The sequence below is a fragment of the Ambystoma mexicanum genome, chromosome 13, assembly GCF_040938575.1.
Source record: "Ambystoma mexicanum isolate Mex_15411 chromosome 13, UKY_AmexF1_1, whole genome shotgun sequence".
Classification (NCBI taxonomy): Eukaryota; Metazoa; Chordata; class Amphibia; order Caudata; family Ambystomatidae; genus Ambystoma; species Ambystoma mexicanum.
Window position 1 is genome coordinate 24,056,755 of NC_090938.1, and position 144,179 is coordinate 24,200,933.

At 48.9% G+C, this 144,179-nt stretch overlaps 1 protein-coding gene across 2 annotated transcripts; it reads left to right on the forward strand.

Moving 5' to 3' along the window:
• Positions 1-48,990: 48,990 nt before the first annotated feature.
• TAF8 (TATA-box binding protein associated factor 8) lies at positions 48,991-118,101 on the forward strand. 2 transcript variants are annotated; one of them, XM_069633045.1, is made up of 8 exons: positions 48,991-49,041; positions 93,561-93,717; positions 94,397-94,495; positions 95,140-95,202; positions 100,377-100,501; positions 104,327-104,474; positions 111,866-112,008; positions 116,829-118,101. In XM_069633045.1, the coding sequence occupies exons 1-8, from the start codon at positions 49,006-49,008 to the stop codon at positions 116,967-116,969; spliced, it is 912 nt and encodes a 303-aa protein (XP_069489146.1). In that variant the 5' UTR covers positions 48,991-49,005; the 3' UTR covers positions 116,970-118,101. The 2 variants fall into 2 exon arrangements, with proteins under 2 accessions (XP_069489146.1, XP_069489147.1); XM_069633046.1 differs by lacking the exon at positions 48,991-49,041 and adding an exon at positions 87,648-87,723.
• The last annotated feature ends 26,078 nt before the right edge of the window (positions 118,102-144,179 follow it).

Genomic DNA, 144,179 nt, shown 5'->3' on the forward strand with positions numbered 1-144,179 from the left:
CAGTGTAGTGAAGTAACATGTATTTGGGAACGTCCTGCCTTATCGTCCACTACGCTATTGCGCATCCCATACTATTCATATCAATCATTGCATTCTCGCCATGGCCCCTGTCCCAAGGACATTGAACAATAGAACGTTATATTTGCAGTCAGACCTGTGGGCATCTCCTCGCCGCTAGCTGAAAACCGAAAGCGCCGCCCTTCGAATTCCTCATTTGCAACATCACGTCGAAGAGGCATCTGTGGCCGTTTGAAAACACTAATTAATCCATCGAGTGCGGCTGTGTGTGAAAATGGCAACTGCCTTCACCCACGAATGGGACGCCCCGCCCGTCGTTGCAACTCGGTACAGTGATGAATGAGGGCCCACCGTTACTCGAGTACTACGTTCCACTGACCCTTCACAACTCTGTTCGCGACTGCACAGATAGTATGTGAAACAATGGGACCACAGCAGAATGAACATATCAACCAATGTTACACGGCCATCGGGTACAAATACATGATTGCAATAGCAAGATGCCATTCCACGAATTGCAGCGTTGTGCGCGGGACGTGCTCGGCCAAAGGGGAGAGCAGTTTGCACAGGTGGAATGAATCACCACAGGTGGAGGCCATTCAGCCTGAAAACACATAAATTGCACAGCCAGTCTCCTCCCACAACCACACCGAAATGCTACCGGCAGGACTTGCGATGTTGGCCCTGGGGGACCTGATAGCACTGCAAGTACTCCAACTCCAAGAAGAAGACGAACACCAACTACAACCGGCCGCACGGAGGAGACGCAGGAGGAGGAGGAGGCCAAGGCAGGGCCAGCAAAGGCCGCCAGCACAGCCACTACCACCACGCAGGCAGCCCGCAATCCCACGCCTCCGAGCACATCCGTTCAACCTCACTGATGAGCAGATCCACACCCTCTACCGTCTGGACCGGGACACCATAGCCGCCATTGTGGACATGACACAGGCTGACCTTGTCAGCATGATAGATAGCCCAACCGCCATCCCACCCCTACTGAAGGTGGTGTCTGTACTCCACTTCCTGGCCACAGGCACCTACCAGCACACAGTCGGACAGTTGCATGGCATTTCTCAGCCACTGTTCTCACGGACACTATTGCAAGTGCTCGATGCCCTCCTGCAGCACGCATACGACTACATCTCCCTACCACGCTCGGAGCAGGAAATTACCAACACAAAAGTGGGATTCCATGCACTTGCCGGCATACCGGGTTGCATTGGTGCCATCGACTGCACCCATGTGGAATTGGTCGTCCCACATGCCATGGAGGCCCAGTACCGCAACCGAAAACAATTTCATTCTCTGAATGTACAAATGGTGTGTGACTCCAACAGGATCATTACACATTGTTGTGCCTGATTCCCTGGATCAACCCATGATTCTATGGTCTTGAGGAACTCTACAATACCACGCTACATGGAGCGACACGCAGGGAACAGATCCTGGCTACTCGGTGAGTCTCATTACATGCATGATAATGTGGGGTATGTGATTCGGCAATGACCTGGCAGGAAGGGGGGGGGGGGTGTGTGCGTACGTAGCAATGGCATTCCACATCATACGTTTCTCGTCCACATACAGGTGATGCTGGATATCCACTGAAGAGATGGCTCCTCACACCAGTCCGGAACCCACGGGACCAGCATGAGGAGGACTACAACCATGCCCACTCACGTACCCGTGTAGTCATTGAACAGGCATTCGGCCTACTGAAGGGTCGTTTCCGCTGCCTCAGCAGGTCTGGCGGGGCACTCCTGTACCGCCATGAGAAGGTTGCAAAGATGGTGATGGCATGTGTCATGCTCCACAACATGTGCGTACGTAGAAATGTGCCCATGCCCCCTGACGCAGAACTGCAAGCACCTGATGATGGTCATGATGAGGGTGGGGATGTGGCAGCACCTCAAGGAGTCTGCGAGGCACCGGAGGGCCGTGACATTCGTCAGCATCTCATTGATGTATGCTTCTAGCACTCACGCCTGGTGGCTGATACATGGACACGGGACTCGTGGCACTGTGTGTGTCTGGGACATGCACAATATGGACTGTACGCCTATGATGGCCTAGTACACAAAGATCAATGTCCACACATCTCATTGGTTGATCGTGCACTTTTTATGGCATATGTGATATCATGTTGTACACCCTATCGACCCGCCACCCAAGTGAGCCCAACACACCCCCTCCACCCTCCTACCTCCCCCCCGAACACCAGTGTCCAAAGATGCTCATTGTCAGTGGGCAGTCGCTATTGCAAGCCCCCTCTGCGGGTATCAGGGGCACCCCTGCCTGTGGAGCGCAGGTTCCTCCCAGATCTACGTTGGGGGCTGCCCTGGACGGAACTTGCAACGGATGATGTCTCTGCCTGCTCACGTCCATGCATGTCCCTAAGGGTTTGCGAGAGCTCAGTGAGCACACGGCGCACTGCGGCAATTTCGGCACATACGTCCTTGGACGTCGCATGCAGTTCCCCCCTCAGGCTCTCGGTGCTTCTCTCCATTTGTGCCCTTAGTGTCTCTGTACCTCTCTCCATTTCTGCCCTAAGTGTCTCAGTTGATGTTTCTATGTCTGCCTTAGTGCCCCCACATTCATCGGCATGGTCCTTGAGGAGCGTGGCCAGTTGCTGCTGTTGCACGATTAACTGGTCGAGGGACTGTTGCCTCTGCTGGGCCATGGCCATTTGCGGGGGTGTCACAGAGGGGCTGTTGTCCTCATGTTGCCTTGCCACAGGGCTTGTGGGGGATGGCCAGTCGTCGTCTTGTGGGTGCCCCTGCGTGGTATCCTCATGTTGTACGGGATGGGACAGACAGGGGGATTGGGACAGGTCATGGATGGATCTGACTTCGACATCCCCGTCTTCTGTGTCGGAGCATGCTGCCATCAATGGGGTGTCACCTATGGTGCTGCTGCCACCGGAGGCAGTGCCTTCTGTGGCATCCGTTGGGGGGACCTGTGGTGGTGGTGTTGTGGGCATGCTGGCTGCTGGGGTGCCTGTTGATGTTCCCTCCTCTGTGCTGCCACCTGATTTGTGCTGCTGCCTTGTCTTGATGCGTGCAGCTGAGGTGGAGGGTCTTTGGCCGTTGGTCTTGGCCCTCTTTGCAGGTGTGCTGGTAGGGGTGTCCTGAAGCTCGTCGTTTGGATCGGACCCTGTGGTGGAGTAAAGGAGGGCGAGGGTTATTGATGGGTCTGTGGGAATTGGAATGGCATTGTATCACATGCATTGGGGTGGTACCTGAGGGTGATTTGGGTCGGGGCCTTGGAGGTGCTTTCATTTGTGTGTGGAGTGAGGGTGCAGTTGTTTGGCAGCCTGCAGTTAGGGTGTGCCTGCTGCACGTGTAGTGCGTGTTTTAGGGGTTTTTAATTATTTATGTATTTATTGTGGGTTTTAACGTGCGCTATCAGGCCGATGTGTGTGGACGTTCTCCTGGACATGTGTTTCTGTTGCACTATGTGGACGCATGGTACTTCACATGGATGGACTTTGTGGATTTGGCATTGTTTTATTTGGCCCACCTACCTGAATCTTCGGATGTCTGCACTCCTTTCTCCATCCCTCCGACTCCCTCTATGCTCTCCATTCCGATGGTGGAGGCACAGATTTATTCCCAGGGGGTCAACTTGATGGGTGATTCAGGACCTCCCCCGGTGGCTGTGGCAATGTTGCGGTTGGCAGAGAGTATGCTGCGGACGCGTATCCGCAGGTCGTCCCATCGCTTACGGCATTGCTGTGGGGTGCGGGGTGCGGTCCCCACCGCACTTACCCGCTGTGCCACCAGAGCCCATATGGCCTTCTTGTTTGCAAGTGCCGTCCTGGTCATTTGCGTGCAGAAGACGACGGCAGCATTCTCCTGGAGGGTCTCTGTTAGCACGGTGAGTTCCTCACGGGAGAAGTGGACCTGCCGCTTGCGGTCGCACGCTTTCTTCGCTACTTTTCCCATTTTTCTTGGTTTCGCTAGGGTGGATGACGGGTTGGGGTGTGTCTCAGGGTAGTGATTTTAGTGGTTGTGTGGTTTTAGTGGTTTTATAGGTGTACGGCGGGATGTTTCCCGTTCCGGGCCCATGTTTTAACTTCTGTTTCCGTATATTTCCGGTCACCGTACTTTCCGGTAGGCGCACACTGCGGTGTCCGCTGTGATGGGTGGCGGTATTGCACCTAGGGCGCCGTACGGCGGCGGTGTGGGCCGTTTTGGGGTCATTTCCGCCATCGCGGACTTTGCACTTCCGCCATGCCGTGGTGCTCGTGCCCGATGGGTCGGAATGGGCCGCACTTTGCTCCTTCGTGCAATGGCGGAAACGCTATTTACGCTGTGGCGGTCCGGTCAGTCACTTTCCGCCAGGGTCGTAATGAGGGCCAATGCATCTTCACTGAGAAGGGTAGTCTCCCTAGCAACAGTCCCTCCCACCCCGCTCCCTCTGCAGCTAAGACAATGCATCTCTTCACTTAGAAGGGTAGTCTCCCTAGCAACAGTCCCACCCACCCCGCTCCCTCTGCAGCTAAGACAATGCATCTTCACTTAGAAGGGTAGTCTCCCTAGCAACAGTCCCACCCACCCCGCTCCCTCTGCAGCTAAGACAATGCATCTTCACTTAGAAGGGTAGTCTCCCTAGCAACAGTCCCACCCACCCCGCTCCCTCTGCAGCTAAGACAATGCATCTTCACTTAGAAGGGTAGTCTCCCTAGCAACAGTCCCACCCACCCCGCTCCCTCTGCAGCTAAGACAATGCATCTTCACTTAGAAGGGTAGTCTCCCTAGCAACAGTCCCACCCACCCCGCTCCCTCTGCAGCTAAGACAATGCATCTCTTCACTTAGAAGGGTAGTCTCCCTAGCAACAGTCCCACCCACCCCGCTCCCTCTGCAGCTAAGACAATGCATCTTCACTTAGAAGGGTAGTCTCCCTAGCAACAGTCCCACCCACCCCGCTCCCTCTGCAGCTAAGACAATGCATCTTCACTGAGAAGGGTAGTCTCCCTAGCAACAGTCCCACCCGCCCCGCTCCCTCTGCAGCTAAGACAATGCATCTTCACTGAGAAGGGTAGTCTCCCTAGCAACAGTCCCTCCCACCCCGCTCCCTCTGCAGCTAAGACAATGCATCTCTTCACTTAGAAGGGTAGTCTCCCTAGCAACAGTCCCACCCACCCCGCTCCCTCTGCAGCTAAGACAATGCATCTTCACTTAGAAGGGTAGTCTCCCTAGCAACAGTCCCACCCACCCCGCTCCCTCTGCAGCTAAGACAATGCATCTTCACTTAGAAGGGTAGTCTCCCTAGCAACAGTCCCACCCACCCCGCTCCCTCTGCAGCTAAGACAATGCATCTTCACTTAGAAGGGTAGTCTCCCTAGCAACAGTCCCACCCGCCCCGCTCCCTCTGCAGCTAAGGCAATGCATCTCTTCACTTAGAAGGGTAGTCTCCCTAGCAACAGTCCCACCCGCCCCGCTCCCTCTGCAGCTAAGACAATGCATCTTCACTGAGAAGGGTAGTCTCCCTAGCAACAGTCCCACCCACCCCGCTCCCTCTGCAGCTAAGACAATGCATCTTCACTGAGAAGGGTAGTCTCCCTAGCAACAGTCCCACCCACCCCGCTCCCTCTGCAGCTAAGACAATGCATCTTCACTGAGAAGGGTAGTCTCCCTAGCAACAGTCCCACCCGCCCCGCTCCCTCTGCAGCTAAGACAATGCATCTTCACTGAGAAGGGTAGTCTCCCTAGCAACAGTCCCACCCGCCCCGCTCCCTCTGCAGCTAAGACAATGCATCTTCACTTAGAAGGGTAGTCTCCCTAGCAACAGTCCCACCCACCCCGCTCCCTCTGCAGCTAAGGCAATGCATCTCTTCACTTAGAAGGGTAGTCTCCCTAGCAACAGTCCCACCCACCCCGCTCCCTCTGCAGCTAAGACAATGCATCTTCACTTAGAAGGGTAGTCTCCCTAGCAACAGTCCCACCCATCCCGCTCCCTCTGCAGCTAAGGCAATGCATCTCTTCACTTAGAAGGGTAGTCTCCCTAGCAACAGTCCCACCCACCCCGCTCCCTCTGCATCTAAGACAATGCGTCTTCACTTAGAAGGGTAGTCTCCCTAGCAACAGTCCCACCCGCCCCGCTCCCTCTGCAGCTAAGACAATGCATCTTCACTGAGAAGGGTAGTCTCCCTAGCAACAGTCCCACCCGCCCCGCTCCCTCTGCAGCTAAGACAATGCATCTTCACTGAGAAGGGTAGTCTCCCTAGCAACAGTCCCACCCGCCCCGCTCCCTCTGCAGCTAAGACAATGCATCTTCACTTAGAAGGGTAGTCTCCCTAGCAACAGTCCCACCCACCCCGCTCCCTCTGCAGCTAAGGCAATGCATCTCTTCACTTAGAAGGGTAGTCTTCCTAGCAACAGTCCCACCCACCCCGCTCCCTCTGCAGCTAAGGCAATGCATCTTCACTTAGAAGGGTAGTCTCCCTAGCAACAGTCCCACCCACCCCGCTCCCTCTGCAGCTAAGACAATGCATCTTCACTTAGAAGGGTAGTCTCCCTGGCAACAGTCCCACCCACCCCGCTCCCTCTGCAGCTAAGGCAATGCATCTTCACTTAGAAGGGTAGTCTCCCTAGCAACAGTCCCACCCACCCCGCTCCCTCTGCAGCTAAGGCAATGCATCTCTTCACTTAGAAGGGTAGTCTCCCTAGCAACAGTCCCACCCACCCCGCTCCCTCTGCAGCTAAGGCAATGCATCTTCACTTAGAAGGGTAGTCTCCCTAGCAACAGTCCCACCCACCCCGCTCCCTCTGCAGCTAAGACAATGCATCTTCACTTAGAAGGGTAGTCTCCCTAGCAACAGTCCCACCCACCCCGCTCCCTCTGCAGCTAAGACAATGCATCTTCACTTAGAAGGGTAGTCTCCCTGGCAACAGTCCCACCCACCCCGCTCCCTCTGCAGCTAAGACAATGCATATACACTGAGAAGGGTAGTCTCCCTAGCAACAGTCCCACCCACCCCGCTCCCTCTGCAGCTAAGGCAATGCATCTCTTCACTTAGAAGGGTAGTCTCCCTAGCAACAGTCCCACCCACCCCGCTCCCTCTGCAGCTAAGGCAATGCATCTCTTCACTTAGAAGGGTAGTCTCCCTAGCAACAGTCCCACACACCCCGCTCCCTCTGCAGCTAAGGCAATGCATCTCTTCACTTAGAAGGGTAGTCTCCCTAGCAACAGTCCCACCCACCCCGCTCCCTCTGCAGCTAAGGCAGTGCATCTTCACTTAGAAGGGTAGTCTCCCTAGCAACAGTCCCACCCACCCCGCTCCCTCTGCAGCTAAGACAATGCATCTTCACTTAGAAGGGTAGTCTCCCTAGCAACAGTCCCACCCACCCCACTCCCTCTGCAGCTAAGACAATGCATCTTCACTTAGAAGGGTAGTCTCCCTGGCAACAGTACCACCCACCCCGCTCCCTCTGCAGCTAAGACAATGCATATACACTGAGAAGGGTAGTCTCCCTAGCAACAGTCCCACCCACCCCGCTCCCTCTGCAGCTAAGACAATGCATCTCTTCACTTAGAAGGGTAGTCTCCCTAGCAACAGTCCCACCCACCCCGCTCCCTCTGCAGCTAAGACAATGCATCTCTTCACTTAGAAGGGTAGTCTCCCTAGCAACAGTCCCACCCACCCCGCTCCCTCTGCAGCTAAGACTATGCATCTCTTCACTTAGAAGGGTAGTCTCCCTAGCAACAGTCCCTCCCACCCCGCTCCCTCTGCAGCTAAGACAATGCATCTTCACTGAGAAGGGTAGTCTCCCTAGCAACAGTCCCACCCACCCCGCTCCCTCTGCAGCTAAGACAATGCATCTTCACTGAGAAGGGTAGTCTCCCTAGCAACAGTCCCACCCACCCCGCTCCCTCTGCAGCTAAGACAATGCATCTTCACTGAGAAGGGTAGTCTCCCTAGCAACAGTCCCACCCACCCCGCTCCCTCTGCAGCTAAGACAATGCATCTTCACTGAGAAGGGTAGTCTCCCTAGCAACAGTCCCACCCACCCCGCTCCCTCTGCAGCTAAGACAATGCATCTTCACTGAGAAGGGTAGTCTCCCTAGCAACAGTACCACCCACCCCGCTCCCTCTGCAGCTAAGACAATGCATCTTCACTGAGAAGGGTAGTCTCCCTAGCAACAGTCCCACCCACCCCGCTCCCTCTGCAGCTAAGACAATGCATCTTCACTGAAAGGGGTAGTCTCCCTAGCAACAGTCCCACCCACCCCGCTCCCTCTGCAGCTAAGACAATGCATCTTCACTTAGAAGGGTAGTCTCCCTAGCAACAGTCCCTCCCACCCCGCTCCCTCTGCAGCTAAGACAATGCATCTTCACTTAGAAGGGTAGTCTCCCTAGCAACAGTCCCTCCCACCCCGCTCCCTCTGCAGCTAAGACAATGCATCTTCACTTAGAAGGGTAGTCTCCCTAGCAACAGTCCCTCCCACCCCGCTCCCTCTGCAGCTAAGACAATGCATCTTCACTTAGAAGGGTAGTCTCCCTAGCAACAGTCCCTCCCACCCCGCTCCCTCTGCAGCTAAGACAATGCATCTTCACTTAGAAGGGTAGTCTCCCTAGCAACAGTCCCTCCCACCCCGCTCCCTCTGCAGCTAAGACAATGCAGCTTCACTTAGAAGGGTAGTCTCCCTAGCAACAGTCCCTCCCACCCCGCTCCCTCTGCAGCTAAGACAATGCATCTTCACTTAGAAGGGTAGTCTCCCTAGCAACAGTCCCACCCACCCCGCTCCCTCTGCAGCTAAGACAATGCATCTTCACTTAGAAGGGTAGTCTCCCTAGCAACAGTCCCTCCCACCCCCTCTCTCTGCAGCTAAGACAATGCATCTCTTCACTGAGAAGGGTAGTCTCCCTAGCAACAGTCCCACCCACCCCGCTCCCTCTGCAGCTAAGACAATGCATCTCTTCACTTAGAAGGGTAGTCTCCGTAGCAACAGTCCCACCCACCCCGCTCCCTCTGCAGCTAAGACAATGCGTCTTCACTTAGAAGGGTAGTCTCCCTAGCAACAGTCCCACCCACCCCGCTCCCTCTGCAGCTAAGACAATGCATCTTCACTTAGAAGGGTAGTCTCCCTAGCAACAGTCCCACCCACCCCGCTCCCTCTGCAGCTAAGACAATGCATCTCTTCACTTAGAAGGGTAGTCTCCCTAGCAACAGTCCCACCCACCCCGCTCCCTCTGCAGCTAAGACAATGCATCTTCACTTAGAAGGGTAGTCTCCCTAGCAACAGTCCCACCCACCCCGCTCCCTCTGCAGCTAAGACAATGCATCTTCACTTAGAAGGGTAGTCTCCCTAGCAACAGTCCCACCCACCCCGCTCCCTCTGCAGCTAAGACAATGCATCTTCACTTAGAAGGGTAGTCTTCCTAGCAACAGTCCCACCCACCCCGCTCCCTCTGCAGCTAAGACAATGCATCTTCACTTAGAAGGGCAGTCTCCCTAGCAACAGTCCCACCCACCCCGCTCCCTCTGCAGCTAAGACAATGCATCTTCACTTAGAAGGGCAGTCTCCCTAGCAACAGTCCCACCCACCCAGCTCCCTCTGCAGCTAAAACAATGCATCTTCACTTAGAAGGGTAGTCTCCCTAGCAACAGTCCCACCCACCCCGCTCCCTCTGCAGCTAAGACAATGCATCTTCACTTAGAAGGGTAGTCTCCCTAGCAACAGTCCCACCCACCCCGCTCCCTCTGCAGCTAAGACAATGCATCTCTTCACTTAGAAGGGTAGTCTCCCTAGCAACAGTCCCACCCACCCCGCTCCCTCTGCAGCTAAGACAATGCATCTTCACTTAAAAGGGTAGTCTCCCTAGCAACAGTCCCACCCGCCCCGCTCCCTCTGCAGCTAAGACAACCCACCCCGCTCCCTCTGCAGCTAAGACAATGCATCTTCACTTAGAAGGGTAGTCTCCCTAGCAACAGTCCCACCCACCCCGCTCCCTCTGCAGCTAAGACAATGCATCTTCACTGAGAAGGGTAGTCTCCCTAGCAACAGTACCACCCACCCCGCTCCCTCTGCAGCTAAGACAATGCATCTTCACTGAGAAGGGTAGTCTCCCTAGCAACAGTCCCACCCACCCCGCTCCCTCTGCAGCTAAGACAATGCATCTTCACTGAGAAGGGTAGTCTCCCTAGCAACAGTACCACCCACCCCGCTCCCTCTGCAGCTAAGACAATGCATCTTCACTGAGAAGGGTAGTCTCCCTAGCAACAGTCCCACCCACCCCGCTCCCTCTGCAGCTAAGACAATGCATCTTCACTGAGAAGGGTAGTCTCCCTAGCAACAGTCCCACCCACCCCGCTCCCTCTGCAGCTAAGACAATGCATCTTCACTTAGAAGGGTAGTCTCCCTAGCAACAGTCCCTCCCACCCCGCTCCCTCTGCAGCTAAGACAATGCATCTTCACTGAGAAGGGTAGTCTCCCTAGCAACAGTCCCTCCCACCCGCTCCCTCTGCAGCTAAGACAATGCATCTTCACTTAGAAGGGTAGTCTCCCTAGCAACAGTCCCTCCCACCCCGCTCCCTCTGCAGCTAAGACAATGCATCTTCACTTAGAAGGGTAGTCTCCCTAGCAACAGTCCCTCCCACCCCGCTCCCTCTGCAGCTAAGACAATGCATCTTCACTTAGAAGGGTAGTCTCCCTAGCAACAGTCCCTCCCACCCCGCTCCCTCTGCAGCTAAGACAATGCAGCTTCACTTAGAAGGGTAGTCTCCCTAGCAACAGTCCCTCCCACCCCGCTCCCTCTGCAGCTAAGACAATGCATCTTCACTTAGAAGGGTAGTCTCCCTAGCAACAGTCCCTCCCACCCCGCTCCCTCTGCAGCTAAGACAATGCATCTTCACTTAGAAGGGTAGTCTCCCTAGCAACAGTCCCACCCACCCCGCTCCCTCTGCAGCTAAGACAATGCATCTCTTCACTTAGAAGGGTAGTCTCCCTAGCAACAGTCCCACCCACCCCGCTCCCTCTGCAGCTAAGACAATGCGTCTTCACTTAGAAGGGTAGTCTCCCTAGCAACAGTCCCACCCACCCCGCTCCCTCTGCAGCTAAGACAATGCATCTTCACTTAGAAGGGTAGTCTCCCTAGCAACAGTCCCACCCACCCCGCTCCCTCTGCAGCTAAGACAATGCATCTCTTCACTTAGAAGGGTAGTCTCCCTAGAAACAGTCCCACCCACCCCGCTCCCTCTGCAGCTAAGACAATGCATCTTCACTTAGAAGGGTAGTCTCCCTAGCAACAGTCCCACCCACCCCGCTCCCTCTGCAGCTAAGACAATGCATCTTCACTTAGAAGGGTAGTCTTCCTAGCAACAGTCCCACCCACCCCGCTCCCTCTGCAGCTAAGACAATGCATCTTCACTTAGAAGGGTAGTCTCCCTAGCAACAGTCCCACCCACCCCGCTCCCTCTGCAGCTAAGACAATGCATCTTCACTTAGAAGGGTAGTCTCCCTAGCAACAGTCCCACCCACCCCGCTCCCTCTGCAGCTAAGACAATGCATCTTCACTTAGAAGGGTAGTCTCCCTAGCAACAGTCCCACCCACCCCGCTCCCTCTGCAGCTAAGACAATGCATCTTCACTTAGAAGGGCAGTCTCCCTAGCAACAGTCCCACCCACCCCGCTCCCTCTGCAGCTAAGACAATGCATCTTCACTTAGAAGGGTAGTCTCCCTAGCAACAGTCCCACCCACCCCGCTCCCTCTGCAGCTAAGACAATGCATCTTCACTTAGAAGGGTAGTCTCCCTACCAACAGTCCCACCCACCCCGCTCCCTCTGCAGCTAAGACAATGCATCTTCACTTAGAAGGGTAGTCTCCCTAGCAACAGTCCCACCCACCCCGCTCCCTCTGCAGCTAAGACAATGCATCTTCACTTAGAAGGGTAGTCTCCCTAGCAACAGTCCCACCCACCCCGCTCCCTCTGCAGCTAAGACAATGCATCTCTTCACTTAGAAGGGTAGTCTCCCTAGCAACAGTCCCACCCACCCCGCTCCCTCTGCAGCTAAGACAATGCATCTTCACTTAAAAGGGTAGTCTCCCTAGCAACAGTCCCACCCGCCCCGCTCCCTCTGCAGCTAAGACAATGCATCTTCACTTAGAAGGGTAGTCTCCCTAGCAACAGTCCCACCCGCCCCGCTCCCTCTGCAGCTAAGACAACCCACCCCGCTCCCTCTGCAGCTAAGACAATGCATCTTCACTTAGAAGGGTAGTCTCCCTAGCAACAGTCCCACCCACCCCGCTCCCTCTGCAGCTAAGACAATGCATCTTCACTGAGCAGGGTAGTCTCCCTAGCAACAGTCCCTCCCACCCCGCTCCCTCTGCAGCTAAGACAATGCATCTTCACTGAGAAGGGTAGTCTCCCTAGCAACAGTCCCACCCACCCCGCTCCCTCTGCAGCTAAGACAATGCATCTTCACTGAGAAGGGTAGTCTCCCTAGCAACAGTACCACCCACCCCGCTCCCTCTGCAGCTAAGACAATGCATCTTCACTGAGAAGGGTAGTCTCCCTAGCAACAGTCCCACCCACCCCGCTCCCTCTGCAGCTAAGACAATGCATCTTCACTGAGAAGGGTAGTCCCCCTAGCAACAGTCCCACCCACCCCGCTCCCTCTGCAGCTAAGACAATGCATCTTCACTGAGAAGGGTAGTCTCCCTAGCAACAGTACCACCCACCCCGCTCCCTCTGCAGCTAAGACAATGCATCTTCACTGAGAAGGGTAGTCTCCCTAGCAACAGTACCACCCACCCCGCTCCCTCTGCAGCTAAGACAATGCATCTTCACTGAGAAGGGTAGTCTCCCTAGCAACAGTCCCACCCACCCCGCTCCCTCTGCAGCTAAGACAATGCATCTTCACTGAGAAGGGTAGTCTCCCTAGCAACAGTCCCACCCACCCCGCTCCCTCTGCAGCTAAGACAATGCATCGTCACTTAGAAGGGTAGTCTCCCTAGCAACAGTCCCTCCCACCCCGCTCCCTCTGCAGCTAAGACAATGCATCTTCACTTAGAAGGGTAGTCTCCCTAGCAACAGTCCCTCCCACCCCGCTCCCTCTGCAGCTAAGACAATGCATCTTCACTTAGAAGGGTAGTCTCCCTAGCAACAGTCCCTCCCACCCCGCTCCCTCTGCAGCTAAGACAATGCATCTTCACTTAGAAGGGTAGTCTCCCTAGCAACAGTCCCTCCCACCCCGCTCCCTCTGCAGCTAAGACAATGCATCTTCACTTAGAAGGGTAGTCTCCCTAGCAACAGTCCCTCCCACCCCGCTCCCTCTGCAGCTAAGACAATGCAGCTTCACTTAGAAGGGTAGTCTCCCTAGCAACAGTCCCTCCAACCCCGCTCCCTCTGCAGCTAAGACAATGCATCTTCACTTAGAAGGGTAGTCTCCCTAGCAACAGTCCCACCCACCCCGCTCCCTCTGCAGCTAAGACAATGCATCTTCACTTAGAAGGGTAGTCTCCCTAGCAACAGTCCCTCCCACCCCCTCTCTCTGCAGCTAAGACAATGCATCTCTTCACTGAGAAGGGTAGTCTCCCTAGCAACAGTCCCACCCACCCCGCTCCCTCTGCAGCTAAGACAATGCATCTCTTCACTTAGAAGGGTAGTCTCCGTAGCAACAGTCCCACCCACCCCGCTCCCTCTGCAGCTAAGACAATGCGTCTTCACTTAGAAGGGTAGTCTCCCTAGCAACAGTCCCACCCACCCCGCTCCCTCTGCAGCTAAGACAATGCATCTTCACTTAGAAGGGTAGTCTCCCTAGCAGCAGTCCCACCCACCCCGCTCCCTCTGCAGCTAAGACAATGCATCTCTTCACTTAGAAGGGTAGTCTCCCTAGCAACAGTCCCACCCACCCCGCTCCCTCTGCAGCTAAGACAATGCATCTTCACTTAGAAGGGTAGTCTCCCTAGCAACAGTCCCACCCACCCCGCTCCCTCTGCAGCTAAGACAATGCATCTTCACTTAGAAGGGTAGTCTCCCTAGCAACAGTCCCACCCACCCCGCTCCCTCTGCAGCTAAGACAATGCATCTTCACTTAGAAGGGTAGTCTCCCTAGCAACAGTCCCACCCACCCCGCTCCCTCTGCAGCTAAGACAATGCATCTTCACTTAGAAGGGCAGTCTCCCTAGCAACAGTCCCACCCACCCCGCTCCCTCTGCAGCTAAGACAATGCATCTTCACTTAGAAGGGCAGTCTTCCTAGCAACAGTCCCACCCACCCAGCTCCCTCCGCAGCTAAAACAATGCATCTTCACTTAGAAGGGTAGTCTCCCTAGCAACAGTCCCACCCACCCCGCTCCCTCTGCAGCTAAGACAATGCATCTTCACTTAGAAGGGTAGTCTCCCTAGCAACAGTCCCACCCACCCCGCTCCCTCTGCAGCTAAGACAATGCATCTCTTCACTTAGAAGGGTAGTCTCCCTAGCAACAGTCCCACCCACCCCGCTCCCTCTGCAGCTAAGACAATGCATCTTCACTTAAAAGGGTAGTCTCCCTAGCAACAGTCCCACCCGCCCCGCTCCCTCTGCAGCTAAGACAACCCACCCCGCTCCCTCTGCAGCTAAGACAATGCATCTTCACTTAGAAGGGTAGTCTCCCTAGCAACAGTCCCACCCACCCCGCTCCCTCTGCAGCTAAGACAATGCATCTCTTCACTTAGAAGGGTAGTCTCCCTAGCAACAGTCCCACCCACCCCGCTCCCTCTGCAGCTAAGACAATGCGTCTTCACTTAGAAGGGTAGTCTCCCTAGCAACAGTCCCACCCACCCCGCTCCCTCTGCAGCTAAGACAATGCATCTTCACTTAGAAGGGTAGTCTCCCTAGCAACAGTCCCACCCACCCCGCTCCCTCTGCAGCTAAGACAATGCATCTCTTCACTTAGAAGGGTAGTCTCCCTAGAAACAGTCCCACCCACCCCGCTCCCTCTGCAGCTAAGACAATGCATCTTCACTTAGAAGGGTAGTCTCCCTAGCAACAGTCCCACCCACCCCGCTACCTCTGCAGCTAAGACAATGCATCTTCACTTAGAAGGGTAGTCTTCCTAGCAACAGTCCCACCCACCCCGCTCCCTCAGCAGCTAAGACAATGCATCTTCACTTAGAAGGGTAGTCTCCCTAGCAACAGTCCCACCCACCCTGCTCCCTCTGCAGCTAAGACAATGCATCTTCACTTAGAAGGGTAGTCTCCCTAGCAACAGTCCCACCCACCCCGCTCCCTCTGCAGCTAAGACAATGCATCTTCACTTAGAAGGGCAGTCTCCCTAGCAACAGTCCCACCCACCCCGCTCCCTCTGCAGCTAAGACAATGCATCTTCACTTAGAAGGGCAGTCTCCCTAGCAACAGTCCCACCCACCCCGCTCCCTCTGCAGCTAAGACAATGCATCTTCACTTAGAAGGGTAGTCTCCCTAGCAACAGTCCCACCCACCCCGCTCCCTCTGCAGCTAAGACAATGCATCTTCACTTAGAAGGGTAGTCTCCCTAGCAACAGTCCCACCCACCCCGCTCCCTCTGCAGCTAAGACAATGCATCTTCACTTAGAAGGGTAGTCTCCCTAGCAACAGTCCCACCCACCCCGCTCCCTCTGCAGCTAAGACAATGCATCTCTTCACTTAGAAGGGTAGTCTCCCTAGCAACAGTCCCACCCACCCCGCTCCCTCTGCAGCTAAGACAATGCATCTTCACTTAAAAGGGTAGTCTCCCTAGCAACAGTCCCACCCGCCCCGCTCCCTCTGCAGCTAAGACAATGCATCTTCACTTAGAAGGGTAGTCTCCCTAGCAACAGTCCCTCCCACCCCGCTCCCTCTGCAGCTAAGACAATGCATCTTCACTTAGAAGGGTAGTCTCCCTAGCAACAGTCCCTCCCACCCCGCTCCCTCTGCAGCTAAGACAAAGCATCTTCACTTAGAAGGGTAGTCTCCCTAGCAACAGTCCCACCCACCCCGCTCCCTCTGCAGCTAAGACAATGCATCTTCACTTAGAAGGGTAGTCTCCCTAGCAACAGTCCCTCCCACCCCCTCTCTCTGCAGCTAAGACAATGCATCTCTTCACTGAGAAGGGTAGTCTCCCTTGCAACAGTCCCACCCACCCCGCTCCCTCTGCAGCTAAGACAATGCATCTCTTCACTTAGAAGGGTAGTCTCCCTAGCAACAGTCCCACCCACCCCGCTCCCTCTGCAGCTAAGACAATGCGTCTTCACTTAGAAGGGTAGTCTCCCTAGCAACAGTCCCACCCACCCCGCTCCCTCTGCAGCTAAGACAATGCATCTTCACTTAGAAGGGTAGTCTCCCTAGGAACAGTCCCACCCCACCCGCTCGCTCTGCAGCTAAGACAATGCATCTCTTCACTTAGAAGGGCAGTCTCCCTAGCAACAGTCCCACCCACCCCGCTCCCTCTGCAGCTAAGACAATGCATCTTCACTTAGAAGGGCAGTCTCCCTAGCAACAGTCCCACCCACCCCGCTCCCTCTGCAGCTAAGACAATGCATCTTCACTTAGAAGGGCAGTCTCCCTAGCAACAGTCCCACCCACCCCGCTCCCTCTGCAGCTAAGACAATGCATCTTCACTTAGAAGGGCAGTCTCCCTAGCAACAGTCCCACCCACCCCGCTCCCTCTGCAGCTAAGACAATGCATCTTCACTTAGAAGGGCAGTCTCCCTAGCAACAGTCCCACCCACCCCGCTCCCTCTGTAGCTAAGACAATGCATCTTCACTTAGAAGGGCAGTCTCCCTAGCAACAGTCCCACCCACCCCGCTCCCTCTGCAGCTAAGACAATGCATCTTCACTTAGAAGGGTAGTCTCCCTAGCAACAGTCCCACCCACCCCGCTCCCTCTGCAGCTAAGACAATGCATCTTCACTTAGAAGGGCAGTCTCCCTAGCAACAGTCCCACCCACCCCGCTCCTTCTGCAGCTAAGACAATGCATCTTCACTTAGAAGGGCAGTCTCCCTAGCAACAGTCCCACCCACCCCGCTCCCTCTGCAGCTAAGACAATGCATCTTCACTTAGAAGGGCAGTCTCCCTAGCAACAGTCCCACCCACCCCGCTCCCTCTGCAGCTAAGACAATGCATCTTCACTTAGAAGGGTAGTCTCCCTAGCAACAGTCCCACCCACCCCGCTCCCTCTGCAGCTAAGACAATGCATCTTCACTTAGAAGGGTAGTCTCCCTAGCAACAGTCCCACCCACCCCGCTCCCTCTGCAGCTAAGACAATGCATCTCTTCACTTAGAAGGGTAGTCTCCCTAGCAACAGTCCCACCCACCCCGCTCCCTCTGCAGCTAAGACAATGCATCTTCACTTAGAAGGGTAGTCTCCCTAGCAACAGTCCCACCCGCCCCGCTCCCTCTGCAGCTAAGACAATGCATCTTCACTGAGAAGGGTAGTCTCCCTAGCAACAGTCCCACCCGCCCCGCTCCCTCTGCAGCTAAGACAATGCATCTTCACTGAGAAGGGTAGTCTCCCTAGCAACAGTCCCTCCCACCCCGCTCCCTCTGCAGCTAAGACAAAGCATCTCTTCACTTAGAAGGGTAGTCTCCCTAGCAACAGTCCCACCCGCCCCGCTCCCTCTGCAGCTAAGACAATGCATCTTCACTTAGAAGGGTAGTCTCCCTAGCAACAGTCCCACCCGCCCCGCTCCTCTGCAGCTAACACAATGCATCTTCACTTAGAAGGGTAGTCTCCCTAGCAACAGTCCCACCCAACCCCGCTCACTCTGCAGCTAAGACAATGCATCTTCACTTAGAAGGGTAGTCTCCCTAGCAACAGTCCCACCCGCCCCGCTCCCTCTGCAGCTAAGACAATGCATCTCTTCACTTAGAAGGGTAGTCTCCCTAGCAACAGTCTCACCCGCCCCGCTCCCTCTGCAGCTAAGACAATGCATCTTCACTTAGAAGGGTAGTCTCCCTAGCAACAGTCCCACCCGCCCCGCTCCCTCTGCAGCTAAGACAATGCATCTTCACTGAGAAGGGTAGTCTCCCTAGCAACAGTCCCACCCGCCCCGCTCCCTCTGCAGCTAAGACAATGCATCTTCACTGAGAAGGGTAGTCTCCCTAGCAACAGTCCCTCCCACCCCGCTCCCTCTGCAGCTAAGACAATGCATCTCTTCACTTAGAAGGGTAGTCTCCCTAGCAACAGTCCCACCCACCCCGCTCCCTCTGCAGCTAAGACAATGCATCTTCACTTAGAAGGGTAGTCTCCCTAGCAACAGTCCCACCCACCCCGCTCCCTCTGCAGCTAAGACAATGCATCTTCACTTAGAAGGGTAGTCTCCCTAGCAACAGTCCCACCCACCCCGCTCCCTCTGCAGCTAAGACAATGCATCTTCACTTAGAAGGGTAGTCTCCCTAGCAACAGTCCCACCCACCCCGCTCCCTCTGCAGCTAAGACAATGCATCTTCACTTAGAAGGGTAGTCTCCCTAGCAACAGTCCCACCCACCCCGCTCCCTCTGCAGCTAAGACAATGCATCTTCACTTAGAAGGGTAGTCTCCCTAGCAACAGTCCCACCCACCCCGCTCCCTCTGCAGCTAAGACAATGCATCTTCACTTAGAAGGGTAGTCTCCCTAGCAACAGTCCCACCCACCCCGCTCCCTCTGCAGCTAAGACAATGCATCTTCACTTAGAAGGGTAGTCTCCCTAGCAACAGTCCCACCCACCCCGCTCCCTCTGCAGCTAAGACAATGCATCTTCACTTAGAAGGGTAGTCTCCCTAGCAACAGTCCCACCCACCCCGCTCCCTCTGCAGCTAAGACAATGCATCTTCACTGAGAAGGGTAGTCTCCCTAGCAACAGTCCCTCCCACCCCGCTCCCTCTGCAGCTAAGACAATGCATCTTCACTGAGAAGGGTAGTCTCCCTAGCAACAGTCCCACCCACCCCGCTCCCTCTGCAGCTAAGACAATGCATCTTCACTGAGAAGGGTAGTCTCCCTAGCAACAGTCCCTCCCACCCCGCTCCCTCTGCAGCTAAGACAATGCATCTTCACTGAGAAGGGTAGTCTCCCTAGCAACAGTCCCTCCCACCCCGCTACCTCTGCAGCTAAGACAATGCATCTTCACTGAGAAGGGTAGTCTCCCTAGCAACAGTCCCACCCACCCCGCTCCCTCTGCAGCTAAGACAATGCATCTTCACTGAGAAGGGTAGTCTCCCTAGCAACAGTCCCTCCCACCCCGCTCCCTCTGCAGCTAAGACAATGCATCTTCACTGAGAAGGGTAGTCTCCCTAGCAACAGTCCCACCCACCCCGCTCCCTCTGCAGCTAAGACAATGCATCTTCACTGAGAAGGGTAGTCTCCCTAGCAACAGTCCCTCCCACCCCGCTCCCTCTGCAGCTAAGACAATGCATCTTCACTTAGAAGGGTAGTCTCCCTAGCAACAGTCCCACCCACCCCGCTCCCTCTGCAGCTAAGACAATGCATCTTCACTGAGAAGGGTAGTCTCCCTAGCAACAGTCCCTCCCACCCCGCTCCCTCTGCAGCTAAGACAATGCATCTTCACTGAGAAGGGTAGTCTCCCTAGCAACAGTCCCTCCCACCCCGCTCCCTCTGCAGCTAAGACAATGCATCTTCACTTAGAAGGGTAGTCTCCCTAGCGACAGTCCCACCCACCCCCTCTCTCTGCTCTTAAGACAATGCATCTTCACTTAGAAGGGTAGTCTCCCTAGCAACAGTCCCACCCACCCCGCTCCCTCTGCAGCTAAGACAATGCATCTTCACTTAGAAGGGTAGTCTCCCTAGCAACAGTCCCTCCCACCCCTCTCTCTACAGCTTGGAGGACCATTTATCTGCAGATAAAAACAATTGTTTGCCTACAAATATAGGTAAGTCAGTCTCAGCAGCTAAAAATGCAATCCATCTACAGCTGGGAGGTGTCTGCTCTCTTACAGGGTGTGGCAATCACAACTGGGAGATAGGTGCTCTCTTACAGGATGTGGCAATCGCAACTGGGAGATATGTGCTCTCTTACAGGGTGTGGCAATCACAACTGGGAGATAGGTGCTCTCTGTGATGGTGTGGCAGTCAGAGATGGGAGATGGGTGCTCTCTATGAGGATGTGGTAGTCAGAGATGGGAGATAGGTGCTCTCTGTGATGGTGTGGCAGTCAGAGATGGGAGATAGGTGCTCTCTATGAGGATGTGGTAGTCATAGATGGCAGATAGGTGCTCTCTGTGATGGTGTGGCAGTCAGAGACGGGAGATAGGCGCTCTCTATGAGGGTGTGGTAGTCAGAGATGGGAGATAGGTTCTCTCTATGAGGGTCTCAGGTTCAGGCTGTTTAGTGTCTACAAATGTACCCTTATCACTCTCCCACTCCTCACCTGAGGTTTCTGAGTTGGCTTCCGAAGGCTCGTCTGAAGGAGTCTCCACGGGTTTCTCTCTCCAGGCTCTTGGGTTCTTCTTCTTCACCGTCTTGCCCTTTTGTTTGAAGAGGTAGGGCCGAGCTCCTCCGGAGGCCACTTTGCCAGTAAGGCAATATGCCCGGCAGCGGGGACTCCGGGGAGCCCACCCCAAACCAGGGAAAAGCCGCAGCAGAAAAACCCTGGGTAGTTTCAGGTGAGTTGGTCTTTTCAAATAGGTATTCACAACCCTTCTTGGAATACTGTTCAGTGAGTGGGTAATTCGCAATCCTTCTTGGAATCCCACAACTTGGGAGTACTACATATACCAGAATGCACTTGGGTGCAATGTCTATGCTTTGGAAAAGATTCCAAGAACTCCGTGAGCAAGGTTGAGTAAATAAACAGAAGGGGGGTGACTCAGGTCAGAGGAAGCACACAACTCAGGGGACACGAGTTGAAAGTGGCAGCTGCTTGTAAAAGTGTGTGTGTTAGAAAAGAACTGCAGATAGCACGTTCACGCTCGCTGAGTAATGGCCCCAGAGTGAACGCAGGTGTCTGCTGACTCCAGCAAAAATAACAGACACACACAATGGGAAGGTAGCAAGAAAGCGCGAGCAGGGAAAAACAAACAGTGTAAAGGCAAATGGTTGGAATAACAAGGAGTAGCACGAGACAGGAGCACTGTCAACTAGCGTCGGAAAAGAAATCAGTTGCAACGCACCGGTTGCCACACCTGACAGCTAATTATAGCCTCTGTTCCAGCGAGGCTAGAAAGTAACGTCCAGGTAAAGGAGGAGCTCAGTCCTTCTTCCATTGCTTCCATCTCTCCCACAGGCTCCATGGCGTTTCATGACAGAGGGTGTGGCAGTCAGAGATGGGAGATAGGTGCTCTCTGTGATGGTGTGGCAGTCAGAGATGGGAGATAGGTGCTCTCTGTGATGGTGTGGCAGTCAGAGATGGGAGATAGGTGCTCTCTATGAGGATGTGGTAGTCAGAGATGGGAGATAGTTGCTCTCTATGAGGATGTGGTAGTCAGAGATGGGAGATAGGTGCTCTCTATGAGGGTGGGGCAGTCAGAGATGGGCGATAGGTGCTCTCTGTGAGGTTGTGGCAGTCAGAGATGAGAGATGGTGTTCTCTATGAAGATGTGGCATTCACAACTGGGAGATAGGTGCTCTCTATGAGGGGATGGCAGTCACATCTCCATTACATTGTGTTGAGATGGTGGTTAGACAAAGGGCAACTATTCTGGGTTAACTTTATGGGTGCAGGCGACAATCACCGGCTGGGTCCCCAAACCCTCCATGGGATCTCTGGCGACCCCTAGACCACAGTGTGGTAGGAAGCTAAGGTCACAAGGCCCGATAGTATGGGGGGAACTTAAGCTTCCTCGAGCCAGATGCAAATAACCATTGTAAAAAGCTGAAGTCTTCCTCTCTAAGGTAAAGGAGTTGCAGCCTTTTTAACTCCCTGGTTGGTGTGCAAATACAATTGTCTCTCAGGCACCAGATTTGAGGGATGAGGGACTTGTGAAGTTATCCAGATTCCTGCTGATTCCAAGGTGTGCTGCAGAAAGACAGCAAAGGGAAGGGGTCAACTGTAAAGAAAACAATGCTCTCCCACACCTGCTCGAGCTACGAGGATTCAAATGTTTCCAGTTTCCAGAAATAAGAGGTTTTCTTGATAATAAACCATTTTCTTTACTGACCAAAGGTTTTTGCTGACTTCTGTTTGAACGTGGGGAAATTAGAGGAGCACAGCTCAAAGCAGAGCATGCCCACAGAGAGTCAGTGGGGCAAAGAGGAGAACAGCCACATGTGAAAGAAAACGTTAACATTCGAAATAGCAGCAAGCTCTAATATAACCTCAGGCCCGGGCCCTCTCAGCCCACATGATCACAGGCAGATGGCCCAATCACACAACAGTCCAGCCCATACTGTGGTGTAAACCTTGTCCTTAAGCACCACTCAAGGGGAGGGGAGACCAGACTTTGAAAGCCAGGCAACCCAGTCAGCATTACTTCCTGGGAGAGCTGGCAAGAGGAAAGCAGCAAACTCTGGGAGAGAACCCAGCCGTGGAGACCCCGAATAAGGAGAATGACAGTGCAGATCCAGAAGTAGGGGACACTGGTGCAAGTTAAGGAGAGGGAAGCACTGAGTTTAGAGAGAAGATATTTTGGGGAGTGCAGAAAGAGATTCTATTGTGTCAGAGGAGGGAGATTTCCTGGAGTAGTAGCGAGATTGTTTTGTAGAAACAAATGGATATATTGTTGTAAAGGGAGTTTCTCTTCTGGAGAGAAAAGAGATTGGGATAACACATGGAGGAAAGAGATAGTGATATGTAGCAGAAGGAGAAAGACATTGGCCCTCATTGCAAGTCAGGCGTTAAGGGTTTAACGGCGCCGTCAGCGCCGTTAACCCTTAACGCCTGATTCACACTTTAACGCCTGCTTTTTGCAGGATATCGTAGGACTAGTCACTGCAGAGAAGAGCCTGAGACAGAACACCAATAGGAGAAAGAGCAGGGCCATGCTTTCCTGCCAAACCCATTATGGGTGCACCAGGTCTCCCCACAAGTGCCGGCCATGTGCCCACATCTTTGGGAAGCTCCTGCCGCTCTGATACGAGGGAATCCAGAGGAATAGACCTAGGAGGCAGAAGTCAGGAGGACCCTGGAAGCAACGGTCTGCCCAAGCCGTGGCTCTGAGGCTCAGTACAGCACAAGAAGGGGTTTGGTGGATTGCTGCACTCTGGGACCCTGAGCATTCTTTTGACAAGCCCTTTGGGGCAAGAGGGGAAATTCACATTTTCTGCAACCCACTGTTTCGCTTCCCCTCATATTACCCTTATACCTAGCACTACCATCCTGACACTTTACCTCGTGATCACTGCTAGCATCCTGACACATTATCCTTTTGAGTATTTGGTTAATAAACACCCTTGGAATATACTTTGTGTTCTAGTCTCAGTTAGTTATGAAGCCCACTGACAGTTCCCCCAACTGACCCGTCACACTGCCCAGAGCGAGGCAATGGCAAGCGCCGGTCAATATTAAGTGGCCAGAGCCTGGTGTGGGGCAGTTAATAGCAAACAATTGCCCAAAACCGGAATCTTTTCAAATACAGTGAGAGAGAGGACATGTTTAACTACCAAGGAGGACCATAAATGCTGGGGAAACGGCTCCTCCTTAACTCCTAGGTCCTGAGAAGGCATCAGGAAGTAGACACAGACAACTGAGTAAATATGGGGTCACAAATGTTTAGTAAAGTAAAATAAAAAGAAGGATGGAAAAACTTCACCCTATGCTAAGGTGCGATTTCCCTACCTTACTGAAGCTAATGATAGTCTGTGTCAGGAAGTCCAAAGCAAACGTCTGTCTGTGTCCAAAACCTATACTTGCCCTCACATGGAATTGAATATAATGTGTAAGGATGTCAGCATCAAAATGAGAAGTGTTGAAAAGCAAGTTCAGAGCTTCTTCCAGCTCTTGGGTGGAAGAAGGGAGTTTTCCCTTCTCCAAGATTCAGAATTGCTCACTTTATCAAAAAGGAGGGGTTCCCTTCCCCAAGCTTTCAAGTCTTTCAATGTTCCAAATCAACACAATTCCTTGGGACACTTCTCAGCTTTCTGGTGGAGTTGCCTTTCATCAATTTCACCAATATCACAAAGTTTGCTTCTTAAATACAGCTCACCCGCGTTCTCCTTGATAGTCAAACACAGGCTTTCAAGTGGATTCTCCTTTAGAGGGTGTACTCGGTCTAGGCGCCATTGTCGGACCACACGGTTCACCCATTACAGGTCACACAACCATTGCACCTTACTGGCTTCTTCTTCATAGTTACACTGCCACTGTTTCAGCTTCACAGTGGCAATGGATTGAGCCCCTTGGAGCTTTCTTAGCAATTGCTTTGCTGCCATTCACTTGTTATACATTCAGATGTTCTCAAAGCTTCTGCCACTGCTTATTCTTTAGTGCACACAGTTCTTTATGTTTGCTATGGCCCTCACCAATGCTTATTTTCTTCAGTTTCCACAATTCACAGTTCCTTTGTATCAGGGAATATCACCAACTGCCTGCCATCCAATTGGTATTCCATTTTTTTTTCGGTTCGGTATTCAAAATACAAGGTTTCATTTAATTCATTTCAGTCACTTTAAATCCATTGGGCCTCATTACGACCCTGGCGGAAATCGAAAAACGATGGCGGAAATGCAATACCGCCATCGAATAGCGCTCGGTGCGATCATGACCCGTCACCGCAAAGTACGATGCCATTAGCGACACCGTAGTGAACGCCAACGCTAACTGCACCAAGTACGCGCGCGCGCGCCATGCCAAACCGTAATTACCACCATGGCGCAACGGTACGCGAATTCTGACCCTAGCGGACATGCACCTAACGCCATCAAGCACGGCGGAAAGTACCATTCCGCCATGGTGAGAAGTACGGCATCGCGAACCAACCGTAAACGGCCCTACTGAGTGCCTGTACACCGCTCCCTGGCCACATTGTACAACTCCCCGTAGGTGCAATGAAGTCACACAATGCAACCAGTGAAATGTACTAGTCACCCATGCATGCCAACGAACAAATGAATCTCAAGAGGGGCCAATGGGAGCTGCAGGGCACAGATGGCACGAATACAGAAGCTATACAAATGGACATGACCTCAGTCTCCCACCAAGAAACGCACGCAAACACAGGCACCTGTGACCAGCAATATTCCGATAATCACATCATTCCACCAATCCACCTGGCTGACCGGCATCTGTTACACAAAAGCTAATCCCCCGCCCCTGAGCATGACATCATCAAAACAGTCATATTGGCAGCCCTTATCCCTGACCTCACTGGGCTTCGTAGGCAAACGCGCCCAGCACAGTACCACGCAACTATACTCCGAAGCTGGAACCCAATGCAGATCTCCTCACAATACATCGCTCCCCAAATAGGAATATGCCACATCACTTGCAAAGAAGAACGCTACACGGTTCATATCAGAATAGAAATTTAATGCACAACAAATTCACCAAGCCCATACAGCCATTAGGCCATGAACTCCAAAACACATTTCACCATTGTGGGCTGCATCCGCAATAAATGACCAGCTTCTTCTTGTGTGACGCCCTGTTCCTTCATGGTACACAGGGGCTACATTCTCGTACGAAAAGGCAACATGGAAGCGCCTAGAACCGCAGGGCCGTCCCAATAGGGAGGCACTAGTCCAGCTGAAAGGCCGAAATGTTGCTCCTAGCCACTAGTACTGCGTAAGGGCATGTGGCCCATTGGCGATCGTCCCATAAGATCGTAATGCTGCTCCACTGATTAACACGAAGCAGCAGGTGTCGGGAGTAAAATCCATCTGCAGGAGTGGCATACAGATGGCAGTGGCAAAAGGGGAGGAGATACCTGTCAACCAAATGAAATGAAAAAGAATAGTATGGCCATCAGAACTACATTTGAATTACTCACTTCAATGATCACACCAAATCCACAGCCATATGCATGCTAGCCCACTCCAAAGGATCATCACCACCCAAAAACCACTTGCGAATCATAACTATCTATATCGAGGTGAAAACACTATCACAAACGAGTGTACCTGTGCATGCGTCTGTTAAAACAGAATCCATCAGATGGGATTGGTAACGTGCATAGACACAAGTGTCTGAAGGCGCGTCGAGACAGGGAGGGTTCAACAAGGGAAGATAGACGATGGTCCCACTATGGCAGCTCTGCATCACATAGCGCAGGGGAAGTGGACAGATTCCAAGAAGCCCTGTACATGGCAAACTCTGTATCAAATCATCTGTCCATGCATCCATACATCATTCCCTCATCCCGTAATGAAAACGCCTGTTTCCATACTCACATAACATGTGAAATTTCCATTGAGTCTGTGCGTTATGCAGCCTGCAAAATCCACTGTGCCCCAGCCCGTAATTCCAGTGTTGTGAAGTAACATGTATTTGGGAACGTCCGGCCTCATCGCCCACTTCGCTATTGCGCATCCCAAACTATTCATATCAATCATTGCATCCTCGCCATGGCCCCTGTCCCAAGGACATTGAACAATAGAACGTTATATTTGCAGTCAGACCTGAGGGCATCTCCTCGCCGCTAGCTGAACACCGAAAGCGCCGCCCTTCGAATTCCTCATTTGCAACATCACGTCGAAAAGGCATCTGTGGCCGCTTGAAATCACAAATTAATCCATCTAGTGCGGCTGTGTGTGAAAATGGCAACTGCCTTCACTCACAAATGGGACGCCCCGCCCGTCGGTGAACCTCGGTACAGTGTTGCATGAGGGTCCACCGTTACTCGAGTACTACGTTCCACTGACCCTTCACAAGTCTGTTCGCGACTGCAAAGATAGTATGTGAAACAATGGGACCATAGCCGAATGAACATATCAACCAATGTTACACTGCCATCGGGTACAAATACATGATTGTAATAGCAAGATGCCATTCGTCGAATTGCAGCGTTGTGTGCGGGACGTGCTCACCCAAAGGGGAGAGCAGCTTGCACAGGTGGAATGAATCACCACAGGTGGAGGCCATACAGCCTGAAAACACATAAATTGCACACCCAGTCTCCTCCCACAACCACACCCACTCCGAAATGCTACCGGCAGGACTAGCTATGTTGGCCCTGGGGGACCTGATAGCACTGCAAGTACTCCAACTTCAAGAAGAAGACGAACACCAACTACAACCGGCCGCACGGAGGAGACGCAGGAGGAGGAGGAGGGCAAGGCAGGGCCAGCAAGGGCCGCCAGCACAGCCACTACCACCACGCAGGCAGCCCGCAATCCCACGCCTCCGAGCACATCCGTTCAACCTCACTGATGAGCAGATCCACACCCTCTACCGTTTGGACCGGGACAACATAACCGCCATTGTGGACATGACACAGGCTGACCTTGTCAGCATGATAGATAGCCCAACCGCCATCCCACCCCTACTGAAGGTGGTGTCTGTACTCCACTTCCTGGCCACAGGCACCTACCAGCACACAGTCGGACAGTTGCATGGCATATCACAGCCACTGTTCTCACGGACACTATTGCAAGTGCTCGATGCCCTCCTGCAGCACGCAGACGACTACATCTCTCTACCACGCTCGGAGCAGGAAATTACCAACACAAAAGTGGGATTCCATGCACTTGCCGGCATACCGGGTTGCATTGGTGCCATCGACTGCACCCATGTGGAATTGGTCGTCCCACATGCCATGGAGGCCCAGTACCGCAACCGAAAACAATTTCATTCTCTGAATGTACAAATGGTGTGTGACTCCAACAGGATCATTACACATTGTTGTGCCCGATTCCCTGGATCAACCCATGATTCTATGGTCTTGAGGAACTCTACAATACCACGCTACATGGAGCGACACGCAGGGAACAGATCCTGGCTACTCGGTGAGTCTCATTTAATGCATGATGATGTGGGGTATGTGATGCAGCAATGACCTGGAAGGAAGGGGGGGGGTGCGTACGTAGCAATGGCATTCCTCAAAATTCGTTTATTGTCCACATACAGGTGATGCCGGGTATCCACTGAAGAGATGGCTCCTCACACCAGTCCGGAACCCACGGGACCAGCATGAGGAGGACTACAACCATGCCCACTCACGTACCCGTGTAGTCATAGAACAGGCATTCGGCCTACTGAAGACTCGTTTCCGCTGCCTCAGCAGGTCTGGCGGGGCACTCCTGTACCGCCATGTGAAGGTTGCAAAGATGGTGATGGCATGTGTCATGCTACACAACATGTGCGTACGTAGAAATGTGCCCATGCCCCCTGACGCAGAACTGCAAGCACCTGAAGATGGTCATGATGAGGGTGGGGATGTGGCAGCACCTCAAGGAGTCTGCGAGGCCAAGGAGGGCCGTGACATTCGTCAGCATCTCATAGATGCATGCTTCTAGCACTCAAGCCTGGTGGCTGATACATGGACACGGGACTCGTGGCACTGTGTGTGTCTGGAACATGCACAATATGGACTGTACGCCTATAATGGCCTCGTACACAAAGATCAATGTCCACACATCTCATTGGATGATCGTGCATTGTTTATGGCATATGTGATATCATGTTAAACACCCTATCGACCCGCCACCCAAGTGAGCCCAACACACCCCCTCCACCCTCCTACCTCCCCCCCGAACACCAGTGTCCAAAGATGATCATTGTCAGTGGGCAGTCGCTATTGCAAGCCCCCTCTGCGGGTATCAGGGGCACCCCTGCCTGTGGAGCGCAGGTTCCTCCCAGATCTACGTTGGGGGCTGCCCTGGACGGAACTTGCAACGGATGATGTCTCTGCCTGCTCACGTCCATGCATGTCCCTAAGGGTTTGTGAGAGCTCAGTGAGCACACGGCGCACTGCGGCTAGTTCGGCACATACGTCTTTGGACGTCGCATGCAGTTCCCCCCTCAGGCTCTCGGTGCTTCTCTCCATTTGTACTCTCAGGCTCTCGGTGCTACTCTCCATTTGTGCCCTTAGTGTCTCTGTACTTCTCTCCATTTCTGCCCTAAGTGTCTCAGTTGATGTTTCTATGTCTGCCTTGGTGCCCCCACATTCATCGGCATGGTCCTTGAGGAGCGTGGCCAGTTGCTGCTGTTGCACGATTACCTGGTCGAGGGACTGTTGCCTCTGCTGGGCCATGGCCATTTGCGGTGGTGTCACAGAGTGGCTGATCACCTCATGTTGCCTTGCCACAGGGCTTGTGGGGGATGGCCAGTCGTCGTCTTGTGGGTGCCCCTGCGTGGTATCCTCATGGTGTACGGGATGGAACAGACAGGGGGATTGAGACAGGTCATGGATGGATCTAACTTCGACATCCCCGTTTTCTGTGTCGGAGCATGCTGCCATTAATGCAGTGTCACCTATGGTGCTGCTGCCACCAGAAGCAGTGCCTACTGTGGCATCCATTGGGGGGACCTGTGGTGGTGGTGTTGTGGGCATGCTGGCTGCTGGGGTGCCTGTTGGAGTTCCCTCCTCTGTGCTGCCACTTGATTTGTGCTGCTTCCGTGTCTTGATGCGTGCAGCTGAGGTGGAGGGTCTTTGGCCGTTGGTCTTGGCCCTCTTTGCAGGTGTGCTGGTAGGGGTGTCCTGGAGCTCGTCGTTTGGATCGGACCCTGTGGTGGAGTAAAGGAGGGCGAGCGTTATTAATGGGTCTGTGGGAATTGGAATGGCAATGTATCACATGCATTGGGGTGGTACCTGAGGGTGATTTGGGTCAGGGCCTTGGAGGTGGTTTCATTTGTGTGTGGAGTGAGGGTGCAGTTGTTTGGCAGCCTGCAGTTAGGGTGTGCCTGCTGCACGTGTAGAGGGTGTTTTTAGGATTATTAATTATTTATGTATTTGATGTGAGTTTTAAAGTGTGCTATCAGGCCTATGTATGTGGACGTTCTCCTGGACATGTGTTACTGTTGCACTATGTGGGCACGTGGTACTTCACATGATTGGATGTGGTTTTGGCATTGTTTTATTTGGGACACCTACCTGATTCTTCGGATGTCTGCACTCCTTTCTCCATCCCTCCGACTCCCTCTATGCTCTCCATTCCAATGGTGGAGGCACAGATTTCTTCCCAGGGGGTCAACTTGATGGGTGATTCCGATCCTCCCCCGGTAGCTGTGGCAATGTTGCGGTTGGCAGAAAGTATGCTACGGACGCGTATCCGCAGGTCGTCCCATCGCTTTCTGCATTGCTGTGGGTTGCGGGGTGCGGTCCCCACCGCACTTACCCGCTGTGACACCAGGGCCCATATGGCCTTCTTGTTCGCAAGTGCCGTCCTGGTCATTTGCGTGGAGAAGACGGCGGCAGCATTCTCCTGGAGGGTCTCTGTGAGCACGGTGAGTTCCTCACGGGAGAAGTGGACCTGCCGCTTGCGGTCGCACGCTTTCTTCGCTACTTTTCCCATTTTTCTTGGTTTCACTAGGGTGGATGACGGGTTGGGATGTGTCTCAGGGTAGTATTTTTAATGGTTGTGTGGAATTTGTGGTTTTATAGGTGTACGGCGTGATGTTTCCCGTTCCGGGACCATGCTTTTACTTCCGTTTCCGTATATTTACGGTCACCGTACTTTCCGGTTGGCGCTCACTGCGGTGTCCGCTAAGATGGGTGGCGGTATTGCACCTAGGGCGCCGTACGGCGGCGGTGTGGGCCGTTTTGGGGTCATTTCCGCCATCGCGGACTTTGCACTTCCGCCATGGCGTGGTGCTCGTGCCCGATGGGTCGGAATGAGCCGCACTTTGCTCCATCGTGCAATGGCGGAAACGCTATTTACGCTATGGCGGTCCGGTCGGTTGATTTCCGCCAGGGTCGTAATGAGGGCCATTGTCATGAAATTCCCAGTTCACTCTCCTGATGGGAATTTGCACCCTGATCACAGGCATTTTTTACGAGTTCTAAACTTCACTTTCCCTTGGCCATCTCTTGGCATTTTCAATCTCGCCTTTCACAATTCAGTATTCACAACAAAAACCCTTTCATTCAGTGTTCTCAGTCTTTTTCGTATTGTACTGTCCAAAGCCTTTAATTCAAAACTGGACCAGCATTCACACTGCCTCAATGGTCCTTTGCTCACTCACGAGCGGTCCAACTTGCAGGAAACCATTGGTTCACTCCATAGCATCTCAGAATCATTCAGGCTCCTTTGACTCACTGGAAATGCCGTCTTCAGGTGCTACACTCTGCGATGGCAGGGGCTCTTTGGCTGTCGCTGCTCCCGGTTCTGCGCGCCATGGCTCCAGGATCTCCGCCACCTCGGTTGTACAGCAAAGGAGTTCCTCCAACCCCAGGAAGTCTGCGGACCAGTTCTGCTGTTGAAGACCTTCCGACAGCACACGCTACACTCCACTTCCTTTGAACCAGAGTCAGCCATTACTCAGTTCTCTCTGCCGTCTATCTTTGTTACACCGTGTGGCGTTTTTCTGTGTCTTCCCATGTCCACCATCACAGCAGTGGCTTGGTCTTGCTTCAAGGAGTCTCATCCATCCTCTTTTCTCGTACATCTGCGGTCGTGACTTCATGCCATCTTAATCTGCATGCTGCAGCAAATTCTCCACTTCTTTTACAGTTGGCACTTCTTTCCATTCAGCTTAAGGGTCTGCCACGTTTGGATCTCCAAATGTTTTGGACTACAATTCCCATCATCCTTAGCCAACATTATGAATGGTGAGTGATCATGGGATTTGAAGTCCAAAATATCAGGAGAGCCACAGGTTGCAGACTCCGGCTCTAGCTGGACATTGCTTCTCATTGACCCAATGTCTTGTACTAGCACATCTTTAGCATTTCAAAGGTTCTCTCCTTTCTCCACTATCCCTGAAGCCGCTGTCACTCTTGTCCTTTCTCAATTTCTTGGAAACTGGAGTGTATACCATTTCTTTGCAGCTTGATTTTGGTTCTTCCGCTGCTCACGCTATCTGAATTGCTCTGTCTAACTTGAGCTCTTTCTCCAGCATGAATTTATCTTGTAATTTCAGCTGCTCAGGTGTACTGTGAGCATGTCACAAATCAAGTTTTCTGTTTTGCCCCCAAATGTGCACAAAGCCGCCATTTTAGGCTTTCTTGTAATATATGGAGTCCTCTACAGTCTCTGCATTCTCTTGCTTCCTCGTGTAAAATGGCCTTCTATGCAGAACAGTGTTCTCCTTGCTGGAGAATCGTTTTGCTCTTCTTCCAGTCACTTCTCTTTACACATCATCATCTGCACTCCCAGCGCGTTCTGGATTTAGTCCTGCAGACATTATGGGTCCTTCCACGCCCAGTGCATTGAGCAGAATTGCTTTCTTTCTGCCTGTGGAGGATCCGGCTCCGCCCACTGCATCCACACACGTGATGAGTGTGGCATCCATTGGAGCCAAGGAATCACTGTCTACCCAGCGTTGGCAGAAACGCTGGTGGGGGTGTTGCTCCTTGCATTCTCATTTTTAGTTGACGTCCTCTTGGTGCGGGAAGGAGCCACCTCGTCGCCAATTATTTATTGACTTCTGCTACGGAATAAAAGACTAAACTCCTGCAGGTGGTAACTGTGCTTTATCAACGATACGACCCAGTAATGATTATAGTTAAACGTTTCAAAGACACAGGCAGAGCGCCTGCTCTCTCCGTGTCTGTCCTTCCTCACGCGCACCACACTCGTGAGGTCTCATCTCACTGTTGGACTGCTCTGTAGGGAAGTAGGAGCCTCCTTGTCAGGCTGTTGTGGCAGATGAAGAGGGTTGGGGAAGAGTCAGTCACCTATAAGGTGGTGTTTTATATGGAACCCGAGAGGACTACCTTTAACGAGATACGAACTTAAGGGTCAAACAGAAGGAAACCGCACGGGAAAGGGGGCCGGAAGAGGAGTGGCTACTAGAGTCCAGGGCCAGAAACCTGTAGAGGGGAATAAAGAAGGTTCCTATTATACTTGGCTCAGTTTCCTTCCTGGGCCCTCCGCCCTCACGATCCCCAGACCGCAGCTCTGTCTACCCCAGCACTCCGCATCCCAGCTAACAGCGTCACAACAACTGGCGACGAGCCCCAAATGTGACTACACTGCTTCAGGGGCGACCAGACATCTCCAAGAAGGATGAGAGAAAGGGGTATTCCCCCCTCTGTCGATCCTGTCGTCCAGAGAAGAAAAGAAAAGGCATTCCGCCCTCAAGAGATAAAGGGTATTCCACCCTAAAGAAATGAATAAAGGGTATTCTGCCCTACCGCCGATCTCGGGGACCGGAAAAGAAAGAAGAGGGTATTCCGCCCTCAAGAGATAAAGGGTATTCTACCCTACAGAAATTAATAAAGGATATTCCGCCTTACCGCCGATCTCGTGGACCGGAAAAGACAGAAGAGGGTATTCCGCCCTCAAGAGATAAAGGGAATTCCACCCTAAAGAAATGAATAAAGGGTATTCTGCCTTACCGCCGATCTCGTGGATGGAAAAAGAAAGAGGGTATTCCGCCCTCAAGCGATAAAGGGTATTCTACCCTACAGAAATGAATAAAGGATATTCCGCCGTACCGTCGATCTCGTGGACCGGAAAAGACAGAAGAGGGTATTCCGCCCTCAAGAGATAAAGGGTATTCTACCCTACAGAAATGAATAAAGGATATTCCGCCGTACCGTCGATCTCGTGGACCGGAAAAGACAGAAGAGGGTATTCCGCCCTCAAGAGACCCTACAGAAATGAATAAAGGATATTCCGCCGTACCGTCGATCTCGTGGACCGGAAAAGACAGAAGAGGGTATTCCGCCCTCAAGAGATAAAGGGTATTCTACGCTACAGAAATGAATAAAGGATATTCAGCCCTACCGCCGATCTCTTGGACCGGAAAAGACAGAAGAGGGTATTCCGCCCTCAAGAGATAAAGGGTATTCTACCCTACAGAAATGAATAAAGGATATTCCGCCGTACCGTCGATCTCGTGGACCGGAAAAGACAAAAGAGGGTATTCCGCCCTCAAGAGATAAAGGGTATTCTACCCTACAGAAATGAATAAAGGATATTCCGCCGTACCGTCGATCTCGTGGACCGGAAAAGACAGAAGAGGGTATTCCGCCCTCAAGAGATAAAGGGTATTCTACCCTACAGAAATGAATAAAGGATATTCCGCCGTACCGTCGATCTCGTGGACCGGAAAAGACAGAAGAGGGTATTCCGCCCTCAAGAGATAAAGGGTATTCTACCCTACAGAAATGAATAAAGGATATTCAGCCCTACCGCCGATCTCGTGGACCGGAAAAGACAGAAGAGGGTATTCCGCCCTCAAGAGATAAAGGGTATTCTACCCTACAGAATTGAATAAAGGATATTCAGCCCTACCGCCGATCTCGTGGACCGGAAAAGATAGAAGAGGGTATTCCGCCCTCAAGAGATAAAGGGTATTCTACCCTACAGAAATGAATAAAGGATATTCCGCCGTACCGCCGATCTCGGGGACCGGAAAAGACAGAAGAGGGTATTCCGCCCTCAAGAGATAAAGGGTATTCTACCCTACAGAAATGAATAAAGGATATTCAGCCCTGCCGCCGATCTCGTGGACCGGAAAAGACAGAAGAGGGTATTCCGCCCTCAAGAGATAAAGGGTATTCTACCCTACAGAAATGAATAAAGGATATTCCGCCGTACCGCCGATCTCGGGGACCGGAAAAGACAGAAGAGGGTATTCCGCCCTCAAGAGATAAAGGGTATTCTACACTACAGAAATGAATGAAAGGATATTCAGCCCTACCGCCGATCTCGTGGACCGGAAAAGACCGAAGAGGGTATTCCGCCCTCAAGAGATAAAGGGTATTCTACCCTACAGAAATGAATGAAAGGTATTCAGCCAGCTTCAGGCATTGATGGGACAGGCTGCCACTGTGAAGGTATTAGAGCAAATGCAAAGAATCTTCCACGACAATGTCGGGAAAAGAAGAGCCCTGAAGAGAATATACACTAGAAAATGAATGTACTGGTCTCCCAAAGAACATGAAGACTACAAGGGTCACAAAGATATGATGGAACAAATGGAGGCGAGGATACAAGTAGAAGAGAAATTGAAGAGGGTGGGCGAGTGGCATGAAGGTGGACTCGTGCAAGGGGACAGTAAAAAGGATGAGTGGAAACAGAACTCTACTATAAAAGAATAAGTATCCCATGGCAGAGATGGAAGGATTACAGCGACGGAACAACTCCTGCCGGCGGAAATGCGTAAAAGAGCAAAAACACAGGAGCCTTGCAACCAGCATAAACGACATGAAGAGCTACTGAACACCATGGCCAAGAAGGAACAAGAGGGATCCAGTCTACAGAAGGGAGTCGAAGTGTTGAAGAATGTGCTCGAGCAACAGAGTAGGAGAAATAATGACCTACAAATGGAAAACTGGAAAGCCATGGAAGTGTTGGTATCAACTTGAAAAGGGTGGCAGGAGAAAACGACCAACACGGCAAGGGTGAATAAGGAACGTGTGCATGTCAGTGAGAATGAAACAAAAGAAAGGTGGCAGCCACTATCACCGAACGTTAGTCCTCCTTGCAGCGTGAGACATAGTGAGTGTCTACAAGAGTTTGGAAGGCTGGCAGATGTGCGCCTGAATGAATATTCTGTTGCAGAACGTGGTCATGAATTGAGACAGAGGTTTCAGTGTAGAGTGTAAGACGAAGAAGAGCTAACAAGTGACAGAGCAAGACAGATTCCACAAACACCCCCAGAGACTGTTAGAACAAATGTGACCCCCACAAACGATGATCAGCAGGGCAGAGATGTTGTATATGGAACTCGAGTGAACAACCTTCAACGAGGTACGACCTCAAGGGTCAAACAGAAGGATACTGCACGGGGAAGGAGGCCGGAAGAGGAGGGGCTACTAGAGCCCAGGGCCAGAAACCTGTAGAGGGGAAGAAAGAAGGTTCCTAATATACTTGGCTCAGTCTCCTTCCTGGGCCCTCAGCGCTCACGATCCCCAGAGCGCAGCTCTGTTTGTCCCTGCACTCCGCAGCCCAGCCAGCAGGGTCACAACAGGTGGGTATCTATGGAAGGCCAGTAGGGTTGAGGCAGAAACAATATAAGGACTGAACACCTTTGAAAGGCTGGTGCAAAGTCAGTCACATGTTCGGTCACCAGTGTTAGCAGTTGTGCTTGTTACTGACTGTTGTTTGAGGTTATCCATTCATTGCCACTGGTATGTAGGATGATGAAAAGATTCTCCTGGAGAAGTTGGTCATCCCCTAACTGACCCCCCACACCAAATCTGCTGGCTGTCTCCATGACCACCAGTCTGGCTTCAGAGCAGCCAGAAGCACGGAAACGGCTCTCCTGAACCCCTGTGAAGACCTGCTATCCAATCCTGATTCCAACTCTCCCTCTGTTTTGATCCTCCTCGATCTTTCTTCTGCCTTTGACACGGCCAATCATGCCATCCTCATAAATCGTCTCTGTGATACCCTTGGCATCACGGAACGGGAACTGGCCAGGATGAACTCCTTCCTTTCTAACTGGCCTCCCCAAGTGCAACTGTGCCCTTTCCTCCACCTCACTCTCTGAAGCGTTTCTCAAGGATCTATCCTATCGCTGTGGCTTTTCAACATTTGCCTTGCCCCTCCATCCCACTTGATCTCCACGTCCTCTCCTCACTTCCAGTGCTATGCTGATGACACACAACTCTCCTTTACACTTCCCTCCTCTACCTCCTCTCTTATAACTGCCTGCCTGACTGCTATTCAGGCATGGTGTTCTGCAAATGATCTCTGCCTTAATGGCAGTAAGACTGAGAGCCTTCTGATTGGGATGCCTGCTCCCTGTTTCCTTCATACTCTCTGGCCACCCTCCTTGGGCCCCCTTCCCTCACCCACCTGTGAGGCAAAACACCTTGGGGTCATCTTCGACTCCTCTCTCTCCTTCTCCCCTCACATCACGAACCTGGTCAAGGAGCCCATCATTTTGCTCCACCTTCTCAGAGGTATTCTCCCTTTCCTCACCTTTCCCCAGAAGCTCAATGTCTCCAGAGCCCTGGTTCTCTCTAGGCTTGATATTTGCAACAGCCTCTTCTTCCTCAATCTGCCTCTTTCCTCCCTGCACCCTCTTCAACTAATCCAGAATAGGACTGTAAGACTTATCCTTGGGCTCAAGCCCAGGGACTGCATCTCTCCAGCCCTAAAATCTCTCCACTGGCTCCAGTTGGCTACAAGGATCAAATTCAAGACCCTCTGCATCATCCACAAGCTTACTGAGGCCTGGCACCCCGCTACATCCAACCGTCTCTCCCCAAATACCTCCCTGCTAGAGTCCTTCGGTCCTCTTGCTCTAACTCTCTGCAGATCAGACGCTTCTCCAAGCAGAGAGTGGGGGTAGATGTCTTTCTTCGGCAGGATCCTCCCTCTGGAACGGCTTCTCTCAGACTGCAGTCGGATCTCCCTAAGTTCCGGAAACTTCTCAAGACTTTCCTTTTCATCTCCCCTTTCCCCCTCCCTTACTAAACTGTCCCCCTGCCGCTGCGACTGGTGCCTGGACCCTTATGTGCCTCACTCGGGCCAGTCCCTCCTCATCTACCGCAGCACCCCTTACCAGCACTGGCACACGAGCACCCTTCCCCGACTAGCCTGAATCTGGTCAATCTCTTCCCCACATTATCTTACCCTGACCCCTGGCACTTGCCCTCCTGGCCCCCATCAGCACTTGCGCAGCCCCGGGCCCCTGCCTTCCCGTACTTCTACCCCCCATTCCCTCACCCCATCCCTTCTGCCGTGACCTAACACCTCCCAACTGCAGTTTTTGTCACCGCACTTGCACGATCCGAATGTCACAAGGCCTCGTAGGACCTTTCCTTACTGTTATTGTATCTCCTCTGTCAGGAGCGCTGACTTGGGTTTTCCTGGGGGGAGAAGGGGGTGGGTACAGGGGGCCGGCAGCAAAACAAAAAAAGTCCCATTCTAAGAATAGGGACTTTAATGAAAATGGCATTTCCTGAGGGTTGTCTGGTCCCGGAGCACCCGAATACCCGGCACCCCTGTCCCCTCTGCGTGGTCTTGTGGCGCCTGGAAACACGTGTGTATAGGCGCCATACAAATGTCCAATAAAAAAATAAATAAGGCAGGCCGCTGGGCTCAGAGAGCATTCATTTCCTGCTGTTTCTCATGATGTCATCTGGGTCAGAGGCGGCAGTAATTTCCTATGCGCAGACCTCGAACACATATCATGTAAATTACAATGTTTTTGTTGTTGTAAAGGTCATCAGGTCAGAGGTCACTTGATGCCATTTCTTGTGATGGCATCAATATTCTACTTACTATTTTTGGACCTGAAAACCCACACCTCCTTTACGTCGCAGGGGGTTCTAAAATGTAGGGAACGACGGATGAGTTTAGGTGCAGACAATACACCCCGAGGTCGAACAAACAAACAACTTTAAAGATATGAAGACCGAAAGAGAACAAAAAAAGCCCAACACCGAAATTAAGACACAGCAAAGTGGCATCGAGCATCGAGATGATGATCGGTAAAACTTTAGAACTATTTTGTCCAAGTAATGAAACACCTCCCCCTGGTGGCAGTTTATGGTATCACAGAGTTCAAGTCCCAATTGCTTTTTTATTAAATCATATGTTTAGGTTATATTGACTTATACCTCGCACAGTTACCGTTGGCATAGTCTCCAGGTGCTCATGAGGCTCAGTTAGAAAGAAGGCAGGGTGGGTTAGTGAGGGGAGAGGGATATGATAGAAAGGTTGCTCTTCTGTTTTTGCTTGCGGAACCAGGAGGAACGTGCATCAGCGCAAGTCGGTTTTCTAAGTGAGTTTTGATTGTGTGCACTAGCTTGTACCCAGAGGGGTAAGGCCCAGTGTCAGGGATTGCTTGTTTGCGAATGTTTGCTGTGTTGGATGTGTGCTGTGTGTAGTTTGGCTGGGCCATGGGTGTATGTGGTACTTGGGAGTTACACAGAGCAGGGTTGGTTAGTACATTGGTTACTCTTAGTGTTCTTCTAAGTGCAATGCCTAGGTTACCTTCACAATTCTTACATAGGCTAACAATCACAATACTTCTAAGTGTAATACATAGACTAACCTTCATAATTCCTCTAAGTGCAATACATAGGCTAACCTTCACAGTTCTTCTAAGAGCAATACACAGGCTAACCTTCACAATACTGTTAGGTTGCTATACCCATGCTAACATTCACAACTCTTCTAAGTACAGTACATACACTAACCTTCACAGTTCTTCTAAGTACAATACATAGGCTAACCTTCACAATTCTTATAAGTGCAATACATAGGCTAACCTTCACAATTATTCTGAGTGCAATACACAGGCTAACCGTCACAATTCTTCTGAGTGCAATACATAGGCTACGATTCACAATTCTTCTAAGTACAATACATAGGCTAACCTTCGCAGTTATTATAAGTGCAATACATAGGCTAAACACACAATTATAGGCTGACCTTCACAACTCTTCTAAGTGCTATTCATTGGTTATCGCTGAAGGTTCTTCTTAGTGAAACACATAGGGGGATGTTCACAATGCTTCCAGTGTAATACATATCCTAACTTCCTCAATTCTTTTTAGTTCAGCACATTGGCAACTTAAGCCTCTGAGCACAGCAGAATTTAAAGAAGTCACGATGTTTGGTTTCCGAGACCAGCAAAGTTTTAGCGGAGGTAGGGTCAGCACCAGGTCAGACTTTGAGCGTAGCAAGTTCAAACTGCGACAATATTAGAAATTAGTCTTGGTGGGCTACAGTAGAGCGAGTTTAGTGATGGCTAGCTAGACAGCGCAAAACAGTTAATTACTGTCCTTAACTGGAGGTCTCAGTGCAGATTCAATACTGTGGTAAGAGATTGTAGTAGAAATGTAGGAGAGGCAGGGTTTTTCGGAACACAGTAATGGCTGTACGCCCCGCAATACCACCTTATCTGGTTGTGGCAGAACGATGTCCTGTCAGGTGTCCAGAATGTACAGGGAAAACGGGATGGGAGCTGCCCTTTGCCTCTGGCCCTTTGGCTGGCTACCTAGGCAAAGCTGCCCTGGGGAGCCCAGCTATGAGGACTTCCTGGTAGCCCTGCAGCCAATATGGGAGGGTGGGAGGTGGGAAACAGGGCGGGGAGGGGACAAAGGCAAACACAGCAAAGGCTGAGGAGAAGAGGGCAGCGGAAAAGCACATGCAGTGCTGAATTAAATAAATAAAGTTGGGAGGTGGCATACTGGAATAAATGGGCCACACATGCATGGATGGTGGCGTGGTCCATATTGGAGCGGGAAAGGATAGGTACTAAGAGTGAAACGGCAGTTAGTTTACCGCATTTTAGGGGCTAGTTGTGTCCCAAGGATTTGTAAAGCCTTGTCTCACAGCAATAATGCTCTGTGTCTTTTCAGTTCTAGCTCTTCAAGGGGTTTTCTTGCTTCCCATGATATCTCTGCTGGTCTGCAGGGGACTGTTCAGTGCAGTATACTGGAGTAGAGTAAACTGGGAATATCTTGCGTACTTGGAATGCCACACCAAGAGCCTCCTGCAAATGTTGCTTCCCTCTTTCCTTGTCCAGAACGTTGTCTTGGGCCAGCTGGTGCACTCCCCTGGTGTCATGCTTGCTTCTTCTTGATAATGGGGACTTCGGACAGAGGGAGGAGCGTCGGGTAGTGTGGATGCAGTTTCCCCATACAGCTTTATGGGGCACTGTTGTCCTGCTTCTTGGGCATGGGCGTGCAGCCTCGTGTGGTGCAGGACAGGCCCGAGATTGAGCTCTGTGGGACCTTCTTCTGCAGCCTGGATCATGGATTGAGTGAGGTGGGTTTGGGGGCAATGGCCAGTGCTCCACCGTGGGTGGCTTCCATTGGGCCCTGCGAGGGTGGATTTCTGCCTTGGTTTTTTCAGGGTCTGCCTGTAGATGCCCAGAGCTTGGACGGGGGTGTATAGGGCTGGATGAGCTCATCTGGTGGTACACTGTGGGGGTGAGCAGCGTTTTCTTTCTCCTTTTCTTTCCTTCTGTTTCTTGTTGGTTCCTCTTATTGGGTGGGCTCAGTCATGTGGGAGAAGGATGGTATGGGAGTAGGTGGTAGTACATGTGGTGGGGGGCCTTTTCATGGCTGAGCCACTGGTGGGCAGGTTGGAAGTGGAGGGCTGCTTGGTCTCCTGTTGTGGCTCGGCCATGCATGCTGGTCTGGTGATCTGCATTGGAGGGGGACCTGCTGTGAGCTCTTTGAGATGTCTGCTAGGTTTGTTGAGCTGGTCCAGTGAGAGAGACACACTATTAGTCCTTCTGCAGTGTGATGCTGGAAATGCATCGGAGGGACAGGGCCTCTGTATCCTTGTCCTTTACTGCTTTTTATCGTGTGTTCTGTCATGTTTTCCGCGCAGGAGTTCATGTGGGACTCCTGGCAGTGCAGCTCTCTCTCTCTTTTGGTTTGGTGAACAGACCCATGGGATACCCTTATGGCACCCATGGGTGTGACCCACAGAGCAGGGTACGGGCTGGTGGCAGCTCCGTGCTGAAATGCCTGGTGCCCTGAGCGTCCCCCATTTTGGGATGCCCAGGCCCTGACATTTGGAATCAGTAGATTCCAGATGGAGACAAAATGGCCCCCCAAGCTTCTTGCCTTCCATCACATGTTACCTTGATCTTCCCGAAGTCCCGGGAAGCCCTGCCTCTGTCCCTTCCCCCTGACTGGCTGTTGGGTGGAAGTTCCATATATGGTACTGTGGGGAAGTGCCGACCAGACTAGCTGGAGCCTTCTCAACAACCGTATGTTGTGGGTACGCCCGTGGGTAGGACCTGGGTGAATAGAGTGTGTGACGAATATGCATTCTATTTTGTGGCTGTCTAGTATCTGGTAGTTGACACAATGGTTGAGACAGCCCTGCCCGAAACCAGTATGAATGCAGCTTGGAGTGTTGAATGGCTCGGTACTTGTCCCAATACACATAACCTGTTGTGAGTGTCTGGAGAGAAGTGATTGGCCTGAATGCCCTGTGTGCCTGATTGGCTGCCTGCCTGCATGAATGACCGTAGTCGTGATTGGATGCTTGAGTGTGACCCAGCGGAATGAATGGGAGATCAACAGTACATCTGGGGACCTCTCACTGCTAGGAATCCTGTTCAGAAGCTGAAGTCCACTGTGACGAGTAACTGGAGTGACTGGAGCTTGATCTTGAAACCCTGTTGGAAGAGAAGAATTGCTGTTGCTCTCCTTCACAATCTGAAAGCTGCTGTGCTTCAAGAACTGACCCAGAGAGGACCTGGTAAGGCGCCCTCTTCCCGAGCTGCGAGGGACCATCGTGCACAGCAGATCTTTGCCTAAGCTCCCTGGTAGACAGACCTTCGACAGGCTGCCGACCCGATACGGGGAATGCTGCGGAACTCCAAGGAGAAGTGCCCGGACTGTTGTCCACCACTGTCGATGACCGCTGTCGCCGACTGGAGCCGCCGTGCTCCCGTTGCCTAAGAACTTCATTGATCCAAGGACGCTCTCGTCTGCATCGTCGCTGCTGTATCCTGCTGGAGAAGGCCTGACCGTCGACGCGCAGAGGAGTATCCACCGGTGGGTTTCACACCACCCAAGGACCACATAGATGTCGACGACTTGACGCCCTTGCTGGGCCACAGTTTTTCAACTCTTTGCGGTCCAGAACTATCGACACCGAGGTGCCCCACACGCCTCTTCCTGGCAGGACGTTTACGCTTCCCTGTCAATGAACACCGCTAGGAACGACGCGGGCACTTCACTGTCGTAGCTCGACTTGTTCTCCGTCAGACGTTCGACGACCCGTGACTCCTGCCTGAAAGGGAGGTCACTCAAGAAGGGCCGTCAATTCCCCGACGCGGAACGCTACAACACCAAGGTATTTTGGGGTTGCAGAACTATTGGAAAGTCTAGTGTGAACAATATATGGACTGGGCTTGTATCTTTCTTCTACAGGTTGCCCAGGTGGGGGGATCTGCACACAGAACTGTGTCTAGGTAACGGGGCCAGTATTCTGCCAATTGCTCAACCATCTTGCTTTCCTTCCTCTCTCTACTGCTGGTTTCCTCTTTATTTTGATCTGTTTATCATTCTGACTGCATGCACTTTAATGAGATCTGATAACGTTAGTGGTACCACTTTAGAACTGTATATATTTACCATTGTTGATTTCTGAGTACAAAGTGAGTTATTGTGATAGTGTACATGACCTTGAATATTAATTATATAAAGACTGTGTTGTAATCGATACAGTGTGTGGACATTCCTTTGTGGGTGCTTGGGGACTACACTGTACTTAAGAACCAGCCTGCATCACCTCCTGAGAAGCTAGGCCTTGATTGCTCGACCATAGCTACTGAATAGAGAATCTTGGCTGGGGTCCTCTGTGCCTCTCCTCTACCATACAGAGAGCAGAAGTACAGACACCCCCTCAAGTCTTTATATGCATGACCTCCCTTTTATCCTTTTTAAGCTCCTGCTCTAATCTCTTTGGTCACTCCTCCTTGGTGCCCAGCAATGATCATCCCTCTTCACCATCCCTCCTAGCTCCTCTTCTTTCCCTGGGTGATTCTGGCTTTTCATCCTGCTTTGTTATTGCCTCTCTCCCAGTATGTGATTCACTGTTAGACGCCGCACGCTACGCAGCTCTTCCCACCACCCGCCCTGCAGCCCGCCTCGCGGGTCCTTACCTCTTGGGGGCCGCCCTCTGGGCATCCTCCTTCCATGGCCGGGTCCTGGCGCCTCTATCTGCGTTGGCAGTTCCCTCTGCCGTACGGTGCGGGGTCGCCACAGTTCTGGGGTGGTCCTGTTGCAGGCTCACTACGCATGCTCTTCTTTCTGCACATGCAATGTGTTTCAGGCCATGGGCAACTGCGGCTTGCGTTGCAAGCCTCGTTATAGTGCCGTCACCATAAAAGCATCCGGGGAAGCACAGTGCATCGCGTCTTAACATGTGCACTTGGACTCGTGCTTTTCTCCGGACCCTTGTCCTTGCTCTTTATTGCCTTGCCCTGCTCTCTATGCCTGACCTTCCCGCCTTGGTACTTCTTGCCTGCTCCAGTTTCCTTCCCCTGCCTTCCTGTGACCTGCCTTCTGTTTCCTCCTTGTGCTGCCTGCTCCCTTCCTCTTGTTCTGCCTTGTTCCCTTCTCCTTGTGCTACTGGTGTGTATCCCGTGTTGTCTGGCTAGTCATCTTCTACTCCTACCAGGACCTTTGGATCTACCTTCATCCAGTCTGACCAGACCCTTGGACTCATCCTTCGGACCACACTCTTGGACATTGCCATCAGCCTTCCCAGTCAGTGCTTGCACTGTTTCTGTGCCACGTTAATCTGGGAAGTGCTGTCCCATGGCGTGGGGAACTGATCTAGGATCTCCTAGTCACATTCTGGTGGGTCTTGGGTTGGTTTGTTGCGTCACCCTATCTACAGAACCCGAGGCAGTCTGGCGTCAACTCCACTGTCACCACGAACATCAGGTACTAAGCGCCAGCGCGACGCCCTGCTTAATATTCACTGATGGTTTGTTCTCTTTTAAGGTCTCTCTCTGTTCCACCTCCTCTGCTCCCCATAGCTCCAACCCGCATCTGTTCTGCCTTCTTTGGGTACTCCTCACCCCTTAAGATCTATTCAGTATCCTTAACCCACTCGTAACCCTTCAGATCTCTCCTCCTGTCTCACTCTCTTCACTCCCCCATACAGATCTGTTCCTCCTCCTTCACTCACTCCTCTCCCTCCCATGATGATTCCACCTCCTTTGCTCTCTTCTCCCGCCTCCAGATCTACTCCTCCTCCTTCACTCACTCCTCTCCCTCCCTTGATTCCACCTCCTTTGCTCTCTTCTCCGCCTCCAGATCTACTCCTCTTCCTTCATTCACTCCTCTCCCTCCCATGACGATCTCACCTCCTTTGCTCTTTTCTCCCGCCTCCAGATCTACTCCTCCTCCTTCATTCACTCCTCTCCCTCCCATGATGATTCCACCTCCTTTGCTCTCTTCTCCCGCCTCCACATCTACTCCTCCTCCTTCACTCACTCCTCTCCCTCCCTTGATTCCACCTCCTTTGCTCTCTTCTCCCGCCTCCAGATCTACTCCTCCTCCTTCATTCACTCCTCTCCCTCCCATGATGATTCCACCTCCTTTGCTCTCTTCTCCCGCCTCCAGATCTACTCCTCCTCTTTCACTCACTCCTCTCCCTTCATGATGATTACACCTCCTTTGCTCTCCTCTCCCGCCTCCAGATCTACTCCTCCTCCTTCACTCACTCCTCTCCCTCCCATGATGATTCCACCTCCTTTGCTCTCTCCTCCACCTCCAGATCTACTCCTCCTCCTTCACTCACTCCTCTCCCTCCCATGATGATTCCACCTCCTTTGCTCTCTTCTCCCGCCTCCAGATCTACTCCTCTTCCTTCATTCACTCCTCTCCCTCCCATGATGATTCCACCTCCTTTGCTTTCTTTTCCCGCCTCCAGATCTACTCCTCCTCCTTCACTCACTCCTCTCCCTCGCTTGATTCCACCTCCTTTGCTCTCTTCTCCCGCCTCCAGATCTACTCCTCTTCCTTCATTCACTCCTCTCCCTCCCATGATGATTCCACCTCCTTTGCTCTCTTCTCCCGCCTCCAGATCTCCTCCTCCTCCTTCACTCACTCCTCTCCCTCCCATGATGATTCCACCTCCTTTGCTCTCTTCTCCCGCCTCCAGATCTACTCCTCCTCCTTCACTCACTCCTCTCCCTCCCTTGATTCCACCTCCTTTGCTCTCTTCTCCCGCCTCCAGATCTACTATTCCTTTATCTGGTCTGCCTTCTTTGCTCACTCCTCACCCCTCAAGATCTATTTGTTATCCATAACTCACCTGTAACCCCTTCACGTCTCTCTTCCTGTTTCTCTTTCTCCACTCCGGCATATGGATCTATTCCTCCTCCTTCACTCACGCCTCTCCCTTTCATGATGATTCCACCTCCTTTACTCTCTTCTCCCGTCCCCAGATCTACTTGTCCACCTTCATTCACTCCTCTCCCTTCCATGACGATTCCACCTCCTTTGCTCTTTTATCCCGCCTCCATATCTATTCCTCCGCCTTCACTCACTCCTCTCCCTCCTATGATGATTTCACCTATTTGGTTCTCTTCTCCCACCTCCAGATCTACTCGTCCACCTTCACTCACTCCCTTTCCTTCCATGATGATTCCACCTCCTTTGCTCTCTTCTCCCGTCACCAGATCTACTCCTCCTCCTTCACTCACTCCTCTCCCTTCATGATGTTTCCACCTCCTTTGCTCTCTTCTCCCACCTCCAGATCTTCACTCATTCCTCTCCCTTACATGACAATTCCACCACCTTTGCTCCCTTAACCTGCCTCCAAATCTACTCCTTCTCCTTAACTCACTCCTCTACCTTCAAAGATGATTCCACCTTCTTTGCTCTCTTCTCCTGTCACCAGATCTACTCCGCCTCTTTCACTCACTCCTCTCCCTTCATGACAATTCCACCTCCTTTGCTCTCTTCTCCCACCTCCAGATCTACTCCTTCACTCACTCCTCTCCCTTCCATGACAATTCCACCTCCTTTGCTCTCTTCTCCCACCTCCAGATCCACTACTCCTCCTTCACTTACTCCTTTCCCTTCCATGGCGAGTTCTTCTCCTTTGCTCTCTTCTCCCACCTCCAGATCTATTCCTCCTCTTTCACTCACTCCTTTCTCTTCCATGATGCTTCCATCTCCTTCGCCCTCTTCTCCCACCTCCAGATATATTACTCCATCTTCACTCACTCCTCTCCCTTGCTTGAAAATTCCACCTCCTTTGCTTTCTTCTCCCACTTCCAGATCTATTCCTCCTCCTTCACTAACTCCTCTCCCTTCCATGATTCCACCTCCTTTGCTGTCACCTCCCACCTCCAGATGTGCTCCTCCCCCTCCATTCAGTCCTCTACCTTCCATGACGATTCCGCATCCTTTGCTGTCTTTTCCTGGCTCCAGATCTATTCCTCCTCATTCACTAACTCCTCAGCCCCATGATGATTCTGCCTCCTTTGCTCTCCTCTCCCAGCTCCAGATCTCCTCCTCCTCCTCCTTCACTAACTCCTCTCCCTTCCATTTCAATTCCACCTCCTTTGCTCTCCTCTCCCGCCTCCAGATCTACTCCGCCTCCTTCACTCACTCCTCTGCCGCATGATTCCACCTCCTTTGCTCTCTGCTCCCTCCTCCAGATCTATTCTTTCTCCTTCACTAACTCCTCTCCCTTCCATGTCAATTCCACCTCCTATGCTCTCCTCTCCCGCCTCCAGATCTACACCGCCTCCTTCACTCACTCCTCTCCCTCCCATGACGATCTCACCTCCTTTGCTCTCTTCTTGCGCCTCTAGATCTACCCCTCTTCTTCCCACAATCTCCTTCCTTCTGACTCTCCTTATAAATGCCATTGCCTCCAGCTCGCCTGTACCCAAGGCCATTGATCATCATAACCCAGCAAATGCTGTGCAATACAAGTCTGCTGAACCTCAGGCACTCCTTGGGGTCAAGGGCACGGTAACTCTTGCAGACTTTGCAATACAATGGTATTTTGGGCAGCTAGAGAATTTCGCCTGGCTGGTGGGTGATGGGCTTTAAGGAAAATGCCAGGATAATCTGTTGAGCAAACCCTCATTGGTTCTGCAGCTTTCCTAAACAAACAGGAAGACGGTTCCTTATCATGGGGTCCATGAGCTTTATTAAACCACATTCTGGCAATGGGGTGGTGTAGGGGTTGTCCCTATCACCCAATGGCTACTCCCTTGTGCCCTAGCCAATGGATATTTTTTCTTAACTCTGGCTTCGACTCCCTTGTTTTGGACGTGGTACCTCTTCCCGTTATGGTCCCTATCGCTTCTGTCTTGGGGTCCAATTGGCTTTGGTGCAGCAATATTATTCCCTAGCTGCTGATGGGCTGAAGGATCTGCGCTTTCGCTCCTCTGGGCTCTACATCATGCAGTGGGTTGTGTGAGGGGTCAGTAATGCAAGGTGTACAACTGTTTGAAGATTCATCAACATATGCCAATTTATTCAAAAATAAATATGTAAAAGAAATGCCTGACTAACCCTACTCTACTGAGATTAGGATTTCCGTGCCTAACCAAAGCTAAGGGGAAACACTCCAACACATGATAACTGGCCCTCACACTAAGCAGAAAATACACAAAGAAGATATATGGCAATACAAGATAACACGAACAACATTCATAGGCCCTCATTACAACCCTGGCGTTAAGTGGTTAACGGCGCCGTAAAAGGTGGCGGCGCCGTTAACCCCTTAACGCCTGATTACGAGGTCCCTTTGCGGGTTGGCGATTTTAACGTCTGCTTTTTGCAGGCGTTAAAAACCAACCCGCAAAGGGACCTTGGTGCTAAGTACGGTGCCGCAATTCGCGGCACCGTACTTAGCGCCTTCCCCATTCCCATTGAGCCCTATGGGGCAAAAATGGGAATGGGGAAGGGCCATGGTGGCATGGGGAATTACCGCCCCGCCAACCTCGGAATGGGGCGGTTATTCCCCATTCCGCTATGGCGGAGTCGGTAAGTTACCAGCATGGACCATGGTGCTATTAGCACCATGGTCCAACGCCAGGGTTGTAATGAGGGCCATAGACTTTGAATAACCTATTGTCCTAGATGATTTCACTTCCCCAGGATTCAAGGTCAATTCTGCTTTGGTTCAACCAAAGAAATAAAGTCTCAAATCAGTTCTTGATGGTTCAAAGTCAATGTAAAGTTTTGTTAACCAAAGTTCCAATGATGGCAAATCTCTTATCCTTGATGAAATGTCCACTTTCCACTTCCACCAAATAGCACCAATGGTAATCCCAGCCACGATACTTTGCCACTCTGTAAGAAGATATGCCACAATTCAAAAGTAAAGTCAATATCCACAAGTATTAGTGATACACAGTTCTTGCATACCAGTATTCTCTTGGCTACAACTTTAGGTTTTTAATGGTATATTTGTCAGGATGACTTCTCAGTTCTGCTACTTCAACAACTTCAATTCTACTTGATTCACTATGAGAACATTCATCTTTGTCAACTGATATATACTTTAGCCCATCAAACACTTGATGAGTTTCACATTTGTCTTTCTATCACAGTCCACTGCCCTTTGCAGCCCCTCCAGCTAAGGGCCCGAGGCATTGGGCAGCCGCTACAGAGCAGCTCCAGATGGTGTTTGCCAGTGCTTGTTGTGGGAGCATGCATCGCGGCTGTCAACCAGCACCGACTAATAAGGTACGGTAGGTGCGGACAGGGGGAACAGCCATTACTGCTCCCTATTTATTTGCCCCTCCTGTCTTGTTACTCCTATTAGCTAAGTTTGCAGTCTGCTGCACGTTTCAGTTCATGTTTTCTGACACTAGGTGAATTGTGTTAAGTTAGCCATTGGGGGCTTTTCCCCTCTTTCTAGGAAAGTCGAATCTTGCATTTTTACAGTGCTGTTGTGTTTAAAATCAGGCTTCCCCCCTCTTTCTAGGATAGTCGAATCTGCGTGTTCTTACATTTGCTGTTGAGTTAAAAAAACAAAAAAAAGTAGGCTTTTTCCGCTATCCCTCTATCTAGGATGTTCCCTCTATCCTGATAACTCGCTTCTAGGTGTCTTGTCTTTCTGCTGTATAATGTAACCTAGGCCTTTTCCCCCCTCCTGGACACTTTATTCTTGATTGCTGCTTGCTGGGTGGTGTAGTTCGGTTTGTGCACTGCAGATTCTCCCTCTTACCCTCTCTCCCCCTTCTTTCTCTGTGCGCTCTCCCCCGCTTCTTAATCTCCGTGCTTTCCCTCACTGGTGCTCTCTATCTCTCCCATATGCTTTAACAGCTATTCTATCTCCTATCTTATCCCTCTGACAATGTCTGGAAGGAAAAAGCTCAAGAAGGATCTCCTGGTCTCCAATCCAGGCATGCCCATCACTGACACCTATGTCAACGTTTCTTCCAGGCAGACTTTCACCGACATCCTCTTTGTCGTCCCCTCTCCTGCCCTTTGGGTTTCCCATATGGTTGCAGTGTTCTCCACTTTTTCTTCCTCTCCTATTAATGGCGGCACCCGCTGAGAAGTACTCTTGACATCCTTCCTGTCCTCTAGGTCCATCATAAATGTCTTCCTAAATGCACTGTCATGGTCCAGGGCTCTCAGCCCAACCTCTTCCTTCTTGATGGGCGGTTTCCGTCTCTCATCAACTTCCTACCTTCTCCTGCCACTCCTACTTCTGCCACCCCCCCGGGCCCCTCTGCCACCACTGACAGGGCTACCACACTCCTGTACCCCTCCTCCGAATACCTTTAAAAGTGGCAAACTGCTCCACTTAGCTAACCACAACTCTCGCTCTGCCGTCAAACACTCCTCTGACATCTGCCACCTCCTTGAAGACCTCAACAATGACGTTCTTGCTCTCACCAAGACGTGGTTAACTGCCAGCTCTGTAACAAGTTTTGACACTGTCCTAAAGGAGGGCTACAATATCATCTCTAAGCCCAGGCCTAACTGGTCCAGGGCAGAGTGTCCTTGATCTTCCCTAAGTGTGTCCCTATTACTAGCATACCCACTCATGCCTAGTCCTCTTTTGAATGCCTTGTCTGCAGGCTTGGTGTCTCTCCTTTCCCCTCTCTGACTGTGCCACAATCTACAGGCCCTCTGGCCAGGTCTCCCTCTTCCTCTCACAGTGGGCTGACCTCACGTCCTCTCTCCTGGCCTCTGCCCCCAAGCTTCTCCTCCTCCGAGACTTCAATATTCACCTCGACTCCCCTGATGTGGCCTCTGGACTTTTCTGCAACCTCTGTGACTCTCTTTACCTCTCCATTCTTCCCTATGGTCTGACACACTCAGTTGGATGCAACTTGTATGCTCTAATCTCTACAGACATCCCCATCTCCAACCCTCAGATTACTCCTCTCTCTTGTTCGGATCATGCTCTCCTGTCCTCTCACCTGGACCTCCTGGGTTCCCCTGCTAAGCCCCTGCATGCACTGCCAGTTTCCTTCTCTGCCATTCAACCCATGAAGCGAGTGTCAGTTACTGATTTTGCCGCCACCTTCACTCCCCTTCTTACTCCTGCCATTGACTCTCACATTCGGACACAGCCCTTACTAACCTTCAACTCTCCCATCTCCAACACTCAGGACATCCTAGCCCGTGGGCCTCATTACGACCCTTGCGGTCCCGTAATGAAGGGTGCCGGTACGGGACCGGCACCCTTCATTACGGGAGCGCTGATTACGAGGTTCCCTTTGCAGGACTCAGAACAGACGTCTGGGAAAACCAGACGTCCTTTCCGGGTTCCGCAAGTGGAAGAGGTAGGTAATAACGGGCCATTTGTAATATGCCCGTTATTACCTCCCTCCCCATTCCCATTGAGCCCTATGGGGGCTCAAATGGGAATGGGGAATGGTTCCTTCAAGGAGGAATTACTGGATCCTCCAATGTTGGAATGACCCGGTTATTCCTCATTGAAGGAACCCGGTAATGTAGCCCGGTTTGGAGGCAGCCATGGTGCTAATAGCACCATGGCTGCCACCAAACTCGTAATGAGGGCCCCCTGTCATGAATATCTGCATCAAACCTGCCTCCAAGTGAAACTTCTAGTATGACTTTGAACTGTCCACTCTGAAACACAAGCCTGAGCGGTAGTGGTGGGCTTCAAGCACATACTCTGACAAACTGGCCTGCAGCCTGCTCCAAAGGCAATACAGACTTTCCATCTGCTTGAAGAAGAGGGCCTTTATCAAAGCCTGCATCACTGGGGCCACTAACAACACAGCAGCATCCGCAAGGAACTCGCCAGTCCTGCTGCAGCCTCCATTTCTCCTCTGCCTTCCCTAGCCCTCTGCACCTCTATGGCTTCTCACTTCATTAATTAAATCCTGTCCTCTCTGCAAATCTACACCTCTCCCTTTCCTGCTCTCAGGTTTCCGTTGCCCCCTTGCTTCCCCGCTACTCTCCTCTTTCTCTGCCAGATCACCTGATGAGGTTTCTAGACAAGTCAGCTCAGCTCTATGAAAGTCTCCTCCAAACAGGTGTTCCCCTGCTTCTCCAGAACTATCAAGGACAACATTGTCTCCCTTGCTCCAGCCTTGGCTGATTTCTGCAATCACTCCTTTGCCACTGGATCTTTCCGGTCACTCCTCAAGCACTCCCTTGGGCACCCGCTCCTTAAAAAGCCTTACGTCGACCCTTCCTGTCTGGCTTACAACCACCCTATCCCCATTACCCCCTTCCTGGGCAAAAATTGTACAAATACACACAAACAGCTGACAAAATACATACCTCATACGAAACAACAAGTCTCAACAACTCATAAAAATCAAAAGCAAATTCTGACATCACAGAAAAAAAACACATGAGCAGCCAAGTTAATCTAAACAACATACCAAAGAAACCATTTTAATAATCATGAAAACACAAACAATTTTCATCTGTCCAAAAATCCACAATTGAACAGTCTTTCGGTGCCTAATAGTATCCCATAGGTCCAAGGACCCATATCAAGAGTCCACCCTCCCACAGTTTTTAAGCCTGTTGGCTTATGCTAGGCATTCAAACCCAACCAGTTTTGACATATATATGATTTATAACATCTTCATCAGGGGATAAATACCCCTATGGCCTGGAAAAATGTCCACAGATGTTGGATATAATTTGCTGAATAGGGATGAGGCAGCCAAAGCTCATATGTGCAATTAACCTAGTAGACCAACAAATAACGCATCTGGCAAAATTGGTAATATGTGCTGTCAAGATGTCTGTATTCATAACCAACACTGTGCGCATTCATCCTAGGCTGCGGCGGTCTGCTGTGTTTTTCACCCGACCGCCAATGCTGAGCCCAACATCATAAGCTTCAGAGTTGCCAGAGGCACAGAAACTGCACTCCTGAGCAGCTGTGAAGACTTGCTCTCTAATCTCGATTCCAACTCTCCTTCCGTTCCCATCCTTCTTGATCTCTGCTCTGTCTTTGATACGGTCAATCATTCCACCCTTATAATAATATAAATCATCTCCGCGATACCCTTGGCATCACGGACCTGGCTCTGGACTGACTGACCTCCTTCCTCTCTGAACGACCTTCCCAGGTTTAACTGAGCCCTTTTCTCTCCTCCATCTCACTCTCTAACAGTGGTGTCCCTCATGGCTCCATTCTCTCACCTTGGCTTTTCAACATCTACCTTGCCCTCCTAACCCATTTAATCTTTGCCTTCTCTCCTAACTTCCAGTGTTATCCAGACGACACTCAACTCTCCTTGAATTTCCCCTCCTCTGCCTACTCCTCTCTCATACCCGACTGTCTACTATTTAGGCATGGTGCACTGCTAACGATCTCTGCCTTAATGTCAGTAAGACTGAGAGCCTTCTTATTAGGACTTTAGCTCCCTCCTTTCCCCCTGCACTCTGGCTGCCCTCCATGGGCCCACTCCCCCACCCTCCTGTGAAACAAATAGCCTTGGTTTCATCTTCGACTCCTGTCTCTCCTGGGATTACGGACCTTTCCAAGAAGGCTCACTTTCAGCTTCACCTCCTCAGAGGCATTCATCTTTCCCTCACCTTCTCCCAGAAACTCATTGTCTCCAGAGCACTGGTCCTCTCCAGGCTGGACTACTGTAACAGCCTTCCTCAACCTACCCAACTCCTCCCTTTGCTCCCCTTCAACTAACCAGAAATAGGACTACGAGACGTATCCTTGGCCTCAAGCCCAGGGACTGCATCTCTCCAGCCCTAAAATCTCTCCACTGGCTTCCGGTTGCTGGGAGGATCAAGTTCAAAACCCTCTGCATCATTCATAGGCTTTCTGGGGCCTGGGACCCGCTACATCCAAATCTCTCTTCCTAAATGCCTCCCTGCTAGAACCCTTCAGTCTTCTAGCGCAAATTCTATGCAGATCAGGAGATTCTCCAAGCAGAGAGTGAAGGGTAGATCTCGGTCTTCTGCAGGTGCCTCCCTCTGGAATGGCTTCCCTACCCTGCTCAGACCTGAGCTGGATCTCCTTAAATTCCAGAAGCTTCTCAAGATCCTCCTTTTCTCTTCTTCCCACCCTCTCCCCCTCCCCAGCTAATTTCCCCCCCCTCTGCCGCTTGACTGTCTGTCTGGTTCCCTCAGATTCTTATAGGGTACCAGGCTCTCCCCACCAATCTACCCCAGCAGTTGGTCTCCTCCGACCTACCCCCCAACCTGCAGTTGTCCTTCTGGTCTCCCTCCCCCTGCACTAGCCTGGCTGGGCCTACAAGCCCTTAGCCCCTCCAGCACGTTCCTCACGCTTAGCATGTGGACCTTTCTGCCCTTGCACTCTCTCCTCCCTGGGCCCTGTCCACCTGGGCACTCACTTACCCCTCTGGCCCTTTCCTCCTTCCCATCTCCCCTGCACATCTATTACCACACATGCATGAACTGACTGCCTCAAGACCTAGCAGGACCATTTCTATTTTGTTAACCCATCCCCCTTGTTTTGTTTCACCATGAAACACATTGGGCCTCATTACACGGTAGGCGGTAGCCATTAGCGCCATGGCTACCCTCTTACCGCATTCCGGGTCCGTGTTCCCGGAATAGAGATTTACCGGGTCACTCCGACCTCGGAGGACCTGGTAAATCCCCATTCTGGGAACCATTCCCCATTCCCATTTGAGCCCCCATAGGGCTCAATGGGAATGGGGATGGAGCTAATAACGGGCCCGCTATTAGCGGGCCCGTTATTAGTTCTGAAGTCCCTCAACGGGTCCCTTCCCTAACGCCTGGTAAAACCAGGCGTTATGGAAGGGAAAACCAGGCGTTAGGGAAGGGACCCGCTAAGGGACCTCGTAGTAGGGCGGTAAGGGATTACCGGCACGGGTGCCCTTACCGCTGCCGGTAATCCCTCACCGCCTACCGTGTAATGAGGCCCATTGTATATAGAAGCATTATAAAAACACAATAAATAAATAAAAACACTCCACTTGATATGGACTACTACAATTTGCATCTACTGACAACCAGATATACCACCAGAGCTTCAGTATTTGGAACTTGTACCACAGCTTCAGTAATTTGTACACCTAGACAGGCTTCGACATGATACACTTCAAAGTACTTTGACAACTTCAAGTAGGCAGGCACTCTCCCGCTGAATAACTTTCTTCTGAAGGGGCAGCCTCTTCGCCTCTCTTGTCTGTCTGCCACAATAACAACCTGGGTTTGCCTTAATGACTCACTTCTCTCTGTCTTCCGCAGTTTGACACTGCAGGTTGGGCCAACCTCAAAGAGACTTTACAAACAGCCAGTTTCCCTTCCCTAGCTTTACCTGTACCTTTCCGCCACTTATCAGCCCAAGTAATTAGCCAGAAGCTTTGGTGGCACTCTCTTAGCTTCAGGTAATCCGTGCACACTTGTATCTTAGGCCAATGAACAGTTATTAACTTCACAGTATAGTTAGATTGCTTCTTAACTTTGAGAAAGGTTGGTTTCACTGTAAATATGGGGAGACTCTTAGCTTGGGCAACGTGTATTCTCTTCTTCAACAGTTATACACTTTAGATTCTTAAGAATGAAAGATATGCCGTGTTAAGGTGAAGAATAGAATTCAGTCTTTCTTTCGAATTCACAACTGGGCACACACGACCACTCTTTCATGTAGTTTTTTCAAGTCAAAGTTTGTAGCATTTGTATTGCCAAAGTTAGGTATTTGGTAATGGTCTTATTGGTGTTCACTTCCTTAATTAGGAACACGCGACCACTGCTTCAAGTAGTATCAGTCTTAAATGATTGAACAATGGGTTTAGACAGCGTTCGCTTCTCACGAAGAAAATACGTTTCACGTTATAGGCGAGTGGTACCTTTCCATTGTTCAGGTATTTTGGATGCAATGAACAACTTCTATTTGCTTTAAAGTCTTACGCGAGTGAACCGTATTTGGATACTGTTGCCGGTAATGTTTGACAAGATGTTAGAAAGCAGTACTTCACTCACTGGCTTCTTTGACACTTGCTCTGTGGGTCGCACTGCTTCCATGCCTTCTTCAACTTCTACTGCTTCTGGCTCGCTGGGGACCCACGCCCTTCTTCTGTAAAGGTGTCTCTTGTCCGGTCACGAGTTTAGGGAGCCCCTACTGCTCCCAAGACCCACAGAGAGATAACTGCATCTTGTCTTGGTCTTCTGCATGTCGGGTTGTCAAGCAACCACAGCAATCAGGCTCACATAGGGAAAGACAGCTCTCCTGCACGCCTTTGGCTGCACAGCCTCTGAACTTCAGATTTTCAGAGAACAGGACCCTCTCAGAACAAGCAAGTGAAATCTGATGTCTCTTCGTTCCGGCGTGCCTCTTGTTCTCCCACTTCTGCTTGGTTTGCCACCCCTGTGCCTTCTTCCTTCTGCTACTACTGCTACAGCTTGCATTCCAGTCACAGTTCCAGCTGATTCTACTCCTTCCTCTCCTTTCTATTGCGTGCACATGAAGGGGCCTTTTATGCCTCCCAGGTTCCTTCAGGTGTGGGCTGTTAGGCTTCATTGCCTGGCTAGTGCTGCAGCTTGCCTCTTCAGCCCTCTTCCTCATCCTAGTACTTCTGGGATTATAGGACTTTTAGGCCCTCATTAGGACCCCGGCGTTAACCAATGGCGCTATTAGCGCCATGGTTAACGCAGGTAACTTACCGACTCCGCCATGGTTAAATGGGGAATTACCACCCCATTCCAAGGTTGGCGGGGCGGTAATTCCCCATTTACCATTGGTCCTTCCCCATTCCCATTTTTGCCCCATAGGGCTCAATGGGAATGGGGAAGGCGGTAATTATGGTACCGCAAATTGCGGTACCATAATTACCTTCAAAGTCCCTTTGCGGGTCCCTACTTTAACAGCTGGTCCAGACCAGCCGTTAAGGTCGGGAGCCGCAAAGGCACATCGTAGTAAGGCCTTAAGGGGTTAACGGCGCTGCAACCTTTTATGGCGCTGTTAACCCCTTAAGGCCAGGGTCCTAATGAGGGCCTTCGTCCATTTCTTTCAACATTCGAGTTAGGGCAGTACTACTTCCCTTAAACTCATTAAAGAATTGACTGTCAGAATTAGTTTTTACAGAGGAAGACATTTGATTTAAGGAATTCTCTCTAGATCCTTTTACATTACAAGTTAGGGTGTAATGAGCGTGTTTATTCTTAAAAGATCTTCCTATTGACAAGGTTTGCTCAGATTTAATAGAGTTTGTACCTTGGGTCACAGATCTTATATGTGGGATTGGGACATAATTGCAATATACCACCACCTGTTTTGGCAACTCAAAAAGTCACTTCCTTTCGGAGGACAAATACTGACTCTCATCCTACAGGATTGCCTCACCACCCTGGGCGCTGTCCACTCCCAGGTGATCCTCCCAGATTACACCACTCAGAAGGTCAGGATCAGGAAGTGTCTTCCTTTCCGTGGCCACCTGGGAGGAGAGTTTAGTCAGGGTTTCAGTGAGGGATCCATAGGATTCTTCACAGTTGTGGCCCCCAGTGTTCCTCCAGCCCCACCAGTCAGCCCAAAACGCGTGACTTTGTCAAGGAGAATGCAGAAAATGGGAAGTAGTGCTGAGGTAGTTAGAAACATGGCTCAGCGCTGCTTCCATGGAGTGACAGCTATGGAATCCAGGCAGGGGGATGGGGGGGCATGGTTTCCATATGTCACTGGGTAGGAAGCGATGCAGTTGAGCACTACACCCTGTGGGAACTTAGAATAGCAATGGAGAATGAGGACAGGTTGATAGTTAGCAAGGCCATTGGGGTCAGCTATACGTTTTGAACAGGACTACAACGCTGGCTGCCTGGAAGCATTTTGGGAAGATGACAGGACAGGGATAGGCTAAAGAGATGGGAGAGGCAGGTGCAGGTAAGGGGTGTCTGCATTTTAGCGGCCAGGGATGAAAGAACAGCGATTGGAGGTTGGTGAGAGCATTGCAGATTTGAGCAGTAAAGGAGTAGGTAAAACCATTGGGAGAGGGAGATAATGGAAAGAGAAATGCTAAGAGGAGGGCAACCATGGATCAGTGTCTCTTGGATAACTTTGAGGGACGAGATGAGGTTGGCACGGTAGCATGACTTTGCAGAGGCAAGAGCATACTATAGTGAATGGAACGGGGTCTCCTAAGTTGCGAGAAGGCTGGGGAATGGATTTTGCACAGGTGCCGTAGCTGAAGGAGCCTGGCCATTGTCAGTTGTTAGATGGAAACTGGGGGCGATCCAAGGTTGAGGACAGAGGAACGAGTGGAGGAGCAGACAGGATATTGGTGGTTGAAGAGACACTACAGAGTGCCCAGTTAAATTCTTGGAAGAAATCAGTGGAGTGATGACGGGGTGGAGAGAACGCCTGTAGGGAGGACTGGACTTCATCCAGATACGGATTCATGGAATTTGTGCTTGGTGATCACAGAGGTGTGGGGAAACCAAAATGGGATGCACAGGTAAAGTCAAATGCAGAAGGGAGTGAATATGGTGTGAGGAGTGGAGAGAGGGCGAGACACACAATCCAGTGAGATACCGTACATTTGGAAGGGACGGTTGTGCAGGATAAGCAGGGAGTGATCAGAAAGGGAGGAGTCGAGCTGAAGATGCTAGAGTCTTCCATGAGTGTGGCTGGGACTTCAGAGGGCAGAAATTTGCATAGGGGGGATGCTGGTATGGAGGATTATTGTGAGAGAAAATAGGGAAGAAGCTGAACAGCACTATTTTCAAAGTGAAATGTATTGCAATCAGTGTAAAGGGCTGTCAGTGCGTCTCAGTCTTGGAGGGTGGGGTCGTTGATACAGACAGGGTTCAACATTTGTGGGAGCCAGGAGCTATTGACCTCCAGCTTTAAACAGTTCGAATTTCAATGCGCTCTGATGTAACGCCTCATTCTCCATGCGTCACCTGTGCTTAGCTCTGATGTAACTCCTCATTCTCCAGGCGTCACCTGTGCTTAGCTCTGATGTAATGCCTCCTTCTCCAGGAGTCACCTGTGTTTAGCTCTGATGTAACGTTGCCTCCTTATCCAGGCGTCACCTGTGCTTAGCTCTGATGTAACGCCTCATTCTCCAGGTGTCACCTGTGCTTAACTCTGATGTAACGCCTCCTTCTCCAGGCGTCACCTGTGCTTAACTCTGATGTAACGCTGCCTCCTTCTCCAGGCGTCACCTGTGCTTAGTTCTGATGCAACGCCTCCTTCTCCAGGCACCTCCTTCTTCAGGCACCTCCTTCTTCAGGCGCCTCCTTCTCCAGGCGCCACCTGTGCTTAACTCGGATGTAACACCTCCTTCTCCAGGCGTCACCTGTGCTTAGCTCTGATGTAACGCCTCATTCTCCAGGCGTAACCTATGCTTAGCTCTGATGCAACGCCTCCTTCTCCAGACGCCTCCTCCAGGCGTCACCTGTGCTTAGCTCTGATGCAATGCCTCCTTCTCCAGGTGCCTCCTTCTCCACGCATCACCTGTGCTTAGCTCTGATGTAATGCCTCCTTCTCCAGGTTTCACCTGTGCTTAGATCTGATGTAACGCCTCCTTCTCCAGGCGTCACCTGTGCTTAGCTCTGATGTAACTCCTCATTCTCCAGGCGTCACCTGTGCTTAGGTCTGATGTAACGCCTCATTTTCCATGCGTCATCCGTGCTTAGCTCTGATGTAACTCCTCATTCTCCAGGCGTCACCTGTGCTTAGCTCTGATGTAACGCCTCATTCTCCAGGCGTCACCTGTGATTATCTCTGATATAATGCCTCCTTCTCCAGGCGTCACCTGTGCTTAGCTCTGATGTATCGCTGCCTTCTTCTCCAGGCATCACCTGTGCTTAGCTCTGATGTAACTCCTTATTCTCCAGGTGTCACCTGTGCTTAGCTCTGATGTAACGCCTCATTCTCCAGGTGTCACCTGTGCTTAGCTCTGATGTAACGCCTCCTTCTCCAGGCGCCTCCTTCTCCAGGTGTCACCTGTGCTTAGCTCTGATGTAACGCCTTCTTCTCCAGGCGTCACCTGTGCTTAGCTCTGATGTAACTCCTCATTCTCCAGGTGTCACCTGTGCTTAGCTCTGATGCAACGCCTCCTTTTCCAGGCATCACCTGTGCTTAGCTCGGATGCAACTCCTCCTTCTCCAGGCGCACCTGTGCTTAGCTCTGATGTAACGCCTCCTTCTCCAGGCATCATCTGTGCGTAGCTCTGATGCAACGCCTCCTTCTCTAGGCGTCACTTGTGCTTAGCTCTGATGCAACGCCTCATTCTCCAGGCGCCTCCTTCTCCAGGCGTCACCTGTGCTTAGCTCTGATGCAATGCCTCCTTCTCCTGGCATCACCTGTGCTTAGCTCTGATGCAAAGCCTCCTTCTCCAGGCATCACCTGTGCTTGGCTCTGATACAACGCCTCCTCCAGGAGTCACCTGTGCTTAGCTCTGATGCAACTCCTCCTTCTCCAGGCGTCACCTGTGCTTAGCTCTGATATAACGCCTCCTTCTCCAGGTGTCACCTGTGGTTAGCTCTGATGTACCGCCTCCTTCTCCAGGCGTGACCTGTGCTTAGCTCTGAGGTAATGCCTCCTTCTCCAGTTGTCACCTGTGCTTAGCTCTGATGTAACGCCTCATTCTCCATGTGTCACCTGTGCTTAGCTCTGATGTAACGCCTCCTTCTCCAGGCGTCACCTGTGCTTAACTCTGATGTAACTCCTCATTCTCCAGGCGTCACCTGTGCTTAGGTCTGATGTAACGCCTCATTCTCCATGCGTCATCTGTGTTTAGCTCTGATGTAACGCCTCATTCTCCAGGCGCCTCCTTCTCCAGGCGTCACCTGTGCTTAGCTCTGATGCAACGCCTCCTTCTCCAGGCATCACCTGTGCTTAGCTCTGATGTAACGCCTCATTCTCCATGCGTCACCGGTGCTTAGCTCTGAGGTAACGCCTCCTTCTCCAGGCATCACCTGTGCTTAGCTCGGATGGAACGCCTCATTCTCCAGGCGTCACCTGTGCTTAGCTCTGATGTAACGCCTCATTCTCCAGGCGTCACCTGTGCTTAGCTCTGATGTAACGCCTCCTTCTCCAGGCGTCACCTGTGCTTAGCTCTGATGCAACGCCTCCTTCTCCAGGCGCCTCCTTCTCCAGGAGTCACCTGTGCTTAGCTCTGCTTAGAGCGCCTCCTTCTGCTTAGCTCTGATGCAACTCCTCATTCTCCAGGCATCACCTGTGCTTAGCTCTGATGCAACTCCTCCTTCTCCAGGCGTCACCTGTGCTTAGCTTTGATGCAACGCCTCCTTCTCCAGGCGTCACCTGTTCTTAGCTCTGATGTCACGCCTCCTTCTCCAGGCGTCACCTGTGCTTAGCTATGATGTAACGCCTCCTTCTCCAGGCGTCACCTGTGCCTTAGCTCTGATGTAATGCCTCCTTCTCCAGGCGTCACCTGTGCTTAGCTCTGATGCAACTCCTCATTCTCCAGGCGTCACCTGTGCTTAGCTCTGATGTAACACCACCTTCTCCAGGCGTCACCTGTGCTTAGCTCTGCTTAGAGCGCCTCCTTCTGCTTAGCTCTGATGCAACTCCTCATTCTCCAGGCATCACCTGTGCTTAGCTCTGATGCAACTCCTCCTTCTCCAGGCGTCACCTGTGCTTAGCTCTGATGCAACGCCTCCTTCTCAAGGCGTCACATGTTCTTAGCTCTGATGTAAGGCCTCCTTATCCAGGCGTCACCTGTGCTTAACTCTGATGTAACTCCTCATTCTCCAGGCGTCACCTGTGCTTAGGTCTGATGTAACGCCTCATTCTCCATGCGTCATCTGTGTTTAGCTCTGATGTAACGCCTCATTCTCCAGGCGCCTCCTTCTCCAGGCGTCACCTGTGCTTAGCTCTGATGCAACGCCTCCTTCTCCAGGCATCACCTGTGCTTAGCTCTGATGTAACGCCTCATTCTCCATGCGTCACCGGTGCTTAGCTCTGAGGTAACGCCTCCTTCTCCAGGCATCACCTGTGCTTAGCTCGGATGGAACGCCTCATTCTCCAGGCGTCACCTGTGCTTAGCTCTGATGTAACGCCTCATTTTCCAGGTGTCACCTGTGCTTAGCTCTGATGTAACGCCTCCTTCTCCAGGCGTCACCTGTGCTTAGCTCTGATGCAACGCCTCCTTCTCCAGGCGCCTCCTTCTCCAGGAGTCACCTGTGCTTAGCTCTGCTTAGAGCGCCTCCTTCTGCTTAGCTCTGATGCAACTCCTCATTCTCCAGGCATCACCTGTGCTTAGCTCTGATGCAACTCCTCCTTCTCCAGGCGTCACCTGTGCTTAGCTCTGATGCAACTCCTCATTCTCCAGGCGTCACCTGTGCTTAGCTCTGATGTAACACCACCTTCTCCAGGCGTCACCTGTGCTTAGCTCTGCTTAGAGCGCCTCCTTCTGCTTAGCTCTGATGCAACTCCTCATTCTCCAGGCATCACCTGTGCTTAGCTCTGATGCAACTCCTCCTTCTCCAGGTGTCACCTGTGCTTAGCTCTGATGCAACGCCTCCTTCTCAAGGCATCACATGTTCTTAGCTCTGATGTAAGGCCTCCTTATCCAGGCGTCACCTGTGCCTTAGCTCTGATGTAACACCTCCTTCTCCAGGCATCACCTGTGCTTAGCTGTGATGTAACTCCTCCTTCTCCAGGCGCCTCCTTCTCCAGGCGTCACATTCTCCAGGAGTCACCTGTGCTTAGCTCTGCTTAGAGCGCCTCCTTCTGCTTAGCTCTGATGCAACTCCTCATTCTCCAGGCATCACCTGTGCTTAGCTCTGATGCAACTCCTCCTTCTCCAGGCGTCATGTGTGCTTAGCTCTGATGCAACCCCTCATTGTCCAGGCGTCACCTGTGCTTAGCACTGATGCAACGCCTCCTTCTCCAGGCCTCACCTGTGCCTTAGCTCTGATGTAACGCCTCCTTCTCCAGGCATCACCTGTGCTTAGCTCTGATGCAACTCCCCATTCTCCAGGCGTCACCTGTGCTTAGCTCTGATGTAACTTCTCCTTCTCCAGCACCTCCTTCTTCTGGCGTCCCCTGTGCTTAGCTCTGATGTAACGCCTCCTTCTCCAGGCATCACCTGTGCTCAGCTCTGATGCAACTCCTCATTCTCCAGGCGTCACCTGTGCTTAGCTCTGATGCAACACCTCCTTCTCCAGGCGCCTCCTTCTCCAGGCATCACCTGTGCTTAGCTCTGATGTAACGCCTCCTTCTCCAGGTTTCATCTGTGCTTAGCTCTGATGTAACGCCTCCTTCTCCAGGCGTCACCTGTGCTTTGCTCTGATGCAACCCCTCATTGTCCAGGCGTCACCTGTGCTTAGCACTGATGCAACGCCTCCTTCTCCAGGCGTCACCTGTTCTTAGCTCTGATGTCACGCCTCCTTCTCCACGCGTCACCTGTGCTTCGCTCTGATGTAACGCCTCCTTCTCCAGGCATCACCTGTGCTTAGCTGTGATGTAACTCCTCCTTCTCCAGGCGCCTCCTTCTCCAGGCGTCACCTGTGCTTAGCTCTGATGCAACTCCTCATTCTCCAGGCGTCACCTGTGCTTAGCTGTGATGTAACTCCTCCTTCTCCAGGTGCCTCCTTCTCCAGGCGTCACCTGTGCTTAGCTCTGATGCAACTCCTCATTCTCCAGGCATCACCTGTGCTTAGCTCTGATGCAACTCCTCCTTCTCCAGGCGTCACTTGTGCTTAGCTCTGATGCAACGCCTCCTTCTCCAGGCGTCACCTGTTCTTAGCTCTTATGTAACGCCTCCTTCTCCAGGCGTCACCTGTGCCTTAGCTCTGATGTAACTCCTCCTTCTCCAGGCACCTCCTTCTCCAGACGTCACCTGTGCTTAGCTCTGATGTAACTCCTCCTTCTCCAGGCGCCTCCTTCTTCAGGCGTCACCTGTGCTTAGCTCTGATGTAACGCCTCCTTCTCCAGGCGTCACCTGTACTTAGCTCTGCTGCAACTCCTCATTCTCCAGGCGTCACCTGTGCTTAGCTCTAATGCAACGCCTAATTCTCCAGGCGCCACCTTCTCCAGGTGTCACCTGTGCTTAGCTCTGATGTAATGCCTCCTTCTCCAGGTGTCACCTGTGCTTAGCTCTGATGTAACGCCTCCTACTCCAGGCGTCACCTGTGCTTAGCTCTGAGGCAACCCCTCATTGTCCAGGCGTCACCTGTGCTTAGCTCTGATGCAACGCCTCCTTCTCCAGGCGCCTCCTGTGCTTAGCTCTGATGTAATGCCTCCTTCTCCAGGCGTCACCTGTGCTTAGCTATGATGTAATGCCTCATTCTCCATGCATCACCTGTGCTTAGCTCTGAGGTAACGCCTCCTTCTCCAGGCTTCACCTGTGCTTAGCTCTCAGGTAACTACTCATTCTCCAGGCGTCACCTGTGCTTAGCTCTGATGTAACGCTCCTCATTCTCCAGGCTTCACCTGTGCTTAGCTCTGATGTATCTCCTCTTTCTCCAGGCATCACCTGTGCTTAGCTCTGATGCAACGCCTCCTTCTCCAGCCATCACCTGTGCTTAACTCTGATGTAACGCCTGCTTCTCCAGGCTTCACCTGTGCTTAGCTCTGATGTAACGCCTCATTCTCCATGCATCACCTGTGCTTAGCTCTGATGTAACGCCTCATTCTCCATGCGTCACCTGTGCTTAGCTCTGAGGTAACTCCTCATTCTCCAGGTGTCACCTGTCCTCAGCTCTGATGTAACGCCTCCTTCTACAGGCGTCACCTGTGCTTAGCTCTGATGTAACTCCTCATTCTCCAGGCGTCAACTGTGCTTAGGTCTGATGTAACGCCTCATTCTCCATGCGTCATCTGTGCTTAGCTCTGATGTAACTCTTCATTCTCCAAGCGTCACCTGTGCTTAGCTCTGATGTAACGCCTCATTCTCCAGGCGTCACCTGTGCTTGGCTCTGATATAACGCCTCCTTCTCCAGGCATCACCTGTGCTTAGCTCTGATGTAACGCTGCTTTCTTCTCCAGGCATCACCTGAGCTTAGTTCTGATGTAACTCCTCATTCTCCAGGTGTCACCTGTGCTTAGCTCTGATGTAACGCCTCATTCTCCAGGCCTCACCTGTGTTTAGCTCTGATGCAACACCTCCTTCTCCAGGCGCCTCCTTCTCCAGGTGTCACCTGTGCTTAGCTCTGATGTAACGTCTCCTTCTCCAGGCGTCACCTGTGCCTAGCTCTGATGCAACGCCTCATTCTCCAGGCGCCTCCTTCTCCAGGCGTCACCTGTGCTTAGTTCTGATGCAACGCCTCCTTCTCCAGGCAACTCCTGTGCTTAGCTCTGATGCAAAGCCTCCTTCACCAGGCATCACCTGTGCTTGGCTCTGATGCAACGCCTCCTCCAGGCGTCACCTGTGCTTAGCTCTGATGCAACTCCTCATTCTCCAGGTGTCACCTGTGCTTAGCACTGATGCAACTCCTCCTTCTCCAGGCATCACCTGTGCTTAGCTCTGATGTAACGCCTCCTTCTCCAGGTGTCCCCTGTGGTTAGCTCTGATGTACTGCCTCCTCCAGGCGTCACCTGTGCTTAGCTCTGAGGTAACGCCTCCTTCTCCAGGTGTCACCTGTGCTTAGCTCTGATGTAACGCCTCCTTCTCCAGGCATCACCTCTGCTTAGCTCTGATGTAACGCCTCATTCTCCATGTGTCACCTGTGCTTAGCTCTGATGTAACGCGTCATTCTCCATGCGTCACCTGTGTTTAGCTCTGAGGTAACTCCTCATTCTCCAGGCGTCACCTGTGCTTAGCTCTGATGTAACGCCTCCTTCTCCAGGTGTCACCTGTGCTTAGCTCTGATGTAACGCCTCCTTCTCCAGGGGTCACCTGTGTTTAGCTCTGATGCAACTCCTCATTCTAGCTCTGATGTAATTCCTCATTCTCCAGGCGTCACCTGTGCTTAGCTCTGATGTAACTCATTCTCCAGGCGTCACCTGTGCTTAGCTCTGATGCAACTCCTCATTCTCCAGGCGTCACCTGTGCTTAGCTCTGATGTAACGCCTCATTCTGCAGGCGTCACCTGTGCTTAGCTCTGAGGTAACTCCTCCTTCTCCATGCGTCACCTGTGCTTACCAGGTGATGCTCGATACCAGGCTAGATTCAGTGGGGGAGGAGGAAGGAGCAGAGCCTCCAAGAGTGGTCTCCTCACGTGATTTACCTTCATGTCCCAAGGGTAGTGTCCCCACTTCACTCCAAGCCCATTGACATGGGTTCCTAACAGGCCTTCAACCAGGGCCTTTGCAGCAAAGTGGGTGGTGCACTTCTCAGACAGCTATTATTGGAAATGGCTGCTAACAGACACATACCGGACCCACACCTGGTGCCTTTCAGGCATGAACCAAGCCCTGGTCACTCTCAAGTGCCTGCAACACCGCAATTTGCCGCCAGTGCCTAGAGACCGCTCAAGGAGCATTCCTATCCACTTACTTGCACACCCTATTAGGCCGACTGGCTTTGCCCTCTCCCATTGCTTCTAAAACACTGCAGACCATGCGTGGTCTCCAGCTTTCCCACGGGGACCGTGTGAAAATACGTCCTTCATTTTCAGAAACTACAGTGCAGGGGAGCGTTCTGCATGAAAACAGCAGTGATGTGGGTTCCCTAATATTTAAATGTGATATGTTATGGCAGACACCCTGCGGCCCCCAGCCCTCCTTCTGGCTTCACCTGCACGCCTCAAGCGAGCTCTCGAGGTCCCTCCTGTTCTGTTCAGTGCTGGGAGGGCTGTTTGCAGAGAACAGCAATTAGAGAAGTTTTGATAAGCATGAAAAATGCCTTGGACTACATGAGGGTCACCCAGCTCTCATCCACCCATGCTCTGATTGGCCTGGAGCGAGGCTAGCAGCCAGGCCCCCTTGGCACACAAGTAAAGTCACGGTTGGGCTGCAGGGGCCGGGGGAGGGGGGGGGCGGGGAGGGGATTTTAAGCAAGAAAACACCACACGTTCAGGTATCCCTATTTTTAAATCTAGGTGGCCTTCACAGACCTTAATGCCTCGATTGCTGCTTTATTCCTCTGTAGCATTGTGCCAGGCAGTCAGGCAGACACCAGGAGGCAGATCAGAAGCTTGGAGACTTTGTGCCAGGCAGTCAGACAGACACCAGGAGGCAGATCAGAAGCTTGGAGCCTTTGTGCCAGGCAGTCAGGCAGACACCAGCAGGCAGATCAGAAGCTTGGAGACTTTGTGCCAGGCAGTCAGGCAGACACCAGCAGGCAGATCAGAAGCTTGGAGCCTTTGTGCCAGGCAGTCAGGCAGACACCAGCAGGCAGATCAGAAGCTTGGAGACTTTGTGCCAGGCAGTCAGGCAGACACCAGCAGGCAGATCAGAAGCTTGGAGACTTTGTGCCAGGCAGTCAGGCAGACACCGGGAGGCAGATCAGAAGATTGGAGACTTTGTGCCAGGCAGTCAGGCAGACACCAGGAGGCAGATCAGAAGATTGGAGACTTTGTGCCAGGCAGTCAGGCAGACACCAGGAGGCAGATCAGAAGCTTGGAGACTTTGTGCCAGGCAGTCAGACAGACACCAGGAGGCAGATCAGAAGCTTGGAGACGTTGTGCCAGGCAGGCAGGCAGACACCAGCAGGCAGATCAGAAGCTTGGAGACTTTGTGCCAGGCAGGCAGACACCAGCAGGCAGATCAGAAGCTTGGAGACTTTGTGCCAGGCAGTCAGGCAGACACCAGGAGGCAGATCAGAAGCTTGGAGACTGTGTGCCAGGCAGTCAGGCAGACACCAGGAGGCAGATCAGAAGCTTGGAGACTTTGTGCCAGGCAGTCAGGCAGACACCAGGAGGCAGATCAGAAGCTTGGAGACTTTGTGCTAGGCAGTCAGACAGACACCAGGAGGCAGATCAGAAGCTTGGAGCCTTTGTGCCAGGCAGTCAGGCAGACACCAGCAGGCAGATCAGAAGCTTGGAGACTTTGTGCCAGGCAGTCAGGCAGACACCAGCAGGCAGATCAGAAGCTTGGAGACTTTGTGCCAGGCAGGCAGGCAGACACCAGCAGGCAGATCAGAAGCTTGGAGACTTTGTGCCAGGCAGTCAGGCAGACACCAGCAGGCAGATCAGAAGCTTGGAGACTTTGTGCCAGGCAGACAGACACCAGCAGGCAGATCAGAAGCTTGGAGACTTTGTGGCTGGCAGACAGACATCTGCAGGTCACAAGACTAGAAATATGACAGTGTCTACACAACCAACAGCAGACCAAACACCAAGAGATACATTTTATTTATTTCTATTTATTTTATTTTTTGGATTTGAAGAACACACTGCAGCCCACAGGCATCGAGGTGCTATAAAGGATACTTAAGAAGGCTTGCTTGCGGCTTACAATAAGCGGCCCAGGAATAAAGCTTACAGACAGTCTCTTACAGGGTTAAATTACAAAGTACAGTATTCTACACCGCATAGTGTGTCCACTATTTTATGGCACACCCAAAGCACAAACGTGTTGGTTCGACACCACAAGACAGCATTCCCCACCCCTGTCACTTCCTACAGGTACTCCCTACTGATCCTGATCTCAGCTCAACACAACCAATTCCTTCCGCTACACCAATCTGTTTACTTCTCTCCGCTTGCACCCTCGAAAACTAGCCATGACCCTCCAGGCCATGCCCCGCCCCCCTTAGTACTACTCCATTTCCTCCTCTCTCTGCTGATGACTTTGCCTCCTGCTTCCCCAATAAAATCACCAAAATGTGGAACATCTTGTCCATCCTTCTATCTCTTCCAACCCATCCCTCATTATGATGCCTGTCCCTCACCTCCCTCATTGAACTTCTAGCCATCCTTTGCTCTTCCAACTCAAATTGGCTCCAATTGGCTCCTTTGACCCACAAAGTGTTAAAATCTTGCACCCCTTCACCTCGGCTCACCTCCCCACCTTATTCAACCACCCTCCCTCAACTGGTATCTTACCTGCCTGTAACAAAACAGCCACAGACATAGCCCTCCTAAAGAGACCAAGCGCTGATCTCATTCTGCGGACCAGTCACGCCTTCTCTACCATCCTAAAATCTGCAAGAGGGTGGCCTTCAAACACATAATCAACTATATTCAGGTACACTCCTTGCTGACCCCCTTCAATCTGGTCCTATCACTCCACTTAGACACTCCTCATCCACGTTGCTAGTTCTCCAACCACTGCTCACCACTCCCCCCGCCCCCCCTCCGGTTCTCATTCTTGTAGACTTTGTAGCTGCCTTTGACACTGTGGATCCTCCCACACGCCATAAAACTCTTTCCCGCCTAGGCTTCAACGACACTGTACTCCACTGGGTGTCCTCCTATGTCTCTAACAGCTCACTGTGTAAATTATGGGGCTCCAGCATCTCTTCTCCAACAGCTTCAACACCCTTCCCGTGGGTGTCCTCAGGGAGCAGCTCTGGGCCTACTTCTATTCGCCCTATGTATGTCGTCCCTTAAACTCATTGGGCCTCATTATAAGTATTGCGGAATGGGTTACGGGTGCCGCTAATGGTGGCAGACCCATTAAACCCATTCCGCAATATTATAAGGTTCCCTCGCGGGACCCGATGTGGACGTCTGGTTTTACTAGACGTCCTTACCGGGTCCCGCGAGGGGACCAGGGAGCTAACAACGGGCCAGTCGTAATCGGCCCGTTAGCTCCTGCGCCCATTCCCATTGAGCCCTATGGGAGCTCAAATGGGAATGGGGAAGGTCCGGGCCCGGGTTCCCTGAGGGAGGAATTACCGGGCCCTCCAAACTCGGAATGGCCCGGTAATTCCCCATTCAGGGAACCTGGACACGGTTTTGGAGGCAGCCATGCCCTTATCAAGGGCATGGCTACCTCCAAAGTCGTAATGAGGCCCATTGTCTCTTTTGGCTTGAACTTTCACCTCTTCGCTGATGATACTCAGATATTCTCTTCCTTCCCCTCCTGCAGTCTCTGAACGAAAAGCAGTTGTCTAACCAAGAACCACCACTGGGTGGCTCAATGCTGCCTCACGCCAACCTCTTCAAAGACAGAAGTTTGATAGTTTTTATTAGTATACTTACAGCAAAGTAGCTTTGTATACAGATAAACAACACATATTACATACTCCATATTGGACAGCAACTTCATTAAAATAAATAAAATCACAGTTAAAATCATGTCTTATGCCATTACATAACATCTTGCCCTACAAGGCCTGTTAAAATGTCTACAATCGTCAAATAAAATGACACAATAAAATAAATAAGATTAATGTAATCGCCCAACATGAATTTACACCATACATTCTCAATATCATTAAAATCAATCATATTATTATAAGATTTTAAAAATGGGTACCTTATTATTTCTAAACTTTCACAAACAATGATTAAATGTTCGAATGTCTCAATTACGTTATTACCACATGGATGGCAGTAACGTCTTTCTCTGCACACACCAAGCCTAGCACCCATTGTTTCTAATGCCACAGCTACATTGAATTTCATCAATAGGTAGGTTCAAAAGATCTTCACGCTAGGATAAGCTGTAATATACTTACGTAAATTGGTGCGAGTGGCTCGGACCTGACAATAATGACTTTAGCTTTGGATGCAAGTTCGTTCATATTTTGTTCATAGCTAAATCCACGCAATCTCTTTTTTAACCATGTGCCAAGTGTCACACTTACAGATATTAGCGAGTATCCAACAGTTCACTTTGCGCAGAGGTTACCTAATTTACCAATTGTACCAATTGACAGAAAGCCTTCTAGACACATGTATGCCTGCATATTGGAACAATAAATCGGATCATTCTGTAATTATTTTTTTCAACATTGATATTTTATTCTTTTTTAACAAGAAAACAATCGACATCAGCATTAGGAAATCATACTACAGCACAATTCATTCTTTGCATAGCACGGCGCTCAGATTATTCGGGGATAAGGGATGTCCCTTCTGGGGGGCGTGCGATCACTGCGTGGCAACTGTTCTTCAACTCGAAGGTCAGTCCAGCCAAAGGGTGATTGGGGGCCTATGCGTAAGTCCGGGGAAGCGCTCTGCGTAGTCCATGAAGGGGGCCCATATATTCTGGAAAAGGTTTCGGTTACCCATACGGAGTGCTGTGATCTTTTCCGCTGTGACAATGTCCCAACACTTAGCCCACCATAGTGGTATGGATGGTCCCTCAGGATGCTTCCAGAGTCTGGCAAGGGCTATCTTGGCCGCTGTTAGCAGTTGAGTACACAGATGGGCCATGTTGCCCGACAAGGGTACGTCCCCGTCCCCCGTGTCCCCCAGCAGAATCATTCTGGGATCCCATGGGATGGAAAGACCAGTGATTGATTGGATATGGCTCAACATACCTCTCCAGTAGTGTGCTGCTTTCGGACATTCCCAGAGGAGGTGGAACAGCCATCCCTCTTGGGGGCATCCTCTCCAGCAGTTCGGGGAGGGGGTGGAGCCAGATTTATGCAACTGAGCCGGCGTGATATAGTACCTGTAGCACACCTTGTACCCCCCTCCCTGTTGGTGATGCATTGGGTACTTTTGTGAAGACCTGTCCATATTCTATTCCATGCCGCTGGGCCCAGCGGGCGCCCCAGGTCTTTTTCCCAGTTGGCCATGTATCTTTCCTTTAGTTCTGGGTTCGACCTTTCCAGGAGTTTGTAGAGGGCGGAGGTTTTCCCCCCCCCTCGGAGGAGTTGTTAGTGTGAGCTCTAGAGGTATTAGATTTCAGGAGCATCGCTCTTTAATGATTCGCTGGGAGAACCAATGGCAGATCTGTGAGTAGTGAAATCTTTCCTCCTTGGGGATTTTGAGCTTCACTTTGCAGTCCTTGAACGAGAGGGGCCGTCTCTCTCAAGGAAGTCCGAGATCTTCTGGAGGCTGCTAGCCTTCCAGATGGCAAAGCTGCGGTTACAGAGGCCTAGGGAGAATCCTGGGTTGTCCGATTTTGGTGTCAGTGGGCCCAATGAGCTTGTAATTCCCCATTTCCTAGCGGCTGCTTTCCAGATTTCCACCGTATTACATGTTGCTGGTAGTGGGTTTAGGGCAGGTGGGGCTTTCCAGGATTGGATATGCGGTAAATCGGAAAGGGGTGGCTTACACCATGCTTCCTCTAGTTGCAGCCAGCATGAGCGGTCTTCGGTGCGGGACCAGGCAAAGGCGTGTGATAATTGGGCCGCTCGCCTGTATCGGGATATATCCGGGGCTACCAGGCCACCTAGGTGACGGCTGCGGGTCATAATTTTCTTTGCGATGCGGGGTCTTTTCCCTCTCCATATAAACTTCATAATTTCGCACTGTAGGGAGTTGAGGTCCCCCCCTGGGATGTGATCATTCTGTAATTTACAGGTTTTCTCATAAAACATAACACATTGACTATTGAAGACTGACATGATATTTTTTTAATTGAATTCCAAATATAAGTATTCAAGTGATACATTCTGAGGTAATCTCGTAACTTTCCGCAATTGCATTGCTTCTAGAACCACAAGTTGTTTCCTAGATTTGTGGCCCCATATTTCGACTGCATATGAAGCAATCCTTCTCATTTTTGCAGTATATATGGTCAAGATGGCAGAGGTAGAATACCCCACATTTCTACCTATGAAAACACTGAGCACATTGGTTGCTATTTGGCAACTGAATTTGACAGATTTCCAATGGGAATCCCATCTTAATTTATCATCAATCAGTACTCCCAAATACTTATATGTGTGTACTAATTCAAGACTTTGATTATTCACCTTCCACGCATATTTTTAGGGGTTTTGTTTTTAGCTGCAAACAACATCACTTTGCTCTTGTCGATGTTAATGGTTAAACTGTTAAGAGTGGAATAATTTACAAGTGCATCTAACATCTTCTGAAGGCCAGTAGGTGTGTGGTCTAGTAATAACAGATCGTCGGCATAAGCCAACCATCCTATCACAACTAATCCAACCTTCACCGGATTGGCTCCAATATTTACAAATACATCTTGCACGTCAGTCAAGTACAAGTTAAAAAGCGTGGCCGCCACCATACAGCCCTGCTTGACTCCACCACATGTCGATAACATTGCAGACAAGTGCCCAGATGCATTCAACCGCAACCTAACATATGTTTCTGAATAAAGCAACATTAACATTCTCAATAGACCCTAAGGAATATTCCAGCTGTTTAATTAATGCTAAGGCGGTTGCGCATAACAGTATCAAATGCGGAAGAAAAGTCTATGAAAGCGCAGTAGACATTTAGTTCTCTGCGCATCCACGCATGTTCTATCGCCGATGACAGTATTAGAAGTTTATGTGCTGTACTCGCCTTAGCTCTAAAACCTATTTGGTTCTGTGGCAATATGTTGTTTGTAGCAATCCAGGTATACAACTCAGTAAGGAGCATGCAAGCAAATATTTTAGAAGAACCACCTAATTTTCGGGATTGTCCCATGCTCCTTTTTTGTGTACTGTCAGGATATGGCTGATGTGCCATGACTTAGGAATTCAGCCTAATAGACCTTTTTGTGTGTAAAGAGTATATGGAGGGTAGTCGCCCATAGTGCTGGCTCCATTTTGAACAGCTTGTTGCATACCCGTCTGGGCCTGCAGCCCTCGAATTTTTCAGCTGCGCAATGATCTGTGTAAGGTCTGCAACAGACGCAGCACATGTCCAGCTCTCAGAGGGGCTGTGAAAGGTGATATCACCTCCTTCCGCCCGCCCAAGTGTCGCAAAGACAGAAGTATCTTTCTCGTTGCCTCCAATGCCAATCTCACTGCACTTTCTATATTATTATTATTATTATTATTATTATTATGTTATTTATTGAGCGCGGACCTAGCTTCGGAGCGCTTTACAGAGGTAACAGTACAGATATACAGGGGGGTACAGCTGTACAGGGTGGCGGGGAGGAGTGGGGCAGACGGGTCTAGCGAGTCACATGATGGTCTAGGTGTTAGGAGGAGAGACTCCTTGAAGAGGTGGATCTAAACCCTTCCGTCTCTTTCTCACCTGTCTGCCTCCCGCTTCCCCAATCTCCCACAAGCTTGGGGTTCTCTTTGAAAGCGAACTGGCACTACCATTTCATCATGACCACTGCCACTGCAAGGCAGGCTCACCCTCCAAAACACTGAACACATTTGCACCACTCAACTAAAACCCGTATCTCTGCTCTTGTGCTCAGAAAACTACACTACTGTCTGAGCCTGTTTCTTGGTCAACCCCTCTTCTGTTTTGCTCCCCTCAACAAAGACCTCAACTTTGCGACACAAACCCTTTTCAACCTATCCAGATCCTCCCCCATCGCTACCTACTGTCACCGCGCTGGATGGCTAGCCATGCAAAATCACTTTAAATTCCAGCTGCTCACCTGTAAATACATCCATGGTTTTGTCCCACCACTCAAATTCTTTGCTCAATTCTCTGTTGGAGCGCTGTCCACCTGGCAATCAAAGCCATCTCTTTAGTGCAATGCTTTCAAGCAAGGTTGAAACTCTACATGCTAGCAATGGAAAGAGCACCCCATGCCTTCCCAACCTCCTATCCAAACTAATCTCTGACCCCAGCTTTCCTGCATTCTGCCCTCCGGCCCCTAACCAACCTCCTATCCAAACTAATCTCTGACCTCAGCTTTCCTGCATTCTGCCCTCCGACCCCTTTCCAACCTCCTATCCAAACTAACCTCTGACCCCAGCTTTCCTGCATTCTGCCCTCCGACTCCTTCCCAACCTCCTATCCAAACTAATCTCTGACCCCAGCTTTCCTGCATTCTGCCCTCCGGCCCCATCCCAACCTCCTATCCAAACTAATCTCTGACCCCAGCTTTCCTGCATTCTGCCCTCTAACCCCTTCCTAACCTACTATCCAAACTAACCTCTGACCCCAGTTTTCCTGCATTCTGCCCTCCGACCCCTTCCCAACCTCCTATCCAAACTAATCTCTGACCCCAGCTTTCCTGCATTCTGCCCTCCGACCCCTTCCCAACCTCCTATCCAAACTAATCTTTGACCCCAGCTTTCCTGCATTCTGCCCTCCGACCCCTTCCCAACCTCCTATCCAAACTAATCTTTGACCCCAGCTTTCCTGAATTCTGCCGTCCGACCCCTTTCCAACCTCCTATCCAAACTAACCTCTGACCCCAGCTTTCCTGCATTCTGCCCTCCGACCCCTTCCCAACCTCCTATCCAAACTAATCTCTGACCCCAGCTTTCCTACATTCTGCCCTTTGACCCCTTCCCAACCTCCTATCCAAACTAATCTCTGACCCCAGCTTTCCTGCATTCTGCCCTGCGACCCATCTGAGCCCAGCTTTCCTGCATTCTGCCCTCTGACCCCTTCCCAACCTCCTATCCAAACTAATCTTTGACCCCAGATTTCCTGCATTCTGCAAACCCCCCACCACACCGACTACTCCGTGATTTGTAAACATGTAAAAAGTGGCATTGTGCTGCCAATATTACAAATATCTTAATTGCCTCCAGTTCCTGTCTCTGGTTTATGTTCTTGCCCTTTCACCTCCCAGCATATGTCAATCAATCCAACAATGCCCCCATGTAAAAGCGCCTTACAAAGTAGGCATGGGCAGCCGCAGTCCAATGGTAAGTCATTTCTGTTCGAAATTACAACCTGTTCTCAAACAAATACAAAATACAAATTGCATCCACTATGACACACCCAACGAACGTCTGCAGGCTAAAACTGTAGAAACTGCAGACTCGATGGCACGCCCAGTCTCCAGACACAGAGGGGTGTCATGCTCCAAGACCCACCTAGTCAGCAAAGAACTGCAGGGCAGAAATCTGACTGCATATCACAGACCACGGCACACACTACAGAAAGAGACTAGGGGGTCAGACATCTAGAGAGGGATGCAGCCTGCCTTCACGTTTTGGGAGGCTCGAAAACAGTTTTGTATGAGTAAGTCCTAATGCCCACTACCCACCAAGTGCCTGCATGCCACTATCAATTGTGTCTTTGCTTTGTAATCTCTGGTCTTGGTAATGCTTGGCGTACATAATCGACTTCTCTGTTGCCAACTGACCCAAGAACATTGAAAAGGGGCGAAGCCTACAGGTCATTGTTCATATGTTACTTGTGCTGGGCATCAAAAGGGGCAGCTTCTCGAGGCGAAGGCTCGTGTGAGGTGACTGCAGGTCCCTGCATATCAAGCAAATGTGTATCAGTATCTCACCAGGAAGTGGATTCACCGCCTCAACGATACAAATATAACACTGAAGTGGGTGCATTAACCCATTGGGTGGTCTTATCAGGCTTTAACCCTGAGACTTGTAAGACACAGACACATACACAGACAGACAGCCTGGTCTTCCTCTGAGACCAGATGTTTTATTCTGGTTTTCTTTTGTCCTTTGCCACCTCCATGAAGCCTTCCTTTGACCCATTAGATCCACCTTGCACGCAGAGCTTGATTTTAGTGTCACAAAGAGATGCTCATCATTGGAGACGTGGGTCACCTAAAAGCACAGCAGTTAAGTCTGTGACCTCATGAAGGGTGTATATTCATGTGGCCATGGCAGGCGGCTGTCCTCAGCCATGGTAGGTTTGCAAATGATTGCTTAAACAATGTGTGCTCTGACAGGTGGGAGATTTGACAGGCTCTTGCTGCAACTCCCCTTTTCCCATCACAGCAGAGGGATTCTTTTTGCCTGCCGCTTCCTCAACATTGGAGCCATTCAGTAAAAGCTGATGGCTGGCTCAGCTACTGACCACATGGCACCCCTAACCAACAGACGCCATACACCAAACCACGATTCCCCCATCCTTCCTGCATAAGACTCAGAGAGGACTTCTTGAGGTTTTGCTGTGCTCTTTAGAAGTAACTCTTCTGTGGAGCGGACACCTCGATTGTGTCCTAACCCATGGAGCAAACCAACTCACTGTTCAGAGCCAGCCTTCCGACTACACTCTCTTTCCTGCAGCCAGAAGCCTCATAGTGGCTTCCTTACTTCTGCCAAACACAGGAAAGCAAACACAGCTGCTGGAGATCCAACCCTAACGCTTTCAATGTATCCTTCTAGTGAGCATTGAAGCTTCACGACGGAGCAGGTGTTCTAAACTATTCTACAGAAATTACCATGCCCCTTAATGTACTCTACGAAGCTTGTTGACGCAGCTGTAAAGAGGCATACAAGCGTTTTACACAAAAATGGAAATAAATGAAAAATAGTCCTAGATCAGACTTACCTCATTGCCATACATGACTCCAAACACCTGGAGGCAAACGGGGCTTCAATTTGGCCATTTACAGTGTGATGAATCTGGAATATTTGACACTTATCCCCAAAGGGAAGCCACCCCCTTTGAGGCTAGGGAGGTGAGCCCGTTAAGCAAGACCCTCCCTAGGGTCTGGGAAAGAGGGACCTCACAGAGGGACTAACCTCTTGGGGACAAGGGATCCCATGCTATAAGGAACTCCGTATCAAGAAAACATTGCATACATGGGTATCGAAGAGACTGATGATACTTCTGTTTTGGATTGAACAAATAGTGACATTGCATCTCTTTCGCTTCAGGTAACGCTGGATTCTGTGAGAAACCTGAGGGTATTCTCCCAAGCAAACCATGAGGAGCCCTTATTCAGGTGGCCAAAGTAAGCTTGACATGCTCAGATCCCGGCCCTGGGGGAGAAAGATAGAAAGGAAATGACCTTGGTAGGGGAACTCGGGGTTATAATCAGGGGAATGCCCCGGGTGAGACGCAGTACTATGCCAAGGAGGAAGGAGAGGCTAATTATATCTCCGAGGCCTTTATGGGCTATAACACATCTGCCTCACCTCCTCCCGTTAAATCTATTTCACCTAGATCCAATGATCCCTCTGTATGTAATCAATCCTCTAAGGTCCCAAACCCGGTTGCATCCAAAATGCATAACTCCCAGAATCCTGGTTTCACCGGTTTCCATTCGAATACTCCCCATCCTTCTTCCCTTCCCTCTGATTATTATTTTCCGCACTCCCAACCTGACAAGACAAAACACTACGATTCCCAGTCCCCTTTGTTCATTTTACTGTCCCAGCTATTACCATTTGCCCCACAAACCCTCCTGCTTATTTCACAAACCCTACAAAATCAACCCTTCCGAGATCACCGTTAGCTCTAATCCTGGGGTTAGAATTCCATGCATCACCTCTTTCCCTTTGACTCTGTAGGATCTTTGGAAACTCTACCACCCGTTTTTTCCAATACTCCCACCACTTCCATTTTCCGATATGAACACATGTTTACGGTCTTATAATAGAACTGTGTACCTGACATGTCCAGACAGAAGGGTCAGGCAAAGTCAGGCAATTAACTTGAACCACACACAACTGAGGTCCCTTCCTTTTCCCCACAGGGTTAAAAGGTGGAGCAAGAGAGCGCAGTACGAGCAAGGCGAGCATGGCAGATAGCATGACGAGACAGCTACCACGCAGCAGATCAAGAGAAGGAGAAAGGTGGCAGAAATCGAGATAGTGGCTACGAAAGAAATGACCTTGCCCTTTTCGTCCCAGACCCACGGAACCTTCGTGGAAGAGAGCCTAACACCACAAACAATAGCACAAGTGTCCTGCAACAGATGTGAACGGTACACGGGGCAAGCCTATGCCGATAATCAGGAGCCAGGGAAGCTCCCATGCCTGTGGTACCGGCCTTGACTCCAGACAGAAAAGCCAAGCGGTTCATCACAGCTAGTGAGTCGAGGAGAGAGCTGATAGGAACCGGGCTGTGTTGAGTGAGAATCGCAAAGTGGCACGTTTTTGGACCAAATTTGATGAACTATGAAAGAACTGTAAAAGTGTTAAGGGGAGACCAGCTCCAAAGGGTAACCATCACCACGTGGGTGCTAAACTCAAGAGACTCCGGTCGATCCCCCATCTGAACGAAAATACAATTACCAGGAGCCCGTAGGAGGGCCAACGAAATAGGTCAAAGTGGTCATACAGAGGGTCAAGCAAAATCCTTGTACAATCGAAATACTTTGATCTACAAGCAGTCTGATAGAAAGGGAGGCAAATCCCACAAACATTGAACTGTGTAAAAAGGAGAACATTGAAAGTAAAGAGGGGTCAGCGCCCCGAAGAGGGGAACCCAGGGGTGAGCCACTATCACCCTGATCGAGAGCCAAAGTAAACCCGATGTAGGGAGGCTGAGAATTGAGAGGGGTTCAGAGCCCAGTAGAAGGGGATCCAAGGGTGAAAAGTTGTCACCCCAAGATTGAGAAGAGTGAAAGTAAAAGTTAAGAAACTGCAAGAGTGAACCCGAAGGAGGGATTCCAGAGAAATGGGTCTGACCCCGGCAGAAGGAGATCCAGAGATGAAGCTATCACCCAAGTACTAGCAGTCGAGAGAGGTCCAAGCCCGACCGAGGGAGATCCAGGGGTGAAGCTACCATACAAACTTCAAGTTAGAAAATAACTGACCGAGATACGTGAAGGATCAGCGCCTAGGAAGAGGGGGACCCATGGGGTGAATCATTATCACCCTAGCTAACTTTCATTTGGTTGAAGGAACTTTTGTTATTGTTATTGGAACACGTCAGGCCCCGAAGGCAAGAGACATTCAAAAGGAAATGAGACTTGGCCAGTGACGGTCCTGAGAACTGCCACTGGAACTGTTGTCTCGTGCTGGAGAAGCCTGAGACTGTACTGTGCTCCAAGCTCCCATCTTACCCAGTGTCCAAAACATGAGGAAGGGAGACCCAGGCTACCACATCCTGACATATTATTTGAGAAGACCTCTTTCTTTTCTTAAGAACTATCCCACACGCCTTTGTGTAGTAGTTGTAAGGTTTGGCAATAGGTTTCTTAGTATAGGCCATTTTATTTTGACAACGCCACTAGGACTGCCTTATTTTTCATTTGATGGTTGACGCTTGCTCCCATCTTAGATTTAGGTTTAGATTAGGTGTTTTTTCAACCTGCATACAACATTCATTGTTCAATAAACACCCTTGAACTGTGATCACTTGTATCTGTCTTACTTGTGTTGCCACCATGAGTTCCTCACGATTCCCCCTGAGCTCAGCAGTCAAAGAGGAACGACACACCCCTTTTGTTTGTGGCAGTAAACATAAAAAGACGAGGAACCTTGAGTGGAAAAGAAGAATTCTACGCAGAGCCGATCCTCTGACGGGAAGACGTCTTTCAGGGGTGAAGCCACGCTAGACTGTAGAGCCAGCACTGGTGTGGAGAGTGAGCTGATCGCAAGGAAGATGCCGGAATGCTTGCGTCCCAAGAGGCAAGAAAGCTGATGCATAGGACGAGGGGAGTGGAAGACAGGACCGTCTCAATTGCTGGCATGTCCATGCCGAAACCATAGTATGCCTGGGGCGCGTTAACTGATTCAGAGACCAGACTGCAGCAGAGTAATCAGATCACTGACCTCCACATGAGAATTGGGACAACTGCCGACCTGGGCAGAGAAAGGGAAGCTGATGCTCCTGAGAAGGTAATAACGGGAAGAGGGGCGTATGGTTATGTCCTCGAGTGCCGGAGCAGCCAAGAGGGTTACGGTTGCCCTGAAAACATGAATGCTGGACATGGGCAGGCGCCCAATCGAGACCCTGCTGTATTAAGCATATAAGGGTAAGAAGGATTTGGGGAGTCATAGAAAGACAAGGGACGCTGATATACACGGCCGGGATGCCAAAAGGGTTACATGAGCCCGGAAAACCTGAATGCTGGACACGGGCAGGCGCACAATCGGACCCTGCTGAATAAAGCATATCAGAGGGCTCAGGGGAGACCTAGAAAAACAATCAACATTGATATACGAGGCTGGTAAAGCCAAAAGGGTTACGGAAACCAGTGAAACCTGCACACTGGATACAGGCAGAAGCCCCAGAAAAACCCTGCTGAAGTAAGCACATCAGAACGTCAGAGGGTTTTGCAGAATCCTAGAAAACCAAGAATTATTACTATAAGCAGCTGGGGGAGTCAAAGGGGTTACGGGAGCACAAAAAACCTGAACATTGGAAATGGGACAATGGCCATGGGAGACTCTGTTAAGTTAAACACCTCAGAGGTCAGGGGGCTTTGAGAAGCCCAATAAATACAAATAGTAGTGACCAAGACTGGGAACAGAGAGAACCTGGAGGATTCCATTGCTCAAACTCACCCCAAGAACAATATCAAAGATCAGGACAAAAGTGCTGAAATCACACTAAGAAAATCCTTTTTCCCTTTAAATAACAGAAAGTATTGGGTGTGTGTGATAAATTCAATCGTGTCATTCAGAACCTGAAAAGAGGATGAAGAACTATATTGTAAACCATTGATGAACTTTGACCCTTTTGATGAACTTTATCTATGAGGAACCCAAGTAGTTTGGCCAGGCGAAGCCCAACTGGAAAGGCTACTGCTCTGGTCAGTTTTTTTTAACGTTTTTTCTAAAGTGAACATTTGACGAGCACCCATAGTTTAGTTTAGTAGGTAGGGAATTGCCCTCATAGCAATAGGGTTAAATAGGCATTTTCTTATTGTTTAGATAAAATCACATTGAATGTACTAAGTCCTAGTCCGATGACTCCTTCTGGCTCGCCCCAACACTCAATTAGCTCATACAGACCTAGAAGTCCAATCGAAGAGCTATCATAATGAAAGTTACTTCACTCAAGTCGAGCACATCATCACACAGAGAACTTAATATGTCAGGAGTTTCGGAATGGTGACCAGATTAACCCGAGTCACTGGGACACGACTCTTCCAGTTCAGATCTATCATTTAACAATTCAATGTGGCCGATTCCTAATCAACTTCAGCTCGCTTATGTCTGTGATCATGAACAATTTGAATATGGAAATGTCTGGCCTGAAAAGTGTTGTCCTGGTGTTCTGGAGTCATCTGGTTGCACTATTCCACACAACACCATGGTTCCCAGGTCTTTCAGATTCGCACCGTGGGACACCACTTGTGAAGTACCACAAGGCTCCTCGCTATCCCCACTATTGTTCAACATCTACATGAAGCCCCTAATCAACCTCATCAAAAGACATGGTCTCACCTGCTACAATTACGCAGACGATACCCAAATTATCTACAAAATCAACGACAATGAAGAGGAGAACCCCACGTCGACAGACTATCTCAAAGAACTCTACCAATGGATAAACACCAATAACCTTAAAATGAACCCAGACAAAACGGAAATCATGATTTCACCCAACAACCAAGGAAACAACCAGAATATTCCATGGCCCACAGAACTGGGTACCCCACCTAAACCATCCAAAGTACTAAAAAACCTTGGAACCCTAATGGACAAACAGCTAACACTAGAACCACAAGTCAACGCAATAATTAAAAAATGCTTCTTCCAGCTGCACACTAATCGATAGCACCTTCTTTTCCTTCACACACAGAACACTGGCCATCATCTCCCTCATCAGGTCCAGGATAGACTATGTCAACAGCATATACCTTGGAATGCCAGAATACTAGCTGAGGAAACTACAACAAATACAGAATGCAGCTGCCAGACTGCTCAAACTCTCCCGAAGAGCCCACATAACACCAGTGCTAAGGATGCTACATTGGCTCCTAGTCAAAAAACAAATTCCCTTCAAAACAATGTGCATAACACACAGAGCAATCCACAGTCAGGTAGCGGAATTCATACAAAAGAAAATCACCATCTACAAACCAGCAAGACCACTTAGATCCAGGATTGATATCTGCCTAGAACCTAAACTCTACGCGAGAATAAAACTTGGAGGATCAACCTTCTCTTGCATAGCCGTAAAACTCTGGAACTCCCTCCCAAAAGAAATACCAACTACGGAGGACCATCTAAAAACCTGGCTCTTCAGCTCTGAAGAGCATGGAACGCCTGAACAACATCTATGTACCACGAAAGTAACAAATGCATGGAAAGGAACCCCACGAAACCAGGGACTAACCGAATACACCCGGCATTAATCGAGACCGAGCAAAGGGACATACCCACATCAATACAATACAATGCGCTAAAACCATGTAAAATCCAGTAACAGAAAACTACCAGAAAAGCGAGGAGTACAACCATGAATGTACTCCAGAGAAACGATCTGCTCTAATTACCCGATATCATATACCCACCTGCATTTAACTTAATTGAATAGGCTAGCCTTATCCTGCATGTAATCTGTGTGAATTAGCCACTTCCACACCCAGCCTGTGTATGTAGGTTAGCCACATTCTGCATCTAGTTTAATAGTATAGCTAAGCCCTATGCTCCCTGCTGCGCCCTTAGACAGGCACTATGTACCTTCTGTATCATGATGGGTTGATTGAGGCGGATTGTTTGGGGTGGCAAATGCATCGCACTTCGATATACTATATGGGGCAGGAAATATATCACACTCGGATGAGTTGTTTAATGTTGTGTCACACCACGATGGATTGCGGGTGAGGAAGATGCATCAAACCTGGATCGGCTGTTGGAGATGAGAAGTGTATCGCACTTGGATGTAGTATTGCGGGTGGGAGGTGTGTCTCACTTGGATGGACGGTTGGGGGCGGGAGATGTATCGCACTTAGATGAACTGCCGAGGGTGAGAAATGCATTGCATTTAGAGGGAGTTGGTTGGAGGCAGAAACCATGCCGCATTTGGATGCAATGTTGGTGGCAGGGAATGTGTCTCACCTGGATGAATTGATGAGGGTGGTAAACGCATCGCACTAGAATGAACGGTTGGGGTGGCGGTGCGAGAAACCCAAAGGGGTCTTCCTGGCTAGTCCCCGGAGATCTGTCATCCAGGTGACCAGGATATCGCCATCGCTATTGGATCCAGTTCCTGGGGGTGGATTAGTGAGGCAGGATCACCTGGATGGGGGGTCCTCGGGAGTGGAAGTGGGACATTGACGGGTGAGACGCGATATCCGCTTTCATTTAACACCTTTTCCCCATCCTACCACATAGGATATCCAGAAACACTACCCTCCTCCCTTTTCTGACACTACTCCTTTTGCACACCACTAAAGACAATGGACTAACACTAGAGCCGTTTCCCTGACATGCTCCAATACCAGGTTCAGGCAAAGTCAGGCAATTGACCAGAATCACACACACCGGACAACCCCTTCCCTTCCCCACAGGGAAAATAGGTGGAGCACAAGAGCACAATACGAGCAGGGCAGACCGCACAACAACACAGCTATCCAAGCACGGCAGTTCGAGAGAAGGAGAAAGGCGGCGAGAACCAAGAGAGTGACAAGGAGGGAAGCTACCTCGCCCTTTTTGTCTCAGGCCTGCGTAGTCTCCAAAGAAGGAATCATAAGACTGCGAACAATAGCTCAAGTGTGTTGCAGCAGATGTCAGTGGTACATGGAGCGTGCCAACTCTGATGAGCAAGGGAAACGCCTGCTACCGTGGTACCGGCCTTGACTCCAGATACAAGAAAAGCCAAGTGGTTCATTGCAGCCAGTGAGTCGAGGGGAGAACCGATAAGAAACCGAACTGTGTTGAATAGAAGTCACAAAGTGGCACATTGAGAAAAGTTCAAAGAACTGTAAATTGTTACGGGAAGACAAGCTGTAGTGGGGACCGGCATCACGTGGGTGCTCACTCAAAGAGACTCTGGTTGATCCTGCATTTGTTCCAACTACTGATACCAGAAGGCATTAGAAAAGCAAAAAAGGGTCCAGCAAAATCCCCTGTATAGTCGAAAGTCTTTGACCAACAAACTATTGAAAAGCACAGGGGAGCAAATCCTGCCAAAATGAAAAATTGAAAGAACTTTGTCTATTTGGCAAGAGTGTTCCCAACGGAGGGATGCCGACAAGAGGGGTCAAAGCATGATGCCGTCCGTTAAGAGTATTTTGAACGCAAGGGTCTGAGCCTGGCAGAGGGGGATCCAGGGGTAAGAAGCTAACACCCAAAGGCACGTGAAGGACAAGAGTAAACCCGAAGGGGTGTCCATCGAACCTTGTTTAAAAAGACATTAGGGCTTTTGAAAGTCAACAGATGAACTGTTTCTTGGGGAAAGCCAGAAGTGAGCCAGATGGAGGCAGGCTGATCTACGAGAGGGGTCTGAGCCCGGAAGAGGGGTAACCAGAGGTTAAAAAACCTCACCCAAATGCAAGTGGAATATAAGGAACTTTTGTGCATATTTGTTAAAGGCATTAGGCCTCAGAGGCAAGAGACTTTTCTCCCGAAAAGAGACTTAACCATCGAAGGTCCCGATACGTGAAAGCTGAACTGTCACCTCGTGCTGAGAAAGCTCGAGAGGGTGCTGTGCTCAGGAGTCCCACCTTGTCCTGTGCTCAAAACATGGGGAAGGGAGACCGCAGCCACCACATCCTGATTTATTATTCAGGAACACTTTTTTCTTTCTTGTGAACCAGATCCCACACTCTTTCTATATTTAGTTGTAACAGTTGTCAATAGTTTTTTTTAGCATAAGCTCCTTTTATTTTGATGAGACATAAGAAGGGCTGTCTTATTTTTCATTTGATGGTCAGAGCTTGCTCCCAGCTTAGATTTAGGTTTAGATTAGGAGTTTTTCCAACCTGCATACAGTTTAATAAACACCCTTAAACTGTGATCACTCGTGTATGTCTTTACTGTTGCCACCATGAGCTCCTTACAGTGGTTAATGTATCACATTTAGACAGAATGTTGGGTATAAGAAATGCATTGCCACTAACCATACTAAAAACTCACCTTTCTGCACAGGCACGCTCAAACTATGAACGAAACACAACCGTACCTCTACTGCACCACAAATCAAAAGCACTTCACAACACCAGGCATGATAACAAACCATACACAATCACACCTCAACCCCACATAATGGCTAGTTTCTCCAAACCGAATCTGCCAGCAGCACATCAAAGCTCTCTTGCTCTTATCCCTCTAAATCCCACTTACAAACCATGCAGCCCTCCTTCTTTTGCAGATCTACCAGAGCGCCAAGAGGACAGGCAAGTGGCAACAGTGCGCAATACAAAACCATTTCCTTGCAGGACTTTTAGCTTTATTGTTTCAAATAAAATTATGTGACTGCATGTAGTAGCATGCAAAGCGAGTGCTTGCTGAAGGAGTCAGGCATAACAAGTGCCACAGTGCGGAATGTCCCAGGGTTTAAATTTAATTAGATTTATTGGTGATCTACATTGTGTACTTTGACAGACTCCTCCAGCTTCTAAGCATCAGATTAGAGTTCAAACCCATGTTGCACGGCATTGCCTTGTTCCTCCAGGTTTGTGTCTACAAAGTGCCTTCCTAAAGTTCCGATAACTGACCTATACCGCGACTGCACTTTTAGGGAAAGATAGAGTGCTATTTCCATACCAACGATAGGAATACGCTGTACAAATCAACTGTGACATTAACATATGTCCACTCCTTTTTAGTTTGGGCTATAAAGTGGCACTGTAAGTGCTGCCTAGAAGTTGAAACTATCAGCATGGGAAGTGAAGATAGGAGAGAATGGAATGGGAGGATGGACATAGCTTTGCTTGTAAGGCTTTGCTTACATTGTTATTTACCGATTGGCAGCCCATGGCCACCCCCCACACCACCCGCCCCCATCTACTAGCTCCCCCGCTCAAAGGACCCACCTTGCATGGACCTCTTGACTTAGCTTTATGCTTTTTAGGGTGGTTGGGGGGTGGAGCTGCTACGTCTAGGACAAGGATTTGCAACCTTTGGCTCGCCAGATGTTTTGGACTACAATTAAAATCAGCTCTAGTCGACCAGTAAACCAGCTTCTGGTGTAATAAAATCTCTTAAGTGTGCCTTCAGCTAATTGATTGATAAGCAATATAGGCCCTCTTGCAGCTGTACCTTGGATGATAGTGGCATTTTAAGATAGCAAACCTTATTTACCCATATATGTTAAAACATACATGCCCAACCTTCCTGATTTAGGCGGGAGACTATCGAATTTTTAAGTGAAAAATATTGCTATTTATAACGTACCCCCGCCAAAAATAATTCTAGCCCCAATGAATTCCTATGGTAAACTTTATGTCTCCAGATTTCTCTGACAAAATCTCCCTCCCAGGTGCCTCGGAATGATGGCATGTATGCTGTTAAATGTAATATGTTTTTGTTTTCAAAGTTAGGCACTTGTAATATTAAAGTGAACCAGGGCAATTTCCTAAAATTACTGTTCTTTCAGAAACAGACCACAAAACGTGCATGTTTTACAATGCATAGGGCATATTGCTTTACTTATTGTGGCACAATTGCTGCAGTTTGACAAAATAATAATAATGCTCCACAAACAAAAACAAGCCGATATACAGAGATATGTCACTTGTCAAAGGTATTTTTTTGTCATTGTAGCGTCTCACAGGTCCCTGGGACCCCCGCCAGTCCTCACTCACTTGCCCCAGGGCCCTACATCCCACTCACACTCACTGCACTTGAGAATTAACCCATGACAGTGGCTCTCTCTGCACTTACCCCAATTTCCAGCGACCGGGACACTTAGACCCCCCCTCCCTGTGACGGTATGCACTTGCACGATCCGTACGCACAGCGCCTGAAGATCATCTGTTCTACCTTGTCTTCACCCCTTAATTGCACTGGTAAAAACTGCAGAATCACCGTCAGGCCTTTTTACTGTATCTCCAACTGTTAAATGTATTTTACGCACTTAATCTGCCTGTGCAGACAATTATCGTCTCAGAATTTCAAGGGCTCTGGGCAACTGTTGTTTTTTTCCCATTCCCACCCTCCTTGAGCGCTTTGAAACACTTGCCTGTGTATGGGTGCTTTATAAATAAACACCAAATACCAAAATAACAAATTGTAAAAACTATTTGGATATTTATTGAGATTCCTGTGTGTTTTTTAATTTTTGGTGGCATAACCCTAGAAAACAATACGTGAGAGAAAAGAAAAGTAATTGGCAGAAATGATATCATTTTCCTGAGGCTTGATCCGAACCCCCTGCGAAGTCTTCCAGGCACATCCCATCGAACGCTGGGAACAGTACGTGCCCTACTCCACATGACCACTAGAGGGCGCCTATGCCTCGGACAGCACAACTACAACACCCAGGGAGCCTTGTACACAGAGCGCATGCGCTTCACACCGTTCCAACAAGATGGCGGATCCTCAGGTGTCGGTTGGTGGGTCCGGAACGGTAAATACTCCACTGCCTTCTGGGGGGGAAGGTGCGAAGGGACTGGCGCCGAGGTAGCGACAGGAGGGGGTCGGTAGCACCGATGGGGGGGGGCGAAAAGTCTGCGGCCGCTCTCCTCGCACGATCATCTGTTTACTGGTCGGCTTCTTCCGGCCGCGTGCGGGGCCTCTTCGCGCGTTTTGATTGGCTGTGCCGCCGTAGCGGAAGTTGCGCTCGGTTTTGGTTGGTTGTTTGTGTGTCTGTCAAATGCAGCAGGCCAATCAGATCGCTTGCTCGGAGTGGTTAAAGAGCAGTGTTGATAAAATCAACACGTCGTGCGGAAGTCATGGCACGTCCTGATTGGAAGAAATGAACACGTGAGTGGACAGACACGAGCACAGGCACACCAGCCTGTTTGTGAGGCTGTGATTGGCTGTATGGTATGGGTAACCTCTCTGCTCTTTCCCGCCACTTGGCCCTGCTTTTCCTGCACGTGCCCCTCTCCCCATGCGCCCAAGAGGAATCGTTCCTCCCATGTGGAACCCAGTGGACCTCCTAAAATCAGTGAGCCCTGTGCACATGGAGCAGAGTCACTTTTTGGGGAGGCCAGGGGTTCTTAACGTATTACACGTAGTGGAAAAAGCTGCACTATTAGCTTCCGCCATGTGCTGCATGCCCATAGTTGCCAACATAAACCACTTCAATCAATAGGTGCTTATCCAGTCCTGTTGCTGGCTTCCACCGTGTGCTGCATGCCCGTAGTTGCCAATACGATGCACTCCTTCTTCTCAATTATCGGAGGTGTGGGCGGAGCCACGCAGGCGCTTCCCCATCCTAAAGGATGATGACCCACCAATCAATACTTAGCTCACATAAACTCACAACTCCTCCCATCGCCCCGTCTGCCTCACAAAATCCAACATCACACTGCTCCTCCTCCTGCCTCTCACCCTGTCACCTCCCAGCAAAGCCCTCCCACTCAGCTCAGCCACACCCAGCGCAGTCAACCGAACCCTCATTAATTCTCTCTTTGACTTGTCTCTCACACCTAAGCAAAAAATGTCCCACAGTCTCAGGCACACCGCACACCTCGACTCGCGCTTCCCCACTCGAAACAGACAGCCATTCAGCCCCACATGCCCTATCCTCAACCGGTTCAGCATCACCTCCTCCCCCCTCCTCCATTCCAGACTCCCCTCATCCACCTTCACTGACACTTTCCCACGAACACCAAACATCCACCTGCCCTTCACCCCACTCACCCACCTCTCCTGCCACTCATCCACGACCTGTCTCACCATCACAGCCTTCACCTCATCCACACTCAAAGGCAACCTCACATCAACCACTCCCCTCTTAATACCCTCACCCGCCGCCAGATCCACCAACTCATTACCCAAAATGCCACACACAATGCACTCAATCAATAGGTGCTTATCCAGCCCTGTTGCTGGCTTCCACCGTGTGCTGCATGCCAACAGTTGCCGACACGAACCACTCCAATCAATAGGTGATTATCCAGTCCTGTTGCTGGCTTCCACCATGTGCTGCATGCCCACAGTTGCCAACAAGATCCACTCCAATCAATAGGTGCTTTTCCAGCCCTGTTTCTGGCTTCCACCATGTGCTGCATGCCCACAGTTGCCAACACGATCCACTCCAATCAATAGGCGCTTATCCAGTCCCGTTTCTATCTTCTACCATGTGCTGCATCGCCATAGTTTCCAACACGATCCACTGCATTGCTGGCTTCCACTGTGTGCTGCATGCCCATAGTTGCCAACACAATCCACTCCAGTCAATAGGTGCTTATCCAGTCCCGTTGCTGGCTTCCACCGTGTGCTGCATGGCTATAGTTGCCAACACGATCCACTCCAATCAATAGGTGCTTATCCAGTCCTGTTGCTGGCTTCCACCGTGTGCTGCATGGCCATAGTTCCCAACACGATCCACTCCAATCAATAGGTGCTTATCCAGTCCTGTTGCTGGCTTCCACCGTGTGCTGCATGCCCACAGTTGCCAACACGATGCACTCCAATCAATAGGCGCTTATCCAGTCCTGTTGCTAGCTCCCACCGTGTGCTGCATGCCCACAGTTGCCAACACGATCCACTCCAATCAATAGGTGCTTATCCAGCCCTGTTGCTGGCTTCTACCGTGTGCTGCATGTCCACAGTTGCCAACACGATCCACTCCAATCAATAGGTGGGTATCCAGTCCTGTTTCTAGCTTCCACCATGTGCCATATGCCCATAGTTGCCAACATGATCCACTGCAATCAATGGGTGCTTATCTCCAGTCCTGTTGCTAGCTTCCACTGTGTGCTGCATGCCCATAGTTGCCAACACGATGCACTCCAATCAATAGGTGCTTATCCATCCTGTTTCTATCTTCCACCATGTGCTGCATGCCCGTAGTTGGCAACACAATCCACTACAATCAATAGGTGCTTATCCAGTCCTGTTGCTGGTTTCCACCATGTGCTGCATGCCCACAGTTGCCAACACGATCCACTCCAATCAATAGGTGCTTATCCAGTCATGTTTCTGTCTTCCACCATGTGCTGCATGCCCGTAGTTGGCAACACAATCCACTGCAATCAATGGGTGCTTATCTCCAGTCCTGTTGCTAGCTTCCACTGTGTGCTGCATGCCCATAGTTGCCAACACGATGCACTCCAATCAATAGGTGCTTATCCAACCCTGTTTCTAGCTTCCACCATGTGCTGCATGCCCGTAGTTGCCAACACGATCCACTCCAATCAATAGGTGCTTATCCAGTCCTGTTTCTGGCTTCCACCATGTGCGCCATGCCCACAGTTGCCAACACGATCCACTCCAATCAGTAGGTGCTTATCCAGTCATGTTTCTGTCTTTGAATTCTGGGACTTATAGTTTTTTCTTAACCATTTTAAATTTAGGAATACAACAAGCCACATGACTCAAAGATTTAAAAAACAGGACTGGGTGCCGCTATCACACATGGCAAGGATAAACTGAAGCGCTCTGCACATAAAAGAACCACCAGGTTAAATGGACTCTGCATCATTTCCTTCACACACATCACATGCGGCTACCATCTGTGTAAAAAAACAGCTGAGCCCTCCAATAAGATGTTTGTAATGCATTCTGAAAAGCCACACTGTGAACCTGTAGAGCTCCCAAACTTGACTTCTGAGTGTGACACAGTCAGGGGTTGGGATCCCTTAGCTGGCATGCTGTAAAGGGCCATGCCGGCTATTTGCTTTTCTTTCTGTTCTGCAAAAAGGTTTGATGTTTGAAATTCCTACCACCAAGAGTTGTATAGAATCTAGACCAGTGGTATTCAAACTGTGGGTCGCGACCCCCTAGGGGTCCGCGGGTGCATCCCAGGGGGGCCCTGAGAGCTCAGCATGAAAAAAGATTTTTTTTTTTTTTTTAGATTGGAAGAAATGGGCAGGGGTGGCCCACATGGGCGGGCTGAAGCATGAAACTGTCTCAGGCAACAATGAAAAAGTGGCCCACAGTTGTAAATGGATATTCATTCCTTTAGTCACAGACTGGGCCTCATTACTACTATGGCGGACCAGTAACAACGGTGCTGGTAAGCTACCGGCACCGTTGCTACCGTTCCGCCATAGTAAGAGTTGTGCTCGTGGGTGCTTGACAGCCCCCGCCAGGTCTGACCTCAGCTCGTCGGATGCACCAGCACCGTTATTAACGGTGTCGGTGCATCCGAGCTCCCCCTTCCCATTTGAGCCATATGGGGCTCAAATGGGAATGGGGATCTACCGGCACCTTCGAAAGGGCAATTATCATGTCCGCCTAACTCGGCATGACCTAGTAATTGCCCATTCGCGGGTGCCAGACCCGGATGCAACTCCAGTGGCAGCCGTGCTGGTTTTACCGGCACAGCTACCATCAGAGTAGTTATGAAGCCCACTGTTTCAATAGTACCCAAAGGGGTGCTTTGTGTTAAAATGTAAGTAAATTGTGATATATTCAGCAACAATGGTCAACATTACTAACTGCATAGTGGCCCCTCACCCATTATGGAGGAGCTAAGGAGCCAGCCCAGTGAAACAGTGAGCACTCCCTCAGCTGCTTTATCCAGCTAATGGAGTGCTCCTGGGCTGGCTGAACTGTCAAAGGGAAACACTGTTTCCCTTTGACAGTTCAGTTTAGTTCCCCAGCCGCACATGCTCACTGAGCCATGCAAGTGCTGGGGCGTTTTGCTTCGCCAGCATTGCATAGCTCATTGGAAATGCTGGCTGGGGCACTGCATGTCTGTATGTCCGAGGGGGAGCTCCTGCGCCTCCTCGCACATACGGACAGAGCAGCTGGAGCAGCACCCACACACAGGCCAATGCAGAAGGTACGTTTATGTTCATTGTTTTTATTTAAACATGTGTATGGATGCGTTATGAGTGAGTGTATGGTGATGGATGCTCATGTGAATGATAGAGTGATTGCTGTATGAATGTGCAGCGCCTTGCATATACACATAATCATGTTCATTGTGTTAGGACCAGTGGGGCCCAGGGGACAGGGATGGTATCTTTTTACCGGACATCTATCATTCAAAACCCTCTGCCTTGTCCACAAGGCTTTCTGGGGCCTCGGTCCAAAATACCTTCAGCTATTCCTCCGCAAATACCTCCCCTCTCGAGCTCTTCACTCCTCTACCTCCAACGCCCTGCCACTCTAAAACTTGAGGAGAACCATCTTTCTTCCTGCACTTATCAGACCTACCCTGTCTGCTGCCTTAAACGTAGCACTTGCAAATTGCTGGCTGCACTACCACTGTTTGTTGCCTTTATTATTTATTTATTGTTATTTATCTGTTTCTCCTCTGCTTCGCACTTTCCACTTCTCCCCCCTTCCATGCACTTTTCCCCTCACACTTACGCGTTCTCAATGTCACTGGGCCTAGTAAGATCGCTGTTTTATTCTCCTCTGTTCCCCTCCCTTGCCTTGTCACGCTCTGAAACACTTGTGTACGAGCGCGATAGAAATAAAATATCAATGCCTGCCCCCTGGACACCCAGCAACAATTGCAAACTGTTTGGCTATTTACCCATTTTTTGTTAAAAGTATGCTCTACAATGCAACATTTTAACCTATTATTTAAAAAAAAATTCACAGGGGGAAACCCCCCCGAACCTCCCCTTAATGCCCCTCCACTTAAAAAAGATTCACCAGCCGCCACTGGCCCTCAGACTGTGTTGGGAACGGGATGGGGGAACCGAGGGACTATGGTGGGAGCACAATGGGCGGGAACCATGGGATAGTGATGGGAGCAGAGTGGGGAGAGCCCTGGGTGTGTGATGGGGTGGGGAGAGACCAGCGACTGGGTAGGAGTGGGATGAGGGAGCCCAGCGACTTTGATGGGAGCAGGTGACGGCGCGCAATATATACTGTCCATTTGGCATTTCTGGGGGGTCCCGACCTGCCCAAATTTTGCTCAGGGGGGCCCTGGCCAAAAAAGTTTGAAGACCACTGATCTAGACGGTTTTCATTGCCTGGTGACTCCTCTTGCCTCTTGTTGACAGCACATCACGTTCTTTACCGTACCCTTGTTCAGAATCTACGCAGATTTCATTGGCTGATCACTCACCGTGTTTTCAGATAACTGCACAAAAGGGACCCAATTTTGGGGGCATGCTTAATAATCTGGAAGGCAAACTAACTTTTAGCTTAAAGAGGTTATTACGGCTTCTGTGAGAAAGGTGAGATTCCCAGTGTTAGTCAGTACAGGCTTAGGGGATGTGTGTCTCAGTGAATTAATACAAGCAGTAAAACTTCTCATAAAAAGGCACTTTTAGTGGTAAAATATGACTTGAAACATTGAACTTTTAAACTCCTCTGTTCTTCCTGTAGAGATCCAGTGGAAAACACTCCTCGACTCCGTCAGACAACTATTACCAGGCCCGTCGGCGCACTCTGCAGGTGGTGGTGAGCTCGCTGCTGACAGAGGCCGGCTTTGAGAGTGCCGAGAAGGCTGCTGTGGAGACCATGACAGAAATGTTACAGAGCTGTGAGCACTTCCTCCCTTACTGTTACTTTTCCATCTAATACATTACGTGGCAACATTTTCTTTTCTTTTGTTAGAAGTTATTGGCAGTAATAGTAGATATTTGGTCAAAGCCGTTGTCTGAGAAATCCAGATTGTGGCACCGAAATGCATTTACAACTAATGATTCCTATATTGTTCATCATGGCGCCCCTCTCTGGGTCAGCTTCCTTGATCATACATGTTTAAAAAAAAAAAAAACTACAAGTTGAAATGAAAACGCAGTTGAAATATAAAACTGGTTATGTAATGTAATACTGTCAAAAATTTGATTTTTTTTCCACCAGTTCCATCTGCTTGTTAAACAGCAACATTCACAATTTGTACGTAAAACGTTATTTTCTCCCATTACACAATTTGTTTATTGGGATTCGATCAATGTCTGAAGGTCTTCTTAACCTCATCTGTGCTCCGTGTAGACGAGGAGGGATTACTCCTGAACTCCATGAGATAGCTATTACCAGGCATGTTGGTGCCAATATTTATGCTGTTTCATTATATGCTAGTTTCTCCATCTGGAAGAAACATTGCATTCTATTGTTTTGTTGAGCACTTGTGCTTTGCGGCAGCACCGCTGTCTCCATGTCACCCCACTGCACAGCCACCAAAGTCTGGATAACCATTTTCTTCTATCTTCCGTCAGACCTTTCGGAGATTGGACGGAGTGCAAAGTCGTACTGCGAGCACACAGCCAGAACACTGCCCACTTTGTCGGATATTGTGGTCACACTAGTGGAGATGGGTAAGTGATGTGGGATAAAGTAGTGTACAGTGCAGCGAGGCGGCAGGCAGAAGGTGAACAGCTACCTAACCCTGAACCGTGCCCCGGTTGGACGGTGTCAGCTTTGCTTGGTTTTATTCCAGATATGGGTACAGTTGAGGGTAGGTAAACCACCACCTGTTTATCTACATAGCACTTTTGTTCTCTGGGAACTGAGTTTTCTTTAGCTGGTGTGTGGGGTTTAAACATAGATCTGCTGAATCAGCATTTTGTAGTATGTTGCTTTTTGGTCAGCCAAGTTGGCACCGGGATGCCTTCAGCGTGGGTGTACTAGTTACTGGATTACGGGTGTGGTTGGGATCATTAATAAAGCAGGATTGCTATTTCACAAGTACCGAATAGCTTTTTCTGCAGTGTTAGCAGATGGGAGTGGTATGACAAGGCTCCAGCACTGCAGCGTCAGTATTGAAGCGGGTACTGGGACATCTGTCATCTGGGCCACCTTTTGGAGAGGCTGGTGGGCGAGTACACAGCCATCGGCAGACTTGGCATTGGGGGCATTCAGTACCACCGTGGGATTGTTATTGAGTACAGTCGCGTCACAGCTGGGGCATCCTGCGGAGGATAACAAGCACACTGATCCTTTCCCTTCTCTGTTTCCTCAGGTTTCAACATTGAGTCTCTTCCTGCGTATGCCAAACGCTCTCAAAGGATGGTTATCACTGCGCGTAGGTTTGGTGCACACCAGTATCTACTTTGGTAACTGTATGTAGTCTGTTTCTCTGTGCCTTCTTTCAGAGTCCACAGGGGCTTTGTTACCAGAAATTCCACGTTGGTATTGTTAGAAACCCGGCTATTAACATTTTCTGTCTGGTTTTACTGCCCATGCTCATTTAATGCCTGAATGAAGAGCCTGCCTTTACTATAAATCCACACCCCATGTTTATTACCCCAAATATATGCACGTGTAAAACTAAGTGTTCCCCAGCAACACCACTAAATGACTCTGAAATACGACTATCCAAATTCTCCCAGGGATTTTCTTTTTCTCTCTGAATGTCGCATTGAAACCATGTAGATTTGTAGTATTCGTTCTTCCTCGCCACAAGGTGTCTGTAGCGTGGAGGTGTGTTTGCATTCCTGTGCATTGCGCAGCTCTGGTAGGATGTACATATATGTGTGTAGTAGACGCCCTCCGTAATGTTGCACGCATTTTCTGATGCATGCTGCAGGTGTCTTTTCTGGGGGTTCATGTGTGCTTCTTGAGGCGACGTGGTGGGGCATGCATGCCTCTGCCGGGTCCTTACGGTGGCACTTGGTTGTTTCTGGGTGTGGTGGAATTTTCTGTTAGGTGTTATTCGGGCAGAAGGATGATGCGCATGTGCTTCTACTGTGAAAGTCTAACCAGGCAGACGTTGCAGGCGCCTCTGCCTGTGCTTTGGGTGTCCAACAGATGATTTGTGAGTGTGGGGAGTGGTGGCACTCTGTTGTGTGTCCAGGGGGCTTCCATGGGTAGTTGTGTTGTGTGCCCCAGGGCAGGGGCTGCACAGGTCCCTCTGGTGTTGACACAGGACACTCAGTAGGAGTTCTGAGGGCTGATGTATGTTCATATGCGCCTTTACTTTGTCCCTCTGCGTTCTGTAAGGAACTCATGGTGGCAACAGTAAAGGCAGACACAAATGATCACAGTTCAAGGGTGTTTATTAAACTGTAAGTGCAGGTTGAAAAAACGCCTAATCCAATCCTATATCTAAGATGGGAGCAAGCTACAACCATCAAATAGTAATAAGGCAGTCCTAGTGGCATCTTGTCAAAATAAAAGGGCCTACACAAAAAAACTATTGCCAGTCCTTACAACTGAATACGAAAAGAGTGTTGGATAGTGTTCACAAGAAAGATAGAAGTGTTCACAAATGATAAGTCAGAATGTGGTAGCCGGGGTCTCCCTTCCCCACGTTTTGAGCATGGGACAAGGCAGGACTCCTGAGTACAGCGCACGCTCGAATTTTCCCAGCACAAGACTTCAGTTCCGCTCTCAGGTATCGGGACCTTCAGAGATTGTCTCTTTTCTACAAAAACTCTCTTGCCTCCGAGGATCTGATGTGGTCAAAATAACAAACAAAGTTCCTTTCCGTATGTACATTGGGTGATGACTTTTCACCCCTGGACCCCACTCTTACGGGCTCACATCCGCAAAAAAGTTCCTAGCAATATTGGTACATCCAGTGGTTAAGTATCTTGCTTCCGAGGGCCTGGTAGGTTCAAAATAGCAAACAAAGGTTCCTTTCTGATTGCACTTGGGGTGATGATTCTTCACCCCTGGGTCCCCCTCTTCCGGGCTCAGACCCCTCTCGAATGTCAGCCTCCATCCGTCGGGTTCACCATTGCTTTTACTTTTGTCACCTCTGGGTCCCCCTCTTCCTGGCTCAGACCCCTCTCGAATGTCAGCCTCTATCCGTCGGGTTCACCATTGCTTTTACTTTCCTCACCTCTGGGTCCCCCTCTTCCGGGCTCAGACCCTTCTCGAATATCGGGTTCACTACGGCGTTCTCAGATCAGTTTCATCTGTGGCATTCACAAATCTTAATGTCTTTTTAAACCGTTCACTGTGGACATCCCTCTGTCGGGTTCACTCTTTGTCAACATAGTGTTTACTGAGGCATCAGGCTTCACCCCTTTATATCAGCATGCCTCAGTCGGGTCCACTCTTGCCAATCACCCAGTTCTTTCTCTTTTCTTACTAGGCAGAATTAATTTGCCTTAGCTTTCCAATTACGTGCCGGTCAAAGACTTTCACTGTACAGGGAATTTTGCTAGAACCCTGTCGCGATCTGTATGACACTCGGCCTAGTAGGATCGCTGTCTCTGTCTTCCCTCTGTCCCCTCCCTTGCCGCGGCGCGCCTTGAACACTTGTGTATAGGCGCTTTATACATATCATATCGTATGACCCCTTTGACATCCTTTCTTGCGGCTCTGCTAGGGCCTTCTGGTATCGGTAGTTTCAACAAAACGTGGAGTCAACCAGAGTCTCGTGCCAGACCTTTCAGCAGCTGGTTTTCCCTTAAGACGTTAATAGTTATTTGCACTTCTCTTAACTTGTCTTTTGCCACTTTCATTCAACACAGTACTCACCGGCTGTGATGAACTGCTTGGCTTTCCTTGTATCTGGAGTAAAGGACGGTACCATGCTAGCAAGCGTCTCCTTCTGTCCTAGTTATCAGTGTAGCCATGTACCGTTGACATCTGCTGCAACACACAGTGGCTATTGTTCACGGTCTTATGATTCCTTCCACTGAGGCTTTGCGGGTCTGGGTCGGAAAGGGCAAGGTCTTTTCTCTCCCCGTTACCCCTTTGGTTCTCGCCGCCTTTCTCCTCCTCTTGAACTGCCGCCCTGGGATAGCTTTCTCGTGCGGTCTGCGTTATCCCTGTAGGGAAAGAAAAGGGTCGTCGGGTGTATATGGTTCTGGTCAATTGCCTGACTTTGCCTGACCTTTGTCGGGACATGTCAAGTAAATAGCTCTAGTGTTAGTCCATTGTTTTCCAGGGTGTGAGAAAGTGTTTGTGCCGGAAAAGGGGGGGGGGAGGTTAGTGTTTGGCAGGGTTTATAGATTGGGGGTGGGGGGGATTGTGGGAACAGTAATGTTTTGTCAATGCAGATTGGTAGTTTGGGGAATAATAACCAGAGTGACATGAAAAAGAATGGCCGGGATTATATAGGCAACAGGAAAACAAGGATTCTGATAGAGGTTATTTCCTACTGTAACAGGGTTTGGGCTCTTAATTTGTTTACCAGAGGTGTAGGCGTGGTTGGATTCTAGTCAGGGAGCTTATTCGGGAGGAATTGAGACAGATGTGGTACAACCTACAAAGGTCTAAGGGATCTCGTCCTCTCCTTCGCTGGTATAATATTGCTTCTCACATGGGGTATTTCCCTGAGCACAACCCCAGCTCCCCTACCTAGGTGATCCTCGCTCGTCCACCCCCAGGGTTGAGATCTGAGGGCGCTAGCCCTTCCCTGGTCACCTGAATAGGAGATTCTCGAGGTCTACTTGGGAGAATACCCTAAGGTTTCTCACAGTTCGTAGGTGCCCCTGCTTAAAGCATTGAGGAAGGATTCCGGTGCCCTATTGTGTGCTTGAGGGGGGGTAAATGCATCACTCTGATGAACTCTTTGCCCAGTGCTTCAGGGGTGGGTGTGGTGGCGCACAGGTCCCTATCCTGGGTGCTTTGGGTGGATGTGAGGGTGCTGTGCGGGTGCGTGAGTAGGAGGGTGCCCTGCTCCCTAAGAGGGAGCCTCTGTGGCAGGGGTGATTGGGTGTTTTGGCTGGTGAAGGTGCACAGGTTCCTGATGGCGGACCTGGTGGTGCTTGGGTGCATCAGTTGTTAAGATGAGGTGAGGTTACCGTTATTGGGGTGCCAGTACGTCTGTGATGTGCGTGTATGCTTTATTGGAGGATACAAACTGCCATTTTCCCTTTGTGCGATCAACAATCACTTGATGTTTCGATGACATCTAACGACCCTTCCTTTCTGATCCTCGCCCCCTGCTCTAGCTGCTCTCCTCTCTTCTCCGGTGCCATGATGCCTTTATTGGTGTAGATCTGTGCTTTATATGTTTTGATAACATAACATGCATGTGGGCTTCGTGCGGATACAGGGGCCTTAGTCAGGTGCTTTGCTTAGTGTTTTGAGGATGGGTGCCTCATTGTACCTGTGTTCTCTGGCAGTGAATGAACGCAATATTACTTCGTGTATAATAAGGTGGTCTATGAAGAACATTTTGGGGTAGGATTTGGAGGTTCACGGAGGACCTTCTCTGAAACACTGGGCCTCATTATGAGTTGGCGGTCCGGAATCAATGGTGCCGGTAAGCCTACCAGCACCGTTGTTTCCAGACTATGACTCAGCGGGCGAGTGCTGTCCTGCCCGCCAGGGTCAGACCTGGCGGGCGGAACGGCACCCGCCCGCAGAGTTTCACGTAAGCACCGCGCTCCCATTGAGTCCTATTCGACTCAATGGGAATGGGGAAGAACAAAATTACCGGCGTCTGACTTCCCGGCCGCCGGACTCTGAATAGCCCGGTGGCACTGGGAAGTCAGGTGCCAGTAATTCATTACAGGTCCGGCGGCAACCGTCCGGTTATACTGCCAGACCCGTAGGCCCACTGTCCTGCTAGCACTTAGGGACAATGACGACCACCTCCACGTAATGTAATGTGGATATTCTTGTCTAATGGGCGCTGTGCCGTAGCTTCCTGTCCATCCGAATGTGCCACCAGGCTTTTGCTCCCGCCTGAACATCTGCCTTGCGCTGTCTCCAGAGCTGTACACCTCCTTCTCTGGGCTTAATCGTATGTGACTCTGGGCTCATGGGGTTCAGCCTTCTTCTCAGCACCCTTTGTGACTCTGCTGCACCCAGTTCGATTGCTTGCACTGGTTTGTCATGACTGCTTTGAACCTTCACTTGTTCCCTGATATTTGGAGCCTGCACGCACCCTGTATTTTTCCTTCTTCCTTTCCCCTCTTTGCACTTCTCAGATGTAATTGAAAGGGCTTTGTAGATCTTTTGTTATTTTTTCTCTTGGGTGCGTTTATGAATCTACATTAAATCTGTGTGTGTCTCTGCACAGCCTTCCCTTCAGGTGAAGGATGGGCAGCTGGTCGCTCTTTGTATGAATGCGTGCCTCTGCACTGTCTGCTGCTTGGGTTGTGGGGAGGTGATGTTCTGTCACCCTGTGCATGTGTTTGCATTGCAGTGTGCATAACTCTGGTATGTGGTGCCTAGCACACTCTGTGCATGTTTCTCCTCTGCACAGTCAGCAACTCGGGGGGATTGAAGTGTGTGGGCAAACCCTGCGCAGTCCTCATGCTATTTGTTTGTAAATCTGTCTTTGTCCTGCAGCTCCTGTGACGAACCACCCAGTGACAGCGAAAGCTCTGACTGCCGGCCAGAACAAGCCGCACCCTTCCCATATCCCCAGCCACTTCCCCGAATTCCCAGATCCTCACACCTACATAAAAACACCGGTAAGTGGAGAAGCAGGGCCCGCCTACATGCACTGATTCCCACGAGGTGGGGCTTGGGGAGTCATCCTATCATTAAACTTTTCCCCTGTGGGTAAATTCCCTGTTGCTCACAGAGATGGAATATGCAAAAGCTTTCTTAATTGTTGATGTGGCGTTTTCTAACATTTTTAAGCCAGTCTGGTTGCATTTTCTCATTTCTTTCTTCACTCTGGTTTTGGGTACTTTCTAGTTCAGGGTTCCTAGCTGTGCAAGCCCCTAAATAGAAGGTAGGCCCTCTCTGGTTAACACCCTTTTCGGTTATAACTTCGGGTGTTGTTGAAAACAGTCTCTCTGGTGATTTGTTTCGCCTTATTGTGGTGGTGTGAGAAACATCTCGGCTCTGCATCCCTCAGCAACTGCATGTCGCTAGTGATAGTGTCATTTTTAAAGCAGTTTTGATCACGCATACCCCTAATTTCATGAAAGCCTGGTACTTCACACCCGGTTACCCTCAAAGTGATGCTCAGAGCTTACCACATTTATATTATTGGTTTATAATACTCATTCTCACATATTGGATCTTCCTCACTTACCAGGGAGTGGCATACATGAATAAATATAGCAAAACCTTCTCTGCCAGTGAGCCTTCTTGTGCTAAGACGTTCTAGTTACCCTTAAATATCCCAGTTACAAATGATGACTTGGGGATTAAAAGAATGGCAGCAAAATCTAGGAACACTGTGTGGCTGAATTGACAGCCTGTTCCCCAGAAGACGGCATGCTTTCTTACAAGCATAGTCTTGGCAGAGGATAGAAATGTGTGCTAAGCATTGCCACGGATGATTCTCCATACCTACTCCCCATCTGCCCGGCCTATAGAAATAGGAAACCCGCACCAACCAACCCACGTGTACAATCGGATGATCTGTGATTTTGTCTCGCCTCCTTTGAGGCCCCATTGTGGTGAGTGTGGACTCATTATTTCCTGAACTAATGCATTTTCCCTGAGAGATCACCCAGCTCAGAGTTCCCAGTGGCAGGAGACGGCCTCTTCTCAGACCCTGCTGTGTTATCACATTTTTGTATTAAAAGTTAGTTATTTGCTGAGCAAATCAAGTTGGGTTTCTGTGTAACGGCTCTAGCAAACACTGCATGGAAGCTTACATGAAGGTGATAGCCAGAAACCGGTGTGTAAGAGGTTGTGGTGGGTAAGACATCCCAACCTGATTGCGTTGGCTATATTCTAGTGTTCATGGAGTCTATTTGAAATAGTGTATGTGATGAAGGCTGTGGAGTAGTGGAGACGAGGGAGGGTAACCGTTCTGTTGAAGGGGATGTTTTGAGTCTGGTTCAGAACTGTTTTGATCTGCTCGGAGAGGTCGAGATTCCAAGAGTGCATGCATGTCCCTTTTACTTAAAACGTTGATCCTTTCATGCTGCTTCCCAAATGCAGCATCTCTCAAAACCTTGTCCTGTCCTAACAAATGTTCCCCCTATTTCTAGTTAAAGTACCTTCTGCATTGCCAGATGCTGGGACAGATTTCCATTTATGGGTAACATTCCCTCCAGTTGTGAACTCCCCCAACTTTTTGCTGTTGTCTGACCATCCTAGCCTGACTTTTGCCAGTGGAGCCCAGCCATCTGCTGTACTCCGCTGGGCTTTTTCTCCCTTAGTTATGGGGAAACCGTCATGCCCTTCAGACTGTCAGTACTGGGAGACTTTGTTTCCCTTAGTCTTTCACTTTGTTGGCATTTGTTGCAAGCAATTTATCAGTGCACTATGTATCTTGCAGTACAGTGCAATAGGGTCTCTCTTTCGTTTTTAAGGCCATAGACACTCTCGAAGGATTTTTGGTGAATGTACAAGTGTGCCCAGGACAGAGCTGGTGGCAGCAGTTACTTTTAAAGCACTGTTGAATCTTTTGTATGGTCCAAACTATGTATGTCCTTTGGCCATGTTGTCCCTGTATAGTTCCAATACACATCCTGGGTGCCAGGATGTCTGGTGTGCTGGGATAACTGGGTCCACCGTGGTCTGTTATTGGTCCACGTCTGGAATGTTTGTATGTGAGCAGATATCCCATTGTCTCGGGCAGATAGCTCAGGGGCACCGTGCTCACCTTGGAAGCAAGACGACACAAGTAACACAGGTTCGATTCCCCAGGTCCGCGCTTCGAAACCTCTGGGTATTAAGCGCGTTATAAATGACCTATCATATCATGTTGGTTTCTCTTCGTTTTGGCGCGAAGGAGATTCTGGATAAGAGAAGGCACTCTAAACCTATTCCAGGTCGATCTTCTGAGTTCACACCGAACTTAGTAAAGGAGCCAAGTATCCTGAACCGAAGAAGCAGATTTGTGGAACCGCTGGTTACCCACTGTTAAGTTTGTCACCCTGACCCTGCTGTTGTCCCATCTGCGCCCGTTTCTCATCGATCACAGAAGGCCTGCAAGGGCGTTTCAACCGATTGGAGCAATGGGCCTAACTACTCTCGGCACCTCCTGCTTAACCTGCAAACAAGACTTTTTGAAAGTGTTCCTGGACTGCCCAGTAAACAGACCCTCTCTTACGTGACATATGCCTTGTAACCGCCACTGTCCCGAGTTACAACTTGAGACTTTGGGAACCGTAATCTCTGGGTAGAAGGCACTCTCCCGCCGAGTTTCGTACACCTAGCATTCCTAGGTCTGGAATTAGGAGAGTCTGCCCGAGCAGACGCGGTACCCGTGTCGTCCCGCTGTGGTGACAAGCTTTGTGGGTGCCTTGCTACTGTGCCCCCCTGTGCCCTAAAACAAGTTGCAGTGGAACTGGCCCAGTCCCTTCACTAGAAGCGGAGAAATCGCCACTGTCCCGCCACAGACTGAGGTCCCGTAATGCAGCCCCTGAAAGCCAGAGAGACACGCAACTGCTGGACTCGAACCTGCAAGCAAACTGGACTTGTCTGGCTAAGTTTGGTCCGGAGTGCGTCGAGGGTCGGTGAGTACTTGCACCACTTACGGGTGGCCCCTGGCGCATCCATAGACTTTTACCTACGAGTGTCCTCCATGGGCCACTCTCCTTTGTTAGGGAAGCCTGTGCTACCATCCTATTGCCGATTCCTGGAAATCGCTCTGCCCTCTTGTGGAGACCCTCCTTGAATAGTGGAACTCTATTCTTCATTGCCTTTTCCCACCCTTCCTACAACACTACAGCCTCTTGGAAGAGCCCCCTTGTGTACTTTACCGAACGATCAAGTGTTGTCCTGCTGAATGTACTTTTGAGCACAAGGCTCACACTTCGGAGGGATTGGACTGCCTATTGGTTAGGGTTAATACTCTTGAAGAATTGCCTAAAGGATATTTGCACTGTCTGACCCTCTTCTTTTACAGGTTGTGGATTTGCCCTTGTTAATATTCCTTTAGGCCAATAGTTACTGTATATATGTTTCCTAGTATAGTGCTGTTGGTTTTGTTAATATTGCTGTGGTTTCACTGTGTGTTTGACTTAAAAGTCATTTAATAAATGTATATATGTATGTTTGATATATACACCTGACTGAGAGTAATTTGTGATGTTGTTTACTCTGTGTGCTCATTGTGGGCTTTCGATCACCCTCGCACCTCCTGAGACCTAGTCTTGACCGCCACCAATGCTACCTTGATTGGTCTGACTTGTCCAGAAGGTTACCCTGTTCCAAGAAACTAGGCCGGCCTTCTGAACCTCTGTCCACCTGGTCAGAGTTCAGACATCCTTCTTAACACCAGAGCTTTGCGCCTGTATCCTGGTGAGTCGGGAAGCTCTTGGCAGATACGCATGTTGATGGCAGTTGTGACCATGCCTGCGTAAACCCCTTTTCTCTTCCTGTAGACCTACCGTGAGCCAGTGGCGGATTACCAGATCCTGCGTGAGAAGGCAGCATCTCAACGACGGGATGTGGAAAGGGCCCTCACGCGATTCATAGCGAAGACCGGCGAGACCCACAGTCTCTTTAAGGATGATGTCAGCACCTTCCCATGTAAGTGGCGCGCTGTCGTGGGTGTGTTGCGCTCCATCTGTACGTGAGAATGCTGCGTGTCCACAACATCCCTAGGAACTCTCCTGGTCTTTTCCTTTTCCAGGGAAACCTTTATGCCACATGGTGTCTGGGAGTTTTCTGTGCCCCGTCCATCTCAGAGAAACATTCATGCCACATGGTGTCTGGGAGGTTTCTGTGCCCCGCCCACCTCAGAGAAACATTCATGCCACATGGTGTCTGGGAGGTTTCTGTGCCCCGTCCACCTCCAGAGAAACCTTCATGCCACATGGTGTCTGGGAGGTTTCTGTGCCCCGCCCACCTCAGAGAAACATTCATGCCACATGGTGTCTGGGCGGTTTCTGTGCCCTGCCCACCTCAGAGAAACATTCATGCCACATGGTGTCTGGAAGGTTTCTGTGCCCTGCCCACCTCAGAGAAACATTCATGCCACATGGTGTCTGGGCGGTTTCTGTGCCCTGCCCACCTCAGAGAAACATTCATGCCACATGGTGTCTGGGAGGTTTCTGTGCCCTGTCCACCTCAGAGAAACATTCATGCCACATGGTGTCTGGGCGGTTTCTGTGCCCTGCCCACCTCAGAGAAACATTCATGCCACATGGTGTCTGGGAGGTTTCTGTGCCCCGTCCACCTGAGAGAAACATTCATGCCACATGGTGTCTGGGAGGTTTCTGTGCCCCGCCCACCTCAGAGAAACATTCATGCCACATGGTGTCTGGGAGGTTTCTGTGCCCCGTCCACCTGAGAGAAACATTCATGCCACATGGTGTCTGGGAGGTTTCTGTGCCCCGCCCACCTCAGAGAAACATTCATGCCACATGGTGTCTGGGCGGTTTCTGTGCCCTGCCCACCTCAGAGAAACATTCATGCCACATGGTGTCTGGGAGGTTTCTGTGCCCCGTCCACCTGAGAGAAACATTCATGCCACATGGTGTCTGGGAGGTTTCTGTGCCCCGCCCACCTCAGAGAAACATTCATGCCACATGGTGTCTGGGAGGTTTCTGTGCCCCGCCCACCTCAGAGAAACATTCATGCCACATGGTGTCTGGAAGGTTTCTGTGCCCTGCCCACCTCAGAGAAACATTCATGCCACATGGTGTCTGGGCGGTTTCTGTGCCCTGTCCACCTCAGAGAAACATTCATGCCACATGGTGTCTGGGAGGTTTCTGTGCCCCGCCCACCTCAGAGAAACATTCATGCCACATGGTGTCTGGGAGGTTTCTGTGCCCCGCCCACCTCAGAGAAACATTCATGCCACATGGTGTCTGGGAGGTTTCTGTGCCCCGCCCACCTCAGAGAAACATTCATGCCACATGGTGTCTGGGAGGTTTCTGTGCCCCGCCCACCTCAGAGAAACATTCATGCCACATGGTGTCTGGGCGGTTTCGCGTCTGGGCGGTTTCTGTGCCCCGTCCACCTCAGAGAAACATTCATGCCACATGGTGTCTGGGCGGTTTCTGTGCCCCGGTCACCTCTTTTAGCCTGTGTGCCCATTCTATGCCAGGCAAGCTTCTCTGCTCTCTGACACTAGGAAGGCAGCATGGACTGTGTGTATGTGGGTGTCCCCTCGCCTCTTCCATCTTCTGTGCCCATCTCTCCAATGGTCGGCCTTCGTCTCTTTAAAGATCTACCCAGTGGCCACTCAGTTTATGGTCGATTGCTTCACAATTCAAATTTGAACAATAATAATTTTAAGGTTAAAGTGAGAAAATATACCATTTATATTGTTAAATGTTAAACAGAATAATGGGTCCTAAAACATAATGGATTTGAAAAACAAAACTGATTGAAGGGTTTTCAGGATTCAGGGGGTGGGTAACGGGACGGGTGGGATTCCTTCCATTAAAATAAAATAGAAATATATGAAGAAAAAAGGGGCACTTGGTTTACAGTTGGAAACAAAGGGAGGTGATTTCCGATATGTACACTAGCCCATGGCATTGGAGCAGGTCCCCTCATGCCAGTGTGAAATGCCAGGAACCTCTCTGCCATGGTCGGTGCAGCTGAGCTTGCACACAAAGCTGTGGCCAGTACTCTGCCCCGCTTGATGATTATATTGGGGTGGGGCAGACCTGGATCTGTTGGCACGGACCCCCACACCTCAGAGTGGCGGCATTGGCAAAGCCTGACGTTGTGGAATGAGCAGGATGCGGAGTGGAATGTAAGGGGCTGCCATCAAGGGGGAGATCTATGGCCCAGGAACTCCATCGCTACGCAACCTTGATGGCATTGGGACCTCCAGTGCGAAGATCCACTGCCCGCTGTAGTAGCTGGAACAGAAAGTGCTGGGTGCGGAGCACTAGAATGGGAACCAGAAAATCTGAACTCTGATATCCTGCCCCCCTCAAGGAAGACGATACACAGCGATTACTGTCAAGTTTCAGTTTGTGGCACAGGCTTCACATTAAATATGAAACTGCTAATAATTTGCACAATAGTATTTCTTAAGCAATACATCCTTAGGTGGGCAGGGGGCACTGGATTCTTAAATGAGGTGCCCCAGGCCATTCTCAGATGGAAAATCAGCCCACCGTACAGTTTATAGCTATTAGTACCCAAGGCCATCATCATGGAGTGGGGCATAGAGGTCCAGGGTACTAATATGGCAATGTGGAGGATGGCTAGGCGTAGCAGAAGTGAAGAAACCAAGAATGGAATAAGATTTGCTGGGGCCAGATAGATGTGCAGCATGCAGGCAGCGCGGAGCCCGGCGGCGCATGGGGCGAGGGGGCATGCAAGGAGCACAGGAGGAAGGGTTCAGTAGGGCAAGGGGGATCCAGAGCAGTGGCCCGCTGTGACAAGTGAGAAGAGCAAACACGAGGAAAGAAGCATGCAGAGGATTCTGAGCCTTACAGCTGGGCAATGAAGTAGAATGGATGCTTAGACTGGCACATGTACATCCCCACGCAGGGAAAAGTGGCACATTCTTTAAACCTAAAGGCACTTGCCTGAAATGAAATTGGTTCCCGTAACCTCCTTCTTTAGAGTCATTGCAATTATATGTCTGACACACATATGCTTGTACGAGAACCAGGTTCACACAATCACTGCTAGTGCCCAGCACACAGCCAAGCTTAGAAAATATTTAACAACTACAAATGCTGCCTGAAGGTGAAGGCAAACTGTTCATTAGTAATGCGGGCCAGCTCTAAAGCGAGGCACTGCAGTTTACTACACTTAAGTGTTTAAAATGCGAAATAATCTACACGCAAGATCGCTTGCCTGCACTGCAACGCACACTCTGCCTCTCCCTGCTGGCTCATAGGCTGCCGGTGCGTGGACTCTGGACAGCAGGACAGAAAGGAATTTAAGTGTTTTTCATCACATGGACAACACACACCTTAATTGTGCCTTCTCGTTCCAGCTCATAGCGTTCCAGAATATGAAAGTAATTGTTGGGGCTCGTGCCTGCAGTGCCCTTGGAAATTGTCACGTGTGTGTGTGTGTGTGTGTGTGTGTGTGTGTGTGTGTATATCCTGCAGCTCCCACTCCACTTCAGATGTGTGCATGTTGTTATGAAAACATGTCTTGCATATGCCTAGCCCCTGCCATTGCAGGTGCGCTACATACTTGTTTGAATCAAAATGTGCCGGGCTACAAGTTTTAATCCCAGTGACCTAGTTCCACCTATACGAGAGAGAAGGCTCTTTCTTTCTGCGCATGTCTTGTACATTTCAGCTGCACTCTTGAGTTTTCCATATTTTAGAATAATTGTAGAAAACGGGCATTATGTTTCCTTACTAGCAAAGATATCTAAAGCTTGATGCTAAAATTGAGACTGGCTCCATGCTAGAAAGCAACCCTATTACCATATGTTTTGTCCCTAGTATAGGTCCCACTTTTTTACTCTCATAAACTGGCTCATCACTCATCTTTATGCTAGTGCAGGCACCCTTCGTGGAAATGGCTCAGCCATATCTACATGTTTTATCGTTGGTCATTTTGGTTTGAAATTGACATTACTGTTCTTCAAATAAATATAGGATGGGGAAAATTGGACCAGCTTGTGACCTGTCTTTACACTTGGGATGCTTCAGACCATTGTCAAACCAACTCCCAGTGTCGCTGCGATCCTCCCTGTGGTTTCAGTCCAAAGTTCCTAAGCTTATGTATCTCCTTAAACATATTTATATGGCTCTGCATGCATGTCAGGTGGATGCAGTAACTGCTGTTGTCCTTGCACCGTTACAGGGCGATATTGTCTCTACCCTTGGCTACTAAGTTTACTTAGTCCTTGTTTATTCATCTGTACTAGCTGTCAGAAACCCAAAGTATTCTCCCAAGCAGACCTCGAGAATCCCTTATTCCTGTGGCCAGGGAAGGGCTGGCGCTCTCAGATCCCAACCCTTGGGGTGGGCGAGCGAGGGAGGATCCATGGGTAGGGGAATCCTGGGGTTATGCTTAGGGAAATGCCCCAGGTGAGGCGCGGTATTATACTGAAGAAAGGGACGAGGAAGACCAGGTCCTTGAGGCTTTTATAGGCTGTACCAACTGGATCTCCCTTCCGCACAATTGATCTCTTTTACAATTAACCTCCTTTACAAGGATCCAACATCCCCGCTGTATCTGCTAAATCCATTAGAAACTGTGTCGCACTCGAAAACCATATCTCCCAGAATCCATGTTTCCTACTCGAATACTCCCAGTCGCTCCCCTCCACATCCCTCTGAATATTATTTTCTGAACTCCCAATCTGCTTTGACAAAACACCACCGTCCTCCCTATTCATTTCACAAACTCTACCAAACTCACCCTTCCAAATTCACCTACCCCCCCCAGGACGAAGAATATAATTCCTCACAAAACCTTTTCCCCATCCTACCGAGTAGGATACTTGGAAACTCTACCCCCTGCCCCTTTTCCGATGCAACCACATTCTCACACCGTGGAAAACAGATTAATACTAGAGCCGTTTACGTGACGTGTCCCGACACAAGGGTCTGGCAGAGTCAGGCAATTGACCAGAATCACACACACCTGACAGCCCTTTCCCTTCCCCACGGGGATAAAAGGTGGAGCACAAGAGCACAGTACAAGCAAGGCAGACCCCACAACGAGATAGCTATCCACGTACGGCAGTTCAAGAGGAGGAGAAAGGCAGCGAGAACCGAAGGGGCGACAAGGAGAGAAGCAACCTTGCCCTTTCCGACCCAAACCTGCAAAGCCTCTGCAAAAGGAATCGTAAAACCAAGAACTATAGCCAGTGTGTGTTGTAGCAGATGTCATTGGTATACAGTGCCTTCCTACACTGATAATCAGAACAGGGAGAGACGCTTGCTACCGTGGTACCGTCCTTGACTCCAGAGACAAGAAAAGCCAAGCGGTTCATCACAGCCGGTGAGTCGAGGGGAGAACCGATAAGAAACCGAACTGTGTTGAACAAAAGTTGCAAATGGCAAATGAAGGAAAGTTCAAAGAACTGTCAACAAATTAGGTTAAGATCAGCTGCAGAGGGGTCCGGCACAACATGGGTGCTTAGTCGAGAGACTCTGGTTGATCTCCTGTTTGGTGAAACTACCGATACCAAAGGCCTTTGGGAAAGCCGCAAGGAAATGGTCAAAGTGGTCCTACAGGGGTCTCGAAAAATCCTCTGTACAGTCGAAAGTCTTTGACCGACAAACCATTGGAAAGCTAAGTAAGATGAATCCCTCATAGTTAGAAAGGTAAAGGAACTGTGTGGTTGGCAAGAGTGAATCACCGGAGTGATGCCCACAGGAAGGGGCGAAGCATGACACCCCAGTGAACATTGTGGTAACAAAAGTGAAACCCCGGCGGAAGGATGTCCACAGTGGATTGTTTAAAAAGACATTAAAACTTGTGAATGCGAAAGGTGACATTGTTTTTGGAATAAAAGCCGTAGTGAACCCGACAGAGGGAGGCAAACAGTCGAGAAGGGTCTGAGCCCTGAAGAGGGGGACCCAGGTCATCCCCCAAAGTGCAATTGGAAAGGAACTTTTTGTTTGATGTTCTGAAATATCAGGCCCTCAGAAGCAAGAGACTTAACCACCGATGGTCCTGATATTGCTAGGAACATTTGTGGGTCTGAGCCCAGAAGAGGGGGATCCAAGGGTGAAAAGCCATCCCCCCAACGACACGTGAATGCCGTAGTGAACCCGACAGATGGGAGGCAAACATTCGAGAAGGGTCTGAGCCCGGAAGAGGGGAACCCAGGGGTGTAGTCATCACCCAACGTACATGAGAAATAAAAATGTTAGATCAGGTTCACTGAGGCAAGAGACTTTTTATAGAAAAGAGACTTAACCACTGAAGGTCCTGATAGCTGTGAACGGAACTGTTGTCTCGTTCTGGGAAAGCTCGAGAGTGTGCTGTGCTCAGGAGTCCTGCCTTGTCCCGTGCTCAAAACGTGGGGAAGGGAGACCCCGTCTACCACATCCTGACTTATCATTTGTGACCACTTCTTCTTTCTTTCTTGTGAACACTATCCAACACTCTTTTTGTATTTAGTTGTAAGGATTGGCAATAGTTTTTTTATGTATAGGCCCTTTATTTGACAAGATGCCACTTGGACTGTTAGGCTTTTTTCCAACCTACCTATACAGTTTAAAACATTTTTTTTACTTGAATTGTGATCACTTGTGTCTGTCTTTACTGTTGCCACCATGAGTTCCTTACATAGCCCCCCGGCTTGTGCTTGTTGTTTTTTTCAAATTGTCACAAGGTGTGTCTTTATGGTGCTGGTTCACTGGGGTCGGGTTTGCACAGGGACGTTTCTCACTGATGCTGCCTTTTGGGAGCCTCACATGTGTAACCCTCTTGTCTGTTATACTGAGTTTTTTTTTGTGTCTGAAAGTCTTCCTGAATGCTTAAAAATTCTTCTTTTGATTTTGTTTTGTTAATATACAAGTCCATATACTTGTCTGCTCTGTGAGCAGTTTGCATTCAATAAAAGAAAGGTTTTCCATGTGCGTATTTTAACTTGTGTAATTTTTTATATAAATATCCTTTAAATAGTTTGATCACTTTTTTCTTAATGCATCTAAGTGAGCATTTCCCCCTGAGTGCACAGCTATACTTTGTCTCCTCTTGTTTTTCTGGGTTTGATCACACTCTTGGGTGGCGTCTTTCTAACTAAGCAATGTGGGCAACCTCTTTTCCTCTTGTCACGTTTGTGCTTGGGATGGGCAGTTCTGCAGACTTAGCTTGATGGGTAGAATTTTTCACTGAAGGGAAGCCGCACTCCTCCCAACGCTGCTACATGGCTTTACGCAATGAATGCCGTTCTCCATAAAGACTTGTGGTCATCCTCCCAGGGGTGTCGAGTAGAGTATGAATGAAATAGTGGTGGCTGACTTGGTCTTCAAAGGCTCCACTAGGATTTACATGCAGTAACATCGTGTCTTTCTCCCCTGCAGTGATTGCAGCTCACCCGTTCTCTATTCCGTACCTCAACGCTCTGCTCCCCTCGGAGCTGGAGATGCAACAGATGGAGGAGACGGACTCATCGGAGCAGGACGACCAAACGGACACAGAGAATCTGTCCATGCACATGCACCCGGTACGCAATGGAGACAACACCCGTTGGGAGGGTGGTGGTGAAACCCTTCTAACATTAGGCTGGCTAGTTGAGGCCTCCATATTGTGTAGAGCTGAGAAGTCCATCTCAGAGAATTTGGTGGGTTGGCGCTCCGTCCTTTTGAGGGGTGGGGGGACATGCTTTGTTCTGAAGGGACTACTTTGTGTGTGAGGTACATAGGCCAGTCTAGCTGTGGTGCATTGCCTTGCTGGACCCGTAGGTAATGAAGAAGGGGGGTATGTCCTGCTCTCAGGGAACATAGGGAGTTCTACTGCTCTTAGGTTACCCATAGGGAAGGGAAGGGAAGAGGCCCTGTTCTCAAGGGGCTCCTAGTGCGCAGGAAGGAGCTGCGCTGGTTCATTGTGAGTAAGGCTGGGGATTTCTATATCTCTGTGGGTACTGTGAGAAACATGAGGGTATTCTCACTCCTAAACCCCTTGGATCCTCTGCGCCTGTGGCCAGGGAAAGGCCATCGCTATTAAATCCTGACCCTGGGGCTGGAGAAGTGAAGGAAGATCAACTGGGTGGAGGGTCCTTGGGGACTGGGAGTGGGGTGCTGCCCTTGGGCGAGACACGGTATCCCCTTTTCCTGTTGACAACTAACCCAACCCTTCCCCAGGCTGTTATAAGCAAGTTTCCCTAATTTCTCCACAATTGACACTTGACAGTACTGGGACAAGGAAGAGGCAACTAAGAGCAATGACGACTTAAGCTCTTTTACCACTCTAGTAACGGGACGAGGAAGATGCCTGCTGAGAGAGGTGAGGGTCAGGCATGTCCCTTTTGACTGTGGTCAAGCAGGGCTAATTGACCATTCACACCCGCAGCCTGTCAAGGGGCTGCATGTGTATAAAAGGAGACCAGCCCTGTGGAAAAGAGAGCAACAGGAGACGTAGCAAGGAGGCCAGTTCAAGCAGCTGGAGCAGGACGCTGAGACGCTGGGGACTACAGAGAGAGGCGGCGGTCCATGGAAGTGTGTTTCGTGGGAGCTAGGACTGGAGCAGGCTGAACAAGGTGAAGTGAGCCTTTCCTTGTTGCTCAAAGTGCTTGTTCACTGTGCGGGAAGACCAACACAGGGGTGTCTGAGGGGCAGGAGCTGGAGCCCTGACACTAAAAGCAGAAGGTTGTGTGATCCGCGCTGCAACAGGAACTGTGAAAGCGACCATTGAGTTTCTAATGATTGGGAAATCTGGTGCACAAGTGTGTAAACTTATTATTTGCTGAATACTTATCGGAGTGGTCGTGTGCCTTGAACGAGCATGTTTTAGAAAGTCTCTCATCCTTCATTGTCAATTACCAAAGAGCTGAGAATACTTTGTATCGGAATATTTGCGTGTTTCAAGAAACACGTTGTCGAAGGTCTCCAAACACTGAGTAATTCAATTAAAGTGAAACAAACGCATATTTAAAGGGATGGTCTAGTAAAAATCTTTATTTTAAAAATAGATAGGCAACATAAAAAAAAAAATACTAGCATTCTCCGTTTTAAAACTTCCTATGTAAAATTTTGAGCTATTGAAGCTCAAAATTCGCAAAAGCAAGCACATGGGCGCATCCATTTTGTGAAATGGATGCCCCGCCTGTTCTGGCTTTTGCTTTTGCGGCACTAATGAAGGAAAATCCAGCCAGCTGTAGTAAACAAAGGCTACTGCTGGGTGGCTTTCCCTTCATTAGTGCTGTAGGCGGAGGACGGGGACCGGAGACCAGAGCAGGAAAGCTGCAGCTGAATCTCGGTAAGTGCTATTTATTTATTTTTTAAAAATAAGCACTAGCTGCGTTTTTTTTCTAAGTTTTCCGGGCTGGAGGAGCCCGGAAAACTTAGAAATAAAACCGCAGCTTTAAAAACGTTGTATTTATGTTTGCGGTCGCTTTTGAAGCGACCGCAAACATAAATATGTTATTGTGTTGGAAAACGCTGCGGTTTTTCTTTCCAAGTTTCTCAGGCTCCGCCGGAGGAGCCTGAGAAACTTGGAAAGAAAAACCGCACCGTTTTCCAACACAACCGCGTGTGTTTCTGCCTGCTGTGGCTATCACTTTGGGTCTCCGTTGGGAGCACCGGAGACCCAAAGTGAAAGCCACAGCAGGCAGAAACACACGCGGTTATGTTTACATGCCGCGTAGTGTTTCTACCTGCAGCTGATTTCCCATTTGGGGCTCTCGGGCTCCCCACGGAGCCCGAGAGCCCCAAATGGGAAAGCGGATTCAGGCAGAAACAGCGCGGTTGGTTTCCGCAATGCCGCGTTGTTTCTGCCTGAATCTGCTTTCCCATTTGGGGCTCTCGGGCTCCCCGGGAGCCCGAGAGCCACAAATGGGAAAGCAGATTCAGGCAGAAACAACGTGGTTGTGTTGGAAAACGCTGCAGGTTTTCTTTCCGAGTTTCTCAGGCTCCTCCGAGCCGGAGGAGCCTGAGAAACTTGGAAAGAAAAACTGCAGCGTTTTCCAACACAATAATGTTGTATTTATGTTTGCGGTCGCTTCAAAAGTGACCGCAAACATAAATACAACGTTTTTAAAGCTGCGGTTTTATTTCTAGGTTTTCCGGGCTCCTCCAGCCCGGAAAACTTAGAAAAAAAAACGCAGCTAGTGCTTATTTTAAAAAAATAAATAAATAGCACTTACCGAGATTCAGCTGCAGCTTTTCTGCTCTGGTCTCCGGTCCCCGTCCTCCGCCTACAGCACTAATGAAGGGAAAGCCACCCAGCGGTAGCCTTTGTTTACTACTACAGCTGGCTGGCTTTTCCTTCATTAGTGCCGCAAAAGCAAAAGCCAGCACAGGAGGGCCTCCATTTCACAAAATGGATGCACCCATGTGCTTGCTTTTGCGAATTTTGAGCTTGAATAGCTCAAAATTTTACATAGGAAGTTTTAAAACGGAGAATGCTAGTATTTCTTTTTATGTTGCCTATCTATTTTTTAAATAACATTTTTTACTAGACCATCCCTTTAACAGCAGATAAAGCACAAATAAGCAATGAGCAAAACTCATAATTATTGAATACTGAACTGAATCAAAACCTTGTGAACAATCAGAATGAAAACTTCTGGAACCCAGAAAGGGAATAGAACATCAAATCCAAATAAACCATTGTATGTTGAAATGCTGAAATGAATACAACTTTAAAGGATAAGCAAACCACAGCATGTTGAGTTCTAAAATGAATGTGACTTTTAAGAACATGCAAACAAAAGGTGCACAAGCTTGATCTATAGTGCAACTTTACAATGTACAAGGAGTATTGATGCCCACTTGTGTGAAGGATACAGGAACTACTGTTTGAAAACCAAATGTATTGAACTCTGGAACTTAAAATTTAGAAAACAAGGATACCTTGCTTTTTGAACTGTTACTTGAATGTTGGGGAAGCATCCCGGGTCCTGACTTGGGGATGGGAACCCCACGTCTTGATTCAGACTATGTCATCTTTAGTCCAAAGAAGGTCATTTTGAGACTTTTTGTGGAACTGTTTTACACTTGGGGAAGGGAGCTGAAAGGAAACTGCAAGCTGTAAGAAGCTCAGAACTTTGTGTTAAAACACTGTTTTATTTGTGATTGCTGACATCCCCACACATTGTACAGATTTAATTGTGAGGGCAGGTATAGGTTTTGACACAGACAGATTCCTCAGTTGAACTCTTTGACTCAGACTTTCCTTAGTTTTCTTTAGGTAGGGAAATCCCACCTTCGCGTAGGGCAAGTACGCCATTTCTCCATCCTGACCTTTAAGTTAATACAAGTGTTTTATTTTGAATTCTGAATCTGTTGTCTGTGTCTTGCTCCATGGTGCCTTCACAGGACCCACAGTGAACGGAAGGAATCTAGGTCCTGTTCACAGTGGGCTCATTGTAGCCAGGAATGGGATGAGTCTTGTGCCGAGTGGTGGTGATCATGCATGGGGCTAAATGTTATTTTGTTTAGCCAACCTGTGTTGGTAAGGAAAACCCAGCTCAGTTGAGGTGGGTGCTTGCGGCACAGCGGAGGGAGTGTGAGATGACTCCTAGTGCAGCATTTAGCTTGATTCCACCCCACACAGTGCTCCAGATAAGATTGTGCGAGTATTTTATTTAAGTTGGAAATAAAATGATTTTTTAGAGAGTACAAAATGTAAGTCCTATTCCCAAATGCGAGTATTTTGTAAGTGAGTAAAAATATTTTTCAACTGTAAAACAGAAATGTTTTTGTAATATTTTTTTATAGCTAGTTTATTCATGCACATGAAAAGATACATCTTCGCATCCGACAGTAATAATATTAGTTTCTTCCTGCGGCACTAAGTGCATTACTGGTTCTAACCTATCCATGCAGCCACGTGGATGAAAGCAGGGGCACAAGTTCCTTTTGGGTGTGTTTCCTATTTTTTGTTGGGATTATTTTTGACTCCTTATTTTTATTGTTTGGGAGTATTTGTCTCTTTTTAGGGAGTAAAAGTGTCTGATACACCCCTTATCTGTAGGGCTGCCCCACATGTTTGGGCATTTCCCTAGTGGCCAATGTAGATAACGGTGACATTTGCTTAACCATTGTCCATCTTTGAAAGTTGCTTATCATTAAGTGGAACATTTCACCACCAGGGGCCTGTCTCGTGATCTCTCCATTTCACCTCTTGCGTTATCTTTTCTCTCCAAAGCTAAACCTATTTCCGGCAGAGCCTGCATGGGCATTGGTTTGTAAAATCGCTGCATTCTCTGAACAGGATAAGTAAGAGTCCTGCCTGAACTCTGCCCCATACGAACAATCTGTGTTCTGCAGAAGTCCTAACAAGACAGATGTTCCCCTAACTCTTCTCTTTCTATCTGGGCTGTAGGACGACGCTGGCACAGACAAGGACAACTCAGTCTTGCAGCAGAACACGAGTATGTCGGCAAACAAGAGCGGGGACGAGAACATGATCGACAACCCATACCTGCGTCCTGTCAAGAAACCTAAACTGCGCAGGAAGAAGTGAGCTGGACTGTTGGGGCACGTGCATTGTGGTGTCCCCCGTGCTCCATCACCTTTGCTGTGCGACAGATCAGCAGCTTCCTTAAGCCCCGGGGAATGAGGCATGGCTTGGATTCTCGCGGTGCGCTCGGTGGCGGAGTAGACGTCCTCACTTTGACACTTTCCAAAGTTTGTCTCTTAATCACGCAGCTGTTGTGTATGTGCACAGTCTTGATGGCCCATGTGCCTTTAATCATCTCCATCAAATGAACCGCCTTCTAGATGAAGGCAAGATACCAAGCGAATGTTCTCGTCAAGGTTGTCCCCAGGTGGATGTTTGTGTAATTGCTTAGTTGTGTTGGGGCACTGGGAGGCAGGCAGAGTATTTCATTTTTCATCATTGCTTGAAGCCTATGCGCCTTGTATTTTTCCCCCATTACTAGCATAAAGTCTGCTCTATAGTTGGTGAATTGGGAAGATTTTTTTCTCCCCCTTATCTACGGTTGCAGAAATGCATTTAGTTATCCTGCCCTTTACTTGGCCGTTTTCATTTCTCCTTCAATTTTTTCAGGTTTTCCTGTCCTTATATTCTACCTCGAGTCCCCTCACTGAAGCCGCAGCACATCCACTGGAGTGCTTTTCTGACCTGCCATGCTGCACCTTCCCACACTGCACTCACCGCTGTTTTCATTTTGCCAGTAGCCTGGGGGATACAGTCATGAAAAGGTTCCCTTCTTAAAAGCTGCTGGTGTTCCAAGTCTTAATGCTTAAGCAAACCTGTAGCAAGGCTGACACCTCTCTAGCTTTGCTTCGTCCATGGGAACAGTCCTTATCTTCTAGGATGGTGAGAAGACCCTTGGGGGCATCAGTAATCAGCCTGGTAAGATGAGACGTATACTCTTCCAGAACCGGCTGTATTCACGGTCCTATACTGGTTCATTGCAAACACAGAGAACATTTTAATGATATTTTTCAAGGGCCAAATCTGGAATGCCTTTCAGCCGCCCAGCCTCCCGACGCATTCATGCAGGAAATCTGCGGACAGAGCTAATATATTATTTATAAAGGGATATTCTTTCTTTCCATGGATTGAAAACTTCTTGGACAAGAACAGGTTGAATGTTATTTTCATGTTCCTAATAAAACATATAAATCCAGCGCATACTTTACAAAGTTGTGGTATGTCATGGGGGTCCCTGGCTGTGCTGGAATGGGGGAGTACTGGCTGCTGGTCTCCATTTAGTGTGTGTTAGAAAGGGATTGTCTTAGGATGATGCGCTGAGCATTTATGGTGGCGCATTGTTCCACGTGACCAGCGGCAAATCATGGATGGATGTGATGGGTCACATTGGCTTACTGCCATGCAGGGTGCGGTTCACTGCATTGAGGCAGTAAAAGGTGCAGGATGTGCCGGCTCATTGGCTATGCTCTAATAAGGACATATCATGGAAGGATGCAGGAAGGTCCGTTGGCTGAGAAGACCTTTGTGGAAGTGGTGAGAGCAGGTGGTGATGTGGCGAGTTCGGAGAGTTCAGGATGTACGTGGTGTGAAAGAGTCGGTTTAGATGCTCCAAGAGACAACCAGGTTGAATTGTAGAAAAGCGATTATTTTTTTATTTAGAAATTTTTTGGGGATTTTTTTGTGTTTTCTTTTTTTTTTTTCACAACAAGAGCAATCGGATGGATAGTACAGTTCAGGTGCAGAGTCCTTTCACCGCTTCTGGCGAGTCTGTGTGATAACACTGGTCTTTGTCTCCGGTTGCGGGTTTCTTACGTTTCCCAAACCATGGTTGATTAAGCATGTAGGTCTGGGCCTTCTGCGGTCGCTGTGCTTGGGAGAGTTTGCAGGTCTCCTTCAACAAGGCAAAGCAATGGGCAAGTTTAGTTGAGTCGGGTAATTTACTTCCATGTTCGATCTCTCCCTCCTCTCTCTACCTCTCTCCCCCTCTCTCCCTCTTTTCCACTCCTCAATAACTTCTCCTTGGGGTACCCCTCTCCTTTCGACTCATCCTCCTGCTGAAACACTCTCATCCTCCTGCTGAAACACTCTCATCCTCCTGCTGAAACACTCTCATCCTCCTGCTGAAAAAACTCTCATGCTCCTGCTGAAACACTCTCATCCTCCTGCTGAAAAAAGTCTCATGCTCCTGATGAAACCTCCTTTGTCTGCCAACCTTCTGCAGACTCTCCCTCCAATTCTGTCCTGCCGCTCTCCTCTCAATGCTCCTTTCTCTTGCACCTCTCCACCAAACTCCTTCCTCCAACTCCCATTGAAAACACCCCACATGCCAGACTGAGCTGGCTGCATTATATAGTAGGAGCTCTGGGGTAGTGCTTACTAGTATTGAGGACACCTGTGTACTGAGTGTTGGGCTTGGCTGCGATTGGGCCCTGGGTTGGGGGGTCATGTGGTTTAGAAGAAGACTAATCTGAGATTGTAAGGGATTTTGATTCTCCCTCCCTAAACCCTATAAGTACTGGTGTATGCATGCAATTATCTCTGTTAATGCGTGATTCTGAAGACCGAAACCCTCTCAAACCACGATGTTTGCATGGGACTTGCACGTTTTTAAACCGCTGCGACACAGAAAAAATGTTTGCTTATTACTGGGTTTTACGCATTCTGCAAAAATCCTTCCCGCATTGTTCAGCTGTGATTCTGGCACTGTCGGACTTTCCACAAACCGCACAAGCCGGAATCATTATGGGAGCTGATTTTCCTGGGACTGGTTGCACAGGAGAAAATGCATTTTGGCATTGCTAAGTATTGTAACATTGTTTCTTTTTATGGGAGAGGTGTCCTTTTCCATGCAGATATCTTGGGTCTAGTTTTGAGCTTGAGGGACTCTCTGAGAACATGTACCTTAAGGGGAGGATTTTATTTAAGATTCCCGGGCAGCCTCCTTTCCTTATTTGTGTCACTGGCAAGGCAAATGGCAGGAGGGGATGAAGGGAGTGTGAGTGCCCCTGTGACTATCCCTCTTCATTATCCTCTCCTCTCCTTTCATAGGGTTGAGTACAGGCACCCTTGGGTGTAGTCTGGTGATCCCGTATATATCGCCTCCAGACCCAGCACTCAATGGCTCAGGGTGGCACCTGGTCCTTTTGACCACTTCTGTGGATTCCTGATGCTAAGCAGGGTACTTGGTTGCGTTGGTGAGAGTTCATTTCGAGGTATGAGTCAAGAGTTCCATGTCCATGCGTCGAGGTCACCGGTGAAAAGATGGGCAACTATTTCCTACATATTTGGAAGATCCATAGGGTTTTTAATTATTGCTTTGCGTCATGACATATCCTCCGCTGCCTCTCCCTGCCACACCTGAACATGCACAAACAGATGCACAATGTTCTGAAACCAGCAGCTGCTGCGCTGTGTTGCCGAACTCTGCTAAACTGCTCTGCTAAACTCCTCTGCTAAAGGGCTGCAGCTAATCTTCCATCGAGAGATTGGCCGTTCCTTTGAAGGTTGTTGGGTCCAAGGCAGTGACCCCGGTGCTATCTGACAAGTCAGAAAAATATGAGCACTCTGGCAAACACATATTTAAGACGCTGACACTCTTTAAAAATGTTAGGGCACTTATTTTTTTAATTAGGTTATCGGGAGCAGCTCTGCTTCCAAGTTTCTATTACTCTTGACTTCAGCTCTCGAAAATGTAACTTTTCGATCCCAATCTCAGGGTGAGTTGTCATGCTAACCGTTCTGCCTCATAGCTACCGCTCTCAATAAGTTACTGCTTTCTTTCTCATTCTTCGCCATTTGTGTTGTAATCACAGTTGCAAATATGCATTGTTCGGATCCAGTCTCTTGGCGGCTTGTTACGTCTCCAGTCCTCAATAGACCATTTCTTTTTATTCTCGCTGTTCTGTAATTTAGGTGGAACTGTAAAATTTATTTATTGGCATTTGTCTGTTTTCTAAATTTTGTCACAGCAGGGATTTATACACACAACCTGCATCTTCTTTGCCTTTCAACACTCTATCTGACTTTTAACCTTTTATTTATTGTGTCTTTGTTCAACTGGTTCTAGTTTCAACAAGACCATCACATTTTTGCAGACACTTTTCTTCCTGTCTCTCTTTCTCTCTCTGTGACCCTCCACCTCCTTATCGGTTATATAACCACATTTATTTAAGTAGTACTGGTTGCCCTTGTTAACCCCATCCATCTGAGGGCTAATTAAATTGAACATGGCATTCTCACTTGCAACTGTGTCTCTCTTTACAACCCCCCCCTTCCATTAGATTTTTTTAGTGTAAATTGCCAATCCCACTTGCAACACTGTTTCTATTTCTCAGTGCTCACTCCTTTCCTCTGTCTGAATATTGTGTTGGAAAACACTCCTCTCCTGCCTCCTGCTCTTTCCCCTCTCATGGATCCCCAAGAGTTTATTCTCCGTGGCTTTTCTGCCTAGTCGTTGCTTCCTCTTTCATCCACACCTGCTGACTCTCCGTTCCGTTAGCGTTTCTCTCCTACCTGCTGTACACCCAGAACAAGTGTTACCCGGGTGCTTTGCAGCACAGATTCACTCACCTTCCTGGTCAGGTGTCTCTCCTTCAGTGTTCTGTGTCGCGTCTCTACTGGGTGGCACTGCGTCCAGAGTGTGCTGATATTAAGTTCCTCTTGCTTCCTCTGTACTAAAGGTCTCTCATGGCTGGCCTGGCCTCCAAGGCTCACCGGGCAGCTTGTTAGTCCTGTGGCGAGCCAGAAGGAGGCATCGGACGACTTAATGCCATGATTTAACAGGAATGTATTTAATTAATCTTGCCCTTTAAAACTAAGGGTTCTCGTCAAAGTCCAACATACAAATCTTACGTCGAATCCTAACTATAAACTAGCCGTTCCACTTAAAAAAATAAACATTACGGAGGAGACCAGAACACGGTCTCTAGGTTAAGCCTCTGCCTGGCCCAATATTGGAGGTTTCCGAACAGTTCAACTCGTTCTTCAATGCGCTTTAACTTATACCAAGTTTCTTGAAAAACAAGTCTCTGGTTCCCTGACTTCCTGGGGTCTTGTGGCCCTCTGCGAGGCTTGTTCCATATCCTATTCAGGATGTTGTGTAGGCACTTGACTACTCAGATTGTCAAGTTTCCGTAATCTTGCCAGTTCCTCCAACTTCGATACAAAACAAATGTTCTCATTCACTTCAATTTGGATCACTTGGGGTCTTTGCCTCGTTTGCTGTCTCCAGCTCTCCTACCCCCTTGATTTCACCAACTGGTATACAAAGGAGATATGTTCCGGTTTTTAAGATTTACCGGGGTGCTTGCCACTCTGTGTTTCTCAAGTCCCCTTAACATTGGATGTTCTTCCAAGTTATACAACAAACCTGTATTCCTTGTCTTCCGATCTGTATGGACCACTTGCTCCTTTAAGGCCCTCAGGCTTCTTTAATCTTGTTTCTCTCAACTCGCAGTAATCGTGCTTTCCTTCACCAGTGTCACACCAGGGTTTCATTCATTCAGGACTCACTGGCTCCTGTGACCTTGTGTATTTTGTTATTTGAAAGTGTTCAAAATTTCCCCCAGCTTCATACCTGGGTTTTGTTTGTTCTGGACTTTCAGGTGCTCGTGTCCTAAAATACTCTCTTGCTTCAATGTGTTTATGCGTTCTTTCCCCAGATTTACACCGGGTGTTTGGTCGGTTGGGACTTTCATGCTCCTGTGGTCTTGCAGGATCGCTTAAAGTTTCACTTGCTTAAACTTAACACACAATGTCCGTCCCTCTTACCGTTACCTTCTCCATGGAAGCGTTTCTTTCTCTGACACTGTATTTTTCAATAACGGTCATATTTGGAGTTTGGGGACTCGTTCCTTCCCCACCGGTCTGGAATCAGTATCTGTTGCTAGGCCCGTGGCCTACCACTGCTTCTTTGCGGTCACACAACCAGAGTACACAAGGGCTTCCCAGTTGCCGCCTCTCCCTCTGACCGCTCCTTCAGGCCGGACAACAGCATTCTAGCGTTTTGCTGGGCTCCGGCTCGCTTCCCACCTCACGTCGGCTCTGCATTCGGACTTGGCTCTGCCTTTCCAGGACGTCCCTTCCGCAGAGGTGCGCCACTGCGCCTGACTCACTCTCCGCCTAACGTAGGATATTTAATGCTGTCCACAGTTTTCCGTTTGCTGAAGTACAACATAGTAACAAAAGGGGGTGTGTTCCTCATTGACCGTGGCATCCAAACGGAAGCCACCATTCCTTTGAGGTACACGAAAAGAAATTAAAGTAGTTTCACTGTTCAGTGATCTAAAGTCATTAGTCTTCTCTGCATAAGCCGACACAGTGCTCTGGTCTGCCAAGTCCTTCTCCGACTGGGAGTCCTTGTCCCACTGATGAGAGTCACTCCCATTGATGTCTCGCTTGCCCACAACCATAGGGAGGGTTTTGCAGAGCAGGCTCACCTCCCTAGCCTCCTAGTTGGTGGTTCGCTTCTGTGGAGAAGGGACAAATTGACCAGATTCATCGCAGCCCTTAGTGTTTTCTACCTGTTAGGTATAAGGTCACTGGATGGCCAACCATGGCATGTCCGGCCTCAGTGTTTCAACATGTTCTGCTTTGCAACATCATAGCAGTTTACAGAACTCCATCTTAACACCTTTCGCGTGGTTGACATCGCTTTTCTCTCTCTACGGCTCTACTCACATGGTCATCTCTTCAAAAACAGAGAGAAAAGACTCAAAATGGCTCAATATAATCTCTGGCCAATCGCAGCATGCTAATCTCTCTTTTTATATGCTGGGAAAACATGTTTTTTTGATCACATAAATAATCGCAACACGGTCTGCTTCCAGTGGTTGGCCTCAAAAATCCTACTCGTACACTGACCTGGGTGTTGCTAAAATGGAATCCTTCATAAGAACTGTGCAGTGGCTAGTTTATTTTTTGTAGGGCAACATACATCTTACCAGTGACTCCCACCTATGTGCCAACAATTCCTGGCAATAAACCTGGCAGTTCCTGGCCGGTAATCAGTGATGATTCCAAACCGTATGACCTGCAATTCCTCTTCTCGTACTTGGCATTTGGCGTTTGTCCCTATTTTTTGGAGTCCATCGGACTTCATGGGTAATTTTACGGAATTATTGCAAGAGGTAATTCTGCATTTTAGGTGCGATCCACACTCTTAGGTACATGACCCTTCCACCTTGGATGCCTAATTGAATATAAAGGACATCTTGAGGCAGACAGTGGGGTGTGGAGGAAAGGGTTTGGAAGAGGTTGTGGATGGACATGGGCTAGGCAGAAAACCAGAAAAGAGGTTAGGGAACACACATTGAATAGGTAGGGGGAAATGAGGGGGAAAGTCTCTGACACAACACACTGTAGCACACTCTGATACCCTCTAGCTATTTTGGCTCTGACATGCTTATACACATAACATTGCATGTAATCCTAACATACACCTCTAGTGACATAACATGAAACTAAACACTTGCTTCCTTGCACCAGTATTAATGCATGACCCACTCTCCTGTAGGGTTTCTCAATGTAATATTCATGTATTTGAGGTCATGCTGTATCTGTAGATAATGGAATGGAAAAACAACCACAGTGCATGCAAAGCACCCTACTTAAATGCGTGAGTGTTTACCACATCATTGCATTACATTAGTGCACATGAATCACTTCTCTCTGATTCCTGAACCTGTGTGCAATTCCAGTGGCAAACTTAGCAGTGCTGTAAAAGGGCGTGCTCCTGCTGACTCATAGGAGTTAAATGGCACTCCCAGACATCGCTGCACCCCGACTCAATAGGTGTTTCCTCACACCTTCACCGCTGCACCCAGCTGATAGAGATTTTCGCACACACACACTGCATAATCGCTATCGCGCACATAGGAAGGATCAATATCACAAGCCTGTGGTAACCCACGCCGAGCCGTAACGAGGCTCCCTTTTCACTGTGCGCCTGCGTGCATGCCGACACATGCTCTCTGTGGTCCCGTACCTGGCCTGTTGGGGATTGTAGTCCCCCATGAGCTCTCGGCATGGTGCATGACCACATGGAAACCTGACATTCTGCAGATTTCTCGCTGAGAGGTGAATGATTTACCTCCAGCATTTTGCTGGAGTTACATTCTCTACTTTACCACCAACTTGTAATACGGAGGTGCAGTAAAGTGGTTGTAACGGAATTGTAGTGGTTTTTCTTGCACCGTTGTACTTGTAATGAGGTGGACTGCGCTCACACTGGACAGACAAATAGTGTATTTTGCCACATGATTGCACCAACGAGGATGACTGAAAAAGATTGAGAAAGAGTAGCACTGAGAAGCAACAGAGCTCTGAACACCCATAGGGTGTAAGGGTGCAGAAGGAGGAGACTGACACACAGGTGGTATGGATCTTGCTATAGACTTTAATTAGTCAGGAAAATAAAGAGAAAACCTAACGTTCTCTATCTCAAGGAGGGGTTTCCCTGCTGCAACTAAAACACTAAGGGTTGTGAAGAATACTACGGAACCCTCACTAAACCCCTGCCTAAAGTCTCCCAGGTGGCCAGGGGAAGGCCAACACTTACTGATCCCAACCCTGGGCATGGTGTACTGCGGGAGGATCACCTGGGAGGAGACAGGTCCCAGGATGGTAAGGAGATTCCGTGGGCTGAGAGAGACAGTATTTTTCTCTGACAGGAAGATTCTTACCTCTGTACCTGAAGAGGTTATAATTTATTTTTCTAAAATCTTTATTTGCATATGGTTTATAAAACTCTTTGCAAAAAAATAAAACATTACTAAACATAATCTTTACAGAATATTACAATTGTTTTACATTGACTTTTAGCATTGCTCATTAAGACAAACTCCACTATATTTCAGTCATAATCCATAAAATGAACTTTACATATTCTTTGATCTTTACTCTATTTTACAGAAATTGTTTATGTACGCTAATACTCTTAACCTCAGAGACCTTGAATCCCCATGAAGCATCCTCAGCCATAACCAATCTCTCAGTACCCAATCAGTGTTTACAAACTCTCCAAAGTACTGTAGCCTATTGGATAGAAGTCCAGGACATTCCACTAATAGATGGCATAAGGATTCTATTTTTCGTAGATTTTTACAGTACCTACACATACCCTTTTCACATTCTTTTTGATACGTATACATTTTATCTCATTGCAAGACCACACATTCAATCTGAATCTCATTAAGCTTATTTTCACCTTCTTACATGGAAATTTACATAGATAGGATTCCATTTCACCTGGGATTTATTTAGCAGATAACACTTGGGTGTAAATCCTGGACTTAGACATTTCTAGCTGATATTATTGCCCAGTCCATACCCCATAATGGGAGATCAACTAGTATATCTGGGGGCCTCTCACTGCTAGAATTTGTGTTCAGAGCTGAAGTCCACTACGGCGAGTAACTGGAGTAACTGAAGCTTGACCTTGAAGCCCGGCTGGACAAGAAGAATTACTGTTGCTCTCCTTCACAATCTGAAAGCTGCTGTGCCTCCAAGGACTGACCCAGAGAGGACCTGGTAAGGTGCCCTCTTCCCGAGCTAGGAGGGACCATCGTGCTCCAGCTGATCTTTGCCAAAGCTCCCTGGTAGACAGACCTTCGACAGGCTGCCGACCCGAGACGGGGACTGCTGCGGAATCCCAAGGAGAAGCGCCTGGACTGTTGTCCGTCACTGTCGATGACAGCCGTCGCCGACTGGAGCCACCGTGCTCCTGTTTGCCTAAGAACTTCATTTGATCCAAGGATGCTCTCGTCCGCATCGTCTCCGCTGTATCCTACTGGAGAAGGCCTGACTGTCGACACGCCGAGGAGCATCCGCCGGTTGGTTTCCCGCCACCCAAAGACCACAGAGACACAGACGACTCGACGCCCTTGCTGGGCCACAGTTCTTCAAACTCTTTGCGGTCCAGAACTTTCGACACCGTGGTGCCCCGCACGCCTCTTCCTTGCAGGACATTTACGCTTCCCTGTCAACGAGCACCACTAGCAACGAAGCTGCCACTTCACCGTCGTAGCTCACCCTGTTCTCCGTCGGACGTTCGACGACCCGTGACTCCTGCCTTAAGGGAGGGCACTCAAGAAGGGCCGTTGATTCCCCGCCGAGGAACGCTACAACGCCAGGTACTTTGGGGTTGCAGAACTATTGGGAAGTCTATTGTGAACAATACATGGACTGGGCTTGTATCTTTATTCTACAGGTTGCCCAGGTGGGGGAATCTCCACACAGAGCTGTGTTTAACGGTAGGGACCAGTATTCTGCCAATTGTTCAACCGTCTTGCTTTCCTTCCTCTCTCTACTGCTGGTTTCCTCTTTATTGATCTGTGTGACATTTTGACAGTATAGTTGATGCACTTTAATGAGATCTAATAATAGTTGTGGTACCACTGTAGAACTGTATATATTTACCATTGTTGATTTTCTGAGCACAAAGTGAGTTATTGTGATAGTGTACATAACCTTGAATATTAATTATATAAAGACTGTTTTAACCGATACAGTGTGCGGACATTCCTTTGTGGGGGCTTGGGGATTACACTGTACTTAAGAACCAGCCTGTATCACCTGAGAAGCTAGGCCTTGATTGCTCGACCATAGCTACCAAATACAGAATCTTGGCTGGGGTCATCTGTGCCTCTCCTCTACCATATAGAGAGCAGAAGTACAGACACCCCCCTCCAGTCTTTACAGTTATTACCCAGAAGCTTATGTGCCACTCTCTCGGTATTGGGTAATAATGGTGTACTTGTTTCCTATGACACTTGACTGTTAACAATTTCACAAGATAGTTAGGTGGCTCTTTAACTCTTGGCAAGTCAGGTTTCACTATGAAAAGGGGATGCCTCTTAGCTTGGGCAGTGCTTGTACTTCTCTTCAAGGCTTTAGACTCTTTACTTTGAAATAGAACAAATGTCACTAATGGATACAGTATAGAGGTCAGTCTTTCAAATGAAAACACAACTGGGCACACACTACCTCTATTTCAAGTAGAATTCAAGGTTTAAAGGTGAATAAAGAATTGTATTTCTGTGTAAAGGTAAAGTATTAGCTTCTGAAGTTATTTGGGAATTACAATTAGGCACCTCATTTTCAAGACGTTTTCACTCTTCTTAACTCGTAACTCATAAATGGACAATGTTCGATATTCGGTAATGGTTTAGGAAGCGTTCCCTTGTATTAATTAGGGACACGCAACCACTCCGTTATACAGCAACAGTCTTTAGATGCATCAAAAATGATTTTCAAGTACTTTAGCTTCTCATGCCAATAATGACCTTCAAAATTATACGCAAGTGCTACAATTCCATTGTTAGTAAGACTCCTGATATAACAAACAGCTTTTCCTTGCATTAGATATTACGCAAGTCAGTTAGGAGCTGGCTACTGTTACCGGCAAGGCTTGCACAGTTTATTTGAACACTGTGCTTCACAGACCGGCTTCGTTGACACTAGTTTTGCAGGTTGAACTGCTTTCCTCAACCTCCTCTGCTACTTCTACTAATTCTGACTCTCTGGGGACCCACACCCTTCTCCAGCACGAATGTGTCTCCGGTTTGGCCACTTGATGTGGGAGTTCCCTTTTCTCCCGAGACCCTCAGCTTGCTTTCTGCTTATGGTCTTAGTCTCCTGCGCTTCCACGGCTCTGCAACCCGGCTCACATGGAGAAAACTCATCCTCCAGCACGTCATCCACTGTGCAGCCTCTACATTTAAGAGTTTGGGAGAACAGGACTCTCTCACAGCTTGCAGGTGACACCTGCTGTCTCCACTGTCCGGTGTACAAGTTGTTCTTCCACTTTCTTGTGATTTTCCAGCCTCGTGCTCCTCCTCTGCTACTGCATCCAGCTTTCCAGCTCTCATTCCAGGCCCTTCTACTCCTCCTTTCCGGGCGGGGCCCTATATGCCTCACAGCTTTAGTGATAGGCTTCAGGTGTAGGCTATTACCCTTAATTGCCTGACTACTGCAGTGGCTACTAGGGTTAATTTCCCAACTACGTCTACATGCCTCTTCCTCACCTCAGTACCTCTAGGATTCTGGGACTTGTAGTTTCTTCCACAAATGTTAGGTTTTTCAACTTCTACAGTTTTTATAAGGATAGATTTAATTCCCTTAAGACTTTTAACAGAGGGGTTATGAGAATTAGCTGTTACAGAGGTAGATGGTTTAGTGGCGAAACCATTTCCACAATCTTTTATATTGTACCCATGGGTTTGAGAAAGGTGTTTAGCTTGGGACACCAAAAAGGGTCTCTCTTAGCATAGTTTGTTCTGATTTTCTAACCTTAGGGTGCGCAACCTTCGATCTCATATGCGGTTGAGCAACATTAAAATGACAATAAGCTATAACCAAGAAGTATTGTATCAGGAAAAAACTCTGACTGCGCCAATTTGTTTTCGTAAGTTTTTGTGATTTTTTATTATGTCAAAATTAAATCAAACCTCCCTGTATGACACGTGTTTCGGCTCTATAGAGCCTTTCTCAAATCTGGGCTACTTGGATGTACTTGTCATATATCAAAAACATTATTTGTCATTGTATATTTGGTGCAGAGATTCATAAAATATCCACGGATTGTGTTGATCTGGTTTTGACTTGATATTGGGCTCAATCCCATACTCCTTCTCTTGTAACTGCTAATTCACTCGCGTTGGCATTTCTGGAAACCAGTGGATATTTTATGAATTTCTGGACCAAATATACAATGACAAATAATGTTTTTGATATATGACAAGTACATCCAAGTAGCCCAGATTTGAGAAAGGCTCTATAGCGGTTTGATTTAATTTTGACCTAATAAAAAAATCACAAAACGTACAAAAACAAATTGGCGCAGAGTCACAGAGTTTTTTCCTTATACAATACAATCAAAATGGCATAGGCTTTATACCGTCAACTCAGAGGAATTGCGACATTACTAACTTTTTAATTCCGGAATCAAGACTTGTAAGAGAAAAAGGAATATTAAGGAGTCTGCCACCAGACCAGCTGTTAACAGTAAAAGCCAAAAACTTACTTTATACATAGTATAACCAAGAAGTGCCCAAAAGTGCCTGTTGTGCCTGGGAGGCTGCTCGAGTGTCAACCTGTCTGAAGAACGTGATGGTTCCACTGCTGGCTTCGTTTTCTGCATTTATTATATTGCTTTACTAGTATGAATAAGAGCCTAAAATATGTCTTTTTACTTACCCAAGGTAAGCCCCACCCACCAGCCTCAGTCCCCCTCTAGAAGGCACAGGCGCGTGCACCAAGAAGTGCCCAAAAGTTTCTCTTTGACTGTGAGGCTGGTGTGACGGGGAACCCTCAGAGTAAGCATATATCAATTAAACGTAGGGAGGCAAAAAGTGAACCTTGAAACGTAATGATTCTTTCTGCATTCGGGACAAATTGAAAACACTTTGTCGATCAGCTGTCAACGTTGTGTCAATGGTTTATACATGTGATCTAGTAACGTGTCGCAGGACACGCGTAAGCTGTGCAAATAGAGCAGAAGCCCGAAAGCTTGTCTGCCACGGTAATGACAGAATGTAGCAGACTGGAGAAGTGTGCACGTCGATTTTCTGAAATAAAATAGCAGAAAGCCGGCCCTATACAGCAGCTATTTGGGGAAAACAAAGCTGCTGGGTTTTGTGAGGCTAATAAGGAAAGCAGTTGGTGTAAGAGGGGCACAGTGCATAAAAATTCAACTGCTGAAGCCCAGGAGTCGTTTGTTAGCAAACAAGGTGCTGAATGCTTAAACAATAATATTACTATTGAACCCATGGTCCGCGCACAACTATATACAAAGGTGTAAGCAGGTGGAATTACTGTGCCTGAGTCACACGTAGAAGAGGGGAGAGGGGAAGATTTGAATAATCGGGGGTTGGGATGTTTTGTGAAAAGAAGTCAGCGAGGCAACGTATTAAGGCCAATAACATGGCAGCTGAAATAAGGAGGAGGTGAAAGTTGTGTTTAAATAAACCAAATTGGAAGTAGAAGGGTATTCGGTAGCTAATTGGTACCAAGGTATACATTAAGTGTGGGGGACATCAGTATGCACAGGGTATAAACCCTAAATACGAATTCAAGCACATTAGGTAGACATAAGGAAGGTACTAAATTAGTTATAAATGAGTTACATGGAATAGAACGTTTTGATCTACACAGGATGCATCAAATTGAATAGGCGAAAGGAATGAGGAAAAAAATCTTTCGTTCAAGGAAGGACTCTGTGGTTGTCCCCCTGGTTTTTACAACCAGGAGGTGCACTTTAGCACGAGCGCTAGCTATGCCTCTACCGCAATCACTGATACATCCATCAGGTAATATGGATGAAGAAGGTGATCAAGGAGAACTGGAGGGCACAGATGTGCAAATGATTAATGTATTAGAGGATACAGAAGTACGGGGTGGAGTGGGAGGAGGTGACAGAACTGGGGCATTCACAGTCATTGTATGAAGAGGAGGGAAGGGGTTGAGCACCCAGGTAGTGGCAAGGAGGAACAGAGAGAAGGGTGGGAAGAAACTAGAGACCACTACAATTCTTTGTTGGATACACCGCCAATTTTTTCAAAAGGAGTCATTATCCAAATGACAAGGTTAGTGAACGCTATTGAACTTGGGGAGAGTGAAGAAAGCGATGACAAGGATGAAGAAAAAGAGCTGAGCAATGGGAACTCCGATAGAAAACTGATACTGTTGACACTTAGAAAAAAGATCATGGATAAAGAAGGAATTAAAGCAACAAACTGAGTGTTTAAAAAGTATAGTGGAAAGGCTGACGGAAATAGAAACAGGACTGAACTCCAAAAAAGGTTCCCATTGGTGGTAGAGGAAATTGATCAAAGGGGTTGGGGGGGAGTAGTGGGGGAAGAGAAAATGGAAGGAGAAAAGGTAAAAATTGAGAAATCATCTTGATTCAAGATGAAAGAACAGAAGGAAAAGAGAAAGAAGGGGAAGATGGGGAGCCACTTTGTATGATGGTTTTGAAAAATTCAAGGAAAAGGGGAAAAAAAGAAAATGAGAGTGTTAAAGGTGTGGCTGAAGTAAAAAATACTAAGGCTTCTTAAGTGTTTGTGGAATGTTGGAAGAGAATTAAATGCGCAACGGGCAATAAGGGAGGAAAAGTTGGGGGATGTGCAGGAGGAAGAGTCTTGGAAAACAAAAGTGTTACAAAGAATCAAAAGGGAAATGTACAGAAGAATGAATATATAAGCTCAGAAAAGATACTGATGGATGTTTTGAAGCAAAAAAGATTGGAGAATTATGGCGAGAGAGCTATTAGTAGTGAGGAAAAGGGGGCTCAACTCTTTGGCATAGTCAATCATCTGGTAAATCCACAGAAACGATTTCCGAGACCTGATTATTTATCCTAAACGATGAGAGGGGGGATAGTGTTTGGGAAGCTGGAAATGTGCAAAGAACAGTTATACAAAATATGAACCCAGTGCCGGGAGGGAAAAAACAGTTGAGGATAGTGGAGAGTGCAGAAAGGGAGAAAGTACAGGGGGGAGGAGGAGAATGATAAGAAAAGTGTCACGTTTTTCAGAAGATGTTAGAAACATAGTGAGAGAAACTTTGAAGGAAAGAAATTTGAAATACTCTCGGCAGGAAAAATGGAAGGAGGGTGAAAAGGACAAAGGGAGGGATGGCCAAGGAGTTGAGCCAAGTGGTAAAAAGGAAGAGCAAGTAATGGAAGGGACTAAGGGACATGAAAAAAGGGAAAAGGAGAGAAAGAAAAGAGAATGCAAATGAGGGAACAAGAGGCTGGGAATCCACATCAATGCAATTAAGACCACCAAAACAACCAGAGGCACCTAGCCTGATCCTGTATTACTTATTTGATGAAGGAGGCCCCAACTCACTTCACAGGAAGGGCATTCTAGCTCAATTCAGCTGACATCCAATTAGTGTATTTAATATACCCCTAGAGGTATGATTATGTAAGGTTAATAATCTACTCACCGTTGGTGAGGAATATATTAAGGAAGGAAGCGGCAAGCCTACAAAAATATGGCTATGATAATGCGGTATATATTAATGAGATGGATATGTAGGACGGGTATAAGGAGAGAGAGAGAGAGGAGTATGAGTGTAAAGATAAGGAGAGAGGAAAGTCAGATGAGATCAGGACGAAACTGATTGGTGTAGATGATCCGAATTGGACGTGGTTAGCACTTGCGTTGAAATAATATATAGTTTAATTAAGATCTCTGAGTCAACCACTTTAGAAATACTGGAGTACTAAAGTTGTTATGTTGGAACTCAAGGGGTAACACACATCTGCTTGGTAATACAAATGTATGTGGAGAAATTAAAACCAATGATGTATTGTTTGTACAGGAGACATGGGCAACAACGAAGTTAATATGGGATGTGTATGACTCAGTCAGCATATGTGCGGAGCAGGGGGATGGGGGAGACCATAAGGTGGTATTACAACAGTAGTAAGGATGGGGAAGGGTCTAGAAAAATGTGAGGAATGGAAAATTATCAAGAACATTTTAGGAATAGGGGTGAAAGCCAGAGGGGTGGTCAGAGTAGAAGCCATTTTACTGGTTAATGTCTATAGCACACATGATGTTAGCCTGGACAAGGTGATCGGAAAATGAGTCAGAAACTAGAGGAATGGTTTATGCGTTAGGAGGGCGGGGACGTGATATTGGCAGGCAATCTAAACGCAAGTTGCAACATAGAGGGGTCAGGTAGAATGGACTGTTTAATGATTGAGTATACACATGTACCAGGGGCCAGGAGGACAATAATAGAAGGGGGTCTGTGGTTAAACTTCGCTGAGAATTGGGGGTTGAGGCGTTTGCAGAATGAGAGGCCTCCTTGAAGTGCGAGAGGTACCTCATCAGAGATAGTTTATATATTCATGACCAGTAATTTGTTTGATGCCGTAAGGACATATGACATTAAGAAATCAGGGGTTAGCGACCATGTACAGTTAATATTAGATCTGAACTGGAAAATTGCTGCTGAAGAAGTGGATAGGAACTTAAAGGACCTAACCGTCAATAACAAAGGAAACTGTGTTAGATGGTTAGACAAGAAAGTGAGCAACTTTAACACTGTAATGTTAAAGGAATTCTAATCCAATGCATTTGAAGTTAAAGTGGATAGATATTCTGTCAAGGGACTGCCAGAATACCTTGAACAGAAGTTTGGAGAAATGACATTGCAGGACAATAAAAAAAAGCAACCTAGGGAAAAGAATATGCATGTGTTTAATATAGGAATAAAAGAACGGAAAAACGTATTGCATAGGGAGCTAAGAAAAATCAGGAGATCAAATGGGAAGGGGCTAGATAAAGTATAAATGATTAGGCTTTTAAAACAAAAGTTTTAAAAATTGTTTAAAAGTATGAGCATGCAAGAGTGATTCAGGCTGATGGGAAAAGAATGCATGAGAGCATTCAAGGAAAAGAATTCTAGGGCCGTTTGGGACCCAATTAATACATTGGATAAAAAAAACTGGTTAATACTGAGTAATCCCATATCGGAGGTCACTTGAACTGCATATGTTCAAGAAAGTTTTAAATGTGACTAACTTACTTATGTAAGTGAAGAACTAGACCAAGTATGGGACCTAGAGGTTTCTGTAACCATAAATCAAGGCAAAAATCAAACAGTCCAATCCATCAAGGGCAGCAGGGCCCAACAAATTAAACTATTGAAGCAAACCCCTGTGCTTTGGGCTAAGATTCCATGGATCGAATTTGAAGATATTGTAGACATACACAAGATACCAGATTCATGGAGAAGATCGTATATGGTACCAATCTTTAAGAAATGGTCAAGATTGTTACCCTCAAATTATAGAATAATTTGTATCATGGATGCAGACTCGAACATGTTTGCCTCAACGGTTTTGGATAAGATAAATGAATGGTGAGAGAAGAATAATATGTTGGACTATAGGCAAATGGGGTTCCGAAAAGGTATTGGCACGGATTGTGGGGGGATTACTGATGAGCTGTATACAGAAGTCTGCCTGGTTATCTTGTAAACCTGTAATATATGTAGCATCAGTCGACCAGAGTAAGGCCTTTGATATGGTCAACAGGAATATATTATGTAAGAAATTGGATCACTATGGAATCCCTAAGGGGCTACTGGAATCCCTAAGGGGCTACTGAGCACAATTGTTTCTTTACATAAGGAATCCAAAATCCAAATTTGACTAAACTCAGAAGGGTTACTACCATGCAAATGCAAAACAGTCGAGGTATAAGGCAAGGCGGTATCCTGGGGCCCATCTTGCATTGCGAATGTAGGGCGGGTACTAGATATAAACACCCAGGCATCACTGAAAATTGGCAGACAAAGTAAATTGGGCAGCATATGCTGATGATTTTCTTCTTATAGATGTTACTTCAGAAGGTGTACAAAGACTAATAGAAGCCTTTGGAAACTATATGTCTTCGATTGAATTAAAAATCATTCCCTCCAAGACAGTCATAATGAAAATATCAAAAAGGATGGAGAAGGGACAGCGCAAGTTTAAGTGGAACTGGGAGAATACTATTCTGGCAGTAAAGGAGGATTTCCAATTTTTGGGTTATCCCATTGTTACAAAGTACAGAAAAATGCTCTATGAAAATTATTTGAAAACTAAAGTAAGAGGCATGTTAAATCAAATGAAGTGTATTGACTGTAAATTTTGAAAGTTTTTGCTCATACCATGCAGAGAGTTCTATAAAAGTAAAGCTCTTCCCACTATATGCAATGGGCTTGAATTCTGGCCCAAAGAATTGGAGGTGTAGTATAGATTAATGGAAAATATGATATGTAGGTCCATTCTATATTTCCTCCCATAATGTGTGCCGATAGAGGTGTTGAGATATGAAATTGGGCTGCAATCTAGCTCGTGTCTGGTGCAATGGAGAAAACTCTCTCCCCTGTAAATGTGAGACTTCACGAGATGGAATACTATATCAACAGCTTGGAGTGAATGATACAGTTGGATCATTTCTTTTTTTGTGCATTTTTTTAAAGCGCTCACACAGCCCGGGGGCATCGAGGCGCTGTTACCAGAATATGTCTTAGTTGCGTATTTATAACACACTTAATAACCAGAGGTTTCTAAGTGCGGACCCAGGGCTCGAACCTGTGTTGCTTCGTGTCGTCTTCTTTCCAAAGTGAGCACGTTGCCGCTGAGCTATCCTCCCGGGACAAGGATGAAGAATTTAAGGGAGGAATGCGGGATCGTCCTGGGGCAACTAGGTTTATCAATGGAAATGCTAAAAACCAACCCGAATAAGGTTATGAAAATAATCAGGGGTATGGACTGGGCAATAATATCAGCTAGAAATGTCTAAGTCCAGGATTTACGCCCAAGTGTTATCTGCTAAATAAATCCCAGGTGAAATGGAATCCTATCCATGTAAATTTCCATGTAAGAAGGTGAAAATGAGCTTAATGAGATTCAGATTGAATGTGTGGTCTTGTAATGAGATAAAATGTATACGCTGGGTCACACTCGGGCAACCAATCGGTCCAAAGGGCATTCATGCAGGCAGGCATCCAATCAGGTGCATAGTGCATTCAGGCCTTTCACTCCTCTCCAGACACTCACAACAAGTTATGTGTATTGGGACAAGTACCCAGCCATTCAACACTTCACACTGCATTCATACCAGTTTCAGGCAGGGCTGTCTCAGTCATTGTGTCAAACACCAGATACTAGACACCCACAACACAGAATGCATATTCGTCACACACTCCATTCACCCAGGTCCCACCCACAAGGTGTACCCACAACATACAATCACTGGGAAGGCTCCAGCCAGTCTGGCCTGGACTTCACAACAACACCATATATGGAATTTCCACCCAACAGCCAGTCAGGGGGAAGGGACAGAGTCAGGGCTTCCCAAGACTTTGGGAAAACAAGGTAACAGGTAATAGAAAGCAAGAGGCCACGGTGGCCATCTTGTTTCCTATCAGGAATCAACTGATTCCAATGGCAGGGCCTGGGTATCCCAAAATGGAGAGTACTCAGGGCACCTGTCAAATTCAGCATGGAGCTGCCACCAGCCCATACCCTTCTCTGTGGGACACACACATGTGCCCAAAAACATACACTAGGGGCACAGGGTTATACCCCCATGGGTGCCATAAAGGTATCCCATGGGTCTGCACACCAAATCAAAAGAGAGAGCTGCATCGCCAGGAGTCCCACATGAACTCCTGCACGAAAAACGCGACAGAACACACAATAAAAAGCAGTAAAGGACAAGGATACGGAGGCCCTGTCCCTCCGATGCATTTCCAGCATCACAGTAACATGGGCTAATAACTGACTGAAAGGTGGGTACAAAGCTGGGGAAGGGGAAACAAATGTTTGTAAAGAACACTTTGAAGTAAAATACAACCTGTGTTGCAAAAGACTGCTGAAGCTACGAGGAAGAGAGCCTTTTGGGCAGAAGCAGGTTGTTCTTGTGGTAGTCAGACAGACGGAAGAGTCAAAGAGGCTGCCCCTTTTAAGAAAGGGATTAAAAGAAAGAGTGCCTTGTCTACCAGAAGAGGTTGAAGTGTCTGGTAAAAATCTACCTAATCATTCAAAAGTACTGAAGCAGTAGTAGTAAGAATTGAACTGTGGTGGTATATTTATTAAGTTGTCACATGGAAGTGGTTGAAGCAGTAACATAGTGTGGGACAAATGTGTCTGTTCTCATAGTATCAACAGTAGAAGTGTGGTTGTTGAAAATAGAAGCAGCAGCACAAAGAAAGCATCCTGACAAATATACCAAATGTCAAGTACAAACTAAAGACGTCCTAAAGAGTTGTGTATTATTGACATTGAGGAATATTACGCCTCTTTTTGAACTGTGGGTAATTATCTTAGAAGAAGTGACACATTAACATCATACCTAGGATTACCATTTGTGCTATTTTTTTTCTTCTGGAAGTTGAAATGGGATCTTTTCATCCACGAACAAAGAGTTGTTACCAGTGGAATTTTGTTTGATTAACTTTTTCTTTGACTTTGAACATTCACGAACTGGTTCAAAATCTTTCTTTTCTTTTTTTGAACATTTGGAGTTGTCTTTGAACCCTGTGCATGGGGTCTTACCCAGGACAGGAAAAGGTCATTCAGATGTGTGTTGATATTGTTGATTATATTGTGTTGCTATATCATTTCTTCTGTATCTTAGTTGTTTGGTGTGAGGGCCAGTTTTCCCATGGTAGAGAATGTTCCTGAAGCCTTTAAACCAGGTAGGGAATTCCTCTGTAGAGTAGGGCAAGCAAGGTATTTATTTTCTTATAATTTCTTTAATCAAATGGCATATTTCTTTTTATTGTGCATTAGTTTAATTACAAAGAAGAAACACTTTAAGCACATTTCTGTATGTCAAAATTAAAATTATAAGAAAGAAGAAACTTTAAATTTTATCTCCTTAGTATTCAATCGCGCAAGATTAAACAAGAAAATTAGATTTTTACATCCTAATATAAAAATGTCATCATCGTATGAGCACAGTAATGAATCATCTATACATTGTCAGAGCACTATTTCACTTATGACAAGATTCCAAATTGAAAAAGCAGCCCCGTTAATCACAACAAATTGAGCCCCCATCAATGTAGACCAACATTGGTCCCCTATTATGTTGTGATGCAGCTAACCAAAGTCCTGTACCCCCTCAAATAATGATCCTTCAAGGCCATGCAAGAATGTAACAGGTGTCAACAAGACACACCCTCAGTGCTGCAACATTTGCAAAGATCGTCTTGTGGTGCAGTGTTTTTCCAAGTACTAGTGTATTCTTTAGTAGGAAGAATATTAAAGCGAAGGTGCATGGTAAATCGCTTTAACTCTGAACTGCAATATTTTGTCAAATAACTATGTGGACTACCTCCCATAAAACTCTGATATGAGTATTCTTTGTATCTTTCATAGTTATGGAGTTTTTGATATTAGAGGCCAGGTCCCATTGTTGGGTTTTTAAGTTTAATTATTCTCTCATAATCAGGATGAATTTCAAACCTTTCCAATTCAAGGCTCAGTTCTAACAAATGACTTTTTCTGAACCTTTGTAGTTCGACAGTGAAAGGATTGTGACAATCTAAATTCATCCCTTCAACCAACACTTGTAACAAAGCATTTGAGCTCCGATCTAGTTTGCACAGTTTGGCATATAACAAAACTCTTCTTACACTCCAAAACTCTTCTTACACTCCACAAAGAATATAGAGATGGAAGACCGTATTCAAGCCTCAATGCTTTGACAGGAACGGCCCCAGGGAGGTTAATGATCGATGCAATAATTTTGCTTCGAATTTCCCCTAACATTGGACCTAAACTGATGACAAAATGTCACACTCACCTGTGTCTCTGCAGGAGCGATGGATGAGCCTCCTTTGACCCCGAGTTCTCACTTCCCCTTTTTCACCCGGAGGAACACCTGTCAAATATAAGATGCACACTCAGATCTGGGTTCACCTAATTCCCCTGGGCCCCTTCCCTTCTCTCTATTATGTGCTGTGGTGTCCCTAAGGGCTTACCTTGGTTTTTAGTGTGGTGTGCACTCCATCCTGCATTCGCAGGGGCACGATTCTATGGGAGATTCACAGCCCTACACTCGTAGGGATGATGCCAATGTCTGTTTGCCGAGTTCTGATGCCACACGCTGTTATATGCCTTCACAGCGAGGCAGAGTGTTCAATGTGCTAGTTTCTTCACTAGCAAGAAAGTCCTTTCCACAAGGCGAATGTTGCGTGGTGGATTCAAGAGTCCGGTATTGTCCAAATTGTCTTTATTTTGCCAAAGGTATCTTGGGGGAGTAGCTGCGTGTAGAACTCAGAACCGCCGGTAGGTATGCGTGGCGTTACAGGTTCAAGTGCACCTAGTAATGTCTCTCCTTTCCCTTGCAGGAGAGGATTATGGAGTGCTTGCGCCACAAGTCTGGGTTCAGTGCTACTGGAGAGCCTTGGAGGTCCGGTAAGCATGCACAGAGGCTTCGGTAAGTATGCACAGCGTTATTGGAGTGAGCGCAGTAAGTAATGTCTCTTCTTTCTTTTGCAGGAATTTGGGTGCTCAGACTACAAACCTGGATTCCAGCGTAGCGGAAAGATTTGGTGAGTATGCACAACATTACTGGAGCGAGCGCACTAATGAAAGTTCTTCTTTGTGCTTACAGATGCCGGTGTAGGTTTCACCTTGTGTCCGGGAAAGCTGCGGCGTGGAGCAAGCACAGAGGTTTATCTGGAGCAGGTAAGCAGAATCAGGTTGATCCAGAGCAGGTAAGAAGGAGCACGGTGAGTGTGCTGGTGATGCAGCTTACAGAAAGCAACATGAAGCACTGGAAGAATCTTGGGTGTGGCTTATATAGCCAGCCACATCCAAACACTAGAGAGCTCATTGACTTTCATGTACTTCCTGTTTGGCAACAGGAAGTGTTAACCAGGAAGTTACTACAAACACCAGGAAGGAATTAAAAGAAGGTATCTGCTATGGGTTTTTTGTGTGCCTATGCCAGGCCTGCCAAGCCTCCACCCAGCTTGCCCCGACTACATGCCTGGTACCCATGACGGTCTCCCCCTCAAGACCTCTCCCAATGGTGTGAGTGTGGGTTTTGGCTTATCCGGATTGTCCCGATGGAATCTTCACACCAATCGGAGGTCATGCAAGTGTGTGCTGGGTTCCCATGATCTTTCCTGGGGTCCGTATCCCTTCCAGTCAATCAAGTAATACAGGGTCTTTCGTACTAGTTTGGAATCTAATATGTTCTTTACCTCATATTCTGGTGCTTCTTCACCCACTTGTATGGGAGCGAGAAGTGTGGAGGTTTGGGTTCCTGGGTGTACTGGTTTTAATAGCGACACATGAAATACGGGATGTATACGCATATGTTGAGGTAATACCAGTCTCATGGCTGCTGGATTAATCACTGTCTCAATCATATATGGGCCGATGTATCTAGGCTGAAATTTTTTGGGACCTTTTAAAGCAATGTGCCTAGATGCCAGCCAGACCGAGTCTCCCACTTGATAATCTGGGGCTTTTTGTCGATGGCGATCAGCGTTTCTTTTTTGTGTTACTTTGGCTTGCTGTAGGTTCTTGCTGGACTCCCTGGCTGCTTTAATGATGCTGGCGTGTAGATTCTTTACGGCGGGCATCTCAATGTTTTCTGGTTGGTCGTAGACAGATGTTCTGGGGTTTCGACCATATATAGTAAAAAAAGGTGTTGCTTGGGTTGATGAATGTGTTGAATTGTTGTAGGCATACTCTGCCATCCATAGTATTACTGTACAGCTTTGACTTGTTTGGTGTAATAGACAGCGCAAATACTGTTCCATGGTCTGGTTTGTGCGCTCGGTTTGACCATCCGTTTGAGGATGGTGACTAGAGGACAGACTGATTTCTACTCTTGCCAGGGCACAGCATTTTTCCAAAAACGAGATACAAATTGGATGCCTCTGTCAGAGACGATTACAGTGGGAAATCCGTGTAACTTGACGATTCGGTCTAGAAAAACCTGTGCCAGAGTCAGAGCTGAAGGAATACCTTCAAGAGCTATGAAATGGGCTATTTTGGAGAAGAGGTCCACTACTACGAGTATGGTATTGTAACCCGAGCTTGGAGGTAAGTCAGTGACAAAGTCCATTGATACTGTGTGCCAGGGTGCTGGTGGAATGGTGATTGGCTGAAGGAGGCCGGCTGGTTTTTGCCTGGATGTCTTGTATTGTGCACACACCTCACAGGTGCCTATGTAGGTAGCAATATCCTCTAGCCAAGTTGGCCACCAATAAGATTTGCTTACTTTCTTCATGGTTTTAGCTATAGCTGGATGGGCTTCCAACAGCGAGTCATGGTAGTCGGACATAATTGCTTGTTGCAGATCCTTAGTTGGAACGTAGAGACGTCTTTTGTAATATGGTAGTTGGTCTTGAATGGTGAACTGTTCTCCCTTCTTGTCCCAAGCCAGTAGGTCTCTTTTAGACATACTTTTTTGTATTGCTTCCTGCAGTGTGTTTAACGGAGATGGGCCAATGCAGAAGCCGAGAATTCTATGGCTAGGTATGATCTCCACTGGGTTAGGGGCATTATAGGCTTCCTCTACTGTGCCAATGCGGGATAACGCATCTTCTTAACTCTGGGGTGGTAGGTGATCACAAAGTCATATTCCATTAAGGATAGGGCCCAACGGGAGCTGTCTTGAAGACTGAGCTTTCGCTGAGCGTAAGTATTGCAAGTTCTGATGATCTGTTATTATTGTGATGGTGTGTTTTTCTCCAAGTAAGTAATGTCGTCATTCGCACAGTGCACTCTTGATTGCTTGGAGTTCTTTCTCAGAAATCGCATAGTTCAATTGTGCTGGGGAAAATGTTCTCGACCAAAAGGCAATGGGATGAAGGCATCCAGTTTTGGGATTCTGTTGGGAGAATACGGCCCCCATGGCAATGCTTGAAGCGTCCGTTTCCATGAGGTACAGTAAATCGGGCTGCAGGTGTTGTAGTATTGGGGCTGAGGTGAATTTTTCCTTGAGGGATCGGAAGGCTTCTTTCGCCGCTGGTGTCCATTCGAATTTTCGGTGTTTACGCAGCAAGGATGTAATTGGGTGTACTAAATGTGAGAATCCTGGTATGAAGAGTCGATAGAAATTTGCGAAACCTAAGAAACTCTGTACTCCCTTTACAGACGTGGGTGAGGACCAAGTGAGGATTGCCTCCACTTTTCTATTGTCCATCTTGATTCCCTGCGGTGTCAGTACGTATCCCAGAAACTCCACCTCGGTGACGTGGAAGGAACATTTTTCAAGTTTTGCATACAGTTGGTTTTCACACAGTTTGCAAAGTACTGCTCGCACATGGGCTACGTGTTCTTGGGGAGTGGTGGAGTAAATCAGAATGTCATTGATGTAGACAACTGCGCAGACATCGAGGAGTCGGGGCATTGCAAAGCCCAAAGGGCATGACCTGGTATTCGTACAGACCATAGCGGGTACGGAACACAGTCTTCCACTCGTCCCCTTTCTTCATGCATACCAGGTGATATGCGCCACGTAAGTCTAGTTTTGTGAAAATCTTTGCTTGTCTCACCTGGTCTATGAGTACTGGTATCAGAGGTAATGGGTACTTGTTCTTTATGGTGACTTGATTTAGGGCCCGGTAATCGATACACGTTCTTAAATCCCTCTCTTTCTTAGGGACGAAGAAAAGTGGGGAGGCGGCTGGTGACTTAGATGGTCTAATGAAACCGTTGGCCAGGTATTGGTCTAAGTAAGTTGGTAGATTAGTGTTTTCTTCCTCGGTTAATGCATAAATGCGGCTGCACGGTACATGTGCCCCTGGTAGCAGATCGATCTGGCAGTCATAAACTCGATGTGGTGGTAACGTATTAGCTTGCTCCTTCGCGAACACGTCCTGGAACTCCTGGTATTCCACTGGTAAGGTCCCGACCAAACCTGAACCTGCTATCTTTTTCTGTGAAGCTAACAATGGGCTTCTATGGGTCCCATTGTTGTCATAGCAAGAGACACATTCTGTGGGAAAGAGTAAGGTTCTTGCTCGCCAATCTATCCTTGGGTTGTGCGTCTCTAGCCACAGTATCCCAAGAATCAGCTGGAATTGGGGTGCTGCGATAAGGTTGAATCTAATACCTTCCCTATGACCATCTTGGAAGATTAAGGTGAGAGTGGAAGTACACTGTGTTACTGGTCCCGAAAGCAGTTGTGTGCCATCCACAGCTGTTACACTTTCAACAGTGTCCTTACGATGGAATTCCAATCCCAAGGTCTTTGTGGTGTTTACATCCAAGTAGTTCCCGATAGCCCCACTGTCTATGAAAGCCTTGAAGGCATGCATTCGGGTGGGTTGTGAAGGATCTACCAGAACCACAGGAATAATGAAATGTGAGAGCTGAGTGCTCTGTTCTTGGCTCGACAGACCAAACTCTACATCTGCCGGGCGTTGGAGTTTTCCGCTTCTGTGTCTTCCCTTGTGTTATCCACGACCCCCATTGTCTTCCGTGGGGGTTTAACCGTGCAGTTCTGGAGGAAGTGACCAGAATGGCGGCAATATAAACAAAGTCTTTCCTGACGCCTCCGTTCTCTCTCTGCTTTGGTGAGTGGGCCTCTGAGGACACCCAATTGCATGGGCTCTGAGTGTGTTTCGGAGGCCTGTCGATTGGACGATTCTTTCGGTCAGACATACACTGGTCTATGTTCTGATCTTCTTTGGTAGGCCTTTCGATCCTGTAACCGGTGGCCTAGTTGCATAGTCAGATCGATGTATTCGCTACAATCTTCAGGAGGATTAACTAGTTGTGCCAAGACATCT

Excerpts from the sequence above, each read along its gene's own strand:
- TAF8 (XM_069633046.1), top strand. The coding sequence starts at position 87,685 with ATGGCGGATCCTCAGGTGTCGGTTGGTGGGTCCGGAACG. Across the intron at positions 95,203-100,376 it reads AAGGATGGTTATCACTGCGC|CTCCTGTGACGAACCACCCA; the intron begins GTAGGTTTGGTG and ends TTTGTCCTGCAG. Across the intron at positions 100,502-104,326 it reads ACACCTACATAAAAACACCG|ACCTACCGTGAGCCAGTGGC; the intron begins GTAAGTGGAGAA and ends CTCTTCCTGTAG.